This window comes from Pongo pygmaeus, chromosome 12 (assembly GCF_028885625.2).
Source record: "Pongo pygmaeus isolate AG05252 chromosome 12, NHGRI_mPonPyg2-v2.0_pri, whole genome shotgun sequence".
Taxonomy (NCBI): Eukaryota; Metazoa; Chordata; class Mammalia; order Primates; family Hominidae; genus Pongo; species Pongo pygmaeus.
The window spans coordinates 76,390,238-76,534,416 of record NC_072385.2 but is presented as its reverse complement, the minus strand read 5'-3'; the positions used below and the strand labels follow the sequence as shown (position 1 = coordinate 76,534,416).

Sequence of the window (144,179 nt, the reverse complement as noted above, 5' to 3'; positions counted from 1 at the left end):
TTTCCATTTGTGTGGTAGAACTTTCTCCAATACATTTTGTTGAGCCTATGGGTGCCATTACATGAGATGAGTCTCTTGAAGACAGCAGAAAAATAAGTCTTTTTTAAAACCCATCTTGCCACTGTGTGCCTTTTAAGAAGAGTGTTTACACCATATACATTCAATGTTAATATTGGTGTGTGAGGTTTTGATCCTATTGTAAAATTGTTAGCTGTTTGCTTTGTAGTTTTTATTGTGTGATTGTTTTGTAGGGACTGTGGAGTGTATACATATGTGTGTTTTTTTAATAGCAGACCTTGTTATTTTGTTTCTATGTTTAGAACTTTCTTAATAATCTCTTATAAGACTGGACTAGTGGTATGAATTCCCTTAGTGCCTGCTTGTCTGGGAAAAGTTTTATTTCTTCTTCATTTATAAAGCTTACTTTGGAGGGATATACAATTATTGGTTGGAATTTCTTTTAAGAATGCTGAAGGTAGGTTCCTAATTTCTCTTAGCTTTTAAGGTTTCTGCTGAGAAGTCTACTGTCAGTCTGATGGGTTTCCCCTGGTATATGGTCTACCCTGTTTTTCTAGCTGCCTTTAAGATTTTTTTCTCCAGCATTGACTTTGAACATTCAGGTGACTATGTGGTTTGATGATTGTATTAGTCTGTTTTCATGCGGCTGAGAAAAACATATCAGAGTTGGGTTATTTATAAAGAAAAAAAGGTTTAATGGACTCAGTTTCATGGAGGCAGTGAGTTCTCACAATCATGGTGGAAGGCAAAAGATACATCTTACATGGTGGCAGGGAAGAGAGAACTTATTCAGGGAAACTCCCCGTTATAAAACCATCAGATCTCATGAGACTTACTCACTATCAAAATAACAGCACAGGAAAGACCCACCTCCATGATTCAATTACCTCCCATTTGGTCCCTCCCATGACATGTGGGAACTGTGGGAACTAAATTCAAGATAGGATTTGGGTGGGGACACAGCTAAACCATATCATTCTGCCCTTGCCCCTCCTAAATCTCATGTCTTCACATTTCAAAACTAATCATGACTTCCAAACAGTCCCCCAAAGTCTTAACTCATTTCAGCATTAACTCAAAAGTCTACATTCCAATGTTTCATCTGAGACAAGGCAAGTAAGTCCCTTCTGCCTATGAGCCTAAAAAATGAAAAGCAAATTAGTTACTTCCTAGATACAATGAGGGTACAGGCATTGGGTAAATACAGCCATTCCAAAGAGGAGAAATTGCCCAAAATAAAGGGGCTACAGGCCCCAAGCAAGTCTGAAATCCAGTGTGTCAGTCAAATCTTAAACTCCATAATGATCTCCTTTGACTTCATGTCTCACATTTAGGTCATGCTGATGCAGGAGGTACGTCCCCATGGTCTTGGGCAGCTCTGCCCCTGTGGCTTTGCAGGGTGTAGTCCCCCTCCTGGCTGCTTTCATGGACTGGCATTGAGTGTCAGCAGCTTTTCCAGGTATGCTGTGGAAGCTGTCGGTGGATCTACCATTCTGGGGTCTGAAGTGTGGTGGCCATCTTCTCACAGCTCCACTAGGCAGTGCCACAGTGGGGACTCTGTGTGGGGGCTTCAACCCTATATTTGCCTTCTGCACTGCCCTAGCAGAGGTTCTCCATGAGAGCCCTGTCCCTGCAGCAAATGTCTGCCTGGACATCCTGGCATTTCCATACGTCCTCTGAAATGTAGGCAGAGGTTTCCAAACCTCAATTCTTAACTTCTGTGCACCCACAGACTCAAAACCATGTGGAAGCTGACAAGGATTGGGGCTTACATTCTCTGAAGCCATGGCCTGAGCTGCACCTTGGCCCCTTTTAGCCGTGGCTAGAGCATTTGGGATGCAGGACACTAAATTCTTAGACTGCACATAGCAGAGTGGCCCTGGGCCCAGCCCATGAAACCATTTTTTCCTCCTAGGCCTCGGGGTCTGTGATGGGAGGGGCTGCAGCAAGTGTCTTTGACATGCCCTGAAAACATTTTCTCCATTGTTTTGGCGATTAACATTTGGCTCCTCATTACTTAGACAAATTTCTGCAGCTGGCTTGAACTTCTTAGAAAATAGATTTTTCTTTTCTACCGCATTGTCAGGCTGCAAATTTTCTCAACTTTTATGCTCTGTTTCCCTTTTAAAACTCAATGCTTTTAACAACACCCAAGTCACATCTTTAATGTTTTGCTACTTAGAGATTTCTTTTTGCCACATACCCTAAATCATCTCCCTCAAGGTCAAAGTTCCAAAAATCTCTAGGGCAGAGGCAAAATGCTGTAAGTCTCTTTGCTAAAACATAGCAAGAGTCACCTTTAATCCAGCTCCCAGCAAGTTCCTCCTCTCCATCTGAGACCACCTCATCCTGGACTTCATTGTCCATATCACTTTGAGCATTTTGTTCAAAACCATTCAACAAGTCTCTAGGAAGTTCCAAACTTTCCCACATTTTTATTTCTTCTTCTGAGCCCTCCAAACTGTTCCAGTCTCTGCCTGTTACCCATTTCCAAAGTTGCCTCCATGTTTTCAGGTATCTTTACAGCAGCACCTCACTCTACTGGTACCAATTTACTATATTAGTCCATTTTCACGCTGCTAGTAAGAACATACCTGAGACTGGGTAATTTCTAAAGAAAAAAGGGTTTAATTAACTCACAGTTCCACATGGCTGGAGAGGCCTCACAATTATGGCAGAAAGCAAAAGGCAAGTCTTATGTGGCAGCAAGGAAGAGAGAACTTGTGCAGGGAAACTTCCCCTTATAAAACCATCAGATCTCATGAGACTTATTCACTATCATAAGAACAGCATGGGAAAGACCTACTCCATGATTCAATTACTTCTACTGGGTCCCTCCCATGACATGTGGGAATTGTGGGAGCTGTAATTCAAGATAAGATTTGGGTGAGGCACAGCCAAACCATATCAGTGATGTTCACTTTGCAGAGTGTGTTGCATATGTTTTCTGGATTTTTTTGTATCTAGATGTCTACCTTTCTAGCAAGATTTGGGAAATTTTCTTGAATTGTTTCTTCAAATATAGTTCCCAGATTGATAATATTTTCTCCTTCTTTCTCAGCAATGCCAATAAGTCATAGGTTTGGTTGCCTTATATAATTCCATATTTCTCAAATACTTTGTTCATTTTTAAAATTTCTTCTTTTCTTTATTTTTGTTGTACTGGCTTGGTTTGAAAGACCTGTCTTTAAGCTCTGAAATTTTTTCTTCCACTTGATCCAGTCTATTGATAAAACTTTCAATTGTATTTTTAAATTCCTTAAGCAAGATTTTTCAATGCCAGGAGTGCTGATTGATTTCTTTTTCAGATGTTAATCCTTCTTTAATTTCCTGGATTCTTCAGAAGTTTATTTGTATTTATTCTAAATCTTATCTTAAATCTCACTGAACTTCTTTTCATTCCATGCTTTCAATACTTTATCTGTAATTTCTGAGTTTTCATTTTTGTCAGGAACCATTCCTGGAGAGCTAGGGTGATCTTATGGTTGTGTCATTACATTCAGATTTTTCATAGTGCCATAGTTCCTGTGCTGGTTCCTTCTCATCTGGAGACAACAACACTTCTTGTTTTTTAAAATATTTTTGAGTGGATAGGATTTTTTCTTTATTCCCAATATTATCATTAGTATTATTTTTCTCTGCCTTTCAATTTTTTCCCCTCTCTAGGGAGTGTGACTATAGAGAATGCTGTGTTGAGTTTTTGGCTTTGTTTCTATAGCCTCATAAACTTCTTTTGGTAGGTTTTGTATTGGGCTGTGCAGTTTGACCTACAAGCCCATAAATGGCCCTTATAGATAGGAGCTGGCTGCAGCCAACATGGTTGTGTATATACTTGATCCTTGATTACTGGTAGAAGCTCCCTGTTGCCTCAGGCAATGGGCTGATTTGTGAAATACACAGTGGTCTGAGCTTTTTCCTCAGTCCTTGAGGGGTGGGAGCCACAAAAGGTAGGGCTGGAATGACAAGTTCTACCTACAGGTCCCCTGATGGCAGGTATAAAATCCAGCACCAAGGGAGAATTCAGTGGGCAGCCACCATCCTTGTAGAGGTGTGCTCAGGCATGGAGATGGAAAACCTCCTTGACCCCAAATTCTTTGCATAGAGATGGGAGTTAGACTAAAATCCTAATCCAGAAAAGTGGGTGCTGCAGATGTCTGGTCATGGAGCAAAGAGGGCCTCCCTGCATCATGATCTATGTCAAGGAAAATGGGGTGGCTCAGGCTGCTGAACCAGATGAGAAGGTATTTTGAATGCCTGGAGATCTGCCTGGGTATGGGGTAGAGAGAACCTTACTGCACCACAGTCTATGTCCAGGAAGGCCACTGCAGCTCTAGCTACTGGGTATGAAGCAGAGAAGGCCCTACTGAACCATGATCTATGTCCAGGAAGGGTAGCACACCTCAGGCTGCTGAACCAGGTCTCTGAATGCTTGGATGTCTGCCTAGTGGTGGAGCAGAGATAGACTCATTTCATTGCAGTCTCAGAGGAGCAGTGTAGGGCACACAACAATGGCACATGAAAATTGGTTCCAGGTCAACAAGCTGGCTTTGGCTGCAAGTCTCACTGCCCAGGAGAAACTGCAGCTGTAGTAGCTCTCCTCCTGCTCCAGGCATGTGATGCAGAAGAGCACAATTCTAGTGCCAACTGTTGAAGCACTTTCCACAGTTCTATCTGTAGAGACCCCTATCTTGATCCAGAACAAGTGCTCATCTCTGGCTTGAGGCTAAAATGCCTGCACATCCATGCAGCTCAGTCACCAATGAATGTAGCTTTGTATGTGCAGGAATAAAAATGGTGTTCTGCTCTCAGTCCCAGCTCTGGGAAAGTGTGTGCAGTTTTTCCAGTGTTTTTCCCACATGACTTCTCCAAGCCTTTCCTCTAGTTAGCTTCAGGGTTTGAGAGAAACAATGTTCTCTCTATCAGCCTGGGTTGCTTGGGTCCACATTGAAAAGGTGATTCACAGCAGGAGGCTCTCTGTTTCTCTTATATACTAGGGTTTCACTCCTTTTCATCAACTGGTCACCATCATGGAGACTGTTTGGCGATGTTCTCCTTTCTGGGATCTAGTGTGTCGTTAATGATTCCAGTTGATTCCTAATTTCCTTCTTGAATTAAAGCTCACAGAGTTGATTTTTATATATTTTGCTATTTCCAAATGGCTGAGGCATGCAGAAAGCATCTAATCTGCAATCTTGGGGAAATAAAAACACAAAACAAAAAACACCCATGCCTTTTTTACACTTCTGACTCTCCTGCAATAGCAGTCACTTTTGATATGAGTCAAGGCCAATCTTCTGTTCATACACTACAGCATCAGAAAGATGTTAAGAATATACCTCTTGGCCAACTTCATTGGCTCATGAGTGTCATCTCAGCAATTTGGAAGGCTGATGTGGGAGGATTGTTTGAGACCAGCAGTTCATGACCAGCTTGGGCAACATAGTGAGACCCCATCAGTACAAAATAAAAATTGAAAAAAAAAAATAGCTGAGTGTGCTGGTGTGCTCCTCTAGTCCCAGCTCCTTGGGAGGTTGAGGTTAAAGGATCATTAGAGTCCAGGAGTTCAAGACTGCAGTGAGTTATGATCCTGCCATTGCACTCCATCCCCAGCCTGGGTGATAGAGCAAGAATCTGTCTATGAAAGAAAAAAATAGAATATACCTCTATTTGTAATAGCTGACTTTCTTGTTGCTTAATTTAACAATGTTCTGTATCTTCCCTTATTCAACTGACAATTAGAACCAATGTGCAAACTAAAGCATTGAATTAAGACCATCTTTAATGTGGTATCAATATTTGTTATCCAAACCCTTCCTTGGCCCAGGTTAAGAGTAGGCCCAGCCAGTATTTGTGGATTCCTATATGAAATGTCCACAATTTTTTTGGTTTCCAATTGGTAAATATGTTAGGAGTAACAAAGATTGACCTTAAAGTAGTGGCAGTAATTCATCTGTCATTATTAGTTACGGACTGATTTTTTGTGTCCCCCTAATGCTCATATGTTAAAGCCTTTAGCCTCAGTGTGATTTTATTTGCAGATAGGGCCTCTGTGGAAGTAATAAAGGAGATCATATAGGTGGGATCCTAATTGGAAAGATCAATTGCCCTTATAAGACGAGACATCAGAGACCTATCTGTCTGAGAATACTTAAAAGAAGGGTTGCTTGAGGACAAAACAGCCATGTGCAAGCCAGGAGGGTGGCCCTCATCAAAAAGTGGACTCTGCTGGAAACTTGACTTTAACTTAACAGCTTTCAGTATAAAGAGAATGTAAATTTCTGTTGTTTAAGCCACAGTCTATATTATTTTGTTATGGCTGCCTGAGTTATTATGTCCTTCATACATTTCCAGCTGTGTAAAATTTAAATATTTCTTACATTTATTCTCTGGATCTAGCATCAGAGTACGTTGTACTTTTTTTCTTCTCTCTTTTTCTTTCATTTTTTGCTAAAAGTATCTTTTAAGAGAGTTTTTTTTTCTTAAACAAAAATTTCCTTTTCCCCTTTCTTGCCTTCTTTTTATATACTAATAAAATTTAAAACATTATTTTTGTTAAGTAAGTCAGAGAACACAAAAATACATAAAGTATGAAAGTTCTTCACTCCATGTCATTCTGTTTACTTTCCACAGAAACAATAAAATGCCATTAATAAGATATTCATTCTTTGAGACCTGTATGTATTCATTTATATGCATATATCATACTTAAAAAACTCAAAACTGTTTACTTTTTTATAAAAATACTACATTTTGAAACTTTCCTTTTTATTTAGCACAATTTCTGAGTTATCTTTCCTGTGAATGTATCTAGGTTTGTTACTCTATTTTTAATGGCTTTATTTTGTTCTTACTTTGAGTATGTAATTTTTATATATCCAGTCTTCTGTTGAGAGATATCATGTTATCCCTAATTATTATGACATTTGCAAATGGTGTACATGTGTATTTGTATCTGAAGAGAGGTTCCTTGAAGTAGAATGATAGTCCAAATATTTAATGCACTACTTAATATTGATGAATACTGCAAAATTCTACCCCATTTTAGACTGTTCTTAAACCAATGCTCAGTTGGACTTCAAATCTTTGTTTATAACTCAAAATATTACGAAAAGAAAATAATACTCTCCAGAGGATTCTAACAGATACAGAAAAATGTCAATGGTTATTTGTTTTTATTTTGCAGGTGAAAAAGGAACTGACTTTCCTGAGGTCCCTTGATATTATCAGAAATTCTATGAATGTAGGACAAAAAGGAAAAAAAGCAGTGATAACAAAAACAAGATCAAATTAATGGTGAATTTTGTGAGCAAACTACATAACCTAAAATACATAAAGCAGACATTTCTAGTATTCTAGAAGAAATAGAAAATCCCAGAACATAGTGGGGTGCTTTCATTTACCTTACTCAGAAAATGATAGATTAATACTGGATGAAAAACAAAACAAAACCAAAAATATCACAGTACATTTTCTATGAGAAACCAATTTAAATAAAAATAGTACAGAAAGTTTAAAAATATCAGCTTGGAAAGGAAATATATTGTAAATTGTAGAAAAAAGATTAAAATTGTGATAAATGATAAAATAAGCATTAAGTGACAAATTAAGATTTTATACATGAGTGAAGGAATGTAAATATGTAAGAATAATAATTAAGAACATATGCTTTCCTAGAAATGGAGTCTAAATACATACCAATTGACAGAAATTGTGATAAGAAATGTAATTAAATATTTCATACACACCTCTGAGAAACTCTTACATAAATCAGATTAATAATTTTTTAAAATAGAAATTTTAATGACATAATTATTAACTAATAAGAAACTCTAAGAGAGGGCAGTGGAGAAATTTTCCATTATGTAAATACTAAAGCGTGTCTGGCAATCAACAGTAATAAGAAATTAAGATAAATCATCTCTACAATGAATGTGGATGTCAAAATTAAACTGAGAAGCTAAAACATTTGCTTATATATTTGTTTTTATACAGGGAATTTCAAGAAGCATTCTGTTTCACAAAATAAGTGATACCTGGCTATTTTCTGCTAGTGCCATTTCACTTACTTATGGCTAGCTTTGTTTTTCCATGTGAAATATCCAAGCAAGGATATTTTCAGTGTTATTTTTATCAGTCTATAAATTTTTAAACACCAATGACATGCCAAACAGTATTCTAGACACTACAAAGAAAAGTTTCAAAGAAATGCTATTTTCTTAGATATGGTTACTATTTTAAAAATTTAGTACTACTGCCGTTATTCAGTAACAATAGACAAAAATAAAGAATCATGTCTTTGCCCATGATTTAACCATTCAACTATTATTCTTTATTTTACCTAGAGTTCTATGATATGGTGATTTGTTAGATTGATAAAGAAATTCTTCTTTCTAACTGCTTGCTTTCTCATTCTGACATCTTTTCAACAAATTGCTGTTGTTTTACATCACTTTCTATTTAAGTAGGGGTTTTTATGTTTACTCACCTATTTTCCTATTGTTCCACATACAGTTATGTAGATTCAATTGTATTATTTTTAATTGTTGTGGATACATAATAGTTCTACATTTTTAAGGTTGCATGTGATATTTCAATACAAGCATATATGATTCCATTCTTAAGCTACACATTTGCACATCTGTCTTCAGCTCTGAAATGATGCCACAGATAACTTTGGGATACATCAGTTTTGTAAACATATCAGAGAGAAATGAGTACACTTATTTCCCAAATGTCACCTAAAGTCTTGTATTCAGGTCCTCAATAACTCACCAGTAATATTTCTAGGTAGTAAAAATAGTATGTATAGAAAGGCTTAGACTTGTAGCGATCCAAGGTCAGGGCAGTAGGAGTGACCCTTCCAGAGTGCAGGTAATAATTCAAACGTGAAGACAATAACAATTAAACTGATGAAGATTGGTCAGTTTTCTGTCACTGTAAACCTATCTTTTTTTTTTTTTTTTTACTTTTTTTAACATTTTAATATCTCTGAAATCAGGATGGTCTTATAATCTGTAAGTAAACATACTGTAATGATTTAATTACAACAATTTTTTCCTTTGTGGTACATATTGTAAAATTCTTTTTTTTTTTTTTTTCTTTTTTTTTTTCTTTTATTGTAATTATTATTATTATTATTATTATTATACTTTAGGTTTTATGGTACATGTGCCCAATGTGCAGGTAAGTTACATATGTATACATGTGCCATGCTGGTGCACTGCACCCACCAACTCGTCATCTAGCATTAGGTATATCTCCCAATGTTATCCCTCCCCCCTCCCCCCAACCCACAACAGTCCCCGAAGTGTGATGTTCCCCTTCCTGTGTCCATGTGTTCTCATTGTTCAGTTCCCACCTATGAGTGAGAATATGCGGTGTTTGGTTTTTTGTTCTTGCGATAGTTTACTGAGAATGATCATTTCCAATTTCATCCATGTCCCTACAAAGGACATGAACTCATCATTTCTTATGGCTGCATAGTATTCCATGGTGTAGATGTGCCACATTTTCTTAATCCAGTCTATCATTGTTGGACATTTGGGTTGGTTCCAAGTCTTTGCTATTGTGAATAATGCGGCAATAAACATACGTGTGCATGTGTCTTTATAGCAGCATGATTTATAGTCCTTTGGGTATATACCCAGTAATGGGATGGCTGGGTCGAATGGAATTTCTAGTTCTAGATCCCTGAGGAATCGCCACACTGACTTCCACAAGGGTTGAACTAGACCATTCAGGACATAGGCATGGGCAAACCTATCTTTTTTATACATACTTTAAGTTCTGGGGCACATGTGCAGAATGTGCATGTCTCTTACATAGGTATACATGTGCCATGGTGTTTTGCTGTACCCATCAACCTATCATCTATATTAGGTATTTCTCCTAATACTATCCCTCCCCTTGTCCTCCACCCCTGAAGAAGCCATGGTGTGTAATGTTCCCTTCCCTGTGTCCATGTGTTCTCATTTTTCAACTCCCACTTATGAATGAGAACATGCAGTGTTTGGTTTTCTGTTTTTGTGTTAGTTTGCTTAGAATGATGGTTTCCAGCTTCATCCATGTACCTGCAAAGGACATGAACTCATCCTTTCTTATGGCTGCACAGTATTCCATAGTGTATATGTGCCACATTTTCTTTATCCAGTCTGTCATTGATGGGCATTTTTGTTAGTTCCAAGTCTTTGCTATTGTGAATAGTGCTGCAATAAACATACATGTGCATGTGTCTTTATAGTAGAATGATTTATAATCCTTTGGATATATACCCAGTAATGGGATTGCTGGGTCAAGTGGTATTTCTAGTTCTAGGTCCTTGAGGAATCACCACACTGTCTTCCACAATGGTTGAACTAATTTACACTCCCACCAGCAGTGTAAAAGTGTTCCTATTTCTCCACATCCTCTCCAGCATCTGTTGTTTCCTGACTTTTTAATGATTGCCATTCTAACTGGCATGAGATGGTATCTCATTGCGGTTTTGATGTGCATTTCTCTTGGTAAGAATAAGATATTTTTCCTCCAAAAAATGTTTTGGGCCTCAATTCTAAACAATTTTAGTTGTTGTGTATGTATAAGCACACATGTCCACACACATACACACACATTTTTGTCAGATTTGCATATTTGTTATCCTTTAATGCTGTCCTTTAATAAACATTTTGTTATACATTAAAGGTCATTTGGAGAGTTTCCAATTATACAGTTTGCCCATGCCACTTGCAGACTTTGCTGCATACATTCCTTTGAAAATTAGTATCAGGTTTTGGGCAAAGTCACCTTCTTCAACTCCTGCAGAGCTATAGGAGTTGTAGTGGGCCCTTCAAGGTATAAAATTATATGTGAAGTGACCCATTAAGGGGCTAATTACACTTAACCATTTTAATAAATCAATTTATTATATTTAATTTAATTCCATTCAAATGATATTAACTAAGTGCCAGTTCTATATTAAGCTGCTGAAGACATAGCAACAGAGACTTTGAGCTCCTTGCTCAAATTATGGATTTTGATGTTTAATGATTAGTGATGTTTAGCATTTTTTCATATGCTTGTTGGCTATTTGTATGTCTTCTTTTGAGAAGTGTCTGTTCATGTCCTTTGCTCATTTTTTAGTGAGGCTGTTTGTTTTTTGCTTGTTAATTTGTTTCCCGTAGATTATGACTATTAGAACTCATTGAATGCAGAATTTACAAATATTTTCTCCCATTCTGTAGGTTTTGTGTTTAATCTGTTGATAACTTATTTTGCTGTAAAAAAACTTTTTCATTTAATCGGGTCCTATTTATCAATTTTTGTTTTTGTTGCAATCTGCTTGTTGAACTGATACATTTATCATTATGTATTGCCTTTTTTGTCCTTTTTGATCATCACTTTAAAGGCTGTTTTTTCTGAAATAAGAATAGCAACCTCTACTCTTTTTTGTTTTCTGCTTGTTTGATAGCTCTTTCTCCATTCCTTTACTTTGAGCCTGTGGATGACATTGCATGTAAGACGGGTTTCTTGATGACAGCATATAGTTGGGAGTTGCATGTTTATCCATTTTGCCATGCTGCACCTTTTAAATGCGGCATTTAGAAGCAAATACTAAGGGAATTTATAACCACCAGACCAGCCTTATAGGAGGTCCTCAAGGGCACGCTAAAAGTGGAAATGAAAGGTTGTTACCAGCCACCACAAAAATACACTTAAGTACATAGACCACTGACACTAAAGCAACCTCACAGTCAAATCTACATAACAACCAATTAACAACATGCTGTCAGGATCAAATCCGTACAAATCAATATTACCTCTGAACGTAAATGGTGTTCATAGTCTTAACATAACTATTTAATCTCTCAGCTCTTGAATTGTTTTACTGGATTCCTTAGATTCCTTGGATTGGGTTTTTAATGTTCTCCTGAATCTCAATCTTTGTTGCCATCTAGATTCTGAGTACAATGTCTGTCATTGTAGCCATTTCAGCCTGTTTAAGAATCATTCTGGAAAATGACTGCAGTCATTTGGAGGTGGAAACACACTTTGGCTTTTAGAGTTGCCAGAGTTCTTGCAGTTCTTTCTCTTCTGTATAGGCTGATATTTGCCTTTAATCTTTAAAGTTGCTGTCCTTTTTATGGGGCTCTTTGTTTTATATCGTTTAATGGTCCTGAGGTTTTCACTGTGGTATAAGTTGGATATAGTCAATTGGCTTCCTTTCTGAATGATTTCAGGGGGCCAAGGCTCAGCTCAGCACTCCTGTGTTGCTTCCTCTAATGCTGGGTGCCTGAGATTAGGCCTATGACTTTCTTCTCTAGCCCCTTTACCTCAAGCACTGCTGTCTTGGAGGGACCAAAGTGTTCCTGGTCTGCTGGCAACACTTTGACTGGGGTGCTGACAAAAGCACTTCACTGGGGCAGTGTCAGCAGGTTCTGTACTCATGCATATGTTCCAGTGGCAACAGGGTGGTGGTGGGACAGCAGGATTTGTTCACACTTACAAAGTGGTTGGAGGAGACTGTGATTGAGTGCATGCTAGCAAAGTGGTGCGAAGAGGCTTTGGGTGGCTGCACATTGGTGGAGTCTCATCTGCAAAAGCTCTCTAACGGTTAGGTGGGATTTGCTGGTAAAGGAACTATGGTGATGTACCCTGGGAAGCTCTCCAGCTGGGCATCTAAGCCTGTGCTGCAGGTGGGTGTGGCAAGGCAAGGACCCTGGAAGAGGCCAACAGACAGGGGGATCCTCAAAACAGACTGCCCTGCTCTCACATGCAAGACAGCCCTGTTCGGTTCATATCTAACAGTTAACAAGTGCTAAAGCCACCTAGAGGATCATGGCTTTGGATCTCTCAGATATGGTTTTCCTTTCTAGGGCTGCAACCCAAAGTTTGGAATTGAGTTTGGGACAAAAAGGTGTCTCAAGGGATGCATGGATTCAGATGAGCCTTGCCAAATTTGCAGTCATCAGCCAGCAGGGGTCATTCCTCTGTTGCCTCCCTATCATAATGTACCTTGTATTCATTATTCAGTTCACCATTAATGGGTACTTAGGTTGATTCTGTGTCTTTGCTATTGTGAATAGTGCTGCAATGAATAAATCAATGCATGTGTAGTTTTGGTAGAATGATTTATTTTCCTTTGGGTGTATATGCATTAATGGGATTGCTGAGTTGAATGGTAATTCTATTAGTTTTTTGTGAAATCTCCAAACTGCTTTCCACAGTAGCTGAATTAGTTTACATTCCCACCAACAATGTAGACATATTCCCTTTCTCTACTGCCTCACCAACATCTATTTCCTGACTTTTTGGTAACAGCCATTCTGACTGGTGTGAGATAATATCTTATTGTGGTTGTGATTCGCATTTCTCTGATAATTAATGATGTGAATAATTTTTCAAGTGTTTTTGACCACTTACATGTCTTCTTTTGAGAAGCCTCTGCCCATTTTCTTTGCTCTCATTTTCATGGAGTTATTTGACCTTTGCTTGTTGATTTTTTAGAATTCCTTATAGAATCTGTATATCAGAACTTTGTTTAGTGCATAATTTGCAAATATTTTCTCCTTAACCTATAAAAGTCATAGAAGAAAACCTACCAAATACTCTTCAAGATATCAGCCTTGGAAAAGATTTTATGACCAAGTTCTTAAATGCAACTGCGAAAAAAAAAAAAAAAAAGACAAACGGTACCTAATTAAATGAAAGATTTTCTACACAGGAAGTACTATTAACAGAGCAAAACAGACAACCTACAGAAGTAGAGAAAATACTATTACATTTTCAGTTTCATTACTCATTATTGGTTTGTCTAGATTATCTATTTCCTCATAGTTCAATGTAGGTAGTTTTTATGTGGTTGAGTGAATTTATCAGTTTCTTCTAGATTTTCCAATTTGTTGGCATATAGCTGTTCATAATAGTCTCTAAAGATTTCTTGCTTTTTTTGTTTTTTTTTTGAGATGGAGTCTTGCCCTGTTGCCAGGCTGGTGTGCAGTGGTATGATCTTGGCTCACTGCAATCTCCGCCTCCCAGGCTCAAGCCATTCTTCTGCCTCAGCCTCCCTAGTAGCTGGGATTACAGGCGTGTGCCACCACACCCAGCTAATTTTTGTATTTTTAGTAGAGATGGGGTTTCACCATGTTGGCTAGGATGATCTCAATCTCCTGACCTTGTTATCCACCCGTCTTGGCCTCCCAAAGTGCTGGGATTATAGGTGTGAGCCACTGCACCCAGCTCAGATTGCATGTGTTTCTATGGTCTCATTTGTTATTTCTCATTTTTCATTTCTGATTTTATTTGGGTCCTCTCTCTCTTTTTCTAAGTATAGCTAATGGCTTGTCAATTTTGTTTATCTTTTTAAAAACCAACTTGTAATTATGTTGCTCTTCTGTATAGATTTTTGGTCTCAATTTTATTTACTTCTGTTCTGATCTTTAGTATAATGTATTTTTTCTTCTACTAATTTTTGGTTTCTTCGGTTTTTGCTGACCTCATTTCTTGAGGTCATTATTAGGTTGTTTAATTAATATATTTCAATTTTTTAATGTGGGAATTTATTGCTACAAACTTCTCTGTTACTATTGCTTTTGTTGTATTGCATAAATTTTAATATGTTTCATTTCCATTTTCATTTAAGAAATTTTTAAATTTCCTTCTTAATTTCTTCATTGACCCATTGGTCATTCAGGAGAATTTTGTTTAATTTCCATGTGTTTGCATAGTTTCCAAGGTTCTTCTTTCTAGTTTTATTTCTAATTTTATTCCATTTTGGTAAGATAAGATATTTGATATAATTTCTACTTTTTGAATTTTTTGAGACTCGTTTTGTGGTTTAACGTATGGTCTATATTAGAGAATGTTCCATGTACTAATGAAAATAATGTGTATTCTGCAGCAGTTGGGTGAAATGTTCTGTAAATATCAGTTAGGCCTGATTGGTCTAGTGTGTATTAATAGTTTAACTTGGATGTTTCTTTGTTGATCATCTGAATGACTTGTCCACTACTGAGAGTGGGGTGTTGAAGTCCCTAGTATGATTGTATTGCAGTCTTTCTCTCCCTTTAGATCAATTAATTTTGCTGTAAATACCTGGGTGGCTTGGTGTAGGGTGCATATATATTTATCATTGTTAAGTCCTCTTGCTGAATTTACCCCTTTATCGTTATGTAGTAACTTTCCTCTGTCTCCTTTTATGGTCTAATACAATTATAGCTACTTTTTCTTTTTTTCAGTTGCCAGTTGCATGAAATCTCTTTCTTCATCCATTTCAGTCTATGTGTTTTTATAGGTGAAGTCAGTTTCTTGTAGGCAGAATACAACAGGGTATTATTTTTGTCCATTCATCCTTCCAGTCTTTTTATTACCAAATTCAGTGTATTTACATTTATTGTTATTGATTAGTAAGGACTGAGCAATGCCATTATCTTGCTTATTTTCTTGTCGTTTTTTAACTCTTCTCTTCCTTTCTTCCTTTTTTATTATATTTCTTTGTGATTTTCTCTGGTAGTATGTTTTCATTTATTGCTTTTTATTTTTAGTGAATCTAGTATAGATTTTTGCATTGTGGTTACAATGAGACAAAACATCTTACAGATATTACAAGTTATTTATAAGTGATGATCACTTACCATAAATTAAAAATAAAATAATATAAACAAAGAAAAAAATGAAAAAAAAATCACCTACACTTTAACTTTGTTCTTCCTGCATTTTGACTTTTTGTAATCTCAATTTATATATCTTTAAATTACCTATCTCTTGACAGTTTTCTGTAGCTTTTCCTGTTTTTTATGGCTTTGTCTTGTACACTTCATACTGGAGTTATAAGGGGATTTCATACCACAGTTGCAATGTTAAAATATTCCGGGTTTGTCTGTGTATTTACTTTTACCAGTGGGTTTTATACCTTCAAGTGTTTCCTTTTTTGCACATTAGGGGGACTTTCTTTTCTTTCAAATTAAAGAACTCTCTTTAATGTTTCTTGTAAGAAAGTCTGATGGCAGTGAATTTTCTCAGCTTTTATATGTCTGGGAAAGACTTTATGTATCCTTCATATTTAAAGAATAGCTTTTCTAGTTACGGTGTTCTTGGATGACAGTTTATTTCTTTCAGCACTTTGAATATGTCATCTCACTCCTTCCTGGCCTGTATTGTTTCCGTTGAGAAGTCTGTTGCCAGATGAATTAGAGTTCCTTTATATTATTTGCTTCTTTTTTCTTGTTGCTTTCAGAATCCTCTCTTCGTCCTTGACCTTTGAAATTTTGATTATTATATGTCTTGGGCAGTTTTATTTGGGTCAAATCTGTTCAGTGTTCTCTGACCTTCCTGCACCTAAATATTTATCTCTAAAGGTTTGGCATGTTTCTGTTATTATTTCTTTGAATAAACTTTCTACCTCTTGTTCTTGCTCAACACCCTCTTGAACCCCAATAATTCTTAGGTGTGGTCTTTGGAGGTAATTTTCTATATCTTGTAGATTATCTTGTACCTTCTTTTTTTGTATTTTTTTTTCTCCTCTGACACAGTGTATTTTCAAATTGTCTCTAAGTTCTCCGGTTTACTCTGCTTCATGCTTTCTGCTATGGAGAAAAATTAACACTTTTCTTAGTTTAGCAAATATATTTCTTTTTTTTTTTTTTTTTTTTGGACAGAGTCTTGCACTGTTGCCCAGGCTGTAGAGCAGTGGCACAATCTCAGCTGCCTGCACCTCTGCCTCCCATGTACAAGTGATCCTCCTGCCTCAGCACCCCCTAGTATCTTGGATTACAGGCACGTGCCACCACGCCTGTCTAATTTTTTGTTTTTAGTAGAGACAGGGGTTTTGCCATGTTGGCTAGGCTGGTCTTGAACTCCTAACCTCAGATGATTCCACCTGCCTCAGCCTCCCAAAGTGCTGGGATTACAGGCATGAGCCACTGTGCCTGGCCAACAGCAAATATATTTCTTAGGTCCAAGATTTCTGTTTGATTTTTTAAATCATTTCAGTTTCTTCATTAAGTTCCCCCAATAAATATCTGAATTGGTTTTCTGTGTTGTCTTGGATATCACTGAGTTTTCTTAAAACTTCTATTTTAAAATCTTGATCAGAGAGCTCACCTATCACTATCTCAAGGCCAGCCATTGGTTCTCTATTTGTCTGTCTGGGTAAGTTGTGGTTCCCTATTTGCTGTTGTTTCTTGTGAAAATATGTTTATATCATTGCATTGAATGATGAGTTATTTATTCCAGTCTTCTCTGTCCAGATTTTTTTTTTTTTGAGACAGAGTCTCCCTCTGTTGCCCAGGCTAGAGTGCAGTGGCACAATCTCAGCTTGCTGTCAGCTCCGCCTCCCGGGTTCACACCATTCTCCTGCCTTAGCTTCCCGAGTAGCTGGGACCACAGGCACCTGCCACCATGCCCAGCTAATTTTTTGTATTTTTGGTAGAGACAGGGTTTCACTGTGTTAGCCAGGATGGTCTCGATCTCCTGACCTTGTGATCCGCCTGCCTTGGCCTCCCAAAGTGCTGGGATTACAGGCGTTCTCTGTCCAGATTGTTCAGGTTTTTATCAAATATATTTGCTTAGAGAGTCTTTGTAATTTACCTTTTGAATTTGTTTTTATTTTTCTGCCACATTGTCACCTTCTTTTTGGCACTCGATGCTGCCTTAAGCCCAGGTTTGTCTCAGCTCTAGTAAATGATCAGAGTCCTGCTTGTCATGAATGAGAGAGGTCCTTTTGTGGATATCCAAATATTGTGTGAAGGCTGGTTAGGGATTCATATGAAGAGGATCTGTGGAACATACCTTCTATAGTATGGTACTACTGAACAGCTACTCTGATTTGATATCTCCTTTGGCTAAGTTATAGAGAAGAGTTTTCAGGGCTGGGGATGGTAGTCTCCCCTCTGCCCTTTGTCTCTGGCTGTTCTTTAGAACATTTCTGTCTTGAGGCTCTTCTGATGCTTCCTGTAGGTTGAGGGAGGAACTGGTTTCTTGCCAGGAAATCCCAGATGATGGGAAGGCTGGTTGTCCACATCACTCTTGCTGTTTTCAGTATAGATACCATGAGTCAGAGATAAATTTTCTGCCCACTTAATGCTGGACAGGTTGAAGGGTGGGACATTGTGGATATGGAAGTCCCATTCATTACCATCTGCTTGGAGTTCTTTGAGTTCTGAGATATTGCTGATAATCTCAGCACTGTATATTTGTTTCTGATTTTCTGTGCAGGGAGGAGTAAAGCCAACTGCCTTATATGTCATCATTTTGGGAACAAAATGGCCTATAATTTTTTTTGATGTGTTGTTGAATTCAACTTGCTAGTATTTAATTATTTTTGAAAGCATATACATATATTGGCCTTGTAGTTCTTTTTTCTTGTGATGTCTTTGTCTGATTTTGATGTAAGGGTGATGCTCACCTCATATAATAAGTTTGGAAATATTCCCTCTACTTCTATTTTTTGGAACATTTTAAGATAGATAGGTATTAATTTTTATTTTGTTGTTTGATATAATTCAGTCATGAAGTCATATGACCCTGAACTTTCCTTGTTGGAAGGTTTTTGATTCCCACTTCAATCTCTTTATTTGTTATTTATCTTTCAGGCTTTCTATTTCTTCTTGATTCAGTCTTCAGAGTGTATGTTTCCAGAATGTTATCCCTATCTTTCAGGTTATCCAAGTTTTTGGCATACTATTGTTCATAATAGTCCTCTTTGACATTCCTCATGGAACTAGAAGAAACTATTTTAATATTCATATGGAACCAACAAAGAGCCTGAATAGTCCAGGCAGTCCTAAGTAAAAAGAACAAGGCAGAAAGCATCATGCTGCCCAGCTTCAAATTGCACTACAGGGCTATTGTAACCAAAACAGCATGGTACTGGTACAGAAACAGACACATAGACAAATGGAACAGAATAGGCAGCCTGGAAATAAGGCTGCATACCTACAACCATCTGATCTTTGACAAAGCTGACACAAACAAGCAGTGGAGACAGGACTCCCTATTCACTAAATGGTGCTGTAATAACTGACTAGCCATATACAGAAAGCGGAAACTGGACCCCTTCCTTTCACCATATGTAAAAATCAACTCGTGATGGATTAAATACTTAAATGTAAAACCAAAACTATATTAAAAAAAAAAACCCTGGAAGACATCCTAGGCAATACCTTTTTGGACTTAGGCCCTGGCAAAGATTTCATGACTAAGACACTGAAAACAATTGCAACAAAAGCAAAAATTGACAAATATAAACTACTTAAACTAAATACCTTTTACATATCAAAATAAACTATCAACAGAGTAAACATCCTATAGAAATGGGAGAAAATATTTGGAAACTATGAACCTGACAAAGGTGTAATATCTAGCATTTATAAGTAACTTAAACAATTTTACAAGAAAAAACTAAACAACCCCATTGAGAAGTGGACACAGACATAAACAGAAAATTGTCAAAAGAAGACACAGATGCAGCCAACAAGCATATGAAAAAAGTTCAGTATCACTGATCATTAGTGAAACGGAAGTCAAAACCACAGTGAAATATCATTTCACACCAGTCAGAATGGTTATTATGAAAAAATAAAAAAGTAATAGATACTGGTGAGGTGGCAGAGAAAAGAGTGTATATACACTGTTGGTGGGAATGTAAATTAGTTCAACTGTTGTGAAAAGCTGTGTGGTGATTCCTCAAAGAGCTAAAAACAGAACTACCATCCCACTCAGCAATCCCATTCATGGGTATATACCCAGCAGAATATAAATCATTCTGTTATAAAGACATATGTATGCATATATTCATAGCAGCACTGTTCACAATAGCAAAGACATATAATCACTCTAAATGCCCATCAATAGAAGGCTTGTAAAGAAAATATGGTACATATACACCATGGAATACTATGAAGCTATAAAAAAGAACAAGATCATGTTCTTTGCAGGAACATGGATGGAGCTAGAAGCCATTATTCTTAGCAAACTAATACAAGAACAGAAAACCAAAATACTGATGTTCTCACTCATACGTGGGAGCTAAGTGATCAGAACACATGGATACAAAGAGGAGAACAGACACCATGGCCTACCAGAGGGTTGAGGGTGGGAGCATAGAGAAGAGCAGAAAAACTAATTATTGGGTACTAGGCTTAGGAAACTGCTGATGAAGCAATCTGTACATCAAACCTCCACGACAATAGTTTACCTAGCTAACAACCTGCACATGTACTCCTGAACCTAACATGAAAGTTAAAAAAAAATCATGTTGTATGTCTTAAATATATACAAGAAAAATAGCTTAATAACAAAATGAAATAACCACAAAAACAGCATTTAGCTTAGGTCTTGATATTTCATGAGAAGTTATTACATATAAAAATAATTTTTTCTTTTATTATTATTATTATTATTATTATACTTTAGGTTTTATGGTACATGTGCGCAATGTGCAGGTAAGTTACATATGTATACATGTGCCATGCTGGTGCACTGCACCCACCAACTCGTCATCTAGCATTAGGTATATCTCCCAATGCTATCCCTCCCCCCTCCCCCCACCCCACAACAGTCCCCAGAGTGTGATGTTCCCCTTCCTGTGTCCATGTGTTCTCATTGTTCTTTATTAGTAGTTTCAATGTACTTTTTCTTAATTGAGTTTGAGATACTTTGTGAAGAAGCAAAATTCACTTATTAAGTAGATGGCGAAAGCACCACAGTCCCAGAGGAAAACACTTTCTTCCTGAAATCTTACTAACAGAGTAGCATTGTCATAAGGCATGTCTTTGAGAGGTACATTGGAAAGTGCCTCTGTGGAAAAGTACTTTTTTTTCAGTGTCAACAAAAGTTTGACTGATTTTTCTCTGTTGGGCAGGTGGACTATCTTTGCATAGTATGTTAACTCCAGAGCTGTTTTCTTGTGATAAGTGTATACTTTCTAAAACTGAAGCCAAAGTTGATGAAAATGATGAGGAATAAAATATCATTCCAGTGTCAATATCTAAAGGCACATCCTTCATCAGAATTATATTTTAAATATCCATGAAGAAAAATATAGAGACTTACATATGTATGGATAAGAAGTTCTGATTCATCCAATATTGATTGGATGCTCATATAGCAAGTAAAACAGCTTATTTGGCAAATATAACAAGTGGTTTTCTTTTTAATCTCTAACATGCTGTTCTTAGCAGAATTAACTGTCATCCTATCAGAATGTCATTGAATCATATAAAAACAACCTTGTTTGTAATGTGTCACATGGAAAACCTCTTAAACGTCCAAAAAGAATGTTTCTAAAAAAATGTTTAAAGACTTCTCAAATACATAAATGTTGTATGAAGGAAAATATTAGACCTTATGTGATTTACTTTGTAAGTCTGGAAACGGTTATTGTAGTTGTTATAAAGTTGCTTTTCTAAAAAGCTGCTTTTTACGTAGACTGTGAACTCCTTATGAATCAGAATCTTATGGTTTGTTCACCACTTTATCCCTGCTTCTAGTTGCCTACAACTTGATAGGCAAATAATACATGTTTTGGGGAAATTAATGAAAAGTAAAAATAAAAAAATAAAATAATGATTAATATATACTGAATGAGGTATCTCTGAAAAAAAAATATATATATCTAAGTTCCATACTGTAGAATTCATTTTTATTCTACTTTGTGATTGACAAGCACAGGTTTTAGTAACACATAATCCTTCTACAGATGTCCTGTACTGCAATGTAGCAGGTAAGAATGTGGTGTGAGCCAGCCTTGCTAAGCGGGTCATTACTGAGAGCAGGTCTGATCTAAGCTTTTGTTATCACTTCTGCAAAACAAATCTTTCTGTGGAGATGTTAGATAAGTGTTTCCTAGGAATCACATTTCTGTATCATTTGAGTTCAAATGACAAAGAGCAATTACATCTATTCTCTGTATCCCGGTTCAAAATACTTGGAAGAATTCAAACTTGGGTCACATGTCTGCTACTAATTGAAGGCTTGGGAGAGGGCCTAGCAAAGCACTGCACACAGGCCAAACCCAGCTTTCTGCTGCCTTTTATAAATAACACTCTGTTGAAAAACAACTGCACATATTTACACATTTTCCCTGGCTACTATATACTACCATGTCAGAGTTGAGGAGTTATGACAGAGATGATATCACCCACACAGACTAAAAGATTCAGCAGCTGGCCCTTTACAGAAAAAGTATGTCAATCCTTGGCTTTGGATTTCATAGAACAATTGTGTCTCTGTGTGGAAGAAGGGCAGTTCTCAGAGTAAAACACTGAACAGATATCCAATAAAGCACCTTGTATAGTTGGTGAGGGACTCGGTTCTTTGTTGTATGACCAGCAATCCAAATCAGACTCCAAAGGGAACAAGCTACTGATATCCTAAGGAGGTTTTGTGGGTAGTGGGGGCTTAAGACACAACAAAAACAACATTTTATACTGTGGTGATGTCAGAACCACCATAGTAATACAGTGAAATCTATTATTTTAGGTGGCTGAAGGGGTTTGAGATTGGACTTTAGCTGCTGACTAGAGGTGAAAACAGAATCAAGACTTACAGAGGAGAAAAATAAGAGCTATGCGGTGGTTCCTAGCGAAGGGGTTCAGGACAGATGAAAGATTCTTAAAACTAAGATTTAATTAAAGAAACAAGCACAAAATATCATCATATGGACCTTAAAAATGTATTAGATGTTAGGAAACAAGACAACAAATGTTTGGCACATGGATACTCAAGGCACACAACAGTTGGATAACCGCCTTAGGACAGAAAAGGTAACCTCAGGTTGCTCTGGCTGGTGAGTCTCAGTTCTTGGAAATACTTGCTTATGAAATTATTCTGAAACGGCATGGTGACCCTACGATGGTTCCATGTCTCCGCCACTGAACATATCTTGGAGAATGCAAGGAAAGGGGATTGTATATTACAAAAAGAAAAACTAATAAAAACAAGAGACATGGATGACGAGTAGATTCAGTGTACTAAAATCAAGTGTCTATTTTTGGTTTAGATTTTCTGAGTTGCTGAACCTAAAGATTAGATTTTTTTCACTTACTTGCTTGGTTAAAAATCACAGAGTTTTAATCTAGTGGGCAAGTGCCCTGGCTGGTTATGAATTTAGAAGGGTTGGTAAGAGAGACATATATTCAGAAGGAAAATGTCTACGTGGTGTCCCAAGGCAAGAAAAGAACACACTGTGTTCTAAGGGCAAACACTGATTGTACTTATAAAAGGAACAAGGCATGAATGAAAGCCTTCTGTGCAAATAGTTATAGTTGCATAAAAAGAAGTGATTGTGACAAAAGTAAATAAATAAAAAATAATCGCTATAAAGTGTTTTAACAGTGTAAAGCAAGAGAATAAAAAGGTAGAGGGGATTTCACAGAATCATTTCTCTAAGCATCGCTCCTTTTATCTTTGATGTCTCTTCTGTACCCAAGATACTGTCAAACCCCGAAAGAAGAAATCACAGGTTAGTGGAAAGAAAGAATTAGTGGAAAGGCTTCATAAATCCAGTTGCTCTTATCTCATTTTACAGAGGAAGAGACTGAGGGCTACAGAGGTGAATTAACCTGCTTAACATCACAGCCTCCTCTTTCCAACTGCAATGTTATTTGTACTTTCTGTGTTCCAATTACTCAGGGGTTTTGTCTCTAGGTTTTCTCACATTTCAATGGTTAATTTGCATTTTTATAGGCTGTGGAGAAAAAGGCACAGTGGCTATTGGCTTTTAGGGTCAGAAATTTCCATAAACCAGCCCCTAATCCTGCCTAAATTTGCTGGCCTCTCTAATTACCTATCTGCCTCTTGCTTTATGCCATGATTTGTGCTTTTGTGTCTGAAGCCACTGCTACCTAGTTTTGTTGACATAGTTTTGGATATGGTAACTCAGTGTACATGGTTCTCCTTCTCAACTAACCTTTCATGTGTGGAAATCCAGAACAGACTTTTTTATTTATAATTGATCCCAGACCTTGAGTATTCTTGCCTTTCGTATCAATTTTGTTTCTTGGAGAATTTATAATGAGTGTCTCATCCCCACATTGAGTTTGACAGATCTTTTGTGTGCTGAGACAAAGATTGGGATTAACTATAAATGACCCATTCTTGTGAATTCTAGATTCTCACTTGCCTACTATGTGCACAATGTAGTGCTGATATGTTCTTAGAATAGGGCTTGTGGTTGACCAAAATAACCAATTAACCTTAGCTCATTATATTCTGGAAGACTTTAGAAATGATCTAATGCATATAAATTTCTTGGTATAGAGTAGGGTTTCTCAATATTGGCACTATTGGTATTTTGGCTTGTATAATCCTTTGTTGTGGGGTGCTGTCTTGGGTTTAGCAGCATCCTGACCTCTATGCACTAAATGCCAGTAACACCTCACCCTGTTATGACAATAAAAAAAGTCTCCAAATTATTAAAATTTCCCAGAGGATAAAACTGTCCTTTAATGAATATCACTAGTATAGACTATGGCACATAGGCAGTTCAAAATAATTAGCTATATTTTTACCTAAATATAAATAAATTTTATATAAATAAATTTTTGTGTAATTTTTAATTTTTTTCTTTTTATTTATAATTTTAGATTCAGGGGATACATGTGCAGATTTGTTATATACATATATTGCATGATGCCAAAGTTTAGGCTCCTCATGTTTCTGTTGCCCATGTAATGAACATGGTATCCAATAAGTAGTTTTTCAACTCTTTTCCTTCTCTCTACTTCCCCACTTTTGGAATCCCAGTGTTTATTGTTTCCATCTTTGTGCCTGTGTGTACTCAATGTTTAACTTCAACTTAGTAAGAACATGTAGTATTTGGTTTTCTGTTTCTGCATTAACTCATTTAGGATAATGGCTTCCAGCTGCATCCATATTGCTGCAAATAACGTGACTTTGTTGTTTCTTATGGCTGCGTAGTATTCCATGGTGTACACCTACCACATGTTCTTTCTTTTCACTGTTACAATAATTTATCTTGTATTTTACAGAAATCTATGAACGATTTTTAAAAAGCACCTCCTTATCCCGTATTACATTCTTCTGACAGCTGTCAAGTAGGCAATAAGTATGTCAACAGCTTGAACAACAGCATCCTGCAAGGATATCAGACCAACTAACCACTCACCAAAGTACCTGGCACCTTTTTAATCTTGTTTTTAGTGCAAGGGTATATCCACTCTGATGGCAATCCTGTCCAGGCAAATCTCCACAGCATGCTTTGCAAAATCAGTGATTAGCAAATTAGTTAGCTTTGGCGCAGAGCTGTGTTCACTTGCCCATGACAACCTGGAAGCTGATTTTGATGCTGGCAATAGAATCTCTAGAATGACACATTTCTCTTTGTAAAAAATAGAGTTGGATGTGCTTCTACAGGATTGTGTTCCATGTTCGGCGTGTGTGACAAGTAATGTATTCATTGATGTGTCTTCTAAGACAATCTCTATCTGTTTCTTTTGTAATCTTCCTTTGATAACAAGTTGGTTATTACCACCTAGAGAACCATTTGTACTCAGTTCAGCCAACAAAAATACAGGGAGGTGTTTGGGGAGACAATACATTTGTTTATAGATATCTGAAAAGTTGACTTAAGAAGTTTCCTTGGTTCCTACTCAGACGACATAAAGAGGTTTTGTGACAAATTTCCTTTTCTCTCCAGAAACCATAACTGCATTGTCCCTACATGATGTGGAACACTCTATTCAGTAGCTTCTCATATGTGTAGTCTCTTTTTGAGCTTGCCCAAGTAGATCCTGTCTGATTACTGAATGAAATAACATCGTCTTTTTTTGCTGTCTTTTATCTTTTAGGCTTCATCTTTCTCTAGTATTTTATTCTCATCTGTGAACCTGAAATTCCTCTTTTCCTTCTTTTTATTGACAAACATAATGTCAATGTCATCCCCTGGTTCAGCTGGTTCTTAAATATCACTTTCAGCCTTAAGAACCTTTACATCTTCTTCACCTCCATCAATTTGAAATATCTTTTTTGTTTTTCTCTTCTTTTTCTTTTGATTAAAGAAGATCAAGTCATTCGGATCATCAAAAGCATCTCTTTTCCTATTGTCCTCTTCATCAGCTTCCAAATCTTTGTCTTCATTTGGCTCTGGCTCCATTTCTTTTATTTCTGAGGGCTAGCTTTCCTCTGTTTAGGTATCCCCACCCTCATCTAACATAAATGACTTCTTTTTCTTCCTGCTCATAGTAGGATCAAAAATCATCTTGTCTCCAGATGTGGCTGTATTTCGAGTGGGCTCGGCATGAATGGGAAGTCAGACAGGTCAGCCCCAGGCCTTGGCAGCAGCTTTGCTCCCATTGATATCTCTCCCACTGCCACACTAGGCTCTTGCATCAGTGAAAGGGCTGCATTTTCTTTATCCAGTACACCATTGATGGGCACCTGGGTTGATTCCACATCTTTGCTATTGTAAATAGTGCTGTAATAATCATATAAGTGCTGGTGTTTTCTTTTTTTTTTTTTTTTTTGGTAGGACAATTTATTTTCCTTTGGGAATATAACCAGTAGTAAGATTGCTGGATCAATGATAATTCTATTTTTAGTTCTTTGAGAAATCTCCAAACTATTCTCTAGAGAGCCAAATATACATTCCCACCAATAGTGTAAAAGTGTTTCCTTTCTTCTGCCACCTTGCCAGCATTTGTTATTTTTTGACTTTTTAATAGCCATTTTGACTGGTGTGAGATGGTATCTTATGGTGGTTTTGATCTGTATCTTTGTGAAGATTAGTGATTCGAAGCATTTTTTAATGTTGGTGGGCCACTTGTGTGTCTTCTTTGGAGAAGTGTCTGTTCATGTCTTGTGCCCACATTTTAATGGAGTTATTTGTTTTTGCTTGTTAAGTTTCCTTTTTTTAACTTTTAGGTTTAAGGATACATATGTAGGTTTGTTATATAGGTAAATTGTGTGTCACAGGGATTAGATGGACAGATTATTTCATCACCAATGTAATAAGCATAGTAACCAGTAAGCAGTTTTCTGATCCTCTCCCTTCTCACATCTTCCTCCCTCAAGAAGACCCTAGTGTCTGTTGTTCCCTTCTTTGTGTCCATGTGTACTTAATGTTTAGTTCCCACTGATAAGTGAGAACATGTGGTATTTGCTTTTCTGTTCCTGCATTAGTTTGGTTGAGATTATGGCCTCTAGCTCTACCAGTGTTGCTGCAAAGGACTTGATCTCATTCACTCTTATGGCTGTGTACTGTTCTATGGCATATATATATATATATATATATACACACACACACACATATACACATTTTATATATATACACATATACTATATATATATGTGTGTGTGTGTGTGTGTGTGTGTGTCACATTTTCTTTATCCAGTCTACCTTTGATGGGTATATAGGTTAAATTCATGACGCTGCTATTGTGTATAGCACTATGATTAATTTTTGTTGAAAATATTTTCTCTCATTCTGTAGGTTGTCTGTTTACTCTGTTTTTTTCATTTTTGCTACCTGGATCCAGCAGCTGTTCTTTTCTGATGTATGGTCTTCATTTTATCCACTGTTATTCTGTTAACTACCTCATACTTTATTAAACAATAATTTCTGGCTTATTTTAGACTGAGTGTTATTGCTTGTGTCTTGGAAACAAAAACCCTAATTAATACAAAAATTGGTTATGAGGTAAGAGATCTTCAGGAAAATGCTGAATTTATTCCTGGCTGGGATAAGATGAAATGCATGACCCGGGATGCAGAAACAAAAAGAAGATTGCTTCTGATGGCATAGAATAATATATAATGAGAGAAGAAAAACTAAAAACACATACATTATTTTCTCAAGATCCAAAATGAAATCCCCAGCCTTTTGAGGATATATTTGAAAATACTAAAATAATTTCTTAGACCTTATGACCCTGGGCTAAGATCAGTAAACAACAACAAAAACAAATTAGTATACCAACACCACTGCCACCACCAAAGAAAATAATTCTCTGGGATGCTGGGTTACAAAATCATGTGAATTTGTCAGACCTAATGTGAAAGTTAATACATTAATTAACAAAGAAGCAAATTACAGTAATATGACAGGGGTTATAGGAAGATTCATGGATTTGTATTACCTCAAACTCATAAACCCCAGAAACCTTTGGTGAGATTTTTTTCACACTTGCAGAAAACATTGATGCATTTCTTCTTGCCTCAATCCTCATATTAGGCCAATATTCAGATTCCAAATTCATCATGTTCTAGAGGTTGAAATGCTACCTGAGAAGAAAAAACAAATAGAAAGATTGCAGGGATTTGCTAATTTTATCACTCAAAACCTGATGAGTATTTGTAGAAATGGATTTTGAGTTTGCAGAAATATGGAAGCGAGGAATAAAACTTTAGCTCAGGCTGAGCTTTCTCATAATGGTGAACTAATTAGAGACTTTGGCCATTATGTCTTCATGTAAATCTTAATCTAAGATTGCTGGATTTATGTATCAGCTGGGTCTATCTCACTTATTTCTTCATTATATCCCTCAAGAAATTTCAGAAGTTGTTCTTTTCAAAAAGTTTTAGGGATAGGTTAATTAAGGAAAGTATAGTATTATTTAAAAGGAGGAAAAAATAAGAAAACATGTTTTATTGGTTACTCTGTTTCTACTAAGAATGAGTTAGAAAGGATTTAAAATTTCATCTCAGTTAGATTGGGAGGATCACAGGTGGTTGAGCCAAGAAGTGATAAAAGTGGATGTGACTGTTATAATAGGCAGCAGAATAGGTGGGTATTAGAACTCCCTTACACCAATAAAGATCTTTACCTATGGTTAATTATTATGGTGTTCTTAGGAATAAAACAAATGTTTCTCCAAAGTCTTACCTGATTTACAAAAGCAAAACACTCCAGATGTGGCAGACAAAAGAACAGAAAGCAACCTGAGAATCATGGATCCGCAACCATATTTTAAACTTGAGTCAGTTTATCAACCCAAGGGCCTTGAAAGTAGACAGGATTACCTATCTTGGGTAGAGTGGACCCCATTTGACATCACAGATAAATGCAGGAACTCATCCCTAGTCTTTTTGAAAGAAGCCTAGAGCAATTTGGGCAACTGTGCTCTAAGAAAATTGGTTTATTCATCTGTAAAATAATATAATTATGGCAGCTAACCTACAAATTGTTGTATTTAGGAAAATAAAATGCCTATAACTTATAGAGAAAACACCTAGTACATACTAAGTACTTAATAATGTTAGCTATTATTATTATTAAATGCAAGTTCTTACAACACTTATCCCCAGGAAATATGCCATACTTGTATTTTATGGATTCTGTTGTTAACTGTTATGAACAGTAGTTATTTAAGCTATTCAGACAAATAAGAGGTCATCAAGTGTGATTGTATAAAGTAATCTGAAGCACCAAAGTAGAACAGTGTGAAAGTTGTCAGTCATGGACGTTTTTAAAAGTCCTTCAATTTGTCCCCTGTTTAATCAGATATCTAATTTCCTTGAATTTGCGGTTGGCTCTGTAGGTAAGGCTTGGCCACATACCCCTGACTTTGAGCAAGAGGTACTCTTCTTTCTCCAAAATTTAGTAGTGCCTTAGACATAATCCTTATATCATTGATTGCATTGCATTGTAGTTTGTTGATCCTGTGTATTCTTACCCTGAAGAAGAACTCCTTATGAGCCAAAGGAAAATATTATAGTACACTTGGTGGCAGGAAATTGGGACAGAAGTCTGCAGTCTTCCATTTAATAACCATTGCATTTTACCCCTTAGGTAGCATGTTTTCTGATTTTTCAAGCCATATAACCAAAATTCCTGTCTGTTATTACACTGTTGTATGGTAAAATGGTAGGAGCGTGGAGCGTAGGGTCAGTCTTCCTGAATTTAAAACCCAGGTTCACCATGAATGACCAGGTAAGCTATCAACATTCTCAATGTCTCTGTTTTCTTCTTTCTAATATAGCATTGATATGAAAATTAAGTAGATCAATTCACACAAATCATTAAAGCAGTGCCTGACACATACTAATGGCTCAGCATATTTTAAATTACTACTGAAATATTCAAATAAAAAATCATAAATATGCTTCATTCACTGTTAATACACATATTTGTTACTAGTATGAATTGTTTTACAATGTGTAAACAAATGAATGAATTAATTAATGAATAACTTTTTTCTAAATATATGATGCGTGTTGATTCACATTGTTTTTTTTAACTTTAGAAGACTGGAGTATTAAAAGGTCACTTCTGATTTCACTACTATTTATTTTTAAAACTTACATGTGAGCTAGAACTTCACATTTGGAGAAAGTAAAAGACAATTACATGTAACCTCAAAAGATTGGTTTCTCTCAAAGTGTCCTTGACCTTCACCATGATGAGTCTTTGTTTATAAAAGGGAAGAACTGGTCCTTTCCTCACCATTTGCTCTCCTACAGCAACTATGACTGCCTCTCCCCATAGTTCCAAGCAGGAAACGTTACTTCTCTGTGTCTTCATATAGTTGAATGCAAAGGCTTTTCTTCCTTAAAAAATATAACATTTGTTTAAAGTGCCTGCTGTCTTAGAGATAAATTTAACGTTGCAGTGAAAATGTCCTTACATATTAATATTTCTAAAATAATTATTCCTTAAAAAGCTCTAATTTATATTCTTGAAGACTGCATAATTTTTAAGTAACATTTGCAATATAACACTGAAATTGTGTTTTATATTCAACTTAAATAACTTTTTATGTTTTATTTCATGGTTTTATATAGTGTCTTACTGACATTTGCTGTCCATATTTGAAATCTTATATTATTGCTGGTTTAATAGAGTGCATCTATAAAATAGTGTACAAGATTGAACATTCACCACAAATCTCAAAAAGTTGTAGGAGGAAATGGCTCCAAACTATAATGTTTTAAAATGGCTTAGTGAAGCAGAAATTTCACTACATTTCTTTTGCTAGAAAACTGTTGCTGCAAAAACCATCACTTAGAAAAGCAAGTAGAATTAGACATTTGTAATTAATAGTCAATTTTGAAAGAATTAAGAGCACTGTTGTTTCAAGTGAAGTACTTTGAAATGTAATTATATCTCCTTCTATTGGAAATTGTGATATAAATGTTCCACTTAAATTTACTTGATTTTACTTCTATTAAAAAAAACAGACATGTAATTAATTATGTTATAGACTTACTATAGCCATGAGACCATATTATGTATCTATATTCTCTCTCTTTCAAATACTTTAACAGTATTTTTATTAGTATATAAAAGTATTTTTATGACTCATATCAATAAAATCAAGAAATATCACTAAAAATTTCATAAAGTGAAAGAAAACACAAATTATTTTGAATTTTTCAGAAGTATGGTTTCAAAGTTTTAAGTTAAGCTTGCTTTTATTGCAAATATATATTTTAGGGTTGAATAGTCAATTCCAATATAGGATTTCATAGAGTGCATCTCATCCTATATAGGATTTGACTATTAAACCCTAAAATTTTCTTTTGCAAAATGGTGTATTTCACAATATATATACATATATACATATACATGCATATAAATATATATATATACATGCATATAAATATATATATATATACACACACACACACGTATATTTATATTTTCATAGCCAGAGTATTAGGCTATTCAGATAAATAAGAGGTCATCAAGTATGAGAGTATAAAAGCTGCTTTTCAGCATTAATGTTGTGTCTATAATTCTTTATGGAGCAGCAAAGCTTAAATGACTAAAGCATAGATGAAAGTAAATGATTAAAATACACAACTACTGTTTAGACTAAATGTGAGGCTTTAGGTTGTTCTTTTTATTTTTATTTTTTAAAGTTTTGTGGGTACATAGCAGGTATATGTATTTCTGGGGTGCATGAGATATTTAGGTAAAGGCATGCTATACACAATAATCACATTATGGAAAACTGGGTATTCATCCCTTCAAGCATTTATCCTTTATGTTACAGACAATCCAGTCATATTCTTTTAGTTATTTTAAAATGGACAATTAAATTATTATCGACTATAGTTGCCCTGTTGTGATATCAAATGTTAGGTCTTTTTTATTTTTTCTATCTTTGTGTGTGTGTGCTCATTAATAATTCCCACCTTCCTCCCAGCCCTCCACGACCTTTCACTGCCTCTTGTAACCATCCTCCTATTCTCTGTCTCCACAAGTTCAATTGTTTTGATGTTTGTATTCCACAAATAACTGAGAACATGTGATGCTTATATTTCTGTGCCTGGCTTATTTCGCTTGACGTAATGACCTCCAATTCCATTTATGTTGTTGCAAATGACAGAATCTTATTCTTTTTGATGGCGGAATAGTACTCCATTGTGTTTAAGTAACACATTCTATGTATCTATTCATCTGTTGATAAACATAGGTTTTACTATATCTTGGCTACTGTGAACAAACATGAGAGTGCAGATATTTCTATATACTGATTTCCTTTCTTTTGTGTATACACTCAGCAGTGGAATTGCTGGATGGTATGGAAGCTCAATTTTTAGTTTTATGAGGAACCTCCAAAACTATTTTCCATAGTGGTTATACTAATTTACATTCCCAACAGTAAACAAGGGTTCCTTTTTCTCTACATCCTCACCAGCATTTGTTATTGCCTGACTTTTGAAAAAAAAGCTGTTTTTACTCGGGTAAGATGGTATCTCATTGTAGTTTTGATTTGTATTTATCTGATGATCAATGATGTTGAGCACTTTTTCATATGCCTGTTTGCCATTTTTTTTCTTCTTTTTAGAAATAGCTATTCAAATCTTTTGACCGTTCTGAATTGGATTATTAGATTTTTTCCTGTAGAGTTGTTTGAGCTCCTTATATATTCTGATTATGAATACCTTGTGAGATGGGTAGTTTGCAAATATTTTCTCCCATTCTGTGGGTTGTGTCTTCATTTTATTGCTTGTTTCCCTTTTATGCAGAAGTATTTTGACTTGATCCAATTTGTCCATTTTTGCTTTGGTTGCCAGTGCCGTTGAGGTATTATTCTAGAAATTTTTGCCAAGATCAGTGTCCTGGAGAGTTTCTCCAATGTTTTCTTGTAGTAGTTTCATAGTTTAAGGTTTTACATTTAAACCTTTAATCTATTATGATTTGATTTTTATATAAGGTGAGAGAGATAGGGATCAAGTTGCATTCTTCTGCATATGGTTATACAGCTTTCCCAGCACTATTCACTGACAAGACTGTTCTTTCAGGTGTATGTTTTTGGAATCTTTGTGAAAAATGAGTTCATTATATGTGTATGAATTTGTTTCTGTGTTCTCTGTTTGTTGAACTGGTTTATGTGACTGTTTTGATGCCAATGCTATGCTGTATTGGTTACTATAGCTCTGTAGTATAGTTTGAAATCAAGTAATGTTATTTTTCCAGTTTAGATCATTTTGCTCAGGATAGCTTTAGCTATTCTGGGTCTTGTGTGATTCTATATACAGTTTAGGATTGTTTAATCTATTTCTGTGAAGAATGTCATTGGTAGTTTGATAGGAATTACACAGAATTTGTAGATTTCTTTGGTTAGTAAGGACATTTTAGCAATATTTATCCTTTCAATACATCAACATGGAATATCTTTCCACTTTTGGTGTCCTCTTCAATTTCTTTCATTAGTGTTTTATAGTTTTCATTGGAGACATCTTTCAATTCCTTGCTTAATTTTGTTCTTAAGTATTTAATTTTATGTGTGGCTAGTGTATATGAGATTAATTTTTTGGTTCCTTTTTCAGATTGTTCACTGTTGGGTTAAAAATGCCACTGATTTTTGTATATTGATTTTGTGTCTTACAGCTTTACTGAATTTGTTGATTAATTCTAACAGTATTTTTGTGGAGTATTTTGTTTTTTCTTTCCAAATATAAAATGTCATCTGCAAACAAGGATAATTTGACTTCTTCCTTTCCAGTCTGCATGTCCTTTATATCTTTCTTGTATCTGATTGCTCTAGCTCAGACTTCCAATACTATGTTGAATAACAGTAGTGAAATTAGGCATCCTTGTCATGTTCCAGATCTTAAAAAAAAGGTTTCACTTTTTACCCATTCAGCATGATACTAGCTATGAGTCCGTTGTATATGGAGCTTTTATTATGTTGAGGTATGTTCCTTCTATACCCAGTTTTTGAAGGTTTTTATAAAGGAATGTTATGTTTTAACAAATGGTTTTTCAGCATCAACTGAAATAATCATATGGTTTTGTCTTTCATTCTGTTGATGTGATGTATCACATTGATTGACTTGTATATGTTTAACCATCCTTGCTTCCCTGGGTAAATCCCACTTGGTCACGATGAGTAATCTTTTTAATACATAGATGAATTCAGTTCGCTAGTGTTTTGTTGAGGATTTTTGCATCAGTATTCATCAGATATATTGGCCTGTAGTTTTCTATTTTAGTGTGCTTCTGTGTGATTTTGGTATCAGGGTAATACTAGCCTCATTGAATGAGTTTGGCAATGTTCCCTCTTCCAGTTTTTGGAAAAGTTTGAGTAGAGTTGGTATTTTCTTTAAATGTTTGTTAGAAATCAGGGCCGGGTGCAGTGGCACATGCCTGTAATCCCAGCACTTTGGGAGGCCGAGGTGGGAGGATCACTTGAGATCAGGAGTTTGGGACCAGCCTGGCCAACATAGTGAAATGCCGTCTCTACCAAAAATATAACACAAACAAAAATAGCTGGGCGTAGTGGTATGTGTCTGTAGTTGCAGCTACTTGAGAGGCTGAAGCATGAGAATAGCTTGAACTTGGGAGGCAGAGGTTACAGTTAGCTGAGATGGTGCCAGTACACTCCATCCTGGGTGATAAAGTGAGACTGTCAAAAAAACAAAAAATGTTAGGAGAATTCAGCAGTGAAGACATTGGGTCCCAGGTTTTTCTTTTATTTACCGGGAGCCTTTTTATTATGACTTTGATCTCGTTACTTTTATTGTGTGTTCAGGTGTTGGATTTCTTCATGGTTTAATCTTGGTATCTTGTATGTATCCAGGAATTAATCAATTTCTTCTAGATTTTCTAATGTATTGGCAGGTAGCTGCTCACAGTAGCCACTAATGAGCCTTTAATTTCTACAGTATCAGTTGTGATGTCTCCTTTTTCATCTCTCATTTTACTTATTTAGATCTTCTCTCTTGTTTTCTTACTTTGCCTAATGGTGTGTCAATTTTGTTTGAATTAAAAAAAAACTTTTTGTTTTATTTATCTTTTGTGTTGCTTTATTTATTTTAAATTTATTTATTTGTGTTCTGATCTTTATTATTTCTTTTCTTCCCTAGATTATGGGTTTAGTTTGCTCGTGCTTTTCTTGTTCTTTAAGGTGCATCATTAGGTTTTTATTTAAAGTGTTTTTCGATGTAGACACTTATAACTATATATTTCTCTCAGTACTGTTTTCACGCTATCTCAGAGGTTTTGGTATGTTGTGTTTCCATTATCACTTGCTTCAAGAAATTTTTCAATTTCTTTCTTAATTTCTTTATTTGCTCCCTGGTCATTTAGGAACATATTGTTTAATTTCCAAGTTTTTGTATAGTTTCCAAAATTCCTCATCATTTATTTATAGTTTTATTTCATTGTGTTCATAGAAGATGCTTGATATTGTTTCAATTTTTAAAAACTGTTTTAAGACTTGTTTGTGACCTAACATATGGACTCGAGAATGATGCATGTGCTGAGGAAAAAAAATGTTTATTCTGCAGCTGTTGGATGAAACGTTCTGTAAATATCTATTAGGTCTATTTGGTCTATAATGCAGATTAAATCTGATGTTTCTTTGCTGATTTTCTGTCAGGGAGATCTGTCCATTGTTGAAAGTGGGGTGTTAAAATCTCCAGCTATTATTATATTGGGGTCTATCTCTCTTTAGCTCTAATAATATTTCCTTTATATATCTGGGTGCTCCTGTGTTGAGTGCATATATATTTAGAATAATTACATCCTTTTGCTAAATTGACCCTTTTATCATCATTAATGACTTTCTTTGTCTCTTCTTACCATGTTTGTCTTGAAATCTATTTTGTCTAATTCAAGCATAACTACTCCTGCTCTTTTTGGTTCCCTTTGGCATGGAATATCTTTTTTCCATCCCTCTATTTTATAGGTGACACTGTTTCTTGTAGGAAACAGATCATTGGCTCTTGTTTCTGATCCATTCAGCCACTCTGTGTCTTTTTTCACAGAGTGTAAAAATAATAATATTGAATGTCCATTTACATTCAATATTTTTATTGATAAATAGGGACTTACTAATACCATTTGCTATTTGTTTTCTGGTTGTTTTGTGGTGATCTCTTCTTTCCTCCCTCCTGTCTTAGTTTTAGTGAAGGTGATTTTCTCTGATTGTATGCTTTAATTTTTTTTGCTTTTTTCTTTGTGTATCCCTTGTTTGTTTTCTGACATGAGGCTTGTAAATACTATCTTATAACTCATTATTCTAAACTGAATGGAAACTGAACGCAGATTGCCTAAACAAATAAGCAAACATGCAAAAAGAAACTAATAGAAATCTACACTTTAACATTGCCCCCTAGTTTTTAACTCATTGTTGTTTCTCTTTATGTCTTGAAAAGGGTTGTGGTAATCATTTTTTATTGTTTCACTATTTAGTCTTTCTACTTAAGTCAAGAGAACTTTACAAACCAGTTACTGCATCCTACTATTCTATGTTTCTGTGTGTGCTTACAATTACCATTGAGTTGCATACTTTCAGATGATTCCTTCATGTTCATTATCATCTTTTTCTTTCAGATGGAAGAATTCCCTTTAGCATTTTTTGTAGGACAGGTCTAGTGTTGATGAAATGCACCAGCTTTTGTTTGTCTGAGAAGGTCTTTGTTTCTCCTTTATGCTTAAAGGATATTTTCACCAGACATATTATTTTAGAGTAAATTTTTTTTTCTCACTTTAAATATCTCATGCTACTCTCTCCTGGTCTGTAAATTTTCCACTAAAAAATCTGCTGCCAGATGTATCTGGGCTCCATTGTATGCTAATTGTTTCTTTTTTCTCACTGCTTTTAGGATACTGTCTTTTTTCTTGATCTTTGGGAGTTTATTAAATTCCTTAAAGTAGTCCTATTTGAGTTAAATCTGCTTGGTGCTCTACAACTTTCTTGTATTTGGATATTGGTATCTTTCTCTATGTTTGGAAAGTTCTCTAATATTATCCCTTTGAACAAATTTTCTACCCCTATCTCTTACTCTAACTCCTCATTGAAGTCAATAACTCTTAGTTTTGCCCTTAGAGGCTATTTTCTAAAACTCGTGAGCATGCTTTATTATTTTTTATTCCTCTTTTCTTTTTTGTCCTTTTACTATGTACTTTATAGTAGCCTGTCTTTAAGCTCATGAATCTTCCTTCTGCTTGATCAATTCTGCTATAAAGAGACTGTGCATTCCTCAGTATGTCAACTGCATTTTTTCAACTCTAGAAATTCTGCTTGATTCTTTTTAATTATTTTAATCTCTTTATTAAAATATCTGATAGAATTCTGAATTTCTTCTCTGTGTTATCTTGAATTTCTTTGAGTTTCCTCAAAACAATTATTTTGTATTCTCTGTCTGAAAGGTAAAATATCTGTTTCTCAAGAATTTGTCCCTGGCACCTTATTTAGTTCATTTGACTGGTAATGTTTTCCCGGATGGTGTTGAGGCTTGTAGTTGTTTTTCAGTGGCTGGGTGTTGAGTAGTTAGATATTTATTGTACTGTTCACATTCTGGGCTTGTTTTTGTTTGTCCTTCTTGGGAAGGCTTTCCAGATATTCAAAGGGACATGGGCCCCAAGCTCCAATAACATGGTTTTTGGTTGGTTGGTTGTTTTTTTCCATACTCATAGAGGTACCGGCTTGGTAGTCTTGGATAAGACCCAGAAGCATTATCTGGATTACCATGCAGAGACTCTTGTTCCTTTCCCTTACTTTCTCCCAAACATATAGAGTGTCTCAGTCTTTGCTGAGCCACCGGGAACTGGGAGTGTGGTGATGCAATCACCCTTGTGGTCACCACCACTTAGACTGTGCTGGATCAGACTGGAAGCCAGCCCAGCACTGGCCCTTGCCCAAGGCCCATTCTTTCTGGGTGACAAGTTCCCCCAGGCCCCTGACATATCCAGAGATGCTGTCTGGGAGCCAGGGATTAGAGTCAAAACCTTTCCAATTTACCTGATGTTTATTCTACTGCAGCTAAGCTGGCACTCAAACCACAACACAAATTCCTTCTCACTCTTCCCTCCCCTTTCCACAGGCAAAGGAGCCTCTCCCTGTGGACACCACCACCACCAGTCCGTGGTGGTTCTGCCAGGCCACTACTGATATTCACTTCAAACCCAAGGGATCTTCCATCAGCTTTTGGTGACTGCTACCAGGCCTGGGACTCACTTTCAGAGCAGTGGGCTCCCCTCTGGCCTGGGACAGTTCCAGAAATGCTGTCCAAGAGCCTAGGCCTGGAATCAGGGACCCCAGAAGCCTGCTTGTTGGTCTACCACACTGTGGCTGAGCTGGAGCTTAGGGTGCAAGACAAAATTTCCTTTATTTTTTCCTCTGATTTTTTTCAAACAAAGGAAGTTTTTCTTCATGGCCATCACAGCTGAGAATGTGCGGGGTCTCCCCTGACGCCAGCATGTCTCAGAACCCAAGCTCCATGGTATAGTCCCTGGATATTGCTTGTGGTTATTCAGGGCCCAAGGGTTCTTTATTCAGCAGGTGATGAATCTTGCCATGACTGGGTCCTTCCCTTAAAGGCCCTTTTGAACAACAATATGTCTAAGAAATGTTGTCAGGGAGCTAGGGCCTGGAATGGGGTCCTTAACAACAATGCCTGGTACTCTAGTCTACTGTGCCTGAGCTAGTGTTCAAGATGCAAGACAAAGTCCTCTTTATTCTTTGCTCAGAATAAAGGGAGCATCAGTGGGAGGGGTGGCATCAGTGATTCAAGGTTGCCTCTCCAGACTTCCTCAATGACTCTTTTCATGATATAAAGTTACAACTGGATACTGTAATTGCTCACCTGATTTTGGGTTCATGTGGAATGCTTTTCTGTGTATAGAAAGTTGTTAAAATTTGGTGTTCCAGCCGGGGTGATAAACAGCGTAGGCTTTTATTCAGCATCTTGCTCTGCCCCTCCTATTTTATCCTTATTTTCCTTCTGAATATGATGATAACTAGATCATATTCAGTCTTTTTCACTTTAAAAATTAGAAAAATACCTTTTATATATCCTCATATTACAGAATATTTAAATTGGACTTTTAAGCTTTGCAATATTAAAAAGATCTAATTCAACTCATAGGTTAATCAGCTTTCAAGATGGTGCCCAATATTCCATACCTCCCAATATTCACAGCTTTGTATCACCTCATCTTCACATTGTACCAGGTTGGATCTGTGTGACCAAAAGGATACAGTAGAAGTGATGGTATGCCACTTCTGAGATTAGGTTAGTAGAGCATTGTGGCTTCCTTCCTGAGCAAGTTATCTGGTTTCCCCCTTGGATAGCTCACCATGAGGGCTGTGAACTACCACGTCATGACTAGCCTATGAAGAGGCCCATGTGGAAAGTAATAAAAATTTCCTTCCAGTAGCTGCATGAGTGATTTTAGAAGCAGATCTTCCAGTCCTAGAAGACCTCTATCCAAGCTATTAACTTGAATACAACCTCATGAAAGATTCTGACCCAGAATCACCTACTTGAGCCATTCCCAGAATCCTGATGCTGAAAACTTGTGGGGTAATAGATACTTGTTGTTATAAGTGGCTATGCTTGAGGTTAATTTGTTAGCAGCAACAGGCAAGAAAGAAAAGAACAAGACCTTCAATTTCACACCCTTCATAGTAAATCAGGATCAGTGTCTAAGTGTGAATAATTAATGGCATCTTGTCTAGGAACAAATCATTTTGATATCAAAGACTATTTGTTTCTCATATAGATGTCTGTACCCATACATATAAGGGTAGCTAAATTACAAAATTAACCTCAGGAAATTATCAAGCCTTTCTAAGTGGTTCACGTAGTCTTCTATGATCCCTGGTCCCAATATGTACATATCTACCTAAGGTATATTACAGTTATTCTTTGTCTACTTTAATTGCTAGATTGCAATTTCTTCAGGATAGGGCCTGTCTTTTGCATTCCTGGAGATAAGTACTCAATGCAATTCCTGGCGTATAGTAGTTACTCAATATGTAGTAGCCAAATACATGTCTGAGTTGTTACATTGTAGGTTCAATTAGATCCAAAAAATAGAATTTTTGTTTAGTAAAATAAAAGTGTTATAATAAGTGCAGGTGAGATTAAAAGAAAGTGGACAGTCTTGAAGGATATCTTCCAGACTCAATGTCACGTTGTGCACTTGTACCCTAAAACTTAAAGTATAATAAAAAGAAGAAGAAAAAAAAAAGAGTTAAATCCCCAGGTGCCAAGTCTCCCTGCTTTGGACAGTCCTGAATATATATGCTGACAAAACTTACTTTTCAATTTTCTACTTTGCTCTCCCTATCACTCTTCTCTTGATATATTTCTTTAGCTACACCTGTGTGATTCAAGAATGCATTTAAAGAAGCCCCTTTATGCCAGTCCACATTGCATAAGAGAATACTTTAGAGACAGAACTATATACATTCCTGCTGCGCTATCCAGCAGTGATTGTGTAAAACATTAATGAATCCTTTTTGCTTTTCACCCTGGAAGGCCAAATGCACATCTGTTGCCAGACACCTTGGTGTATGGCACATTTAAAGTAACTGCACCAGAAAAATGGAACCATTCCAGCTGCTCTCCACCTTTGCAAAAAATGTGCCAATCATTTTGCTTAATGTGGTAGTGAAAAGACAGATATACAGATGTCAAGATCAAAATAAGTTGAAGTTGCATTTTATTTATATAGAAAAAAATAAGATTTGATACATTCCACAATGTTTTTGGTAAGTTACTTTGTCCTAAGTAGATTCAGTGGTTATCTGGCCATGTCTTTCCAAAGTTGGGTTTTAATATCTATTTTATTTAATAATTGATAAATACTTCCATTTATAATCAATTATCATCATCTTCTAAAGAACTGCAGTTTCCTAGCTTAAAGGAAATAATTAAAGTTTGTGTTCCAGCTAATAGCTGCTTTCTGTGTTGCATGCAAATATTACACCAGTGACTTATTTCGTTATTTAGATAATCTTCACCGGCAATAAACTTTAGTCCAGGCAGCTAATGTTCCCATAATGTTTTCTGAGAGAAGCTAATGTTAGAAGCCTCTAACCATATTTGCAAATAAGTCCATGTGTCATGACACTCAAATGATTGGTCCAGAGAAGCCAATGACTTTGGTGACTTTTGTGACATAGATTTCAGACAGTAATTTTTAGAGAGCATAAAAATTAAGAAGAAGAGAAACTAATCACCTATTCCTACAGTCTCATATTTTTAAAGACCTTGAAAGATAATGTTCTGCATACCATACAACTACAGTGATCCTAAATTACTTCATCTAAATTCAAGGTGGTAACATTAAATATCAGATTTTGTTTTTATTTGTTTTACATGTTATTTAAAATAAGCATTAGGGGAGTAGGTCACTTATTTTGAAAGAATAATGGAGGACAGAAAATTACATAGAAATTATTTTCAGAGTGTTTTAAACTCATTGGTTTGATATGTATAAAAATTGCTCTCCAAACAATTAACTGAATGTGACATGGACAAACATTTGGTAAAGGTAGAATGAATGCCTGTTTTTTTTTTTTTTTTTTTAATGCAAATAAGCCTCCCACACTGTCTTTGCCTTAAATAGTGAACCAAATATGTTTAGTATTTCCAAATTAAAAGTCACAATTATTTTCTGTATGGTTCAATTTCTTACCAGAATTATTTATTGACATTATGAAAACAAACACTTTTTCTTCTTCACACAACCAAAGGCAAATGGAGGCCTATTTCAGTGGGATTTAGAAATCAGTTACTGTGTCTGAGCCCTTTTAAGTTTGTGTGTTTCTGTGTGTATGTTTTTATGCTAATGATTTCTCATATAAAATGGAAAATTGCTTATTGTGACACTTGTATTGAGAATAAATCCATTATATTGAAAAGATGAGGTCGTTTGGATACTAATGACCTGTAATTTCATTTTTGATCCAAAAATGTCCTCTGAATTTCATACAAGCAACTGTGTATTTGGCATTGTCAACTAGATGCTTAAGTCCACTTCAAACTAAAAATATCCAAAATAAAACATGTGCTGTCCCTGTCCACCACTCTCCTCCTCTAATCAAAGCTGTCAGACAACTATTATGTCTTCAAAGTATTCTCTCTGCCTATATACTCATGCTGCCTTCTAATTTTTTTCACTTTCTACTGTCTGAACCATCTTTTAAAGACGCAACTCTCCTTGAAGAGGTTTTTCACATCCCTTGTAAGTTGTATTCTTAGGTATTTTATTCTCTTTGTAGCAATTATGAATGAGAGTTCGCTCATGATTTGGCTCTCTCCTTGTCTATCATTGGTGTAGAGGAATGCTTGTGATTTTTGCTCATTGATTTTGTATCCTGAGACTTTGCTGAAGTTGCTTATCAGCTTAAGGAGATTTTGGGCTGAGACGATGGGGTTTTCTAGATATACAATCATGTCATCTACAAACAGAGACAATTTGACTTTCTCTCTTCCTATTTGAATATCCTTTATTTATTTCTCTTGCCTGATTATCCTGGCCAGAACTTCCAATGCTGTGTTGAATAGGAGTGGTGGGAGAGGGCATCTTTTTCTTATGCCGGTTTTCAAAGGGAATGCTTTCAGCTTTTGCCCATTCAGTATGATATGGGCTATGGGTTTGTTGTAAATAGCTCTTGTTATTTTGGTATATGTTCCATCAACACCTAGTTTATTGAGAGTTTTTAGCATGAAGTGGTGTTGAATTTTATCGAAGGCCTTTTCTGCATCCATTGAGATAATCATATGGTTTTTGTCACTGGTTCTGTTTATGTGATGGATTACGTTTTTGAAGAAAAAGTCCCTTCCATATAATCCGTGTGTACACTTTTATTTTTTCGTTTAATAACACTTATTAGTTTGTAATACAGTTACTGTTTGAACAATTGTATACTACTAAAAATTATAAGGATAACTCTACCCAGAAACATTTTTAACACCTCCATCTTTAGAGTCACAAGAAAGAAAAATTATATAAATATGTGGTTATAATGTCTGTTGTGAAGAATGATGTACTAATCAATAAAAATTTTTCAAGCATGAAAAAAAGGTGCAAATCTGATCATGTGTGGTGTTCTGGGGTTTCAGGTGTTCCTCATTAATCAGTTTCCACAGGAGTAACCTTTTCTCTTAACTCAGATTTTCATCAAAGATGAATCTTAGGCACTATCTGAACTTCAAGCAGTCTCTTCTGCAGCACTCTTACAAAATGGGGGGCAGAAGCACACCAGATACAGTCAGAATGTCGGATGACTCATGATTTGGCTCTCTGTCTGTTATTGGTGTATAAGAATGCTTGTGATTTTTGCACATTGATTTTGTATCCTGAGACTTTGCTGAAGTTGCTTCTCAGCTTGAGATTTTGGGCTGAGACAATGAGGCTTTCTAAATATACAATCATGTCAACTGCAAACAGGGACAATTTGACTTCCTCTTTTCCTAATTGAATACTCTTTATTTCTTTCTCCTGCCTGATTGTCCTGGCAAGAACTTCCAATACTATGTTGAATAGGAGTGGTAAGAGAGGGCATCCCTGTCTTGTGCCAGTTTTCAAAGGCAATGCTTCCAGTTTTTGCCCATTCAGTATGATATTGGCTGTGGTTTGTCATAAATAGCTCTTATTATTTTGAGACACGTCCCATCAATACCTAATTTGCTGAGAGTTTTTATCATGAAGGGCTGTTGAATTTTGTCGAACGCCTTTTCTGCATCTATTGAGATAATCACGTGGTTTTTGTCTGTGGTTCTGTTTATATGCTGGATTACATTTATTGATTTATGTATGTTGAACGAGCCTTGTATCCCAGGGATGAAGCCCACTTGATCATGGTGGATAAGCTTTTTGATGTGCTGCTGGATTCAGTTTGCCAGTATTTTATTGAGGATTTTTGCATTGATGTTCATCAGGGATATTGGTCTAAAATTCCCTTTTTTTGTTGTGTCTCTGCCAGGCTTTGGTATCAGGATGATGCTGGCCTCATAAAATGAGTTAGGGAGGATTCCTTCTCTTTCTATTGATTGAAATAGTTTCAGAAGGAATGGTACCAGCTCCTCCTTGTACCTCTGGTAGAATTCGGCTGTGAATCCATCTGGTCCTGGACTTTTTTTGGATGGTAGGCTACGAATTATTCTCTCAATTTCAGAGCCTGTTATTGGTCTATTCAGGGATTCAACTTCTTCCTGGCTTAGTCTTGGGAGGGTGTATGTGTCCAGGAATTTATCCATTTCTTCTAGATTTTCTAGTTTATTTGCATAGAGCTGTTTATAGTATTCTCTGATGGTAGTTTGTATTTCTGTGGGATCAGTGGTGATACCCCCTTTATCATTTTTCATTGCATCTGTTTGAATCTTTCTTTTCTTCTTTATTAGTCTTGCTAGCAGTCTATCAATTTTGTTGATCTTTTCAAAAAACCAGCTCCTGGATTCACTGAGTTTTTTGAAGGTTCTTTTTGTGTCTCTATCTCCTTCATGTTTTTGTAGTGGCTGGGACCGGTTGTTCCTTTCCATGTTTAGTGCTGCCTTCAGGGGCTCTTGTAGGGGAGACCTGGTGGTGACAAAATCTCTCAGCATTTGCTTGTCTGTAAAGTATTTTATTTCTCCTTCACTTATGAAGCTTAATTTGGCTGGATATGAAATTCTGGGTTGAAAATTCTTTTCTTTAAGAATGTTGAATATTGGCCCCCACTCTCTTCTGGCTTGTAGAGTTTCTGCGAGAGATCCGCTGTTAGTTTGATAGACTTCCCTTTGTGGGTACCCCGACCTTCCTTTCTGGCTGCCCTTAACACTTTTTCCTTCATTTTAACTTTGGTGAATCTGACAATTATGTGTCTTGGAGTTGCTCTTCTCGAGGAGTATCTTTGTGGCGTTCTCTGTATTTCCTGAATTTGAATGTTCCCCTACTTTGCTAGGTTGGGGAAGTTCTCCTGGATAATATCCTGCAGAGTGTTTTCCAAATGCCTCAAAGAGAATAAAATACCTAGGAATCCAACTTACAAGGGATGTGAAGGACCTCTTCAAGGAGAACTACAAACCACTGCTCAATGAAATAAAAGAGTACACAAATAAATGGAAGAACATTCCATGCTCATGGATAGGAAGAATCAGTATGGTGAAAATGGCCATACTGCCCAAGGTAATTTATAGATTCAATGCCATCCCCATCAAGCTGCCAATGACTTTCTTCACAGAATTGGAAAAAACTACTTTAAAATTCATATGGAACCAAAAGAGAGCCCGCATTGCCAAGTCAATCCTAAGCCAAAAGAACAAAGGTGGAAGCATCACGTTACCTGACTTCAAACTATACTACAAGGCTACAGTAACCAAAACAGCATGGTGCTGTTACCAAAACAGAGATATAGACCAATGGAACAGAACAGAGCCCTCAGAAATAATACCACACATCTACAACAATCTGATCTTTGACAAACCTGACAAAAACAAGAAATGGAGAAAGGATTCCCTGTTTAATAAATGGTGGGGTGGAAACTGGCTAGCCATATGTAGAAAGCTGAAACTGGATCCCTTCCTTACACCTTATACAAAAATTAATTCAAGATGGATTAAAGACTTAAATGTTAGACTTAAAACCATAAAAACCCTAGAAGAAAACCTAGGCAATACCATTCAGGACATAGGCATGGGCAAGGACCTCATGTCTAAAACACCAAAAGCAATGGCAACAAAAGTCAAAATCGACAAATGGGATCTAATTAAACTAAAGAGCTTCTGCACTGCAAAAGAAACTACCATCAGAGTGAACAGGCAACCTACAGAATGGGAGAAAATTTTTGCAGTCTACTCACCTGACAAAGGGCTAATATCCAGATTCTACAAATAACTCAAACAAATTTACAAGAAAAAAACAACCCCATCAACAAGTGGGCGAAAGATATGAACAGACACTTCTTAAAAGAAGACATTTATGCAGCCAACAGACACATGAAAAAATGCTCATCATCACTGGCCATCAGAGAAATGCAAATCAAAACCACAATGAGATACCATCTCACACCAGTTAGAACGGTGATCATTAAAAAGTCAGGAAACAACACGTGCTGGAGAGGATGTGGAGAAATAGGAACACTGTTGGTGGGACTGTAAACTAGTTCAACCATTATGGAAGTCAGTGTGGGGATTCCTCAAGGACCTAGAACTAGAAATACCATTTGACCCAGCCATCCCATTACTGGGTGTATACTCAAAGGATTATAAATCCTGCTGCTGTAAAGACACATGCATACATATGTTTATTGTGGCACTATTCACAACAGCAAAGACTTGGAACCAACCCAAATGTCCAACAATGATAGACTGGATTAAGAAAATGTGGCACATATATACCATGGAATACTATGCAGCCATAAAAAAGGATGAGTTCGTGTCCTTTGTAGGGTGGTGGATGAAGCTGGAAACCATCATTCTCAGCAAACTATCGCAAGGACAAAAAACCAAGCACCGCATGTTCTCACTCATAGGTGGGAATGGAACAATGAGAACACTTGGACACAGGAAGGGGAACATCACACCCTGGGGCCTGTCGTGTGGTTGAGGGAGGGGCGAGGGATAGAATTAGGAGATATAGCTAATGCTAAATGACGAGTTAATGGGTGCAGCACACCAACATGGCACATGTATACATATGTAACAAACCTGCATGTTGTGCACATGTACCCTAGTACTTAAAGTATATTAATAATAATAATAAAAGAATGTCAGATGACTGCCTGAGAAGGGTGTTCATCCAGGGACCATTCTCAGAGTTTTGCAAACTCTTCCCCCCCTTTTTATGTGTGTACTCAGTGGGGATCAGTTGCCAGCTCTTTAAAAATACACATATATAATAACTGCTTTGTTGTACTCTATACCAGGAATTGCACCTTAGCATTTGTGTTGAAATGGTCTTGTCTCCTTGAAATTCCTCAGGCCAGGGTCAGAAATTCCCAGGCCAGTTTGCATCGTACTGCTCAGTGACATATAATGCTAGCCCTGCTAGATGTTTGACTGACCCCTATGGCTATCATTAATCTCATAATCATGATATGTCTCTTATAGTTTACCAACTACCTCATGCTATTAGCTCAGATACTGTCACTCAAGTTTGAGATATATTTCTTGACCATTCTTAGGTTCTTTTACTTTTGCTTAGTGCCTTAATAAAGACCATGCATGTACAAGTTCAGAATAGCAGGCTTACCTTTAAGTCTCCTTCACTTTATCTTTTGGCTCGTAAAGGGGTGTTGGTAATAAGTGGGGAGGACCTTGCTATTATGTTAGGGTTGGCCTCACAGTCTCCCTCTTTTAGCAGGAACCAGTACATCTTAGGGAGGATAAGGAAAGTAAGATCCATTCTCATAGCAGTCTTTGAGTTATCTGCAAATCAAAGAAGAGATAGCTTTGACATAAGCTAATTCCTATGGTGTCAGCAAAGACCAGGGAGGATACTCCCAATGGGACAAGATTCTCCATAGAAAAGACACAATATGTTCTCTGTACGTGAGATTAATTTGCTGTAGCTGAAGTTCAAGAAGATTTTACTGGATATTTCCAGCTTTTTGAGTCTCATCTTTATTATGAGTAATTATTCAGAATTCCTTCCTCAATTCTATGCCCAGAGACTTCTATTAATTAGTTAATAGTCTGGGAATTCACTTAAGGGGTTTGTTTACCTGATATAAAGAAAGCCACGCAACTCATTATTAATCTTTTCTCCATGACTGTATCATATCTAATGACTTTAAATTGCTCTTAAGACAAGAAAAACAAATCTTACAATGCCTATGACCTTTTAAAATTTCTAAACAGTTTTATGCTTCCTTTAGCTTCCACACCCTTGCAAATGCCATTACACTTTACCTATGATATCTTCCTCTACTTTCATCTAGTTAGTGCATCCTTCAGGTCTCAAGTTTAAGTCATTTCCATGTATGACATCATGTTTCCATATTGTATGTGTCAGAGCACTCTTCTACAACAAATTATTCACTGCTATGTTTATATGTGTCTTCTAATTGATGTCCGTCTCTACCATTAGAATGCATATTTCATGAGGCACAAGCCGTGTATATTATGTTCATGGTGCCTTGTACAAACCAGTGTTTAATAAATATTTGTTAAATAATTCAATTTATTTAAACAAAAGAAAAAAAAATTGCTGGATACTATAAATTTTTAAGCATACTTATAAAATGCAAAAATGTAATATCTGTACTCAAAGCAAAATATCTTATAGGCAGTTAAATATTAAAAAAATAGTTTAATTAGATCCCTTTTGTCAATTTTGGCTTTTGTTGCCATTGCTTTTGGTGTTGTAGACATGAAGAGCTTCTGCACAGCAAAAGAAACTACCATCAGAGTGAACAGGCAACCTACAAAATGGGAGAAAATTTTCGCAACCTACTCATCTGACAAAGGGCTAATATCCAGAATCTACAATGAACTCAAACAAATTTACAAGAAAAAAACAACCCCATTAAAAAGTGGGCAAAGGATATGAACAGACACTTCTCAAAAGGAGATGTTTATGCAGCCAAAAGACACATGAAACACTTCGGGGACTGTTGTGGGGTGGGGGGAGGGGGGAGGGATAGCATTGGGAGATATACCTAATGCTAGATGACGAGTTAGTGGGTGCAGCGCACCAGCATGGCACATGTATACATATGTAACTTACCTGCACATTGCGCACATGTACCATAAAACCTAAAGTATAATAATAATAATAATTAAAAAAAATAAAAATAAATAAATTTAAAAAAAAAGAAAAAATGCTCATCATCACTGGCCATCAGAGAAATGCAAATCAAAACCACAATGAGATACCATCTCACACCAGTTAGAATGGCAATCATTAAAAAGTCAGGAAACAACAGGTGCTGGAGAGGATGCGGAGAAATAGGAACATCTTTTACACTGTTGGTGGGACTGTAAACTAGTTCAACCCTTGTGGAAGTCAGTGTGGCGATTCCTCAGGGATCTAGAACTAGAAATGCCATTTGACCCAGCCATCCCATTACTGGGTATATACCCAAAGGACTATAAATCATGCTGCTATAAAGACACATGCACACGTATGTTTATTGCGGCACTATTCACAATAGCAAAGACTTGGAACCAACCCAAATGTCCAACAATGATAGACTGGATTAAGCAAATGTGGCACATATACACCATGGAATACTATGCAGCCATAAAAAATGATGAGTTCATGTCCTTTGTAGGGACATGGATGAAATTGGAAATCATCATTCTCAGTAAACTATCGCAAGGACAAAAAACCAAACACCGCATATTCTCACTCATAGATGGGAATTGAACAATGAGAACACTTGGACACAGGAAGGGGAACATCACACTCTGGGGACCGTTGTGGGGTGGGGGGAGTGGGGAGGGATAGCATTAGGAGATATACCTAATGCTAAATGACGAGTTAATGGGTGCAGCACACCAGCATGGTACATGTATACATATGTGACTAACCTGCACATTGTGCACATATACCCTAAAACTTAAAGTATAATAATAATAAAAAAAGGAAAAAAAGAAAAAAAGTCACTGCCCTATTATTCACCATTTTAAAAATGCTAATTAGAATATGAAACAATAAAATGGGAATTATCAGAATTGTCCAAATAATTAAGCACCCTAATGTTAGCCTTCATCTATAAAGTTATATTAATGGTTTTCATTTTGAAGATAAAATATATTATAGGAATAAAATGTTTCTACTACATCCAACTGTTTTCAAAATGTTAGTGGTATCAATGTCTTTGTTTCACAAGTTTCATCAGAGACTGAAGTGACTGAAGTATTTATGTCATTTAAGGTGCATTGATAGAGGACTCCAGTCAGGGCTTACCATTCTATTAAAATTTTGCTAAGGAAAATATTTTTATAAAAGATGTGTAAATCTGTATTAGAGAGACACATAATACGAACTTTAGATAATCCACTTTGTGAATCATTATTTTTTAAAAGGCTGTTTTCATGAAATAGAGTTTTGAGCACTATTCTCTCCCTCCAATGAGGAAAAATTAGATAAATATATGTAGGGCATCCGAAAAGCTAATTCATCTGGACTATTTCAGTTTTATGATAGCAGAAGCCAAAGGGATTTAAACAAATAGTACTTTTTTCTGCTTTCCTCTTCTGTGTTAAGGATTCATTTCACAATACTGTTGAAGCCTATTTCAGTACACAAAAAAATGCTCAAGTGACTTATGAAGTAACATTTAATTTCAAAAAAAAGTCATTGTCCAGTGCAAAATCAATGGCCTGGTCGAGTTAAAGACATATTTTAAATCTGATTACATTAGATGGCAACTCTAACGAGAACATGTAACAACAATTATCCTGTTAGACATAATTTCAATCACGAACGTCAAACATCATTAGTTTTGATTGCTTGGGGATTTAGAAATTCATTTTTATGAAATTTTTTTTGTGAAATAGTGGGAAGAGTGTTTTATTTATTTCCCATTATTAGCGTTAGGAACGGGAGAAAGGTGTTGCAGTCTACCGAATTATAGAAAATAAGAAAGGCCAAGGTAACAGCTATGCCAATAGCAAACTGAACCTAGGAAGATATAAAATGGCCTTTAAGAAGAAGTTGAGCACTATATCAGAAATAAGGTAATTATTTGGTCATATTATAAGAGAAATCACTTAGATTAAAATATGCAACCTAGATTCATTCATAAACCAATAGTTAAAATGTTGCCTGTCTTTTGGCAAGTAGTCAATCATACTTTTATGAATGAAATGAACATTACAGATGTTATAATATTTGTATTTTCTAATGTTAAAGCTACATTAATCCTGCCAAGCCAATAGAATAACAGTTTTGTATTTTTCAAGAAAAAATAATTTCTTATAAATACAAGTGCTAATATAATTTGTTATATATGATTTCAGAATTTGACCAAAATGCTTCTACATGATAATTTGGCACTATTTAAAGATATAGAACCTTGGAGTTTTTATTTCTTAAGTGTCTGAATTTGTAAAATTCTCAAAACTATTGGTTTTTTACTTTCTCTTACTCTTTTCTATGTACTTTATAGGTAATAGCATTCAATTTATTTTTAGGAACAGCTATAAATTGTCTAACAATTTCTGCCCACATATTTTTTATTACTAAACTAGAATCTTTCCCACAGAGAAAGATAGTGTGTTATGACTAAGTGGTGTGTGAAACAAAAAATATGGATATTGATTTTTGAACTTCAAACCCACTGTTTTAGAAAAGTAAAGAGGCTGACATCTAAGCACAATATATTCTCTCATTGCTGGTGACCACAACTCCCAATTACAAAATGAGGTTGTCCCAGGTTCCATTATAAATTTCCTTCAGAGTTTATAAGTCAGCTATAAAACATACTCTGAAGCAGAGACTTAACACATGGGGATTCGACTTGGGAGTGCTTTATTTTTAATTCAAATTTAGTTTGAATTTGTTCAGCTATTTCTAAGTGACAGGACATAATGAAAGTGAATATGGGAATGCAGCATGCCTTTTTTGCATTTCTATAACTAGGAAATTAATTTCTTTTATAAAATATATTTTTTTGGGTCGTTGATTGGAGACATGATTTTATTGTTTGAGGGAGAAATATCAAAAATTGTTATTAAATAAGCAAGAAACCAACAGTTAAACACAGATAATAAAAAATAAGAATATGTAGTATCTCCCCATAGCATTTATTTTTATGATTAACAAGTCCCTATATAGCCACTGTCAATATATCAGGTAGATAAATAAATTTTCTATTAAAATGACTTTGAATGCAAAAAATTTATTCCAAACCTAGAAGAAATGCAAAATGCTCACTAACATAGATTTGTCCTTAAGAAAATTTAAAAGTCAATTTACTAAGGTCACTCAAACTATGTAATCCAGCAGCAATGTCAGCATAATAACTCATCAATGTTATACATATCATAATTTTATGTATGTGATACAATTGGCCCTTGAACAACATAGGTTTGAACTGCACAGGTCCACTTATACACAGATTTTCTTCTGCCTCTGCCAACCCTGAGATGACAAATTCAACCCCTCCTCTTCCTTCTCCTCAATGTTAAAACAGTGAAGAATAAGACCATTGTAATGATCTATTTCCATGAAATGGATAGTAAATATATTTTATCTTCCTTATAATTTTCTTAGTAAGAATGAAGTATTCTCTCTCTCTCTCTCTCTCTCTATATATATATATATATATATATATAAAATGTACAAAATTGTGTTAATTGACTATGTTGTGGGTAAGACTTCTGGTCACCAATAGAATATTAATAATTAAGATTTGGGGAAATCAAAAGTTATTTGTAGCTATTTTACTGCACTGGGGGTTGGTGCCATTTATTCCTGTGTTGTTCAGGGGTCAACTATATAATGTTATGCTTATGGATATATATTTCTTCAACTTTACATCTGTATTGGAGTTGTCAATTTGGAAAAAAATAATTATACAAATTACAAAAGTAAAAATGCAAATTATAATTTCTCTTTCATTTTGAGGTTGCATAATAATATATCATTTAATTTTGTCTAGACCTGAGCTTAATCAGGGAACTGTTTTGAATTATTATTTAGAAATTGAAGATAGTTTACCTGTGCCACACTCTCTTTTTCTCACCCAGTAGTAGTTGTGTCTAATTATGAATAATGGGTTAACATTATAGTCACTGACTGTGAAACAGAGAAGGTTTCAAGGACTAAGAATGAAGCTGATTAGTTCGGTCTCTGAACCTTGAATTTACTGTCTATAATCTTCTAGACACTAACATTAATGCCTTTTCAAGTACCACATAAGTTAGAATTTTGCCAGGGTTTTTGTGGATCTACACTCTCGCTGCCCCTCCATTTCCTGTGCTACCTCCATTATCAGCTTATATCTAGCTTTCTGCCTCATGATCTTAGACACAGCCTGAAGTGCATTTAAAATTTGGCTTGGATAACTTCTGCTATCTAATGTTGCCACAGGTGCACTGGTTACAATTTCTGCCATCCCACATTCAGTCAGTAGAGTTTTCTCCTCATCAGCATTGGTTCTGTAGCTTTAACTTTGACATGGATCAGTACAGTGCCTGACCCAAACATCTAAGTCTTCTTGCATCACTCATATCTGGATTTACCCATGAAAGCCAGTATGTTTTGAGAAAAGCATAGGAATAAAAATATTTATGTTGGTGTTTTAACTTTTTGGTGCAACAGTAGAATCCTAGGACTTTGTCAGCCTTGATTTATATTTTATATGGGATTTTTCATGTATTCTTTTGAGTAACAATAGCTGTAATATTTTTTTCCACAACATCTTTGTACAATTTTGTAACCAAGATAAAGAAGCTATAAGACAAGTTGTCAACTATTTCCTGTCTATTCTCTGGAATTGTTTATCTAAGATTAATTTTAATTCATTCATGAATGGTTGATAAAATTGTCTTGTGAAATCACCTACTTTGGAGTTTTCTATGTGGATAATTTTATTATTTAGTTTGTTTGATTTGCTTCTTTGTTTTTATTAAGGATTTAATTTTCTTAGAAGTTATGGAAGAATTAAGATTTCCTACTTCTGTTAAATTTGTTATTGATTTTCTGTAAAGAAAACATTCCATTGTGAATCACAGTTTCAGCTAGCAAGTATAACCAGTTAAATTGTGATACACTATTTTTAGTGCCAACTAGGAAGTATTGTCTTAAGCTAGTAATTTATAATATCTAAATATATGCATGACCGAAAAAGTTGTATGTACAGACCTAAAATACCTATATAGAAGAAAGGCAGCTGTGTTGGAGCCAGGTTGTACAATTTTTTGCAATCCATATGCTTGAGACATTTGAAGGATTCGTCAATAAATATGTTATTAGGCAATTAAAACACTTTATAAATGGAATGGTAAATGTGTCTATATCTGAGGTTTTCAACAATACTCCAAACCAATTAAACAAGGATCTTAGGAGTAGAGGCTTGCCATCTGTGTTTGTGAAAATTCCCAGAATATATTAAGGTAAAGCCAAATTTGAAAAACATTGATATTGATGGATCGATGAGTGATTACTGTCAAAATAAAAAATGTATGGGTTTGAAGCACCAGGTGTTTGTTCTAGACTATCACAAGTTCAAATTAAAGTATGGAATGAGAATTCAATCTTCATGTTTCATTAATACTGTTATTGAATACTTGCTATTATCTGAGACTAATCAAAACACTGGGAATGAAGCAGTGAACAAACAGTCTTAGTTCCTTGTTTCACGGAGTATACATTTGGATTATAGTAAAGAAGGAGTAATAAACAGGAAAATTTGGTATTAATAAGTGCTATATTATACATAGAGATATTTGAGTGAAGAGGTGTGTGCTATAGATGGAAGATGAAGGAAGGCTATCTGAGTGGTTAGGAATTTATGTTTAAGGAATGAGAAAGAGAATGTAGTGAGAGTGGATTGTAGCAAGAAAAGACGGCACAACAGCAGGCACAAGTTACCTCGTAACAAGATTATTGTTCAAACTAATGTGAATTTAGGTCTCATTTGAGGTTTTCCCTTTGGGAGAGGGTACAGTTTCATTTGCACCAAAACCATGAGGCCATCTTGGGTATAATGCAGAGAATAAATTAAAGAGACATCAGAAAAGAAGGAAGAAGATTAATTGACACGATATTCATGTGCTCATATGTGATTTTGTCTTATATTAGGGTGAAAAGCATCAGTGATGAAAATAGATGTGTTTTAGTCCATTCGCGTTGCTATAATGCGACACTTGAGGTTAAGCAATTTAATAAGAACAGAGGTTTATTTGGCTCATGGTTCTGCAGACTGCACAAGAAGCAGAGTACCAGCATCTGTTTCTTGTGAGGGTGACCAGATGCTTCCACTAATGGTGGAAAGGGAAAGTGAGCCTGTGTGTGAGGTCACATGGCTAGAGGGGAAGCAAGACAGAGATGGAAGGGAGGTGCCAGGCTCTTTTTAACAACCAGCTCTGGTGGGAGCCAGAATTTACCCATTACCTTGAGGATGGCACTAAGCATTTATGAGGGATCTTTCCCCATGAGCCAAATACCTCACATTATGTCATACATCCAACATGGGGGATCATGTTTCAACATGAGGTTTGGAGGGGTCAAGAATACAAATCATAGAAAGGAGGAAGTGTGCAGAGTATACTTTGGAATTTGAGCTGACAGAACTTGCTGAGGAATTTTACACAGAGACTGAAAAAAAAAAAAGGAAATATGGAGTGACTTCTTAGTTTTTAAAATTGTATTTGTTGATTTTTATTTTTCTTTCCTTCAGCAACAAATAGAATAGGCAAGAAGATGGTAAAGACTAGAGAGGAAAATTAGGTGAAGAAGGTGAAGTCAGGAGTGGAATTTTGTTTTGGCCAGTGTCAAGTTTTTTGTTTTGTTTTGTTTTGTTTTTTTGAGACAGATCTCGCTGTGTCACCCAGGCTGGAGTGCAGTGGCATGATCTCAGCTCACTGCAACCTCTGCCTCCTGGGTTCAAGCAATTCTCCTGCCTCAGCCTCCCTATTAGCTAGGACTACAGGTGCGTGCTACCACGCCCAGCTAATTTTTTGTATTTTTAGTAGAGATGGGGTTTCACCGTGTTAGCCAGGATTGCAGTGTCAAGTTTGAGATGCCTAATAGAAACCCAGGCAAAAGTCTCCAAATGGCATTGGATATACAATTCTGGATCTCAAACAGACAGAGGCAGGCTAGAAGTAGAAGTTATTGAGTCAGATATATTATGCTAATTGAGGCAGACTGCCACTGAGTAAAAGAGTAAGGGTCATAGAGAAACTATAGGTCATGGGGACTGTGACGATAGGATTGTTGCCCAGAAAATGAAAAGATAAGGCAAAACTGATAGTCTGGGGTCAGGCTTAGGAGCAAATCCATTCTTGGGAAAAGTTTTGGTAGACTCAGAAATTAGATGTCAAGAAAGTGTTGGAGAAAAATAAGTAACCAGTAAAATTTTGTGAAGCAACAAAATGTTTAGGTTAAACAGTGAGCAAACAGAAAGACTGTGACTCCTTATGTGGTCTGGAGACTTTCCCTTCTCTTTCCAATGGGGCTGCAGTCAGTTCTGGAGTGTGACAAATCTATGGCTCAAAAATGAAATAGGGAGCTAGCCAAGAGGTTTGTTAAGTAAATTAATATAGAAATAAGGCTAGACATTGAGAACGGATTTAGTCACATGGAATATGTGGGCTGGCCAGATATTCCAGGTAAATATTCAACTTTTCTACTTCATAGAATTCTGTAGACTTAAATACAGGAATAGGATTGATTTTGCTGATCAACCAGAAAAATATTTTCTTTGGAGGAAGAGTGCTTACTAAAAATGCAAATACACACACACACACACATTAGCAAAACATAGTGATCCTAGCGCTAGTAAGCAGTGTAATAAAAAACAGAACAATTAAGTAAAATCAAATTTTCTGCTCAATTTGAACTCATTGGCATGTAAAGTCTACCGTATTTTTCCCAAGCTGTGTTTATGTAATTAAAGTGAAGAAAGAAGATTATATTACAGAGTATGTTTGTGACAGTAAAGGAAGTAAAATGTTTTATGAAAACAAATACATATGAAAAATTATTTCAATCTAGGATTTTGTATTGTTTTTGGCATAGTTTCTTTATATAATAAACAAGCCTTCTGCAGACAGCTGATTGGTTTCTACATTTTTCTTCAAGAAATATCTTAAGAACATTCTTTTTGCACATCTGCAGCATTTTTGAAGTATTTCTGATTTATTTCTTGTGAATTACATAGAATCTGTTGCATCATCAGAAAATATTCCAAGCAGAAAAAATTGTTACTTTGCAAGTAGGTGGATGACTGTAGTTTTGAGGAAATGTTGCCACTTCTATATCAGGCCATTTTGGAGGAAGAAAACGTATCTGTTGTTTTTCTTTAATTTTTCAGGAAACACCAAATGAGTTTTCAATTAGTATTGATGAATTATCTGCACAGGTCAGTAATCAAATTATTTTTTATGTGTCAGCATACTGAAGAAAAGTAGAAAATCACTGCTTACTTTGATGTAATGTAAAGTCAATTGTTCAGAGGATTGATAATCTACTTGGGAAGACATAAACCATTCATTTTCTAATTCTTGTCTGCTGGTTATTAATGCTTCCATTACAGGCAAGAAAGTGAGCTATTTCTCCAGCTCACAGTTACAGTAAGAGGTATAAGGGACAAAAGAAGCATTATTAAAAACTTCCCACCTGAGATTAGATTTTTTTAAGGCTTCTATTAGCCTATATCATGACCAGACATCTCAGAACTTTTAAATTCGTAATCACGTGTATACCATTACTAACATAATTTAAATATGGATCTAGGGACAAATGAAGTAGAAATATCTATTTACTTTATCCTGATTTGAGGGAGATGTAAAGTCAAATGTAATTGTAGCATGCAGCAAGAAAGGGCTGAGAAAAAAGCAGCGCACTGAAAGGTGTGTAGCAGGTAACCACAGGCCAACCACTAGTTCAAGCTGTGACTGGAGGCATTGCAGAAGGCTAATGAAAAAAGACTGACCACTGTGTAATCCACCACCTACCTAACCTCTCTCTTCATTCCAGCCTTCCTTGTTCAAATGTCACCTGCCATGAATATAGTTGGAGTCATAAGGCTTCCCTTTAGGCCCCACTAGAGTCAATGTACATTGCATTTGCCAGGCTTCTTGGCTCCTTCAAGAAGCTCTCACCTCTGCCTTGGACCCCCAACTGTACTGTTGTCCCCACCAGAAATGTTAAAATAATTGTCCCCTGAAGGACAATGGTGGCAATGCTACAAAGACCTTAGTGTAAGGTTGAAGTATAAAAGGTTCCACTTCCTTGTCCTATACTATCTTTAAACTCTCCATAATACTATTAACAAAGTAATTATAGTTGGATGACCTTTACTGATTATCTAGAGGTGAATGGCTATTTACATGCAAGCATAGCATAAACAAAACAAAAGAAAAGAAAACCCCAAGCAAGCCAAAATGCAATGTAATAATTACTACTGTATACCAATATCCCCCCCTCCCTACACAGGTGCTCGCTGACTCCGCTCTTTTCTTAGATCTTGATCATTGCTATTTTCATAGGTCCCTTATCTTTCTAAAATTTTTGCAAATCTATTCTCTCTTGGTAGTTGCCTGGACCCTCATAGCTTTGCAAGAACATGAATGATTATTCTCTTTTTTATTGTACAAAATAATTCAGATCTCTGTTCCTTATTCCACTCATTTAGGATATGTCCATAAGGCATCATTTCTCTTCACTGAAAAGTTCCATCAGGGTGTTTTCCTAAATAATATAATCTATCTAAATGTTGTCGCTCCCTTGAAGGTAGAAGATGCTATAGATTGCATTCAATTCTTTTTCAAATAATTACATACACATGCAGATATATCTGTATCTAGGTCTAGACAGATACAGCTATTGATAATATGTGTGTGTAGTTATCTTTAAAATAATACATATAGATATGAAGAAACTCTTGTTCATATTCAAGTACAAATTGCTTCATAGTTAAATGCTCGTGTGTTTGGGTGAACTATAGGTAAACTTACGTGGAGGACTCTTCTTATTGGGCTTCCCACATTTGGAGCAGCTTTTACCTTAGAGCATCTTAAACATCAGTGTTTGTCCCCTGAAACTGATGGCTAATAGAAGCCTAATTATTCCCACTCTGAGCTCTTTGTATGATGTCTTTATGACAATGCACCAACTGATAATGGTTTGGCTCTGTGTCCCCACCCGTCTCATATCGAATTGTAATCTCCATATGTCAGGGGAGGGGTCTGGTGGGAGGTGATTGGATCATGGGGACAGATGTCCACCTTGCTGTTCTCATGAGATATTATCATTGAAAAGTGTTTGACACCTCCCCCTTTTCTCTCTCTCTCTCCTGCTCCACCGTGGTAAGACATGCTTGCTTCCCCTTCAACTTTACTACGATTATGTTTCCTGAGTCCTCCCAGTCATGCTACCTTAACAGCCTGTCCAATTAAACCTCTTTTCTTCATATTTTCTTCATAAATTACCGAGTCTTAGGTAGTTCTTTATAGCAGTGTGAAAACAGACTATTCAAGCTTTAGGAAGGGAACATATTAACTTTACAATAATTTTAATGACTTCAAATTAATATATTAAGTATCCATTCTGTTGTGTAAAATGCTTTCATTAAATGTTTATTGAGAACAAAATGAAAGAAGGGAAGAAGAAAAACTGTTTCCACCTCTTTAGATATTTTGGCTAAAGTGTCTCACAATTATAGGGATTGCATTGTTTTTTCAATAAGGACATTTGACATGTATTTAGTATTTCAATCATGGTTTTGCTCTGTTTGGCATATAGTCAATTTTTTAAGCTCTCTTTCCAAACCATCAGCCACGTCAATCATTATGTCCAGGGGAATGTTTCATGATGTTTAGGGACAAGGATTTTCTTTGAGAAATTTTGCACTCCTGAAAAAGACACAGGCATGGGAGATAGCTTCCTTCAAATCCTTATTGTTTTTATGGTGAAAATAATGCCTGCATATTCAGTAGCCATTCTGCACCTACAAGGTAGCAAACAGCAGACAAGTCAATCTCTGCTAAGTCTAGCAGAGCAGAAAAAAAAGCGTAGATAATTAAATAATGCTTTCAGAATTCTATCTCCAGACTGTTATTTTTTTAGTAAAGTGTTGTTTAAACATTCAGAGTGTAATATCCCATTAATGCACCAATTTGAATTCCTAACTGATATATTCTGACAAAGGGATTTTTCGAGTACAGCTATAGAACTGTTCAGTTCCAAGTTTTTACCCAGGACATCTTGGGAAATACTGACAAAAATAAACAACCATCCTTTAATCTTGGTTTGCTTTATTATGATTCATAAAGTCCAGTGAAGTCATAACTGACTCATCAGTTTCTGGTCGTATGATGAAAAATGAGGTTCAGTTTCATTAAACATAATTGTTTCTTCACACACTATAAACTAGCATCTAGAATTGGTTTATTTGCCAAGAGAGACTGTTATTTTGATATATTTTAATTGGAAGCAATTGTAGCATTTTTTTCTGCAAATAATAATGAACACTACCTTCTATTCATGTGATTACAATATCTTTGTTAATATTGATATAAATATTATTTGGATATTAAAATTACCATATCAGCATTTTTTCAAGTGAGGTAGAATCAAGAATGTACCCTGTAATTTTTGCTGGCTTCATAGATGATCAGAGTTAGAACTCTTTTAAAGATGAGATTGGAAACATCATAAAACAAATGAACAATTATGCAAATAATTGCTGTTATATCATTTTAACAATTCAAATTGATATGTGAATTTGTCATTTCTTTGCTTGAATTGAAGTTTCTTTGTCAGTTGGTTAAAATCAGACTTTATGCATTGTACAATTTAATGGCTGTAGATGACATTTATATAGAAAGCAAGATGTAAAATTGAAGGAAGCTGCTGTGTATTTTGATTCTTTATGTCAAAAATAATGAAAAATAACCACTTTTCAGTGATTGTTCTAAGTATTGTGTTATACATACATAACTTATCATGGTCTACTGATGTCATTATTTTACCAGGTGAGTAAAATATCTTCTAATGGCCATTTATCCTCTGGTTTATAGTATAATTGTCTTAATCATTTCCTCTCTATAAATTTAGAACCACATCAGACAATGCTATAATTTTTGCTTCAACAATCCAACACACAATTGTTTCCTCTTATCAAAGGGGGATATCTTCCATAACTACCAGGGGATGCCTGAAACCATGGATAGTACTGAACCCTATATATACCATATTTTTCTTTCCTATACAATCACATCATACAGGGCAGGTAGCATGTACAATATGGGTACACTGGACAAAGGAATGATTCATGTTCTGGCAGGATGGAGCTAGATGATGGGAGACTTCATTGCATTACTAAGAATGACACAAAATTTAAAATTTATGAATTGTCTATTTCTGAATTTTTTTCATGTAATATTTTCATAGTGTGGTTGACCAAAGGTAACTGAAACCATAGAAAATGAGACCTTAGTTAAGGAAGAACTGCTATGTAGATGTGGCTTGACTTATGATGTGACTTATGATTTTTCTACTTTACCATGGGTTTATCAGAATGTAACCCCATAATAAGTTGAAGAGCATATGGATTTACAGTGTTTTGAATTATGATTTTTTGACTTTATGATAGTTTTTTTTAGATATTAAGTACATTTCCGACTTGCAATATTTTCAACTTACAATGGGTTTATCAAGATGTAACCCCATCATAAGTCAAGGAGTATCTGTACTTTAGAAGACTCAGGAGGAAAAGTCTTTTTTTGTTTTGTCTATTTTTTGATTATCATGTTCTTCCTTCCTGATATTCCAAAATTTCTACTACTATTATATATCCATGAAAATTAAAAATATATATATTTTATATATTCCTTCCTTTATCATTTTTCTGTTTAGATAGCTTCCTCTGGACATTATTTTATGGTAGGTCTACTGTAGATGAATTCTCTTATTATTCCTTTGTCTGAGAATATCTTCATTTTCCATCATTCCTGAAGAATATTTTACTGGATATAGGATTCTGGATTGACAATTCTTTTCTTACCACATTTGAAACATGATGTGTTTATTTCTGCCCTCCATGATTTCTAGTGAAAAATTCACTGCCATTCCCATTGATTTCCCCTATACATAAAGCATTCCTTCTTTCTTGCTATATTCAATATTTTTTCTTTGTCTTAGTTTTCAGAAGTTTTACTATGATATGTCTTACTATGGACTTATTTGGGTTTATTCTGTTGGCAGTTCATTCAACTTCTTGAATCTATAGGTTTATGTCTTTTTCTGAAATTGACTATCTAGCATTATTTCTTCAAGTGCTTTTTCAATTCCGTCCTTTCCTCCTCCTCCTCCTCTCCATGTGCAACTCCAGTGAAAGGAATGATAGATCTTTTCTTGTAATCCTAAGGTGTCTGAAGCTCTGTTCATTATTTTTTGAATCTATTTCCTCTCTGTTACTCAGACTGGGTAATTCTAATGTTCTGTCTTCAAGTTTCTGTCTCCTTCATTATGTTGTTTAACCCATACATTGAGCTTTATTTTTGCAATTGTACTTTTCATTTCTAAATTTCCAATTTAGTTTTTTCTTTTTTTTATTTCTTCGCTGGAAATCTCTATACTTTGTGTGTTGCTAAACGGTCATTCACATGTTTTTATGGGGACTGCTTTAAAATTTTGTTATCTATACCTAACATCCCTGTATTTAGTGTTTGGACTTATTGTCTTTCTCTCAATTAGTTGAGATACGTCTGGTTCTTAGTATGATGAGTCATTTTTTATTGAAACTTAGGCACTTGGTTATTGTTTTGAGACTCTGGATCTTACTAATTTTCAGTTTACCTGATTTTCTCTGACACTACTCCAGCAGGGAAAGAGGGAGGTGCTGCCTTGTTACTGCCAATTGGAGATTGAAGTCCAGGCTTCCCTCTTTAATCTCTGTTGACACCGTTAGCCTTCTCTGAAATCATCCTAGAGGTGGGTAGAAGTTGGAGTGCTTGTGAGTCTCATCTTAGCTGAGTGCAGGTAGAAATCTAGGCTACCCATGGAAGCTGCTGGTGGTGTAGGTGGGCTTGGTCCTACAGGTTTTTGTTGTTGTTCTTTTCTTGTGGCGTTTGGTTGAAGAAGAGTAGTTAATCTCTAAAACTTTAATGCTAGGCTTCCCTTTTTCTAGTTTTTTGGTAATAAAGAGCTAGACATCATACTTTTTTTGTTTTTTGGTTTTGTTGTATTCTTGTTGGTGATGGTGGTGGTGGTGGTGCTGTGTGTGTGGGTGTGTGTGTGTGGTCTCATTAGAATTTCTGTGTGGCTGGCTTATTTAACACTCAGCCTTAAATGTTTCAGGAAAAAAGCAAATCTAGGAAGCTCACTGTTATGGGATTTTTGGGGTGTTGCTTTTCTGGCTAGAAACCTCTGTGACCGGTTGTGCTTTTGCCCAAGTTTTGCTCAGCCCTGCCTGGTCCACTCGGCCTGGCAGGCTACACTCAGCTCTTGCTACTGGCCTGGATCTCATACTTCTAAAGAGACTGGAGTGGAGTGGCAAGAGGTGTGTGAGTGAACAGGCATGGGGTCCAGCCACTGCACACAGTCAAGCACACTGGCTGCTGTAGTGGGGCAGGCAGCTCCAGATGCCAGCACAGGTGCCAGCTCATTACAAGGCTGTGGCTGCACCAGGCGCACCAAAAGCACCTTCCATGGCTGGCCCTGGGGAACATGATGGTGCCTGGAAGCTTGAGGACTCCAGAAACTGCAGGGGTTCAAAGGGAGAGTCACAGCCCTTGCTAGGGGAGTTTGCAGGTCTGGGCTCCCCAAAGGGCCACAGCTCTTCTCTCCTTCTCCCTTCTCTCCTTCTTGTCACCCACAATGTGATGAGCAAAAGGCTGCTTCAGCTCTGTTTGTATTACAGCTCTTTTAACCCCTCCACTGGGCGGGTCCCAAGTTCTTGTCCTGCCTCCAGGAAGAATGAGGTACGCAGACAAGTGGAGGGTAAGCAAGACAGCGGAATTTTCTTGAGTGGTTGAACAGTTCAGAGAAGACCCAGAGAGGCTAGCTCCTCTCCATAGGCAGGTCATCCTGTTGAGTATTCAGTTCTCAGCACAGAGGTAGCTCTTCTCTGCAGTGGGTCATCAGCAGGTGGGAGAACCTGGAGTGGGAAGCTCCTCTCTGCAGTTGGTCGTCCCATCGTCTTCCAGTTGCCTCTCCATCCTCTCCTGGAGTCTTGCTGAGTCTGGGGGTTTCCATGGCCTCAGAGGGGAGGAAGTGCATCCTGATTGGTCCATGGGCAGCCATGGGTGAGCCCAGGGAAAAGCATCACACATTCCGACTCCTGACCTTGGGACTGGTAGCCTGGCCCCAGGCTTCAGACCTTCCCTGGCTTGAAGGTGGGGCTTCACCGGGGACCCACACTCTTCCACCCTGAAGCCTTTCAGTCTCCTGCTGTTGTTCATGGAGCCCAGGCTGTTTATGTCAAGGGCCACCTGCAGCCCAGGAGTAGGATGTTTTCAGCCTCCCCACCCCTTCATTCTCCCTCCCGTACTCATCAGTGCCCAAAGTCTGGAGGGGGCTGAGGTAGCAGGGGGCTGGTGTGTCAGTGCTGCCTGAGCATGTGCACTTCCGGCTGGGCTGCAACGGCACCCGGGCTTGGCTCCATTTTTGCTCTGAGATTGGAGTGAGCGCTGGGAGCAGGGAGAGGCCAGGCAGCCAGAGCAGACACCTCTGAGCCTATAGGGAGTAAGGGGGTAAGGGGGAGCCTTCCTGTCCCCCAGAGTGCAGAGATGCCTGGGTCTGCTGCCGTAGCTCGATAACTGCAGCTGGAAAAGCAGGGTTCTTGCCTGCTCTCGGCACCCAAGAGGGAGGCCCATGTCCACAGCCAGGACTTGGGCTGCTGGAGCCATGCCTGGGAGGGTGGGACAGCTGTCTACTCCGGGCCCCTGCAGGCTCTGTGGAGGGCGGTACCCCCTCAAGCCCAGCTCCGCCCCAGGGCCCCTTTCTTCCCACCCATCCGTGCCCGACTGCACTGCTCCCCAGCTGGCGGGCAACTTGGCCCAGCCCCATCATGGTAGACTCTGGGGAGCTCCCAGGTTGGGCTCCCCAGACTGTCCGCCGCCTCCCCGTGCCCTCCCTGCAATGGTGGCAGGCTAGAGTGGCGACATGGGGCCAGGGGCCAAAGCAGCAGAGGCTCCTGGCCTGACAGTGGGTCCCGCCAGGCTGAGCAAGGGCAGGGGCGGCACAGTCAGCTGCCTCCAAGATACGAGGCATAGGGGACACAGGGCACAGGAGTCCCAACACTGCCACTGCAGCTCCCACCCGCAGCGACCTGCCAGCACGGCCCCGCACCCCCTCGGCAGCTAGCGCCATGACAGTGGTTGCTCTGGACAGCCGACTACTGCCATCATCACTACCACATCATTTATTGAGTTCTGAGGTCCCTAGCATGCTACCTTCTCTCCACCTTTCAAGTAGCTTGAGTTTACATACGATATGCAGAGTTTTTAGTTGCACTTAGCAGACGGAATAGGGAAAAGTGCGTCTATCTATCTTCCCATAAGCAAAAATGCATTTGCTCTATCTTTTTTTAATTTACTGGACAGTATTCTGTTGTATGGACAGATCCCATTTCTTCATTACTCAATTGTTGTTTCTAGTTTTTGACATACATGAATAAAGCCATATTAAAGACATAGATCACAGGATTTTGTCTGAAAAAAGGTTTTCATTCTGTTAGTGGTGGAAGAGGTCTGAGTTACCGTGATTTACCAGCGGCGAATCACACAGATAGGCCGCAACCTCAATTCTTGCCTCCTCAGAAGAAAGAATTCGACTGATAGGCATAAGGCAGAAGGAGAGACTGAGGCAAGTTTCAGAGCAGGAGTGAAAGTTTATTGAATAGCTTTAGAACTGGAAGAAAAGGAAAGAAGAAGGAAAGCGCAACTTGGAAGAGGGCCAAGCAGGGACTTGAGAAGCCTAGCACACAACCTGACCTCTTGAATTGGGGTTTTATACATTGGCACACTTCCGGGATCTAGCCTTACTTCTCCTGACCCCTGAGATATTACTGGGAAGCTGCTGACCAGTTTCAGGTGTTTTCTATAAGGAGACTGTCTTTCCCTGGCACTGGTGGTGACCAATTATTACTTTAGAGAAACAGTTACCAACCACCTGACCATCACCTGATGGTCACCTAACACTCCTGGGGTGTGTGTGTGGGGAAGCTGTCTCCTGGCCTGCTCATACTCGACCAGCCACTGCAGCAATTCTACTTTGGTAAGTACCTTAAAATGAGATTTCTGTGTTGTATGGTTAGTATATTTTTTAACTATGAGAACCTGCCAGACTGATTTCCTAAGTAACTATAACATTTTTCATCACATCAACTACACATTATGTATCCCGTTGTTATGTATCTTTTTATTTTGAGCATTTATATTTTCAATATTTTTTTAAATTAAGCTATCTAATAGATGTGGCAAGTTGCTTTGTCAAGATATTCAGAAATACATACACATCCAAGAAAGAAACTTTGAAATCGAACACTATTGTTTCCTAAGATTATGGTACAACTTCCTATTTGTTTAGATTGTGTATTGGTATCTTTTAAGTGTACTTTTATATGAGAACTCTATTCTTTTATTTTTTACAAATTTATTATGAAAACGTTTGTATTTTAATACCATCATTAATGAAATATATTTCCCATTTTTATTTATAGGAATTTATTATTAGAGTAGAAGAGAATTATTAGTTGGTAATATTATTTTGTACCTACCTTGCATGGTTTGGAAAATTTGTTAAAACTCTGATAGATTTACTCTACTAAGGCCTCTTGAGTTTTATAAAATATAATATTAGGAGAAAAATATATATCTTTTATGTTTTTCATATGTCATTTATTTTGCTTTTTCTTATTTCCTTTTCCAAAATGTATCTGCACAATTTTTTAAACTTTTAATTTTTATTTACATAAGTGTATACGTTTATGGAGTACGAGATATTTTGATACAGGTATACAATGTGTAATAATCACATCAGAATAAATGTGGTATCCATCACCTCAAGGACTTATCATTTCTTTGTGTTACCAACATTCTAATTATACTCTTCTAGTTATTTTAAAATGTACAATAAATTATTGTTAACTGTAGTCACCCTGTTGTACTATCAAATACTGGATCTTACTCATTTGCTGTAACTGTGGTTTTTATCTAATAACCATCCCCACTTCCCCTGTACCCCTCATCCCCTACTACCCTTCCCAGCCTTTGGTAACCATCATTCTAATCTTCGTCTCCATGAATTCAATTGTTTAAATTTTTAACTCCCACAAGTAAGTGAGAACATGCAAAGTTTGTCTTCCTGAACCTTCATTATTTCGCTTAACACACTGTCCTCTAGTTTCATCCATGTTGCAAATGACAGAATCTCATTATTTTTATTTTATTTTATTTGCTTTTGGCTGATGGATACTTAATTATACACACATACCACATTTTCTTTATCCATTCATCTGCTGATGGACACTAGGGTTGCTTCCAAATTGTAGCTACAGTGAATAGTGCTGCAATAAATATGGGAGTACAGATATTTCCTTTCTTTGGAATCTATATCTGGGAGTGACATTGCTGGATCATATGCTGGCTCTTTTTTGAGTTTTTTGTGGAACTTCCAAACCATTCTCTACAGTAGTTGTACTGATTTACATTCCCACCAACAGTGCATGAGGGTTTCCTCTTCTCCACATCCTCATCAGCATTAGTTATTACCTGCCATATTGATAAAAGCCATTTTTGCTGCAGTGAGACTATATCTCATTGTAGTTTTGACTTGCATTTCTCTGATGATCAATGATGTTGGGCATCTTTTCATATACCTGTTTGCCATTTGTATAGTCTTCTTTTGAGTGATATATGTTCAGATCTTCTGCCAATTTTTTAATCAGATTATTAGATATTTTTTCCTGTTGTGTTGTTTGAGCTTTTATATATATATATGTTGGTTATCAGTCCTTTGTTAGATGGTTAGTTCGCAAATATATTCTCCCATTCTGTGAGCTGTGTCTTCACTTCATTGTTTCCTTTGCTGCACAGAAGTGTTTGGACTTGATGTGATCCTGTTTTCCATTTTTGCTTTGTTTGCCTGTGGGGTATCAACAAATCAATAAATTTTTGCTCACTCCAATGTCCTGGAGTGTTTCTCCAATGTGTATATTTAGTAGTTTCATAGTTTGAGATCTTAGGTTGAAGTCTAATCCATTTTGCAACATTTCCAGCACCTCAAAAATTACCTACACTTCTGCAGCTAATTCTTCCCTCTGAACCAGCTTGCAGAACATTACATATGTGATTTTTGTCACTAGATTAATTTGAATTTCTTAGAAATATACATTGAAATCAAATATATGCTCCTTTGTGTCCAGCTTTTTTCACTTAGTATAGTGTTTTTGAGATCTATTGATGTTGTTGCATGTATTTGTTGTTGGCTTATAATTTTTATTGATAATTAGTATTCAAATGTATTATCTATTACATACTATTGATGTGCATTTTACTTGTTCTTGATTTTGGATATTACAAATAAAGTTACTATGAACATTATGTACATGTCTTCTTGTACATATATTTTTAAAAATGTATACTTAAATGTTTCCTGGTTTGGAAGCCATTTAATGAAATGGAATTTTATTTTATGGTTTTTATTTGGTAGTATATGGTGATGCAATTTGTGAAAAGTAATTTTAAGTACTGCTGTCTTGTGCAACACACTCAATTTTTAGTACCTTTTTTGTGGCTTCCTTAAGATTTTCTATTTATAAAAACTTGTTACTGCAAAAAAGAAAAATAAAATTCACTTCTTTTGACAAGCTATATAATATGTAATTATTTGTCAAATTCATTTTTCTCAGTACACTGGGTAAGACCCCTGTACAATGTCGAAAAGCAGCAGCAAGTGTTGACGTCCTTAACTTGTTATAAATTTTAGGTGGAAAGATACAGTATTTTGCCATTATGGCACTAGTTTGTGGTTTTATCAAATGCCCTTTATTAGCTTGATGAATTTTCTTCTATTCTTAGTTTGTATAAATGAATGTTGAATTTTGTCAAATGCTTTTCTGCATCAAATGTAATCATTATATGTTTATTCTTTTGATTCTGTTTATATGGTGAAATGTTGAATAAATCTTGCTTAAATAAACTTTACTTGGTGAATAGATAGCATATTTTTATCTTGTAGGACTTAACTTACTAGCATTTTTTTTTAAATTATACTTTAAGTTTTAGGGTACATGTGCACAACATGCAGGTTAGTTTCATATGTATACATGCGCCATGTTGGTGTGCTGCACCCAGTAACTCGTCATTTAACATTAGGTATATCTCCAAATGCTATCCCTCCCCCCTCCCCCCACCCCACAACAGGCCCCGGTGATGGACTTGAACAATGAGAACACATGGACACAGGAAGGGGAATTTACTAGTATTTCACTAGGAATATTTACTTGTGTGCTTTTAAACGATATTGGTCTATAGTGTTTCTCTTATAACATAGTGTCTTGTTTGGTGTCAGACAGCAGCTAATGGCCCTATTAAATGAGTTGGGAAGTGTTTCTTGCTTCCTTAATACACTTAGACATTTAGTAAACAATGAATGCTAAATTTTATTAGTTCTTTTGGAATATTTCAATGATTTTTAATATAAATTATATGACAAATTTTGGTCTCAGTGTATTATTTCATTAATACACTACTGTATTCTATTTGCTAACATTTCATAATAATTGTTTTAATCTTTGTAATCCTAATTAAGATTTGAAATCAGTGTCCTTTTGTGACATAAATTCTTTTTGGTTTCTATATTAACTAGAATTGTGCTTATGAGTTAAAAGTGTTTTTCTTCTTACATAATTAAGGGTTTTACAGCAGAAATTTTATTATCTGAATATAATTTGCTCTGTTACATAGATTTAGTTTTAGCATGTCCTTCTTTATTTTCTAGTTTGTATATTCTCTTTTAATTTCTTCTTTGATGCAATTGTGTAGTGTCCATTTAAATTATTAATTATATTGATTAATTTTTATTAGCAATTTCTAAATATATTTTTCTTGATCACACAGGTTGCTTGTAATAATGCACATATTTGGACTTGGTAAATGTGTTGTTTTCAATACATGGTCACATTTTATTTCTGTTTTTGTTTTTGTTCTTTTGAGACACAGTCTCACTGTGTCACCCAGTCTGGAGTTCAGTGGCATGAACTTGGCTCACTGCAAACTCCACCTCCTGGGTTCAAGCGATTCCCTTGCCTCAGCCTCTCGAGTAGCTGGGATTACAGGCCCACACCATCATACCCAGCTAATTTTTGTATTTTTAATAGAGGCTGGGTTTTGCCATGTTGGGCCACCTGGTCTTGAACTCCTAGCCTAAAGTGATCCTCCTGCCTTGGCCTACCAAAGTGCTGGGATCACAGGCATGAGCCACTGCACCTGGGCCATGCTCACATTTTGTATGAGTTTTACATATGCTTAACAAATAATATATATTCTCTCTATAAGTAATAAAAAGATGTATCTATGTATGTTAATTTAAGATTATTGATTCTATTACTCAATTTGTTTACATTTCAACTTCCTTTTCCTTGATCAGGTCTATCAACATTTGAGCAAGGAATGTAGAAGTCTCAGAATTTTCGCCAAAATGTGTTCAGGGACGTACATTGTTCATCACTCCAGCCTGGAACCTGGTAAACCCCTTCAATATGGAGGCTCCCGTTTTTCTTCAAGTAAGACAAATTTTCTTCTATATTTTGTTTAAATATTAGCTCTTCTTACATGTTTTTATTTATTATTTTATACATGAATTTTATGTATTCTGGCATCTATTTATATGTCTCACCAATTGTTTCATGATTTCTCTTTTGTTGCTTTGCTTTGCTTTGGAAGTATTTATTGCTCTTAATTTTCCCGGTCACTAGTTCTAAACTCTATATGACTCGTTCATGTAATTAGTTTTTATTTTTGTTAAAAAAATTAAGCTTTAGATATTCTGTCACACTGGATCACTTTACTTAGTTGTGAGGAGAATGTCTTATGTTTAGTTAAAATTTAATAACAAGTTTTATACATTGATGGTATTCTAAGAGCTGAGAATAAAAATATAATTTGTGATGAAATAAAGAAAGGGGAACAGCAAATGCACATTTCAAGACTTAAATACTTAGGAAAAAAGAAATAATCCATGTGATAATCTATAGAAATGGCATTTCATAGTGATAACATCAAATGCAAAAAGCCTAGAGGCATTACAGTTCTGAAAATTCTATGAGACCAAGTTTAGAAATTCTGGCTTCTCCTCATCACATGGAATGGAGTCAATTGAGTTTGCCAAGGCTGTTCACTTAAAGAATACAGAATCGTCAGGATATGGATGCTTTTCTAATGCATAGCAACAACAGGCTGGAACAGCCTGCACTTAGTATGCTAAAAGAAATCCTCACAAATTAACTAAACTCAAAATATGAGTTTTCTGAGAATTTAAGCCTTCTCAGATTCTGATCTTTTGGTTTTTGGTTTTCTCTTATTTACCTGATCTTGCCAATGATAAAATCATGGTCTTTGGTGCACATAAAATTTCTTCCCACCTCTAACCAACAGGACCATTTAATTGGTTGCTGTGTCATTTCTCTTGCTAATTGGAAAGGAGTAGTAGTTATATATGTGTACTCAGCATGCTGTCTTTCAATTTCTACATATTCTTAATACAATATTTTAAATTTCTCTACTTGCGGAAACATTCCAAATATTATTTCAAATTTTATTTCTATATTTTCTTCATTAGGTTTGTCAGAGATACATGTAATCATGGATTTCCTCCAAAGACCTAGTTTAGATTTAAATATTAATTATATCATTTTTCATTTGACATATTTTATTTTATAATTCATGCCCTGGGGCTCTACAATCAGTAGGTGGCAAAGCCAGCCAAGACTGTGTTCTTCCCTTCAGGACAGCGTGTGCCCCCAGGCCCCAAGTGCCATCAGGGAGCCAGGACTAGAGTCACAAACCTTAGAAACCTACATAGTGTTCTGTTGTACTGCAGCTAAGCTGGCAGTGAAACTGTAAGACGCAGTCCTTCCTACTCTTCTCTCCTAAAGATAGAGGAGCTGCACTGCATGGCCACTGCCACCACAGGCCCACGGGGAGTACTGCCAGGCTACTGCTGATGTTCTCTTGAGGCCCAAGAGCTCTTAAGTCAGCCTGTGGTGAATGCTGCTTGGCCTAGGACTCACCCTTGAGGGCAGTGGGCTCTCTTCTAGCTCAGGGCAGGTTAAAAAATGCCATCTGAGAATCAAGTCCTAGAAATGGGGTCACCAAGAGCCTGCTTGGTGCTACTCTCCTGTGGCAGAGCTAGTACTTAAGGTACAAGACAAAGTCCCATTTACTTTTCAATCCACTTTTCTCAAGAACAAGGGGTCTCCCCCATAGCCACCATGTCTGGGAATGTGCTGAGTCTAACTTGAAGCAAGCCTCAGAGTCCCACTCAAGACCTACCATGTACTACCTGAGTATTGCTGCTGGTTATTCAGGGCCCAAGGATCTTCAGCTAGCAGGTGATGTATTCTGCCATGACTGGATCCTTCCCTTCAAAGCAGCAGGTTCCCTTGTGGTCCAGAGTATGTCTAGAATTATTATCCAAGATCTAGGGGCCTGAAAAAAGGACCTCACCACCCTGACCCGTGCCATATTCTGCTGTGGCTGAGCTGGAATACAAAGTCTTCCCCAGTCTTCCCTCTCCTCTTCTCAAGTGAAAGGAAGGAGTCTCTTTTGGAGCCATCAGCTGTGCAGCCTAGGGTTTAGGGGAGGAGTGGTGCCATCCCTCCCCTAGATACCACAGCTGGTGTCTCAGTAGGTTGTTTCCCCCTCACCCCAGTTAACTGACTCTGAGCCCAGTTTAGCACTGGGACTTGCCTAGGAGTTACAGTCCTTGTGCCCTAGACTGCCTTTCTAGTTTACTTAGCCCCAGAGCACTCCAGTCCAATGTGTCGAGGTTTACTGGAACTTAAGTTCCCTGCTAGAATGTGCAATTCCCCTCTGGCTAGGGTTAGTTTAAATAGTCTTCCCATGGGAAGACGTCCACTGAGTTTGTTCCAATTTTGGTTTCTGCAATAACAGGGAAACACTGAGTTCAATACAATGTCTCAAAATTGCTGTGCTCTCCCTCTCCAAAGCACACAGCTTTTCTCTTCATGCTGCATGGCCATTGCCAAGGGATTGGAGAGGGGTGGCATAGGAAATTCAAGACTGTTTTCCTACCTTTTCATTGCCTCTTTCAGTGATATAAAATTAAAACCAGATGTTGTGAGTGCTTACCTGATTTTTGGTTCTTATGAAGGTGTTTTTTTTGTTTGTTTGTTTTTGGGTTTGTGTGTGTGTGTGTGTGTGTGTGTGTGTGTGTGGTGTGTGTGTGTGTAGATAGTTGTTAAATTGGTGTCCTTGCAGGGGAGTGATTGGTGGAGCCTTCTATTCTTCCATCTTGCTCCACCTCTCTCCCATTAATTTGGTTTAGTGCTGATTGTGGTATATGTCATTTACTGAGAAATATATTTATACTGAATAAAATTTTTAGCTCACAAAATTACTAGTGTTTATAAAATAATAATTTACTATTGCTCACTCTCATTTCTTTTGAAAACTTTTAGAAGACTGTTTTTTCTGATCAATAACATGAGGAAATATTTGTTTAGTTGTTTAGAGATTATGACATTTCAAGCTTTACCAAATGAAAGTTTCTTGTCAGAATGGTATTAACATTTGTGGTATAAGAATAAATACTAGGAAAATGGAAAAAAAGTGACAAAAATGATGCATTGAGGACACTGAAACACTCTACCTCACACAAATCACACCTGACATCATCACTTATTTATGCAATTTGTTTGATTTCTTTAATTCTACACAAAATAAGTTATAACATTGAATTTAACATATATTTACTTTTGTTTTAAAAGGATATGATACATTTTTTAAATTTATATAAAAATCTCTATCAGACAGTAGAAGTCAATAATGTGATACCAAAGTTACTGAAAAAAACTGATGCAATATTTCATATTTTTAAAGAAATATCAGTCTGGAAAGTCTGGAAGAGGTGACTAGTCACTCCATCAAATGCAGGACATCAATGCAAGTCAATGAGAAACATGAAAAGTAAACAAGGAAACAATACCAATAAAAGAACACAATTATTTTCTCATAACTGACCACAAAGAAACAGAAATCTATGAATTACTTAAAAAATTCAAAATAATCATTTTAAGAATGCTCAGCAAATTTCAAGAGAAAATAGAAACAATCCAAATCAGAAATATAGTTCCTAAAAAACAATAACTTTAACAGAGCAATGAAAATCATAAAAAAAAAAATCCTGGAGCTGAAGAATACAGTGAGTTAAATGAAAAATGCAATAGATAACATTAATAGCAAACTTTATTAAGGAGAAGAAAGAATATGTGAACTAGAGTCAGATAAGAATTAAGAAAAAAAAAACCAAAAAGGAATAAAGAAACTCTACAAGATTTATGTCACCCGAGGCTAGGAGTTCGAGACTAGCCTGACCAACATGGCAAAACCCCATTTCTACTAAAAACACAAAAAATTAACTGAGCATGGTGGCGGATGCCTGTAATCCAGCTACTCGAGAGGCTGAGGCAGGAGAATCACTGGAACCCAGGAGGCAGAGGCTGCAATGAGCCCAGATCACTCAATTGTACTACAGCCTGGGAACAAGAGCTTAACTCCATCTCAAAAAAAGAAAAAAAAGAGAGAGAATTCTAATTTTCTCACCATAAGAAATGTTAAGTATGTGATGTGATGTGATGGCTGTGTTAATTATGTTGTAATTCCACAATGCATACATATAACAGAACATGTTGTACATCATAAATATACACAATATTTTTTCTTAAAAGTTGATACCTTGTTATTCCCCACTGAATCATGAGTGACACAGGCTCAACCTACTGACACACTCTGATATGCAAGAAAGGAAATCTGGAATTTATTTAAATAGAACAGATTGTCCATTCGCTCACATGGTCTATTTTTACATTTTTTTCACTTGTAGCCAAGTATACATTTTGCTATTTTTGTCTAAAGACTTCTCAATAAAATCCACCTTGCTCTTTCTGCCAGTTATGCATTGAATGTTACAGAAAACAAAATATTCCCTCAATTGTATGTTCCCTTAGTAGTTTAGGACTATCCCATATAAAATATTTACTCATAGAGCCCATCTTAAATAGATGATACAATGTAAAAAGAGAGTGGGTAACATTTGGCTCTGCTGTCTTCTTGTGGGAAAACATATTGAAGAATTTATCTCCCATATTATTACCACTTCTTGGCAATATACCACTTACTTCAGAGAATTTCAGAGCTCAAACATCCTTGGGAATTATCTACTCCAGCCTTGTCAAAATAGTCTGAACACTGAGACAATGTTTCTACAAAGATTAATTCAATTTATGCTTGATTACATACCAGAACAGGTTCTTCAGTTCTTCAATAAGCAGTCAAACTTTTTGATAAATCATCCTTATAATAAAGTGCAATGTTTGTTCCTGGAACTTTGTCCAAATTCTGTTGTCTAAACCAACAATGAACAAATTCACCTAGTTCTTCTACATGACATTCTTAGAGATCCTTGTACATAGATAGCAGTTCTTTCAAAGTTCATCTACATGTTAATTATTTATAGTCCTTTTACATTTGATTTTAATAACACTCACCATCCTGTTAACTTTATGTGACTGTAATCTATCACGTGAGAGCCTCTCTTAAAATATTACAAGAAGTGGGCACATAATTCCACCATGTAAGATTTAGTTCAGGCAGGAATTATTTTTAGTAATCTGACCAATTTGACACTTTTAGTGCAGTTCAGCGTGCTATTTCCATTTTGAACATTTTTGAAATCATGTCAAATTTAGGGATATATGGTTAATTAATACTACCAGGTTCATTGCATATTAAATGCTATTTTTTTAAAAATTATTACTTCTTTTAGACTCAATTAAAAATATTCCCATCTATTATTGACAAATTTTATCTTAGATCGCTTTATCATTTCAAGCCTGTTGATGTCATTTTTAGCTATAAAGGAATCATGTAATATATTCCTCTTGATTTTCTTATCTTCATCCTCTCTTTACCTTTTTTTCATTCTAAATGGTTTTACTGGGGTTTTCAATTGCACAATCCTACCCTTCTACCACAAGACTTTGTTTCTTTTTTTTTTATTATTATACTTTAAGTTTTAGGATACATGTACACAATGTGCAGGTTAGTTACATATGTATACATGTGCCTTGTTGGTGTGCTGCACCCATTAACTTATCATTTAACATCAGGTATATCTCCTAATGCTATCCCTCCCCCCTCCCTCCACCCCACAACAGGCCCCGGTGTGTGATGTTCCCCTTCCTGTGTCCATGTGTTCTCATTGTTCAATTCCCACCTATGAGTGAGAACATGCAGTGTTTGGTTTTTTTGTCCTTGTAATAGTTTGCTGAGAATGATGATTTCCAGCTTCATCCATGTCCCTACAAAGGACATGAACTCATCATTTTTATGGCTGCATAGTATTCCATGGTGTATATGTGCCATATTTTCTTAATCCAGTCTATCATTGTTGGACATTTGAGTTGGTTCCAAGTCTTTGCTATTTTGAATAGTGCTGCAATAAACATACATGTGCATGTGTCTTTATAGCAGTATGATTTATAATCAAACCACTGCTCAATGAGATAAAAGAGGACACAAACAAATGGAAGAACCTTCCATGCTCATGGGTAGGAAGAATCAATATCATGAAATTGGCCATACTGCCCAAGGTAATTTATAGATTCAATGCCATCCCCATTAAGCTACCAATGACTGTTTTCACAGAATTGGAAAAAGCTAAAGTTCATATGGAACCAAAAAAGAGCCCTCATTGCCAAGTCAATCCTAAGCCAAAAGAACAAAGCTGGAGGCATCACGCCACCTGACTTCAAACTGTACTACAAGGCTCCAGTAACCAAAACAGCATGGTACTGGTACCAAAACAGAGATACAGAGCAATGGAACAGAACAGAGCCCTCAGAAATAATGCCGCATGTCTACAACCATCTGATCTTTGACAAACCTGACAAAAACAAGAAATGGGGAAACTATTCCCTATTTCATAAATGGTGTTGGGAAAACTGGCTAGCCATATGTAGAAAGCTGAAACACCTTATACAAAAATTAAGACTTTGTTTCTTAAAATTCTGGATTTTGAACTCATTCACCTGTTCTTTCAATTCTGTGAGATGGCATATATCCCCAGTCATTTTATTCCTAGCTCAATTTAGTTCAATACATATTGCCTTCCAACCAAGAATTCTAATTGTTTTATATAACACTCAGTTTGACATCCACCAAAAAGTTGATTATTAAAATTAAAAATTACTATATATCCATCACATATTAGAATACATGCACCAACTGCTTATGTAGGCTTTATTTTTCCTGAGAACTGTGTTAATCATTTAGACAAATAACTCTTATTTGTTTTCTGGGAATATAGTTTAAAAGCATAATTTTAATTTTTTTAATTTTTAATTTTTGTGCATACATAGTATGTGTATATATTCATGTGGTACTTGAGATGTTTTTATAGAGGCATACAATGCAAAATAAGCACATCCTGGAGAATGGATTATCTATCCCCTCAATCATTTATCCTTTGACTTAGAAACAATCCAATTACACTCTTTAAGTTCTTTTAAAATGTACAATCACATTATTACTGACTATAGTCACACTATTGTGCAATCAAATAGTAGGCCTTATTCAGTCTATTTTTCTTGTACCCATTAATTATCTCCACCTTCCAAACAGCACCTCACCACTTTTCCCAGCCTCTGGTAACCATCCTTCTATTCTCTGTGTCCATGGGTTTAATTGTTTTAATTTTTAGATTCCCCAAATTAGTGAGAACATGTGATTTTTGTCTTTCTGTGCCTGGCTTGTTTCACTTAACCTAATGATTTTCAGTTCCAACCATGTTGTTGCACATAACTGGATTTCATTCTTTTTTATGGCTGAATAGTACTTCATTGTGTATAGGTACCACGTTTTCATAGTTAATTCAACTGTTGATGGACACTTAGGCTGCTTCCAAATAGTAGCCATGTAAACAGTGCTGCAAAAAATATAGGAGTGCTGATATCTCTTTGATATATTGATTTCTTTTCTTTTGGATATATACCCAGCAGTGGGATTACCGGATCATATGGAAGGTCAGTTTTTAGTTTTTTTGAGAAACCTCCAAACTTTTTTCCCCCAATGGTTGTACTAATTTACATTCCTGCCAACAGTGAACAAGGGTTCCTTTTTCTCTATATCCTTGCCAGCATTTGTTATTGCCTGTCTTTTTGATATAAGTCATTTTAACTGGGGTAAGATGATATTGTAGTTTTGATTTGCATTCCTCTGATGATCAATGATGTTGAGCACTTTTCATATGCCTATTTGCCATTTATATATCTTCTTTTGAGAAATATCTATTCAAAGATTTTGCCCGCATTTTTTTATCAGATTATTAATTTTTTTCCCTGTAGAGTTGTTTGCATTCCTTATGTAATCTGGTTATTAATCCCTTGTCAGAGGAGTAGTTTGCATATATTTTCTCCCATTATATGGGTTGTCATTTCACTTTGTGGATTGTGTCCTTTGCTGTGTAGAATCTTTTTAACTTGATGTGATCTCATTTGTCCATTCTTGCTTTGGTTGATTGCCTGTGCTTGTAGGTTATTGCTCAAGAAATTGTTGCCCAGATCAATATCCTGGAGAGTTCCCACACGTTTTTTTTTTGTAGTTTTTTTTTTTTTTATTTGAGGTCTCACATTTAAGTCTTTAAACCATTTCGATTGATTTTTGTACATGGTGAGAGATAGAAGGCTAGTTTCATTCTTCTTTATATGGACATCCAGTTTTCTGAGAAATATTTATTGAAGAGACTGTCTTTTTTCCAGTGGATGTTCTTGACACCTTTGTCAAAAATGAGTTCTCTGTAAGTATGTGGATTTGTTTCAGTTCTCTGTTCTGTTCCACTGGTCTATGTTGCTGTTTTTATGCTAGTGCCATGCTCTTTTGGTTACTAAAGCTTTGTAGCATAACTTAAAGTCAGGTAATGTTATTCTTTCAATTTTATTCTTTTGCTCAGGATAGCTTTGATGATTCTGTGTCTGTTTTGGTTCCATATAAATTTAGGAGTTTTTTCTATTTCTGTGAAGAACGTCATTGGTATTTTGAAAGTAATTGCATTGAATCTGTAGTTTACTTTGAGAAGTATAGAAATTTCAACACTATTGTTTCTTCCACTATATCAACATGGAATATCTTTTTATATCTTTTTATTTTTTGTGTCCTCTTTAATTTCTGCCATTAAAGTTTTATGGTTTTTGTTGTGGAGATCATTCACTTCTTTGGTTAATTCCTAGGTATTTAAATTTATTTGTGTATATTGTAAATGGGATTACATTTTTAATTTCTTTTTCAGATTTTTAAAAATTGGCATATAGAAATGCTGCTGATTTTTGTATCTTGGTTATGTATCCTGAAATTTACTGAATTTTTCAGCGCTAATAGTTTTTCTGTGGAGTCTTTAGGATTTTCCAAATATAAGAGCATATCATCTGGAAACAAGGATAATTGGATTTCTTTCCCGCCCATTTGGATGCCCTTTATATATTGCTCTAGGTAGAAATTTCCAGTACTGTGTTGAATAACAGTGGTGAGGGTGGGCATCCTTGTCATGTTCCGCAACTTAAGGGAAAGGCTTTCAGTTTTGGTTTTTTGTTTTTGTTTTTTTTCCGTTTAGTATACTAGCTGTGGATCTTTTGTGTAAGGGTTTTATTATGTTGAAGTATGTTCTTTCTATCCCCAGTTTTTTGAGGGCCTTTACTATGAAGGGATGTTGAATTTTATTAAATGCCTTTTCATCATCAATTTAAATGACCATATGATTTTTATTCTTTATTCTGTTGATATTATAAATATGATTGATTCACATATATTGAACCATACTTGCATTCCAGGAATAAATCTCACTTTGTCATGATGAATAATCTTTCTAATGTATTGTTGACTTCTGTTTAATAGTGTTTTGTTGAGGATTTCTGCATCAATGTTGATCAAGGATACTGGCCTGTAGTTTTCTCTTTTTGATGTATCTTTGTTAGGTTTGGGTATTAGGGTAATACTGGCCATATGGAATGAGTTTGAAAGTATTCCCTCCTCTATTTTTCAGAATAGTTGTAGTAGGATTGGTATTAGTTCTGTAAATGATAGGTAGAATTAGCAGTGATGTCATCAGATCCTGGGCTTTTCTTTACTGCGATAATTTTATTATGGCTTTGATCTTGTTACTTATTATTGTGCAATTCAGGTTTTGAATTTCTTCATGGTTCAATCTTGGTAGGTTGTATGTGCCTAGGAATTAATCAATTTCTTGTAGATTTTCCAATTTATTGGCATATAGTTGTTCATGGTGGCCACTAATTATTCTTTAAATTTCTACAGTATCTATTGTATGTGTTCCTTTTTTTATTTTTGATTTTATTTATTTGGATCTTGTTTCCTTTTTTCATAGCCTGGCTAAAGGTTTTTCAATTTTAACTATTCAAAAACCAAATTTTTGTTTTATTGATTTTTTGAGTATTTTTAGAATTTAAATTTCATTTATTTCTGCTAGGATCTTATTTTTTTTCTTCTAGTAATTTTGGGTTTGGTTTTCTCACTTTTCTAGTTCTTTAAGATGCATTGTTAGATTGTACATTTGTTTTTCTCTTTTTTGATGTAGGAATTTATGAACTTTCCTCTGAGTACTCTATCTGTTGTATCTCATAGGTTTTGGTATGTTGCATTTCCATTATCATTTCTTCTGAGAAATTTTTCAGTTCCCTTCTTAATTTTTTCATTGACTCACTGGTCATTCAGGAGCATTTTTTTAAATTTTATGTATGTGTTTAGTTCCCAAAATTCCTCGTTATCAATTTCCAGTTGTATTTCTTTGTGTTCAGAGAAGATGCTTGATATTATTTCAAATTATTTGAATGTTTTAAGACTTGTTTTGTGACCTAACATATGCTCTATCCTTGAGAATAATCCATGTTCTGAGGAAAAGAATGTGTATTCTGCAGCTCTTGGATGAAATTCTTTGTACATATCTATTACATCCATTTGGTCTATAACACAGATGAAGTCCAATGTTTCTTTGTTTATTTTCTATCTCTAAGACTTGGCCAGTGCTGAAAGTGGGGTGTTAAAGTCTCCATCTATTATTGTATTGGGGCCTAGCTCTCTTGTTAGCTCTAATAATATTTCTTTTATATATCTGGATGACCCAGTGTTGGGTGCATATACATTTAAAAATGTTATATCTCTTGCTGAATGGATACATTTATTATTATATACTGACAATCTTTGTCTCTTCTTATAGTTTTGGTCTTAAAATCTATTTTGTCTTATATAAGTATAGTGACTCCTGCTCTTTCTTGGTTTCCATTGACATGAAATATCTTTTTCCACCCTTTTATTGTCAATCTATGTGTGATTTTATAAGTAAAATGTGTTTCTTTTAGGCGACAGATCAGTAGGTCTTGTTGTTGTTGTTGTTGTTGTTGTTGTTTTTATCAATTCAGCCACTTTGTCTTTTCATTGGAATATTTAGACCATTTACATTCAATGTTATTATTGATAAGTAAGGACTTACTCATGCCATTTGTTATTTCTTTTTCCAGTTATTTGATTATCTTCTTTCTTTTGTTTTGTCTTTCTCTAGTGAAGGTGATTTTTTTGCTGGTGATATAATTTAGCTTTCTGCTTTTTATTTTTTTTGTGTATTCACTGTATTTTTTTGGTTGAAGTTGCCATAATGTTTGAAAATATTATAACCCATTATTTTAACCTGATAACAACACTATTTGCATAAAAAAAGAAAGCTAATAAGAATTCTATGCCTTAACTTCATCTTCCCCACTTTTTAACTTTTTCTTTTTTCTATTTATATTTATTGTAATATGTCTTGAAAAGTTGTTGTAGTTACTATTTTTAATTGGTTCAATATTTTATCTTTCATTTTTGTCTTTCTACGTACGTTATGAGTAGTTTACACACCACAGTTGCAGTGTTATAATATACTGTATTTTTCTGTGAACTTACTTTCACCAGTGAGTTTTGTACCTTCAGGTGATTATTTATTGCTCATTAGTGTCCTTTTCTTTATGGTTGAAGTACTCCCTTCAGCATTCCTTGTAGGAGATATCTGGTGTTGATGAAACTCCTCAGCTTTTTTTTTTTGGCTGGGAAAGTCTTTATTTCTCCTTAATGTTTGAAGAATATTTTCTCTGGATATCCTATTCTAGGGTAATAGTTTTTGTTTTGTTTTGTTTTGTTTCCACTTAATCACTTTAAATATGTCATGCCACTGTCTCCTAGCCTGAAATATTTCCACTGAAAAATCTCTTTCCAGACTTATAGGAGCTCCATTGATTATTTTCTCTTGGTGCTTTTAGGAACCTCTCTTTATTCTTGATCTTTGGGAGTTTGCTTACTAAATGCTTTGAGGTAGTCTTCTTTAGGTTAAACCTGCTTGGTGTTCTGTAATCTTCTTGTACATGAATACTGATATCTTTCTCTAGGTTTGGGATGATCTCTGTTATTATTATTTTGAATAAACTTTCTATCCCATTTCTTTCTATAACTACTTTTTTAAGGCAAATAACTCTTAGATTTGCCCCTTTGAGATTATTTCTAGATCTTACAGACATGCTTGTTTTATATTCTTTTATATTTTGTCTCCTCTGAGTGTGCATGTTCAAATAGCCTATCTTCAAGCTCACTAATTCTTTCTCCTTCTGGATCAATTCTGCTATTACAGTACTCTGATGCATTCTTTAGTATGTGTATTTCATTTTTCAGCTCCATAATTTCTGGATTATTTTTAATTATTTCAATCTCTTTGTTAAATATATCTGATACTATTCCAACCCTTCTGTGTTATCATAAATTTCTCTGAGTTTTCTCAACACATCTATTTTGAATTTTCTGTCTGAAATGTCACATATCTCTGTTTTAGGATGTCGATTTGAGATCTTTCTAGCTTTTTGATGTGGGCATTTTAGTGCTATAAATTTTCCTCTTAACAGTGCTTTAGCTGCATCCCAGAGATTCTGGTACATTCTCTCTTTGTTTTCATTAATTTCAAGGCATTCTTGAATTCTGCTTTAATTTTCTATTTACCCAGAAGTCATTTAGAAGCAGGTTGTTCAATTTCCATTTAGTTGTGTAGTTTTGAATGAGTTTCTGAATTATGAGTTCTAATTTGATTGTGCTGTTGTCTGAGAGGCTGTTTGTTATCATTTCAGTTCTTTTGCATTTGTTGAGGAGTATTTTACTTCCAATTATGTGATCAATTTTAGAGTAGGTGCCATTTGGCACCAAGAAAAATGTATATTCTGCTGTTCTGGGTTGAGAGTTCTGTAGATATCTATCAGTTCTACTTTATCCAGAGTTGAGTTCAAGTACTAAATATTCTTGTTAATTTTCTGTTTTGATGATCTGTCTAATGTTGACAGTGGGGTGTTAAAGTTTCCCATGATGATTGTGTGGTAGTCTAAGTCTCTTTGCCAGTTTTAAGAAGTTGTTTTATGAATCTGGGGGCTCCTGTATTGGGTGCATATATATTTAGGACAGTTTGCTCTTCTTGTTGAATTGAACACTTTGCCATTATGTAAAGCCCTTCTTTTTATTGAATTTTTTTACTTTGTTAGTTTAAAGTCTGTTTTGTAGAAACTAGGATTGCAAACCCTGCTTTTTTCTACTTTTTACTTGCTTGGTAAAGTTTCCTTTATCCCTTTATTTTGAGCCTATGTGAGTCTCTGCATGTGAGATGGGTCTCTTGAATACAGCACACTAATAGGTCTTGTCTTTTTAGAGCTTGCCATTCTGTGTCTTTTAATTGGAACAGTTAGCCCATTTACATTTAAGGTTAATATTGTTATGTGTGAAGCAGTGTTAATATAAATTATTTTTTCCTTAACAGTATAGGTATAGAATACATAATCTTTTATAAAATAACTGTGCATTTATAAAATGACTGCGCATTCTGGTAAAGTATTGTTGACTTGTCCATGAATATGCTCAGGTGAAAATTTTTATATAATCAAGAATTTAGTGCAGAATCTTTATTTCCACAGAACAAGTACATTAAAATAATTTCATTCATGTTAGCATAAAATGTTTTATTAATTTTAAAACACTCTTTACAATTTATAGAGAAAACTGAAATGGTCAGATAGTATTAAAGTCACCAAACATGTTATTATATTAAAAGTAGATAACTATGCTTTAAAAAAGCAATGACAGTAGAATTTAGAATAATAAAGTAATCTTCAAACTGACATATTAAGGCCTGATGTATTTTGCAAATAATTAAGTATGTGTGTGTGTGTGTGTGTGTGTGTATATATATATATATATTAAGTGTATATATATATATAAATATATTACTATATAAAGGGTAACATTTTCTAAAATGTATAAAAATATTATAATACAGTATAGCTATCATACTTGATACATTCATTATTGCTGTGGAAATTTTTTTGAATTTATAATACATACTCTGTGCACGTCATACTTTGATTTTTTTAGATCATTTGGTCTTTTACTAGTGAATTGTGTCTTCTCTGCAAAGGTAAGTCAACAACATAATTTCTATGATTTCCATATAATTAAAATTGTAAAAATGCAGTTAATTAGTGTGGTAGGCAGAATTCTAAGATGGCCCTCATAATTTTTGCTCCTTTAAGCTCCTGATTATGTTATGTTACATGGCAAAGGGATTGTGCAAATGTAATTAAGTTTCAGTTGACTTCGAGTTAATAAAAAGAGAGATTATCCAGGTGGGCCTAACCTAGTCAGTCACATAAGCCCTTCAAAAGCAGTTTTCTTTGGCTGTTTTAGGAGAAGTCAGAGAGATTCAAATAATGAGAATTCCATTGAAGGAAGGTTTTCTATTTCTGTGAGAGCAGAGGCCACAGGGCAAAGATCTAACAGTGACCTTAGAGGCAAAGGTGTTCCCTAGCTGTCAATCTGCAAGAACATAAAGACATCAGTCCCATGACTATAAAGTAATAAATTCTGCTAACGACCTGAAGAAAAAAACCTGAAAGTAATGTTTTCCAAAACCTCAAGGTGAGAACTCAGACAAGCTAATACCTTGTTGTCAGTCTTGTGATACCCTGAACAGAGAACCCAGTCATATACTACCTGAAATCCTGACCTACTGAAACTCTGAGATATTAAACAGGTGTTATTTAAATTTTCTAAATTTATGTTAATTTGTTAAGCAGCAGTAGACAACCAATATAATTAGTAAAACTTGCTTGATAGGTTGATGAAACCTCCTAACACTTTCAATGAGACAGGTTTCAGAGCACTGACAAGACAAGTAGGCTGGTTTATATTAGGTTGTGCAAAAGTAATTGCAGTTTTTGCCATTATCTTTCATGTACCAACCTAATAGCAGGGATCCCCAACCCCTGAAGAGCAGACCAGTACCAGTCCTGTCTGTGGCCTGCTAGGAACAGGGCCGCACAGTGGGAGGTAAGTGGCCCTGAGCTAACATTACTGACTGAGCTCCACCTGTTGTCAGATTAGTGGCTGAACTCCACTTCCTATCAGATCAGCTGCAGCATTAGATTCTCATAGGAGCGCAAACCCTATGGTGAACTGCACATGCAAGGGACTTAGGTTGCATGCTCCTTATGAGAAACTAACTAATGTCTGATGATCTGAGCTGGAACAGTTTCATCCTGAAACCTCCCCTACTCCCACTGTCCATGGAAAATTTGTTTTTGCCGTGAAACCCATCTCTGATGCCACTCACCTCTTGCTGTGCATCCAGCAATAGAAAATAATAGGCCACAGACTGGACTGGCACTGGTCTACTTCCCCTAGGGTTGGGAACCCCTGCTATAAACCAGCCTACTTGTCTTGTCAGTGCTCTTAAACATATCTCACTGAAAGTGTTAGGAGGCTTCATCAACCTATCAAGTAAATTTTACTACTTGTATTGGCGACTGCTGGTTTATGGGACTCAGTTGCCTGAAGGCAATTAGGAAAATGAGGAGGTTAGAATGAGATGAAGTAGGGCCCAAATAAAGGCTTCTCTAGGTCTGAATTTCATTCAGATCCTCACATGAATATACATAAATAATTTGGATTTGGAGAATTATAGAGTCTTCCTGGAAAAATTTATGCAACTCAAAGTTACCTTTATAGCTATTAAGTGACTAGAAGACATTACAGACTAACAAGTGGCAGCCTTTTTATGGACAGTTACTGAGGAAACAGAAAACAGATCAAACAATAATTTCACACATCATAAATGACAAACCTAAATATAAATGAGAAGTGAAGGGGCTCAAAGACAGGAATTTGTGGAAGTTGATGGGGAAAAGAAAAGCATTCTAGAAACAGTCACAGACAGGGAATGTTATCAAAGCCATCCAGAAACCAGGGAAAAAGAATTCTGTTTATGTTTTAACAGAGACCTACAGCACCTCAATAAAGGAAAATGGTTATTGGAAATTTTTTCAGGCATTGGAGTAGATGCAGGAGTAACATTTTGGGACTCCCTGAGTTACACTCTATAGGAGCTGTCTACAGCTAAGGTTTGCACCTGCACAGTCTTTGATAGCTTCGTTATACTAACACTGGCAAAATATAATATGCTTACATTTGCAATATAATATGCATGTAAAATATAGATGACATATGCTAATATTTTGAAAATCTCAGTCATATATTTTTAGATATGTCTTCTTTCTGATAGCTTTTTTTTATTCTTTCACTTTCTCTAGTTTTAATTATTCTAATTATAAGAATTTACTTAAATAATCTACTTATTTTGTCTTCTGAATAATACTATTATCCTTATCATTTTTTTGCTCTATAGTTTTTTTGGACTGGTTTTCTTGTTCAAATTTTGTAATTTGAACAGTTTGAATATATGACTAATATTTTTTATTCTTTTTAATAAGGAAAGCATTTATAAGTCCATGGATTTTCCTATTAGTAAAGTGTGCCTATTCTGCAAATACTGAGCTACAATTTCATTGTTATTATTCAGATATATTTTTCACTTCCTCTGAGATATAATTATTAAACTGCAGAACTGTTGAAAAGTCATTTTAGTAAAGGTGAAATTTGAGTCAGGACTTGTTGACAAAACTAATCCAGATATGCAGACATCTGGGCAAAGTCCATATCTGGAAAAAATACTGCCAAATGCGAATGTGAAAAGAACTTGGCAAGATGGGAACAGAAGTAAAGGCACACAGTACATTCACACTTTCAAATCAAGCCAAGATTTCTTAGTTATGCCTGTTTGAAGCACCCTTATCTGAAACCTTGCCTGAACCTCTCTATTTTAGATTTAGTGCACTTCTTGAAGGAATATGAAAATGAACTTGAAAAAAAAGTTCATTTCCTTATTGAGTAGACAAAGACAGAGAGATTAGACCATTAAGGGGAATCAAGGTAGATAGTTATGTTTAAAGGGAAATTTCTTCTATTTTGCTAAAGTACAACCAGGAAAGAAAACAATCATCTCCCTAGTCAGTCCAGATGCTTTCACCAAAATGCTGAAAACATAAACAAAGATAATCTAAGAAGAGATTATCTGAAAATGAGAAATCTGATTAAGGCATTTTGATGTTAAATATGACTTTTTTTTTTTTTACCAACTACTCCAAGTGAGTTTCTCCAATAATTAATTACTAGCATTAAAGCAAAATCTTGATGTGCCAGATATAATCTTTCCTTCCATCAAAAATAGATGGCAAAAAACTAACCTATACTTTATTATATATACTACCCTTTTATTTTATTGGTACCAAGGACAGAGTCTAATAAATCTTTAGAATAAACATTTGGTTCAATACATCAAAGTATGTGTTTGAAAGGTTTCATTTGTCTCTGAATCTTTATTGACTCTAATTCTGATGAAAACACAGTACTTAAATATACTTCAATATTTAGTAGACTAATCTCTCAGAACTTGGAAATCAAATTACTTTTTCTAGAAAACTTAGAGAGTGTACTCAAATATTTTCTCAAAATACAGGCATACCTCAGAGATACTGCAGGTTCAGTTCCAGACCTCCACAATAAACCAATGTTGCAATAAATCCAGTTAGATATTTTTTTGGATTCTTAATGCATAGAAAAGTTATGTTTACCCTATACTGTAGACTAGTAAGTGTGCAATGGCAGTAGGTATTCAAAAACAATGGACATACCTTAATTAAAAGTACTTTACTACTAAAAAGGTTCATGTTCATCTGAGCTTTCATTGTGTCATAATCTTTTTACTAATGAAGGGTCATTCTTCAGTGTTAATGGCTGTTGACTGACCAGGGTCATGGCTGATGAAGTTTGGGTGGCTTTGGCAATTTATTAAAATAAGACAACATTGAAGTTTGCCACCTTGATTGACTCTTATTCTCATGAAAGATTTCTCTGTAGCATACTATGTTCATTGGTAGCATTTTACCCACAGTAGAACCTTTTTCAAAATTGAAGTTGACCTTTTCCAACCCTGCCACTGCTTTATCAACAAGGTTTATGTAATAGTCTAAATTCTCTGTTGTTATTTGAGTAATGTGCAGAGCATCTTTACCAGAAATAGATTCTATCCAATAAACCATTTTCTTTGCTTATCCATAAGAGGCAGCTACTCAACCTCTTAGTTTTATCATGAGATTGCATGAATTCAGTCCCATCTTCAGGCTTCACTTCTAATTCTTGTTCTCTTACCATTTTCACCATATATAGTTACTTCCTCCATTGAAGTATTGAATCCCTAAAAGTCATCCGTGAGAGTTGGACTCAACTTCTTCCAAATTCCTGTTAATATTTTGACCTAGTGTCAAGAATCATGGACGTTCTTAAAGGCACTTAGAATGGTGAATTCTTTGCAGAAGGTCTTCACTCTCCTTTGCCCAGATCCATCAGAGAAATTACTATCTATGGCAGCTATAACCTTACAAAGTGTATTTCTTAAATAATAATACTTGAAAGTTGAAATTACTTTTTGATACTTGGACTGCAGAATGGATGTTGTGCTACTAGGCATGAAAACATCATTAATCTTTTTGTACATCTCCATAAGAACTCTTGGGTGACTAGGTGCATTGTCAATGAGCAGTAATATTTGAAAAGAATCTTTTTTTACCTGAGTAGTAGATCTCGACAATGGGCTTAAAATATTCAGTAAACAATTAAACAGATATGTTGTCATACATGATTTGTTATTCCATTTATAGAGCACAAACAGAATAGATTTAGTCTAATTCTTAGGGGCTCTAGGAGTTTTTGAACGGTAAATGAGCATTATCTTTAAGTTACCAACTGAATTAACCCCTAACAGGAGAGGAGCCTATCATGTGGAGCTTAGAAGTCAGGCATTGCTCTCTCCTTTCTAGCTTTCAAAGTCCTAGAGAACATTTTATTCCAGTACAAGGCTGTTTCATCAACATTGAAAATCTATTGTTTAGTGCAGCCACCTTCATCAATGAGCTTAGCTAGATCTTCTGGATAACTTGCAGCCTCTACACCAGCACTTACTGGTTCACCCTTCACGTTTATATTATGGAGATGGCTTCTTTCCTTAAACCTCATGAGCCAATGTCTGCTAGCTTCAAACTTTTCTTCTGCAGCATCCTCACCTCTCTCAGGCTTCAGTGAATTGAAGTGAGTTAGGGCTTTGTTCTGGATAAGACTTTGACTTAAGAGGATGTTGTGGTTAATTTGATCTTCTGTCCAGACCACTAAAACATTCTCCATATCAGCGATAAGTCTGTTTCACTTTCTTAACATTTTGTGCTCACTGGAGTAGCACTTTACGTTTCCTTCAAGAACTTTCCTTTGTATTCACAACTTGACTAACTGACACAAAATGTCTAGCTTTTGGCCTGTCTCAGCTTTGACATGCCTTCCTCACTAAGCTTAATCATGTTTAGCTTTTGATTTAAAGTGTGTCCAGGGTAAGTCTTCCTTTCACTTGAATACCTAGAGGCCATTGTAGGACTATTACTTGGCCTAATTTCAATCTTGTTGTGTGTGAGGGAATAGGGAGGCCCAATCAATGGAAGATGGGGAAATGGCTTGTTGGTGGAGCAGTCAGAACACATACAACATTTATCAACTGGTTTCAGTGTCTTATATTAGCATGGTTTGTGATGCCCAAAAACAATTCAAATAGGAACAACACAGACCACTGATCATAGATCACCATACAGATATAACATTAAAATTTAAAATGTTGTGAGAATTACTAAAATATGACACAGAGACATGGACTAGAATCTGCTGCTGGAAAAGTGGCAGAGATAGACTTCCTAGATCAAGATTATCACAAACCTTTAATTTGTAAAAAATGCAATATCTGCAAAGTGCAATAAATCTAAGCGCATACAATGAGGTATGGCCGTATGCGTTTTTCATGGCTGCTGTAACAAACTACCACAAACTGAGTGGCTTAATATGTCAAAAATTTATTATCTCTCATTTTTAGTGGTTAGAAGTTTAAAATCAAGGGGTTGGAAATGTTGTTTTCTAGGTATAGAAAGATTCAATTTCATTATTGAAACATTTGATTAAGCTAAGTAACATATCCATTACCTCACCAATTTATAATTTTTTTGTGATAACAATGTTAAAAATCTATTTTAGCAATTTTGAAATATATCTGTGTTCACCATGCAGCTTGGTTGAATCTTTCTTTAATGTACACATTAATCAAAATATCACATTGTACCCCATAAATATATATAATTATTATTTGTCAATTAAATATAAATAAATCAGTTTTTTTTTTTTAAAAAAAGAGAATAGTTTGTTTCTTCTAGAGGGCTCTAAAAGAGTTTGTCTCATTCCTTTCTCCTACCTTCATGTGGTTTTCTTCAGTCCTTGGTGACACTTGGCTTGTAGATGCATGCCTCCAATTTCCACATTTGTCATCATATGGGGTTCTTCCTGTATATCTTTGTCAAGATTTCCCTTTTGTTATAAGAACAGCAGTAACTGAATTAAAGAATACCCTAACCTAATGATATGGTTTGGCTGTGTCCCTACTCAAATCTCATCTTAAATTATAGTTCACATAATCCCCATGTATCATGGGAACAACCTGGTGGGAGGTAATTTAATCATGGGGACAGTCAGGCTCAGGCTGTTCTCGTGATAGTGAGTTCTCACGAGATCTAATGGTTTTATATGGGGCTATCCCCCATTTTGCTTGGCACCTCCCCTTGCTGCCATCATGTGAAGAAGGATGTGTTTGCTTCCTCTTCTACCATGATTGCAAGTTTTCTGAGGCCTCCCCAGCTCTGTGGAACTGTGAGCCAATAAAGCCCCTCTTCTTTATAAATTATGCAGTCTCAGGTGTGTCTTTATTAGCAGCATGGGAATGAACTAATACACCTAATATGACCTAATTGAAACTGGGTTTACATTTGCAAAGACTCTATTTCTAAATAAGGTCATGTTCATAGGTATATAGGGTTAGTTTGAACATATCTTTTGGGGAGATAAAATTCAATGCATAATACTTCTTTTAGCTTGCTCAACAATATTTTGTACTTTCATTATTGTAATCCTGAACATATCGTATTAAATATATTCATAAGTATTTTATGCTCTTAGTTCTGTATGTAGTGTTTTAAATTTTTACTTTACATTAATTTGTCATTAGTTTATGGAAATGCAATTGATTTTTTTACAGTGAGCTTGTACTCTATGGTTCAGATAAATCCTTTTATTTTTTATAGTAGAAGTTGTAGATATGTTTGAGATTGTCTACACTGATAACCACTGAATAGAGACAAATTACTTCTTTATTTTTAATCATTTATTTCTTTTTCTTGCCTCATTAAATTGTACAGGATCTTCAGTATAAAGTTGGACAGTAAGCAGATATCTTTGTTTTACTTTCATTCCTGAATTCCCCATTATTTTATTTTTCTAGAGATTCCATTTTTCTACAATTCTGTATATGTTCACTCACTATAAAACATTTTCTTTGAAATTCTAGAGTGTAGTTTTTTATACTTATTAAACTATATCATCTAATACCTATTGTCTGATTCCTGAAAAACAGTCATCTCAGTTATTTTATTGTTTCTTTTTTTTAATTTTTTTAATTTTTTTTATTATTATTATACTTTAGGTTTTACGGTACATGTGCACAATGTGCAGGTAAGTTACATATGTATACATGTGCCATGCTGGTGCGCTGCACCCACTAACTCGTCATCTAGCATTAGGTATATCTCCCAATGCTATCCCTCCCCCCTTCCCCCACCCCACAACAGTCCCCAGAGTGTGATGTTCCCCTTCCTGTGTCCATGTGTTCTCATTGTTCAATTCCCACCTGTGAGTGAGAATATGTGATGTTTGGTTTTTTGTTCTTGCGATAGTTTACTGAGAATGATGATTTCCAATTTCATCCATGTCCCTACAAAGGACATGAACTCATCATTTTTTATGGCTGCATAGTATTCCATGGTGTATATGTGCCACATTTTCTTAATCCAGTCTATCATTGTTGGACATTTGGGTTGGTTCCAAAGTCTTTGCTATTGTGAATAATGCTGCAATAAACATACGTGTGCATGTGTCTTTATAGCAGCATGATTTATACTCCTTTGGGTATATACCCAGTAATGGGATGGCTGGGTCGAATGGAATTTCTAGTTCTAGATCCCTGAGGAATCGCCACACTGACTTCCACAATGGTTGAACTAGTTTACAGTCCCACCAACAGTGTAAAAGTGTTCCTATTTCTCCACATCCTCTCCAGCACCTGTTGTTTCCTGACTTTTTAATGATTGCCATTCTAACTGGTGTGAGATGGTATCTCATTGTGGTTTTGATTTGCATTTCTCTGATGGCCAGTGATGATGAGCATTTTTTCATGTGTTTTTTGGCCGCATAAATGTCTTCTTTTGAGAAGTGTCTGTTCATGTCCTTTGCCCACTTTTTGATGGGGTTGTTTGTTTTTTTCTTGTAAATTTGTTGGAGTTCATTGTAGATTCTGGATATTAGCCCTTTGTCAGATGAGTAGGTTGCGAAAATTTTCTCCCATTTTGTAGGTTGTCTGTTCACTCTGATGGTAGTTTCTTTTGCTGTGCAGAAGCTCTTTAGTTTAATTAGATCCCATTTGTCAATTTTGGCTTTTGTTGCCATTGCTTTTGGTGTTTTAGACATGAAGTCCTTGCCCATGCCTATGTCCTGAATGGTAATGCCTAGGTTTTCTTCTAGGGTTTTTATGGTTTTAGGTCTAACATTTAAGTCTTTAATCCATCTTGAATTGATTTTTGTATAAAGTGTAAGGAAGGGATCCAGTTTCAGCTTTCTACATATGGCTAGCCAGTTTTCCCAGCACCATTTATTAAATAGGGAATCTTTTCCACATTTCTTGTTTTTGTCAGGTTTGTCAAAGATCAGATAGTTGTAGATATGTGGCATTATTTCTGACGGCTCTGTTCTGTTCCATTGATCTATATCTCTGTTTTGGTACCAGTACCATGCTGTTTTGGTTACTGTAGCCTTGTAGTATAGTTTGAAGTCAGGTAGTGTGATGCCTCCAGCTTTGTTCTTTTGGCTTAGAATTGACTTGGCGATGCGGGCTCTTTTTTGGTTTCATATGAACTTTAAAGTAGGTTTTTCCAATTCTGTGAAGAAAGTCATTGGTAGCTTGATGGGGATGGCATTGAATCTGTAAATTACCTTGGGAAGGATGGCCATTTTCATGATATTGATTCTTCCTACCCATGAGCATGGAATGTTCTTCCATTTGTTTGTATCCTCTTTTATTTTCTTGAGCAGTGGTTTGTAGTTCTCCTTGAAGAGGTCCTTCACATCCCTTGTAAGTTGGATTCCTAGGTATTTTATTCTCTTTGAAGCAGTTGTGAATGGGAGTTCACTCACGATTTGGCTCTCTGTTTGTCTGTTATTGATGTATAAGAATGCTTGTGATTTTTGTACATTGATTTTGTATCCTGATTTTTGGTTTGTAGTTGTTGTGCTTTGTTTGTTTTTTAGCTGGAAGCCCAGTCTGGGACAAGGTCCTCTGTCATAGCATGCAATGGATTTATAGTTATTAAACTCCAAAATTAAAAACAGAAGTTTTAAAGTCCTTGTCAATTAAATACAACATCTAAGGTCTGTTTGTACTTATTTTCTTTATTATAGTTCACATTTTCCTATTTATTGGCAGGTCTAATAGTTTTTAGGTGTTCAGATTGTTTAGTTAAAGTTTTTATTTTTTTGAAGGAGCAGACTATGTTGTCTTACTTTATAGAATTTTTGTTTTGTTCTGTTAGACCTCTAAATTAATGAAGATCCTTGTTTATGTCTGGTTTGATCATTTTTTTAACTGTTATATTAGGTCTACTTGAGTTTTGAACTTTGTCCTTGGGCCTAGTTTTAACTCTCAAAACAAGGTATTTTTGAGGTATCATAATGAAGCCTGACATTCTCAGTGAGGTTTTTCTACTCAGCTTAACATGGAATTCCAACTTCTGTTATCACTATACCATCTTGGTTAGTTCTGTTCTGTTCTCAGTCCCACAGTGGCAATCTCATTTAGACTTCTCACAATCTCACCCACAAGCCAGCTCATGGAAACCACCCTAATTTGATATTCCAAGCTAATGTTTCCCTCTACCCTGTACCTTCTAAAACATTCCATCATTTTAATTACTTTTTCTCTAAAATTCCAAGTGCACCAGCCACCTAGGACTCCAATATTTACCTCCTCAGGTTAGAAAGACTGTCAATATGCTTGGGTTTTATTTTCTTGCATTCAGGCAGCAATGTGCTTCCAGGTAGAAAGTTAGGCAATCATAGATCCTCACATGTTTCCACTCTCTTAAATATGAAATTCCCTATTGTCATTCCTGAAAAACAATCATCTCATCTATTTTATTGTGTCTAGTTTTTAGATTTTTGGGTTGTTGTTGTTGTGCTTCGTTTGTTTGTTTTTTTTTAGCTGGAAGCCCAGTCTGGGACAAGGTCTCTGTCATAGCATACAATGGAAGTACTTTTTCTTACAGGCTTCAGAAGACCAATGGAATGATTTTCATTTTTTAACCATACACTGCTGTTTTAATTTTTAACTTAATAAAAGTTATGAATTGACTAAGCTTATTTATCTCCAAAAAGAAATGTATAAATAAGTAGTCAGAAACACCAAAAATAAAATCATCAATTTCATGAGCATGTTTTATGAAAAATAGTCCAACATTCTGGAGATTTCAACAAGTAAATTTATTTATTCCTTCATTCATTTAATCATCTTTATATATGAAATATTGATTAAATTTGTTATTTTCTAGGCATTAAATTGAATGTTGAAGATTACAGTTGATATCCAAAAGTAGTTTACATGATGGTAAATAGAATATGACAGATGAATGAATATGTAACATACCTTTGATGTCACTTTTATTATTATTATAATTATTATTAAGCTATGTAAAAGGAGCTATGTTAACATAGGTGAATAAATCGTTAGCTCTATTTTGACTCCACTGCGATGAGATTTAGATAAGACCCAAAGAAATAATGAGATTTTTCCTAGTAAATTAAATTTTAGGACAAGTTTGAATAACTTCAAGAATTGTTGATACAGTAGAGCATGGCTGAAAAACTGGGTTTGGGCTAGCTGTAGGCCTTGTCATATTATGATTATTAATTTAATATGGTTCTGTGGGCATCAGATATTTATAGCAAGGAATCTATTTTTATCAGCTACATGTTTTTGGAATTTAACTGTTTTGACATACAGATGATATATTGAAGAAATTAGTGGCTAGTGTCAGGGAAAATTATCAGAAGGTTATTGCTCTAGTCAGTCAAGGGATGAAGAGCTGAATTATTGGTGTATTTGTGAGAGAATAAAATAGATGGGAGAAATTTGTTTCATGAGCAATTATATTTTATGTAATGTATTGAATTCCTATTGAAACCTTAGGTAGTAGATGCAGTACCCTAAAAGTTGTTGACAAAAAGCAAACTTTTCATTCAGTAAATGTTAAACACTTTCTCCCCATAAGGCATTTTATAATGCTGGGATCTGAAATTGTGCTAGTGTAATAAATGTTTGCCCTATCTTGATTTTTACCTTCTTCTAGCTTCTCTTAAACACAACAATGAAAAAAATGTTGGCAAATTGTCAAGTCAGTGATGGGGACTGGAAGGGCTGCTCAGGGTCGAACTGGACCCAGAGAAGTAAAATAAAGCAAATAAGGTATTTTGCTGACCTAACCTTTCCAAATTTTTTTTTTTTGGAAAGTAAAATTAAAGGGATTCTTTTAAGTCTTCTAATTGCTATGTAAAATTGTATTATATATGAGTTAGTCAACCTTAGACAAATGTGTTAACTATCGTTTAAAAATTTTTGGAAGTGATGAATTATAGTTAACATCAAGACATTATAGCCTTCTAACCTCTCAAATCTGTGACTTGTTTCTCATTAGTATTGATAACTGCTAAATATATCTCTCACTTTACTTTCCACCAAGTAGAAAAAATTGGCATTTTTCAGTAATGACCTCTCAATCTTCTCATTTCCCTAGATCTTCTTTTTTCATGAAATTTTCCATTTTAGTTTTGAGTTATGCTTGCAGATTTTTATCTCTAATGAATTGTATGCCTTTGTCCTCTGCAAAAGTATTAAGCTAGACGTATTAGTATGCAGTTACAGTCTTCTTTGTTTGCTCTCTATTTCGTTTAGCCCTTTTATTTAAATTTAAATTTGGAGTTTCATTACTATGTTTTAACTAATTAGCTTTTATGTACACTGCGCTGTTCTACCAATTTCCCCTACATTGTTTCAGGAATAAGTTTCTTACTATATAGCATTGCTGAATGTCTCACAGCTTAGCATTTTCCAATTATTCTTTACACACTTAACTTTTTAAAGATCTAAAAAATATAAAAAATAAATATAAACTTTCAGTTTTCAGTTTATAGAATCATTTAGTAGGGTATAAATGTTTCCCTAATGTTTTTATGAGATGGACTGAGGTGTACATAAGACTAATTGAGGGATTCCTTTGTAACACACAATCACAAATGCCTCTAATTATGAATTTTTAAATTATAAGAGCACATGACTCATTGCACATTCTTTTTTAAAGCCTCATAACTAGTTTTGCAGTAGCACTAAGATCCACCTTATGATTTGAACACCAGGCAATGTCTCTCTCTCTCTCTCTCTCTCTGTCTCTCTCTATCTATCTCTTTCTCTCTTTCTCTGCACTTTGCATACATCACCCCCTCTCCCAAGGCTAGTAGCTTTTTATGTGGCAGTTTGTTACAGCAGCAATAGGAAACTAGTACAGATATTAGTACTAGAAAGTGGGGTACTTCCTAGCAGCTTTTTATGTGGCAGTTTGTTACAGCAGCAATAGGAAACTAGTACAGATATCAGTACTAGAAAGTGGGATACTTCTATAGCACATACCAAAATATGTGGAATTGGCTTTAAAATTAGGTAATGGGTAGAGGCTGAAAGAAGTTTAAGGAACATTATAGAAGTGCCTAGGGAGTCTTGAACAGAATGTTAGTAAGTTTATGGGCATTCAAAGGGCTTCTAGTGAGGGTGCAGAAGGAAGTGAGGAGCACAAGAGAAAAACTTATTGTCTCAGAGAATACTTAAATTGTTATATGCAGGCTATTGGTAGAAATATGGACATTAAAAGGGCTGCTGTTGGGAGACCAGAAACAAATGAAAAATATGACACTAGAATCTGGAAGAAAGGGGATCCTTGTTATATAATAGCAGGAAACTTAGCTGAATTTTATTTTCCAGTTGTGTGGAAAGAAACTGTATCTGATAAACTTGGATATTTAGCCGACAAGATTTCTGAGCAATGTGTTGAAAATGTGGCTTTGTTTTTTTCTTATGAAATGTGAAATGTAAGAGGAAAGATATAAATTGAGGGCAAAATTCTTATGCAAAAGTGAGCCAGGGCTTTCAAAACATGCTACTATGTGGGGATTAACTGTCAGGAAAGCATGCTCTGAAAAAAAAAAGCCAAGGGTATGGCTTGACAACATTTTGCTACTGTCTGGAAGAGATCAAACAATCAGACTATTTAAGCACAAAGGGGACTATGAAGAGATTAGGCATGTGATTAGGCATGAAATCCACAAAGGTAACTCAGCAGAAGCCATAAGTAGTGATAAAATTGTCTAGAAAAGATATGCACAGGAGTTTCCCTGATAGGATGAAGCTCCTGACATATGAGGAAAGTAATAGTGGTACAACCTCAAGCAAGAAATGTTAGCACCCTCTAGAGCAAGCTTGTCCAAACTGCAGCCCACAGGCCTCATGTGGCTCTGGATGGCTTTGAATGCGGTCCAACACAAATTAGTTAACTTTCTTAAAACATGAGGTTTATTTTAGTTCATCAGCTATTTTTCTTTATGTGTGGCCCAAGACAATTCTTCCAATGTGGCCCAGGGAAGCCAAATAATTGGACACCCCTGCTCTAGAAGCTGGAAAAGACAAGAAACAGTTTCTAGTCTAGAATCTTCAGAAAGAACTAGCCTTGCCAGCACCTTGACTTCATTACGGTGAAACTTACTGTGTACTTCTGCCTCCAAAACTGTAAGACAGAGCATAGTATGTGTACATGTGTATATGTGTTTGTGTATTTAAGTTACTCAGTTTATCATAATTTGTTTATAGTAGCAATAGGAAACTATTACAGAGATTGGTTCCACTTGAAATTATTAGGTATGTACATAGATTAAAGGAGAAATGAGTAGATCTTTCATAATGGATTATAGGTAGATTTTTCTGGGAAAAATGTGTTGTACACAATTACCTTCATATAACCGTATTAGGTTGTTTTGCCGGGTAACAGTAAAAAATGCTCAATCCTGGCACATTCATTTATTTTGAGTCTAAAGTATACTGCCAATTTTTAACTTCTAACTTAGTCTATTAGTACTTGTCCCACATAAAAAGAATTAACTTTATGTTTTTATCTTTTTTTTGTATTTGATAGGGGCAGGTAGCTATTGCAGAGGAAATAATCACTCTGAGAATAACTGAGAGGTTAAAACTTTCTTTATATAAAAAAACAAAGCTCTGAATCAATATTTGGTGAGGTGAGAACATTCATTTCATGCTGCTATTTTATCCAAATAAAGCATTGTAGAAATTTATGGCTATAAGTTAGGACTTGAGATACTAAAATAATTAAGGTGTATAGAGTTTGGCAACCTCTAGATATTATTCGTGTATTATTTTTAGTTTATGAGGTTACATTCGACTTGTATCAATCTATTCTGTTCATGTGGTCACTCATTAAACAGAAAAATTGAATGCCACGCACATTTCACTAAGCCCTTTGCTTTTTCTCATTTAAACTATTTTGATAACAGTTATATGATAAGATTATTCTATAAATATTGACTTCTTAACAGAGCATCTTATTAAAAAGTATGGCTTTATATATGCAAGGGTTTTTAGCATAATCAAACTTCTTTACCTCATCTTATAAGTGAAGGTTACAGTTTTCTGCTGTAAGCTGGACCCCAAAGCATATGTGATCAAAAACCCTACAAATATTAGTGACTATGGCATCATAAAAATAAAATAACCCAATATTTATTAAAGTCAATTTTTATAACTTCAAGCTTCATCATTAGGTGCTGTGATAATATTTGCCTAATTTTTGTTACCCCCCAAAAATGTTATTAGAACAAAAATTAATAGAAAGCCACTGTAAAGAGAAGGAGCAATTTGATATTAATTTGTTTTCCACCACATGAAATAGTATGGAAAGTTTCCAGGTGCTGACAGTAGGAAATTACAAGTAGGATATTGAGGTCTGACAGCATTCTGAGTGAGAGGTTTTTCTGTTTCTCTAGAATAAGGAGGCTCCAAAACAAGAAATCATAAACTCACACATACTGTTCAATATTCTGATAAATTTAACTCTCTCATTATTGTGAATCAGCTAGAAATTTTATTTGAATCATCATACTTCTGGATGCATCATTTTGCAACCCTCAGTGCTTCTGCAGGTGGATTATAGGAGAAAGCCTTTGTTATGTCTGATTAGGCTCCTTAAAAGCTCCTTGACCTTGGCCAAATTCTTTGAATTATCTGAGATCACTCTTCTGATCTGCATAATGCTTATTTTCTTACAGGTTTGTAGTTGCAAAACTTGAAGTATACTAATGTTGTGTAGGGTTTTCCTGAATTATGGTATTAATAATCAGAAACAGATTCAATATTCTTCAAATATTTACACCATCTCAGGTAAAATGGATTTTCCTTTGAAATAAATCATGGAAGCAAAGTAGAAAGGAGAAGGGAGACAGGGACACGGCAGGCAGCAGGAAGAGCTGTAGGTGTGGGAGCCAGCATCACAAAGGGTCCATCCCAGGTGACCACATCCATGCCTGCAGCACCCGGGTGGACGGCGAAGCAGTTGTGCTCGTTGGCTCATGGTCACTGTTATCTAATAATTGTGAGTCACATTTTCTCTGGGATTTCAAAAACTAAATAAACCTATTTATAATCCCCTCAAAAAAAAAAAAAAGTATTCCATGTCTGATATGGTTTGGCTCTGTGTGCCCATCCAAATCACATCTCGATTTGTAATCCCCATGTGTCGAGGGAGGGAGGTGACTGGATCATGGAGGTGGTTTCTCCCATGCTGTTCTCATGATAGTGAGTGAGTTCTCACAAGATATGATGTTTTATAAATGTTTGGAAGTCGCTCCTTGGCTCTTCTCTTTCCTGCCACCTTATGAAGGAGGTGCTTGCATCCTCTTCACCTTCCGCCATGACTGTAAGTTTCCTGAGGCCTCCCCAGACATGTGGAATGGCATCGATTAAACCTCTTTCCTTTATAAATTAAAAAAAAAAAAAAAAAAGAAATAAATCATGGAAGCAAAAAACCTCCAAAACATTTGTAGTTACTTTGCCTGTGTCTTAATCTAATAGTAAGGAAGATATAAATAGAGAATAATAACATGCTATGATATTACTGGGTGTCATATTCCCAGGAGTTAGAAAAATAACATAGCAAGGCAGGTGACTACTAATAAGTACTTTTTATTTTCATTAAAAACAACGTGTGCCCTAAAAAATGGCAAGTATTTCTACAGGAAACTGATGTAAATAAAAATAACAGTAAATAGAATGTGCCATTGGCATCATATGAAATAATACACACTTTACAGGCAAGAACCCTGTACAGTATGTCTTATTATTTCTATTTGACTGATGAAGGAATTGGAGATGGATGAACCCAACTATATCACTCAGCATCACTCAGCTTGTAAGTTGCAAGTGTCTTTTATTTCAATGCCTGTGCTCTTATCACCATGTGATGACACTGCCAAAGAAATGTTTGGCATGAAAGTAAAATATTGTGTACTTTGGATGATGGATGGAGCATTTTATTAAAGAGACAGACTTATTCTACATTCCCTCAGCCTTCCTTGTAATAAAACCTTTCCATTCTGTAAAAAAGTTTTCATTGTTTTATGTTTTAAAATATTGCTTCTTTTCTAATACTGAAATTTAGTAAAATATTGCCACCTTGAATGATTTACCTACTGAAAAATATGCAATGCACCTACAAAGACCAATTATGCCATTTTTAGGTTTCACAGAGTCTGAATTTCTAAGAAACAACATATTTGTTTCTGTGATACTAGTGGATGATTATACACATGAATCTATAGCAAGTTTGTTTAATTAGTTTGTTTAATTAGTTTGTAAAATTATCATTTAGGATATTGTTTATTCATGTTAAAAAACTATTCTTACATAATGAGAATTTATATTTTAAATAGAAGAGAGGAACTATGCTTGATACTGTGTGATGAGCCCACAAGTTTAGTCCGTCACTGTTTGCTGTTTTATGGTCAACTAACTTAAAAATTGGTGTGATTAAAACGAAACATAAAAATTGAAAAAATTTTGATATAGCCTACAAAAGACTTTTTCTCAGACTCTTATTATGATTTAAATAGCAGACTTGCTTTTATGGCATGACAGAAGCCCTGGGGCTAAGAGATAAAACATCTTCTCTCTGTTACATTAAATCGGCTATCTGTTCTATCTGTTCAACTAAAACCTGGCATTTATAGCTTTGAAATATATATTACACATTAGAGATGTCCTAATTTTATGTGAGCTAGTAAATCTCCAACATTGTTCTACTTGTATATTTTATGGAGCCCACCAATATTATTGCTTTACTGTGTGTGTGTGTGTGTGTGTATACAGTGTGTGTGTATATATATAGTATGTGTGTGTATGTATACAGTGTATGTGCATGTACATATAGTGTATGTGTGTATATATGTATACACACAGTGTATGTATATGTACAGTATATATGTGTGTACATGTGTGTGTGTGTGGTATGTATGTGTATGTATGGGTATATATATAGACTGGTGGAGCATCCCTAATCCCAAAATCCAAAACCCAAAAAGCTTCAAAATCTGAAACTATTTGAGCACAAACATGACATAATGACAGCTTTGCTTTCTGATGGCTCATTGTACACAAGCTTTGTTTCATGCACAAAAGTATTAAAACTATTGTATGAAATTACCCTCAGGCTGTTTTTATAGGTGTATATTAAACATAAATGAATTTCATGTTTAGACTTCAGTGCCATACTAAAGATATCTCACTATGTATATGCAAACATTCCAATATCTGAAACAATCAGAAATCTGAAACACTTCTGGTCCTAAGCACTTTGAATAAGGGATGCTCAATCTGTACCTGCAGATCATCATATATACACACACACACACATACATATATACACATATGTATATGATTATAACTTCAATTACTTATATATGTATATGTAATTACTGCAATTATGTATACATATATGTAATGCAGAAATAAGAGTAATATATGCTTTTCCAGCAAATGACTATTTTTTTCCATATGGGCATAGTATTTTTATATAAAATAATACAGTCATACGTTGGAGATATTGTGGGTTCACCTCTAGACTACCACAATAAAGCAAATATTGCAATAAAGCCAGTTAAAGGATTTTTTTTTGTTTTCCCAGTGCATAAAAAAGTTACATTTACACTGTACTGTAGATTATTAAGTATGAAATAGCATGATTTTTTTTCTTTTTTTATTATACATTAAGTTTTAGGGTACATGTGCACAATGTGCAGCTTTGTTACGTATGTATACATGTGCCATGTTGGTGTGCTGCACCCAGTAACTTGTCATTTAGCATTAGGTATATCTTCTAATGCTATCCCTCCCCCATCCCCCCACCCCACAACAGGCCCCAGAGTGTGATGTTCCCCTTCCTGTATCCATGTGTTCTCATTGTTCAATCCCCACCTATGAGTGAGCACATGCGGTGTTTGGTTTTTTGTCCTTGCAGTAGTTTGCTGAGAATGATGGTTTCCAGTTTCATCCATGTCCCTGCAAAAGACATGAACTCATCATTTTTTACGGCTGCATAGTATTCCATGGTGTCTATGTGCCACATTTTCTTAATCCAGTCTATCGTCGTTGGACATTTGGGTTGGTTCCAAGTCTTTGCTATTGTGAATAGTGCCGCAATAGACATACATGTGCATGTGTCTTTATAGCAGCATGATTTATAATCCTTTGGGTATATACCCAGTAATGGGATGGCTGGGTCAAATGGTATTTCTACTTCTAGATCCCTGCGGAATCGCCACACTGATTTCCACAATGGTTGAACTAGTTTACAGTCCCACCCACAGCATAACAGTGTTCCTATTTCTCCACATCCTCTCCAGCACCTGTTGTTTCCTGACTTTTTAATGATCGCCATTCTAACTGGTGTGAGATGGTATCTCATTGTGGTTTTGATTTGCATTTCTCTGATGGCCAGTGATGGTGAGCATTTTTTCATGTGTTTTTTGGCTGCATAAATGTCTTCTTTTGAGAAGTGTCTGTTCATATCCTTTGCCCACTTTTTAATGGGGTTGTTTGTTTTTTTCTTGTAAATTTGTTGGAGTTCATTGTAGATTCTGGATATTAGCCCTTTGTCAGATGAGTAGGTTGCAAAAATTTTCTCCCATTTTGTAGGTTGCCTGTTCACTCTGATGGTAGTTTCTTTTGCTGTGCAGAAGCTCTTTAGTTTAATTAGATCCCATTTGTCAATTTTGGCTTTTGTTGCCATTGCTTTTGGTGTTTTAGACATGAAGTCCTTGCCCATGCCTATGCCCTGAATGGTATTGCCTAGGTTTTCTTCTAGGATTTTTATGGTTTTAAGTCTAACACGTAAGTCTTCAATCCATCTTGAATTAATTTTTGTGTAAGGTGTAAGGAAGGGATCCAGTTTCAGCTTTCTACATATGGCTAGCCAGTTTTCCCAGCACCATTTATTAAATAGGGAATCCTTTCCCCATTTCTTGTTTTTGTCAGGTTTGTCAAAGAGCAGATGGTTGTAGATATGCGGCATTATTTCTGAGTGCTCTGTTCTGTTCCATTGGTCTATATCTCTGTTTTGGTACCAGTACCATGCTGTTTTGGTTACTGTAGCCTTGTAGTATAGTTTGAAGTCAGTTAGCGTGATGCCTCCAGCTTTGTTCTTTTGGCTTAGGATTGACTTGGCGATGCGGGCTCTTTTTTGGTTCCATGTGAACTTTAAAGTAGTTTTTTCCAATTCTGTGAAGAAAGTCATTGGTAGCTTGATGGGGATGGCATTGAATCTATAAATTACCTTGGGCAGTATGGCCATTTTCACGATATTGATTCTTCCTACCCATGAGCATGGAATGTTCTTCCATTTGTTTGTATCCTCTTTTATTTCCTTGAGCAGTGGTTTGTAGTTCTCCTTGAAGAGGTCCTTCGCATACCTTGTAAGTTGCATTCCTAGGTATTTTATTCTCTTTGAAGCAATTGTGAATGGGAGTTCACTTATGATTTAGCTCTCTGTTTGTCTGTTATTGGTGTATAAGAATGCTTGTGATTTTTGTACATTGATTTTGTATCCTGAGACTTTGCTGAAGTTGCTTATCAGCTTAAGGAGATTTGGGGCTGAGACAATGGGGTTTTCTAGATATACAATCATGTCATCTGCAAACATGGACAATTTGACTTCCTCCTTTCCTACCTGAATGCCCTTTATTTCCTTCTCCTGCCTAATTGCCCTGGCCAGAACTTCCAACACTATGTTGAATATGAGTGGTGAGAGAGGGCATCCCTGTCTTGTGCCAGTTTTCAGAGGGAATGCTTCCAGTTTTTGCCCATTCAGTATGATATTGGCTGTGGGTTTGTCATAGATAGCTCTTATTATTTTGAGATACATCCCATCAATACCTAGTTTATTGAGAGTTTTTAGCATGAAGGGTTGTTGAATTTTGTCAAAGGCCTTTTCTGCATCTATTGAGATGATCATATGGTTTTTGACTTTGGTTCTGTTTATATGCTGGATTACATGTATTGATTTGCGTATGTTGAACCAGCCTTGCATCCCAGGGATGAAGCCCACTTGATCATGGTGGATAAGCTTTTTGACGTGCTGCTGGATTCGATTTGCTAGTATTTTATTGAGGATTTTTGCATCAATGTTCATCAAGAATATTGGTCTAAAATTCTCTTTATTGGTTGTGTCTCTGCCAGGCTTTGGTATCAGGATGATGCTGGCCTCATAAAATGAGTTAGGGAGGGTTACCTCTTTTTCTATTGATTGGAATAGTTTCAGAAGGAATGGTACCATCTCCTCTTCATACCTCTGGTAGAATTTGGCTGTGAATCCATCTGGTCCAGGACTTTTTTTGGTTGGTAAGCTATTGATTATTGCGACAATTTCAGAGCCTGTTATTGGTCTATTCAGAGATTCAACTTCTTCCTGGTTTAGTCTTGGGAGGGTGTATGTGCCGAGGGATTTATCCATTTCTTCTAGATTTTCTAGTTTATTTGAGTAGAGGTGTTTATAGTATTCTCTGATGGTAGTTTGTATTTCTGTGGGATCAGTGGTGATATCCCCTTTATCATTTTTTCTTGCGTCTATTTGATTCTTCTCTCTTTTTTTCTTTATTAGTCTTGCTAGCAGTCTATGGATTTTGTTGATCTTTTCAAAAAAACAGATCCTGGATTCATTAATTTTTTGAAGGGTTTTTTTGTGTCTCTATTTCCTTCAGTTCTGCTCTGATTTTACTTATTTCTTGCCTTCTGCTAGCTTTTGAATGTGTTTGCTCTTGCTTTTCTAGTTCTTTTAATTGTGACGTTAGGGTGTCAATTTTGGATCTTTCCTGGTTTCTCTTGTGGGCATTTAGTGCTATAAATTTCCCTCTACACACTGCTTTGAATGTGTCCCAGAGATTCTGGTATGTTGTGGTGTCGTTCTCGTTGGTTTCAAAGAACATCTTTATTTCTGCCTTCATTTCATTATGTACTCAGTAGTCATTCAGGAGCAGGTTGTTCAGTTTCCATGTAGTTGAGCGGTTTTGAGTGAGTTTCTTAGTCCTGAGTTCTAGTTTGATTGCACTGTGATCTGAGAGACAGTTTGTTATAATTTCTATTCTTTTACGTTTGCTGAGGAGTGCTTTACTTCCAACTATGTGGTCAATTTTGGAACAGGTGTGGTGTGGTGCTGAAAAAAATGTATATTCTTTTGATTTGGGGTGGAGAGTTCTGTAGATGTCTATTAGGTCTGCTTGGTGAAGAGGCTCAAAATAAAGGGATGGAGGAAGATCTACCAAGCAAATGGAAAACAAAAAAAGGCAGGGGTTGCAATCCTAGTCTCTGATAAAACAGACTTTAAACCAACAAAGATCAAAAGAGACAAAGAAGGCCATTACATAATGATAAAGGGATCAATTCAACAAGAAGAGCTAACTATCCTAAATATATATGCACGCAATACAGGAGCACCCAGATTCATAAAGCAAGTCCTTAGTGACCTACAAAGAGACTTACACTCCCACACAATAATAATGGGAGACTTTAACATCCCACTGTCAACATTAGACAGATCAACGAGACAGAAAGTTAACAAGGATACCTAGGAATTTAACTCAGCTCTGCACCAAGCATCATGTTTTTAAAAATGTGTATTACTTACCTTGATCAAAAATATTTTATTGCTAGAAAATGCTAACATTCATCTGTGCCTTCAGCAAGTCATAATCTTTTTTCTGGCCGAGAGTCTTGACTTGATGTTGGTGACTGCTGACTGATCAGAGGGATGGTTGCTAACGGTTGGGGTGGCTGTGGCAATTTCTTAAAATACTACAAGAATGAAGTTTGCCACATTGAAGTTTGCCACATTCACTCTTCATGAACTATTTCTCTGTAGTATTCAATGCTCTTTGATGACATTTTACACACAGTAGAGGTTTTTTGAGAGTTGGAGTTGGTCCTTTCTAACTCTGCTGCAACCTTATTAAGTAAGTCTATGTGACAGTCCAAATTGCTTGTTGTCATCTTCATAATGTACATAGCATCTTCACAAGGAGTAGATTTTATCTCAAGAAACCAATTTCTTTGCTTATCCATAAGAAGCAACTACTCCTTCTCCAAGTTCTATCATGTGATGGCTGCAATTCAGTTGCATCTTCAGACTCCACTTTTAATTCTTTGTCTTCCTATTTTCACTACATCTGTAGTTACTTCCTCATCTAAAATTACAAACCCCTCTATGTCATCCATGATGGTTGAAATCAATTTCTTTTAAACTCTTGTTAATGTTGCTATTTGACCTCCTCCCATGAATTACTAATGTTCTTAATGGCATCTAGAATGGTGAATTCTTTGCAGAAGGTTTTCCATTTACTTTGCCCAGATCAACCAGATAAATCACTACTTATGACAGCTATTGACTTATGAAATATGTTTCTGAAATAGTAATACTTGAAAGTCAAAATTACTCCTTGATCCATGGGTTGTAGAATGGTTGTTGTGATAGCAGGCATAAAACCAACATTAATCTTATCGTACATCTCCATCAGAGTTCTTGGGTCACTAGGTGCATTGTCAATGAGCAGTAATATTTTTAAAGGAATTTTTTATTTTTTTCTGAGCAGCAGTTTTAATAGTGTCATTAAAATATTCAGTAAGCCACGCTGTAAAGCAGATTTATTGTTTGATTTATAGACTACATGAAGAGTAGATTTAGCATGTATTTTAAGGGCTGTAGGATTTTCAAAACAGTAAGTAAACATTGGCTTCAACTTGAACTCACCCGGCCCACTAGTGCCTAGCAAGAGACGCAGACTATCCTTTGAAGATTTGAAGCCATGCATTGACTTCTCCTAACTATGACAGTCTTAAATGGCATATTTGTTCATCATAAGACTGTTTCATCAACATTGAAATCTGTTGCTTAATATAGTCATCTTCGTCAGTGATATTAGCTAGATCTTCTGAATAACTTGCTGCAGTTTGTACACCAACACTTACTGCTTCACATTGCACTTTTATGTTATGGAAATGGCCTTTTCTCTTAAACCTCATGAACTAATCTGCTAGTTTTAAACTTTTCTTCTGCTGTGTCCTCCCTGTCTAAGCCTTTATAGAGCTGAAGAGAGTTAAGGCCTGGCTCTGGATTAAGCTTTAGCCTAAAGGAATGCTGTAGCTGGCTTCATCTTCTATCTAGAGCACTAAAACTTTCTCCATATCAGCAATAAGACTTATTCACTCTTATCATTCATGTGTTCATTGGAGTAGCACTTTTAATTTTCTTCAAGACTATTTCCTTTGCATTCCAACTTGGCTAACTGTTTGATGTGAGGCCTAGCTTTAGACCTGTCTTGGTTTTGACATGACTTCCTTACTAACTTAATCATTTCTAGCTTTGGATTTGGTGAGAAACATGTGACACTTCCTTTCACTTGAACACTTAGAGGCCATTGTAGGATTTTTAACCCATTTGGCTTAATTTCAATATTGTTTTGTCTTCAGGAATAGGGAGGCCCAAGGAGAGGAAGAGATGGAAACAAACAGCTGGAGAGCAGTTAGAACACAAACAACTTTATTAATTTTGTTTTCAGGAGCAGGTTTTCATCTCAGAAGGGCATGGTTTGTTGGACCACAAGACAATTAAAATAGTAACATCAAAGATCACTAATCACAGATCAACATACAGATACAAGAATAATGAAAAAGTTTGAAATACTGTGAGAATTATTAAAGCATGGCATAGAGAAACCAAATGAGCATATGCTATTGAAAAAAAGGTGCCAATAGACTTGCTTGATGCAAGGTTGCCACAAACCTTCAATTTGTAAAAGAAGCAACATCTGCAAGTACAATAAAGGGAAGCACAATGAAATGAGTTATATGCTTATGCATTAATATAATCTATTATATAATTATAAAACATAATATTATATAATGTATTAATAGTGCAACTAAGGAATATATTAATGTATAATATATTAATGTGATGTATTAATGAGATATTAATAAAAAATTGATATATTAAAATAGTATTTTATATATACATATAGTGCCCACTTATTTTAGAAAACATAGTAATTTACTGATAAAAGCACATATTACTCTGATTTCAAAATGTAATTTCATAATTAAGTGGGCAATAGACTTAGTTGATTATTTCGTTGCCCACTCTTACTTAATAATGACCTATGTGGCCCAACTGTTACTTGAGTGAAGAATGGACCAATAATCTGATACATGGTAAATATGATTTTTTTCCACATAAAATTATAGAACATGTGTATACATTAGTGGCACCTTTAAAAATAATAAAACAATAATTTTTATATTCTGCCAGTAAAATCACAGGAATCTCTTCTTAGTAAACAAGGATAAGTTGTTCAGTTGCAAAAACGTAGAAAGCAATAGCTTTTATTTCTTCAGGTTTTCCTTATTATAAATGTGCAAATAAGGTTACAGTTGGAGAGAAATTTTCCTCTGTTTTGGGAAATTTCTTTCTGATCAAATAATCTACCTAAAATAGAGAGGTTTCCGCAGATTTTTATGCAGTTTGCTAGATATTTTGTTCTAAAGCCTGAGTGGATAATGGACTGGACTTTTAGATATAATAGTGTGGGCTTAACTTCATCTATATTGTTCAATCAATCTACTATGTGTAACAAGTATACACTTAGCTAGGTTCAGATTACATAGTGTGGTGGAGAAGATCATGTGATGGCCAAATGCCCTTGCAAAGAAAGACTTGCTACTCTAGCAGCTGGGAGTACTTCAGCCCCTTCTCTAGCTGCCTCAGCTACACAGAGCTGCCACAGGGCCTGAATCGTAACACAGCTTCTCCCTTGAACTCTAATAATCATGACTGAGGTTCTCCTTCCCTGAAGAATCATCCAGCCTGAAATCCAGAGCTCTGAGAGGCTCAGAAGAGACAAGAATTCCATTGTGGAATACATACATGTTACACACACGCACACACACACACACACACACACACACACATTTTAAAATTATTTTTTCCTTTTTATTCCTCCTGCTGTGTGTGCATGTATGTGTGTATACAAATATGTATATATGCGGTTTAGGCAAGCTTTTTTCTTCTTTTAATATCACATGAGCATTTTCTGAGATAAATAAGACATCTAGGCAAATTTTGTGTTTTTAAAAATCACTTCGCATAGCTGTGCCAATATTTATTTAACTAATTTATATTATTTAGCAATAGCTTTTTATTCTTCAGGTTTTCCTTATTATAAATCAAGCAACACCAAATGTCTATAAATTTTTGTGTACAAGAGTTACTCTTTTACCTCTCCTATGACAATTCTGATTATTACAAATTTGAATTTATGAAAAGCAATTCAATATATTTTATTTATAGATACAACGGTTTCATTTTAAAATATAAGTGGGTCCAATAAAATGTTAATGAATAACAAAAATCAGAGCCTAAATAAAATTCAATTTATTAGAATAGATTTATTAAATTTTTGATGGGTGTTGAATTAATCATGAGTTTTTCATCCAGGGCTTTTATTTTGGAAAATTACAAAATTTTATAAACCGGATCTCTCATCTTCAATTATTTGTTCTCCATTAAAAAAAAATTACTGTGCCCTGGAAACTACGAAATTTTTAAGGCAAATTTTTTTCAAAACTTTTGAGTTAATTCTGCCCTATTAAAAATTTTTATAACTTGTAATTGGATTCACTAGTTTTTATTACCATCTATAATACTTAAACATTTTATAACCAGATTTAATGATGTTAATCTGCTTTCCAGGATAATCTGTAATGCCTCTGCTTTCTTGTTATCTAGTATTTATTAGATATATACATAAATATGTATATGTGTATATATATGTGTGTGTGTATATTTGTGTAAATATATATGTATATATATATATATACACACACATACTTTTTTGCCCCATCCGCCTCTAGCCAGATGACATATTATTGGTTGTAGTTATGATGTAATACTATATTTTTTGTTGCACCTAATTAGTTACTGATGGAAAAGTCCATCTAACTTAAACATCTAAGTCCATATTAAATACATGTGGATCATTGAGGAAAAGCTGCTTCCAAGAAATTCAAAAAATACAAGTATACAAAGGAATTTCTGTATTCAAATATCCCTGTTTCTTTTTTAATATTTGTTATTCGTTTTCAAACTGGAACAACGTATGGAAATGTTTTGCCAAATGCATTATATGTTTTTGTTTCATTTAAAGAAAACTTACTCTATCAATATTGAATTACATCATCCACTAGTAAAACCAACTGCTTATGTGTTACTTTTTAAAAATTATTTTTCTAAAACATCTTACCCACCTCCTAGCCAATATTGTATTTAAGCTGGGATTCGTAGGCCAAGTATTGGGGGAAGCAGTCTCTGTCACTGATGAGCAACTAAAGATCAGTATGTCCAAGATTACCCAGAATCTCCAACATCTAACAGGTTTTTAGATTTTCCTTGGGAAATGTTTTCTGTTTTTTTCTACTTCTCCTTGGGAAATAATACCTTCATAAAATTAGGGGAAAAGATATCATCATTAAATATTATGTTAGGTGCAGGGTTTTTTAATTATTCAATTCTATTTAATTACAAAAATGCTGCTGATAACCCATGGAATTGATTTCTAATTCACAAATCAGTCATGACCCGCAGTTTGAAAAATGCTAGTACAAATAGAACCCAAAAGCTAAGATCTCACTTTTTAAATGTTTCACAAAAGTATATTAAAAAAGGAGAAAATATATGGAAAATAAAAATTGTTTATACTTGTATTTTTAGTAAATGTTTCTTTCTTCTTTATGAATTTGGTAGCAAAAGAAACCAGTCAATTGTTCTCTGACTTTGGGGAAGAATATGCAGGCATTAGGTCAGAATTTCAGACATGCATGCCCTGGTTGTGGAAATAGGAGACCCCTGAGCACATGGCCTGCTGGGCTTTGGGCTTCCTTTCCTGGTGGTAGGCCAGCAGGAAGGAAGCTGCTGTCACTGAGGTGTCTGTGTTCCTTCACTGCATCCTGTTCTGGGATCATTCATGTGAATAAATGCAGTCTTCTTCAGGCATGATGATGAAGTCTTTCCTCTTGTTCTGTTGGTGTGCGATGCTTGTGGGACTTGGGACTTTGTCTGCTAAGTTTGGGCTATAGTGTTATATGGCTGAAACATCCTCCGTGGGTCCTGAGAATTATTTTACTGAACTGCCACAAATTGTGTGTGGAACCCTGGCATGTTTGGGGTTCACAGAAATGAGGGGCAACACATAAATACAGGGGCAAAGATAACAGTATTCTGCCATATATTGTGAGTTTATATACATACATAAGTGTATATAAATGTATATATAAATGTGTGTTAATATACATACATTTATGAAACTTTGATTTATGAAGTAGGGTATGTGGCAAAATATGCCCTGTATCTAATGTGATGGTTTTAGAGCCCCCACAAAGTGTCAAAATCCCACCATGGGCTTTGTGGATTTTCTGGCAGCTGAGTTTGCCCAAGGATCAGCTAGGGAAAGGGAGAGATACTGGACCTCCAGGTGAGCTTCCTCCCAACTCCCCCTGCTCTTGCCTGGCTGGAACCTAGGACTTTGTCTCTCCATGCCACATTTTATCTCTGTAACAGAAACAACAAAGTATCCTTTTCCTTGGTTATACCCAGATGGATTGCAGGAAATCCATCAATGCTCATTTGAGGATAGACAGAATAATCATCCAAATGCAAGGTATAGTTCCATGTGCTGCTCTGGAGTGGGCAGGAAGGCTACCTTTCTTGTTATCTGTAACAAGAAATATCCTTGGGCCATGTCCTGAAATAACTTATAGGAATGCTGCAAGCAACCAGAGTAATAAACAATTTATGATTACATTGAAAATTTACCTAGTTTGCTCTTTTATTAATAACAGCTAGAAAGGCATAGTGATGATAGAGATGACAATAATCAGAACCAACATTTGAATAGTTACAAAACAATAACATATATTGAGCTTTTGCGCTGTGCTCTGCTAGGAGCTTTGTCTCAGTATGTCTGTTACTTAAAACTGAGATATACACATCCTTTTGTATGATTTTCCTTTGACACGTACATCAACAGCACAAGGTAATAGTAGTGACATTTTCTTTGGAATAAAATGTAGTTTTGCACATGAGGTGGATAAGTAATTTTAAAAATATTTTAAGAAACTTTATTTTTTAGAAAGCTTTTAATTCACAGAAGAAATAAGTGGAAAGCACAGAGAGTTACTATATAATTCCTGTCCCTGCATGCCACAACCTCTCTTGCTTTCAATATCCTGCACCACAGCGGGACATTTATTATATTAGATGAACCTACCTTGACACATCATTATCACCCAAAGTCTGTAGTTTAGGATTCACTCTCAATATGGCACATTCGTTGGGTTTTGACAAATGAATAATGACATGTTATCTACCATTAAAGTATCATAAACAGTGGTTTTGCTGCCCTAAAAATCCTCTGTACTCTGCCTATTTATTCGCTCACCCTAAGCCAACTCCAAGCAACCACCGATCTTTTTACTGTTTTCATAGTTTTGCCTTTTCCTGAATGTCATATAGTTGGAATTATACAGTATGTAGCTTTTGTAGATTGGCTTCTTTCACTTAATAATATGCATTTAAAGTGTCTTCATATATTTTTATGGGTTGATAGCTCATTTTTAAGCCACGAATAATATTCCATTGTCTGGATGTACCACATTTTATTTATCCTTTCACCTAACAGAAGAACATGTTGGTTGTTTCTAAGTTTTGGCAATTATGAATAAAACTGCTATAAGCATCTGTGTGCAGTTTTTTGGGTGGGTACATGTTTTTAGTTCATTTAGGTAAATACCAAGAAGTGCAATGCTGGATCATGTAAGAGTATGTTTAGTTTTTTAAGAAACAGCCAAACTGTCTTTCAAAGTGGCTGTGCCACCTGTATTTCCATAAGCAATAAATGAAAATTTTTGTTGTTCCAAATACTCACCAGCATCTGGTGTCAGTGTTTTGGATTTTCACCACTTTCATAGGTGTGCATTGATAATGCATTGTTTTAATTTGCAATTTCCTAATGACATATGATATTGAACATCTTTTCATATGCTTACTTGCTATCTATATATCTTCTTTGGTGAGGAGTTCAGGTCTTTTGCCCATTTTTAAATTGGATTGTTTGTTTTCTTACTGTCAAGTTTTAAGAATTCTCTGTATGTTTTGGATAACAGCTCTTTCCTAGATGTATCTTTTGAAAATATTTTCCTGCAGTCTGTGGCTTGTTTTCTCATTGTCTTTTACAGAGCAGAAGAAGTTTTTCATTTTATAAAATTCCAATCTTGTCAGAAGTGGTGGTTCACGACTGTAATCCCAGCACTTTGGGAGGCCAAGGCGGGTGGATCACCTAAGGTCAGGAGTTCGAGATCAGCCTGTCCAACATGGCAAAACCTCGCCTCTACTAAAAATACAAAAATTAGCTGGGCGTGGTGGTGCATGCCTGTAATTCCAGCTACTTGGGTTGCTGAAGCAGGATAATTGCTTGAACCCAGGAGGTGGAGGTTGCAGTCAGCCAAGATTGTGTCAGTACACTCCAGCCTGGGTGATGGAGTAAGACTCTGCCTTAAGAAAAAAAAAAGAAAAAAGAAAAAAAAAAATCCAACTTGGATTTTTTTTTTTTAATTTTTCATGGATCATGGCTTTGCTATATCTAAAAAGTTATCACCAAACTTGAAGTCATGTAGACTTTCTTCTCTGAGCTGCAAGTTTTTGGTAGATGGTATTTATCAAATTGAGGAAGTTTCCCTCTATTTCAAGTTTGCTGGAAGGTTTTATTGTGCATGAATATTGGAGTTTGTCAAATGCTTTTTCTGTGTCTATTCATATGATATATGATTTTCCTATTTTAGTCTGTTGATATGGTGAATTTCATTGATTGGTTTTCAGATGTTGAACCTTGAATCCAGACTTGTATATCTATAATATCTCACTTTTGTAATGCATTATCCTCCATTTTGTTGGATTTTATTTGCTAATATTTTGATGAGAATATTTACATATGTGTTTATAAGAGATACTGGTTTGTAATTTGTGTTTTCTTCTAATGTCTTTATCTGGTTTTGGTATTATGATAATTTTTCCTTCATGGTAAGAGTTAAAAATTTTTCTTTCTGCTTCTAATTTCTGGAATATCTTGCATATAATTCATGTAATTTTGTCCTGAAATCTTTATTAGAATTAATCAGTGAAACCATATAGGCCTAATTTTTTATGGTAGGTTGTTAATTATTAATTCAACTTATATAGTAAATATAGGCTTATATATATTATCAATTTATCCTTAGGTGAATTTTGATATTTGTGTATTTTAAGGAATTAGGTCAATTTCATCTAAGTTATCAAATTTGCAGGTATAGAGTTGTTTATCATATATCTTTATTATCCTCTTAATGAACATGAAATCTGATGACCCTTACTTCACTTCTGATACTGTGAACTTGTGGTTCTTTTTTTTTTCCTTTTTTTTTTTCTTGTTTAGCCTTCCTAGAGGTTTATCAATCAGTGCTATTTTCAAAAAACAAGATACTGGTTTTGTTTATTTTTTCTATTGTTTTAATGTTTACAATTGCATTGATTTCTCCTTTAACTGTTATTATTTCTTTAATTCTTTGTGTTTTGGGCTTAATTTTCTTTTACCATATTCCACAAATTTTGCTATGTTGCACTTTCATTTGTCATCTAGTTCAAAATATTTTTAAATTTCTCTTGAGATTTCTTTGGTCCATGTGTTATTTTAAAGAGTTTTTTAAAAGTTTCTGAATATTTGAGGATTATTCAGGTATTTTCATCATTAATTTCTAGTTTAATTCAACTGTAAGCTGCAAAATACTGTGTATGATCTCTATTATTTTAAATTTGCTTAGGTGTGTTTTATGGCCCAGAATATGGTCCATCTTGGTGAATGACCTAAGTGAACTTGAAAAGCTGTTGTTGAATGGAATATTCTATAAACGTAAGTTAGATAAAGTGCATTGATTGATAGTGCTGTTCAGCTCAGCTATATCTTTACTAATTTTTTGGCTGCTTAATATATCAAGTACTGACAGAGATATGTTGAAGTCCCCCATTACAATTTTGGATATGCCTATTTTTCTCTGCAGGTCTACCAGCTTTTGCCCCATGTATGTTGATCTGTTGAAGTACCTACATTTTTAGGATTGTTGTGTCTTCTAGAATAGTCCTTTATCATCATATAATAGTCTTATTTAATCTTTGATAATTTCCCTTTTTTTGAATTTTGATTTATGTGAAACTATTCTAGATATTTTTAAATTAGTGATAGCATGGTATATGTTTATCCATCTTCTTCCTTTCAACTTATCTAAGTATTTGTGATTAAAGAGAATTTGTTACTTGTAGAAAACACCTAGTTGATTATTACTTTTTAGTAATCCATTTTGACAGTATTTGTCATTTAATTACTGTATTCAGATGGTTAATATTTATTTTAATGTTTATTTTTTACAGTTCAATGACATTTTTTAATGTTTCAATAGCTTTACGGGTACAATTAGTTTTTTGTCACATGGATGAATTGTATAGTGGTGAAGTCTGGGATTTTAGTGCACCCATCTCCTGAGTAGTGAATATTGTCCTGAGTAGTCAATATTGTACCCAGTTTCTCGTCTTTCTCCCCTTTCCTACCCTCTTCCTTTCTGAGTCTCCAATGTCCACTATACTACCCTGTCTTGGTGTACCCATAGCTTAGCTCCCACTTACAAGTGAGAACATGTGATTCTTGGTTTTCCATTCCTTAGTTACTTCACTAAGAATAATAGCCTCCAGTTCTATCCAAGTTCCTGCAAATACATTATTTCATTCTTTATTATAGCTGAGTATTATTCCATGGTGTGTATGTGTGTGTGTGTGTATATATATTCTTTTTTTTCATGGGTTGATGAACACTTAGGTTGATTCCTTATCTTTTCAACTGTGAATTGTGCTGTGATAAACATATACATGCAGATGTCTTTCTGATTTAATGATTTATTTTCCTTTGGATAGATATCCAGTAGTGGGATTGCTTGATTAAATGGTAAATCTTTTAGTTCTTTGAGAAATCTCCATATTTTTTTCCATAGAGGTTGTACTAATTTACATCCCTGCCAACAGTTTATAAGCACTGTCATTTCACCACATCTGTGCCATCTTTTTATTTTTTATTTTTTTGACATTTTAACAATGGCCATTCTAGCTGAGGTAAGTGGGGATGTCATTCTGGTTTTAATTTGCATATGCCTGATGATAATAATGTTGAGCATTTTTTCATGTTTTTGGCCATTTGTGTATCTTCTTTTGAAAAAAGTCTATTCATGTCATTTGCCCACTTTTTAGTGGGATCATATGTTTTTATCTTGCCTATTTGTTTGAGTTACTTGTAGATCCTAGATATTAGTTCATCACTGGATGCATAGTTGGCAAATATTTTCCTCATTCTATAGGCTGTCAGTTTACTCTGATGGTTATTTCTTTTGCTGTGCAAAATCCTTTTGGTTTAATTAAGTCCCATTTATTTTATTTTTAGTTTTGTTGCATTTGCTTTTGTGATCTTTGTCATAAATTCTTTGCCTAGGCCAATGTCCAGAATAGATTTTCTTAGGTTTTCCTCTAGAAATTTTATAGTTTCAGATCGTGTATTGAAGTCTTTAATCAATCTTGAGTTAATTTTTGTATATGGTGAGGCATAGGAATCCAGTTTTATTCTTCAACATGTGGCTATCCAATTTTCCTAGCACCATGTATGAATAAGGGAGTCGTTTCTCTAATTTTTATTAATTGCATGCTTTGTCAAAAATCAGTTGGTTTTAAGAATTTGGCTTTATTTCTGGGTTCTCTATTCTGTTTCATTGGTCTGTGTATCTACTTTTATACCAATATATGCTATTTTAATGACTACAGCTTTATAGTATAACTTGAGGTTGGGTAATGTGTTGCCTCCAGAATCTTTTTGCTTAGGATTGATTTGGTTATTCTAGACTTTTTTGGTTTTGTATGAATTTTGCAATAGTTATTTTCCAATTCTGTGAAAAATGTTGTTGGTTGTTTGATAGAAAATTCATTGAATCTATAGATTGCTTTGGGCAGTATGATCATTTTCATGATATTGTTCTTCCAATCAATGACCATGAAATGTATTTCCATTTGTTTGTGTCATCTCTGATTTCTTTCAGCAGTGTTTTGTAGTTCTCATTGTGATATATTTCACTACCTTGGTTAAGTGTATTCCTAAGTATTTTTTTTTGTAGCTCTTATAAAGAAGATTAAGTTCTTTATTTTCATTCTCAGCTTGAATTGTTGTTATATAGCAGTGCTATTAACTTGTGTACATTGATTTTGTAACCTGTGAGTTTACTGAATTTATTTATCAAATCTAGGAGTCTTTTGGAGGAGTGTTTAGCATTTTCTAGGTATGAGAACATATCATCAGCAAACAGAGATAGCTTGACTTCCTCTTTTCCTCTTCTCTTGCCTAATTGCTCTGACTAGGTGAATAATATTTAAATTATTAGTATATTTATATTAATATCTACCATGTTTTAATAAATGTTCTACTCGTTGCATTTGCTCATTGGCCTTACCCTCCTCTTCCTTTGAGCTTCCTTCTTTGATTTTTGAGCGTAATGTATGTTTCATTGTATCTCCTTTGTTAACATTAAAAGTATATTTCTTATAAAAAGAATTAGTGGTTACCTCAGCATTTCTAACATATACTTATAACTAATTTAAGGCCATCCTGCAAATACCACTATACTGTCTCAGGTGTACCACAGGTATCTTACATGATTTCCTGAATCTTTCATCCCATCTCCTCTGTCATTGCTATAATTCATTTCACTTTTGTAATAGTAATTTTGTTATTATTATTAAACAGCTAACTTTTAGAATGATCAAGAATAAGAAAATCAAAAATTTTATTTTACATTTATTTATTCTCCAGCACTGTTGCTTTATGGACATCAGAGTTTCTAATTTATATTATTTTTCCTCTCTTTGAAGAAAACGTCTTTTAACATTTCTTGTAGAGAATGACTTCAGTGATAAATTCCCCCTAAGTTTTGTTTGTCTGGGTTAAGTCTTTATTTCTCCATCACTTTGAGTCATAATTTAACTAGACATATATTCTAGGTTGGTGGATTTCTTTTTTCACTACTTTATTTTATTTCACTCTCTTCTTGCTTGCATGATTTGTGACAAGAAGCCTACTGTAACTTCTATCCTTATTCTTAGACGTGTATTAGTTTCCTAGGACTGCCATAGCAAATTACTATAATCTGAGTGACTTCATATGATGTACTTTCCTCTTTGTGCCTATGCCCAAATTTCCCTCTTTACAAGGACATCAGTCATTTGAATAGATCTCACCCTAATCCATTATGACCTCATCTTAACCTGATTATCTCTGCAAAGATCCTAGTTCCAAATAAGGTCACATTAATGGGTACCAGGAGTTAAGGCTTGAATATACTTTTTTGTTGGAGACACATTTAACTCACAACAATAGGTAACATTTTTTTTTTTTTTCTTCTCTGGCATTATACAAGATGTTCTCATTGTTTTTGGTTTTGGCTGTTTAAATAATATGATATGGCTAGTTTTTTTTTTAAAAAAACTTGCTTGGTGTTTTCTGAACTTCTTACATCTGTTTGTTTTTTGTATATGATTGATTTTGGAAAGCCCTTGGCCATTATTAGTTCAAAGATTTCTTGTGCTTTGTTATCTCTTTCCCTGGTATTTTAATCATGTGTATGTTATGCACTTTGAAATTTTCCCCAAATTATTTGATGTTCTAGTCTCTGTTTTTTTTTTTTTCTCTTTTCACTTGAATTTGGAAAGTTTTATTGGCCTAGTCCACTCTCAGTCCCCAGAAATTCAATTAAACTACCACTTAAATATTTCTACCGCTTTACGATTAAAGTGACTTCTGCTCTAGGCAAGAAAATCTTGGCTCTGATTCTTTCAATTAACCTCTCTTGTCAGATATCATGGTGGTCAATTTGTTCTAAAACCTTATTTCTTTGATGAGTTTCAGAAAGGTCGTGGATTCTCACTTTCGTAAGTTACTTTTTTCTTGTTTTAAGGATGAAAGCAATAACTTCCAAGCTCTTCACATAGTGGAGTTACAACTGGGAGTCTCTGTTGTTGTTTCTAAAAGTTTATTATTTCACTCCTTCTGTTTGAGTACTCATTATTTTAACAAAATAAAACTATCATCTTCCTCATACAACATTCAATATTAGTGGAAACACCTACTTCACATATTCATTAATCTTGTTTTTCCTCCTGTTTCCTGCATTTCCAAGTATATTTGTAACTCTGTATATATTCATTCATTTACCTCAAACTCTTCAGGTTATTCAACTTTACAAATTCAAAATGAGCAATAGAAATTTACAAGTGTATTTGTTCTAACCTTTCCTGAACTTTCTGCTAACATAAAGGAAAGATTTCCTCATTCATTTCTCTTCCCATACAAAAGTATTATATACAACCCAAACCAACAATAGCATCATAACAAATAGCATCATAAACAAACTAATGTCAAACCAGTTAAGTTCGAAACATGACAAGAATACTTACTAGCATAATTAACTAATATTTTGAGGTTGTAACATGTAAATATAATAAATTATAAAAGGATTAAATTGCTACATTATAAAAGTAAACAGTTACCTCTCAACAGAAATTGTTATTATATAATTATGCAATTCTATAAAAGTTAGCAGACGATAGAAAAATTAATTAACCAGAAAAATTAATGTCTGGTAGAAACAAGATATTCAAAAACTAGAAACATGGCTTCCTTCTCTGTCTCTATGTCTTTCATTCTTTCTCTCTCTTTCTACCTCTACTAAAAAAACCAGTTAGTTAGTCATAAAGATGGAAAGTTTTTTTTTGGTTACAATAACAATAAAAGCATTAAGTATAAGATAAACAAGAAATAAAAATAAAAGCATTAAGTATAAGATAAACAAAAAAATTCAAAAGACATAAATGTTAAAATATATACAACTTTATTACAGTAAATAATAATAACTTAAACAGAGTAATATAATATATTCCTACAAAGATAGGTTCAAAAATCATGATAATATTATTAATCTCTAAATTAATACATCAATTAATGCATTTCCAGTCAAAATCCAAACAAATATATATGTTTAATAATGTAATATAATTTGAAAATGTATATGTGAAAAGAATGTAAATTTAAAAAGATAAAATTTAAGAATAATGGACATCTGGTCTTGGAAGATATTAAAAACTTAAAATAGGACTGATATAATCAAAAGCTTGGCTCAGAAACTAACAAATGCCAGGAGAACAAAATAGACAATCCACAATTTTTCTGTGAGAACTCATATGGCATTTCAACTTGTAAAATACTGTTTTATTTAGAGATTTTGGAACCATTGGTTGGCTGCTTATCTCATAGAATAGAAAGTTGGAACCCTAAAATTAATAAAAAATTAGAATATAACTTCTTTAGTAAACTGGAAAACCCAAAGTCTATGAAGTAAATGACAGACATATTGTATTATCAAACTGCAAAGTGTGTATGACAGATGCTGCAAAAAATAAACAGAAAATTGAGAGTCAGATGAAATATTTACAACTTATGTGAAACCTTATGCATCAATAAAAATTTACGGATTTGATAAAAATGTATTACAATAAAATGGGCAAATTATACAAAAAGACATGGGGAAAAAGATATATAAATGAGAAGATCTTCAATTTATATTTTGTTAGGGAAATGCAAATTAAATCTGTAATTTAATTATTTGTAAAGCCATTGGATTGTCAGTTGCATTACCGCTGAGTCTTAGCAGGATATGAAATAATATATTGTATGAATTTCTGTTAGGAAGAAATATTGCTATTTCCTGGAAAGTGCTGAAGAAAAAAATACTTTTATAATTTTGATGATGACACAATAGAAGAAAAGACACTGCTAATTTCTAAACTGCTAATTTCTGAATCAGTTTATCTTGTCACCTATTTGATTTTCTTGGCCTCAGACCAGGGCATCTTACCCTGTCATCTCTTTGATTTTCTTGGCCTCTATCAGACTAGGATATCCCTAATCTACAATTTTTGTTTGTTTGTTTGTTTTTGAGACAGAGTCTCACTCTGTTGCCCAGGCTGGAGTGCAATGGCATGATCTCGGCTCACTGCAACCTCTGCCTCCTGGATTCAAGGGATTCCCCTGCCTCAGCCTCAGCCTCCTGAGTAGCTGGGATTACAGTCACCTGTCTTGGTGCCTGGCTAATTTTTGTATTTTTAGTAGAGATGGGGCTTCACCACCTAATCTATAATCTTTAGTGGAAAGATGGTTAAAATAAGAATTGAAGAATCTTAAATTACAGTCAATAAGAGTAAAAATATGGAAAACCATTTCTACAAAATATAATATACAATATGGGTCTTGAATGTTTGCATCATTATATACTGAGAATTCATATACTCTGCCTGTTGAGGAATAACAATGTTATTTGTTTAATCCAGAATTGCATGTTTGGAAATTGTTCTCAGTTATAATGGTAACGTTTGAAAGGGTGACAGATTTAGCCCTAGCAGTGCTGCAAAGCCCCTTTTTTAGTATAAACCATCAAAAAACAGTAACAAACACTACCATTTTGCTGCTTATATACCTTGTCTTAAAGAAGGAAAGGGTAGAAATAAAAAGAAAGATTTCAGAATTTATGCCAAACATATGTTAGACAAAGTACTATACCAGGAAGTAATATGAAAAAAAATAAATTGCAGGCTTCCTCAAATAAGAAGAGTATCAAAACTCTCCTAAATTCTGGTATATTTTAAAGTTATTTATTTGTTTATTGAAATATATTTGTACTTATGCTTTATGCTTGTTTTGGAAAGGTAAATTTGCTCCAATGTATTGATGCATTAGGGATCAATTCGAGCATAATAAATATTTCACATTTGTTTAAGCATGATTCATTTCTTGAAGTAAAATTAGGAGAAAGCAGAAAATTGCACTCAGCTAAATCAGCCTGTATAACAATAAACGAAATACACAGAAGCACACACTTCAAACATATACCAGTTTTCTTAATTCAATGCATTCACAATCCTAAAAATATGTTCTGCTATTCTTCACATTTGTGAAGTTTTCTTTTTTTATATTAACACAAAAATACTGCCAGGCATGGTGGTTCATGCCTGTAATCCCAGCACTTTAGGAGGCCGAGGTGGGTGGATCACGTGAGGTCAGGAGTTGGAGAGCAGCCTGGCCAACATGGTGAAACACTGTGTCTACAAAAATACAAAAATTAGCCAGGTGTGGTGGTGCACACCTATAATCCCAGCTACTTGGGAGGCTGAAGCAGGAGAATTGTTTGAACCCAGGAGGCAGAGGTTGCAGTGAGCCAAGATTGTACCACTGCACTCTAGCCTGGGCGACAGAGTGAGACTCTGTCTCAAAAAAAGCCAAAAAACAGAAACAAAATAAAAGTAAAAGCACTCATTTATTATTCAAAACATGTTCGAGAGTCCTGGTTCAAAAATACCATGAAGTTGGTGCAAACAGAAGTTTAAAGTGTTGAAGTGAAGCTTGAAATAATAAAACGTTTTTAAAAAGATAGAAAACCAAAACCTGAGAGAACATGTGATGTCTCCAAGCAGTGGACGTAAAGGAACACATATGGCAGACTATGAAAGACAAAACAATGAAAAGCAAACAAACGTCAATAGCTATAACAATATCAAGTGCTGCAAAGTCAATAAGAAGAAAGCCTAAAGAAATGGAAAGATTATCAACCATATGGCTTGAAACTCAAACAACCAAAGAATCAGAAACAAGCTCTTTACAACCAAAGAGAAAGCACTAATTATATATGAGGATTTTAAATGGTAAGCACCAAATTCTCCTAGAATGCCTCTTTTTAGTGCTAATAGGGTCTAAGAGTAGTAGTTTCAAATATGAGTTCCAAACCCTACAGCTACTGAGCAAAGCTGTGAGAACAGATGAGAAAGTTGCACAAGAATTACCAGTGGTGATGCAGAAGTTGATTACAGGAAAAGACTATATATTGGAATTTTTGTTTTTCAGTTTCAATGGACAAGTATTATATATAAGCAGATACCTCCAAACCTATATCTCAAAAGCAGAAAAATATATCCTAGGATTTAAGTCTGTAAAAGATTGCTTAACTGTCATATTTGACCAGAGGACCATGAGTTTACCCATCCACATCTGGTGTTAAAACTTTCCATCACATTTTGGATAGCCCCTCTTCCATTGCCTCACAATAATTCACTACCATTCTGAGAACTACTTCCACAAGCAAACATCAGGTCTTTTCAAGATCAAGTGCCGTATTTTTGAACTGTTGATGCATTTCTTAACCATTTAGCACATGTAAAGCTATGTTACTCCTTTGAATGTAGTTCCTATCAATATTATTTAATATGTCATTGATGACATTTTGAGCGTTGTGCTCCTAATCTATTTTATTCATGAGTTCCATACTTTTTATTGCACATATTTGCATAATGCAGTGATATTTAGGAGCACATATGCTGTGTTATAATTAAACGTTCTGTACAATTGGATCTCAGTTCCTCTCTGAATATTCTTTTTCTCCTCTTTCATGCTCACATTTTGTATTCTCTTCTCCTTTCATCAGCAATGACCCTCTATTTGTTGACATTCTAAATTCCAAAGCTGCAAGTGACTCAAATCTCTTAGCTAATAAGTAAATATAGTCACTCTGGCAAACAACATATGGCTAAAACAGGTAGTTCTTCATATTTATGTATTCAAGTATATTCACTTTAAGTTCATCAGGAAAACATTTTGTTAATTGGTTGTAGCAATAAGAAATTGTAGTGAATTGTTATTCTGAGCATTATATTAAAATGGAATATCAAAAAAGTATTGAATTGTAGCATATACTATTCTAAGACAAAAAAAATTGGTATGGTCTTTATATAGTTTATAAATGTAATACAATAGGATATTTATGAAAACTATTGAATGGAACATGTTTCAAAACTGATATTTTATTTCTTTTGTAAAATGCTTACCACAAATATAAGAATTTTAAGTGGCACTTTTTTGGTGTATTGTTGCCAAATACTTCCAGATATTTTACTGAAGGTGTATTATGTTGGTTTGCATTATTATTAAAGGGAAACTTCACTATGTTGTTTGCATAAGTAGTAAAAAAACTACAAAATGACGAATATTATTAAATAACATGTCAAGTACATGGCACAGGAAAAGGCGTTGGCTTAAAAATTAGACAATTTTTCTGTCAACACTGAGAAAGTTTTAACATTGGATTGGAGGATTTGGACTCACTATAAGACTAAAACTTTTTAAAAATCAGATCAGTAATTCATGAATAATGATAAATATGTATGTTTTAAATATATAAGAGGGCATGCCAATCAACTCGTGTACACATTTTCTAAACAAGACGGATAAATTGGTTTTATGGTCTGTGGAACACAGCACAAAATGAGCGAGCAATGCAAATAGGAGTCTTATCTAAGTCCCTCCTCTGTCCCCAGGGAGACAGAAAATTTAATTAAATGGCTTGAATAAAATAAAATATAGCAGTTGCAATATATTATAAACAAAAAAGTAAGAATTGGGGAACTTGCCGTCTGCTAGGAAAATGAGAATAAAAGTAAGAAAAAAAGTCAGAATGAGGGCTTTTTGATTATAACAATAAAACAGCAATAGAACTAACATAACTAACTCCATTTTTGTTTAAATAACCTTTACCCATTCTTACACATAGGCCAGGATAATTTTAGAACACTAAAATAATATCCAAAAGCAGCAGTCATGTAGTTTAAAAAACTAATTCTGAAATTAAAGGAAAAGTATGTAAACAACTAACTATGTTTTGTTAAAGACTTAGAGGAGCACTGTGACCTGACAAAGGAGAAGGAAGTTTCCAACCTTCTTGAACACTCGCTGGTGCCCAGATGTCTGTGGTTGTTAGTTACCTTTTGATCTCAATCTCTTTCTCTTCCCCTGGCCTTAACATAACATCAAAAGGGTCTAAATTTTGTACTGACTTAAGGTGATATTCTAGGACAATAGTCCACTATCTTCTTGGTTTGCTGATTCTCCAAATATACCCGTTTTCCTCCCTACTAACCCTTGTGTCTCAAGTCTGGCTTTTGAGCAGTGAGCTGCCAAACCTGGGTTTGGTTACATAATGATATATATGACAAGTCAAGAAATCCCCACGGTTATAAGTGAATAGATGCTGGGTAAGTGATAGGCAGTTTCAATTATCCCTGTCTCCTATTATTTACATGATTCTACAATCACCTCCTTTTGAGAGTGGACTGGACATAGTCACCTGCTTTGAAGAAATAGAATACAGAAGAAGTGATTTTTCTATGTTTTATGATTAAGTTAAAATAAAATTGTTACTTCCAATTTGCTAGTATTCTAGATATATGGCTTTTAAAGTACCTTGCAGTTTAGTCAGAAAAATAGTTATTTGGTTTATTGTAACTGTTGAGAACTCTATTTAAAATTAAATAGGGCTTATTTCATGGACTGTCTGAAGTGTGTGTATGTATGTGTGTTTCATAAATGCTATAATAGTTTTGAAAATGTTAGGCATATTTTACTTTAGAAATCTTGAAAGCTTGAGGAGAAATTCATACATATTTTTGAGTGGGCCTTTCTATTCTTTTCTGTTATTGTGTATGGAAGACATGCACATAAACTCATTCTGTGATTAGTTTAAATCACCATGCTCTGTTTTTAGATAATGAAAGTATGTTTCCATGGCAGTTGATTGTGGTTAGCAGAAACAGAGAAGGCAGCTATCTATAAACTCCCATGATGAGATACCAGAAAAAGTCAAACTCTGGGAATACAGGGTAGTACAATTTATTGATTGACATAATTTTCCTGCCTGAATTCTTTCAAGCTGCAACACAGTGATTATTTGAGTTAATTAATTTATTAATTGATTTTAGAGACATGGTCTGACTCTTGCTCAGGCTGATCTCAAACTCCTGGGCTCAACAAATCCTCCAGCCTTTCAAGTAGCTGAAACTACAGATGTGCGCCACCACATCCAGCTTATTTCTGGTCGGGCAATGCTGGAAAGATCCATGAATCTTACATTACTAATCTACCTATTTGTTGTTCCAGTATATTAAATCTGTATTTCAATAACTGTTGACTTTTGCCAGACTTATGTCTACTCTACCATCAGTAGCAAGACAATTGTGTAGATCAGGGTTGCCCATAGTAGTTAAAAGGTAAGAATCACTTGGCATATGTATTAATGAATCACTTGGCATATGTATTAATATAATAATTCTAAGGTCTGTCTGCCAGAAATTCTGATTCTAAAACTTGGTATGGATACCCAGAATCTGCACAGTAGATGACATTTTAAGTTAGAAATATTTAAGCAACACTTATAAAAATGATCAGGAAGAAGAAAAGAATAACAGAAGATACGAATAACAGAAGATACCATTTAAAAAATGCATACATCTTTTGGCCAAATTCCAGAAATTTAGACTAAAATGTTTTGAATAAAAAAGTGTTAAAATAATTTTATTAAATTTTATGCTTCTTGAACTTCAAATTGAAAGCAGAAGAATATTTTAGAAACATTATTTTATATTTTCATGATCTCTAAATGGAAATCTAAAACAAATTGATTGGAAAGGTTGAAATCATTGAAAGATTTTTCAATAAGCTGCATAAGCAAAAATAAAAATAATAAAACAAGGAGTAATCCCAATTACAGACCAAAACATCATTTTTCTTTTGGGTAGAGCCTGAGATAGAGCATGTTAACCAAATGGCATAGAATTGGGTACTAAATGTGGGCAGCCACCCCATGAAGAGCCACCTCTGCAGGCATAACTCAACTTGTGCCTCCTCCAGGAGAAATTAGGTGGATTTTGATAAATTGTTAGAGCTGTTCTTCTCTAATGCAGCTATCAGGTCAATCACTGCATCCCCTTAGAGACAGATTGAGGAAAAGGTCAGGAAGGCCATGAATGTGTTTAGGGGCAATCCCTCCTGGGAAAGAACAGAAATGGGGAGAAAATGAAGTGTTTCTTTAGAAATGAATACATGGAAATTCATCAATAACCTTGTTTGCTTACCAAAGAATTATCTGTTTTAGGTGTCCTTTCTCAGGATTTCTTCAGCTCCTACACTTCTCTAATTCTGAAACACTAATTCTGAAAATTGAGCCAGCCATAACAATTTAATTATACACACAAAGGGAGAATAACCTCAAGTTAACATAAAATTATACGATTGGACTAACATGCAGTTGTTACTGCAATTATCCAGTCTGACACTGCGCATTATTGCATTTCACATTGTATTAATATGTATAAAAGACAGAGGGTCAATAAATATTTAGCAGATGAATCAGAGTTGGCATCTCAAGAATATAAGGGTGATTTAGAAATTATCTTAGATAATCTATAGAAGAAGCACTGTGTGGGTTTTGTAGAGAAAACAAAGGAGAGGAAATTATTTACCATCCACTCCTCACTTGGCGTATTCAGGGAATATCTAGTAGCTTTTTGATGAGGCATATAGATGGAAGAGCATGGGGAACTGCTTAAGAGGAGTCCTAAAAATGTGCCCAGGATAGCTTGCTGGAGTATTTATGACAAACTTAAGAATGTTTTCCTCATTTTGTGGGCCAGTAGTGTTCAAAATCTTTTTCATGACACTTATTTGTAAAAGTTTAAGAATTTCACCCCAATTATTTATATCTATATCTTTAAAAATATGGATAACAAGTTATAAACATATATGTGTGTATATATATAATACTGTATATGTAATACTGTCAAATTGTCTAGTGCTGCTAGTAATTAACGTATTTTTCATCTTTAAACATTAACATGCAAAAAGATTGTTGATTAAATATACAAACAGATGCCCCTTGACTTATGATGGGGTCCTGGTCCCAATAAACCCACTGTTAGTTGAAAATATTGTAAGTCAAAAATGCATCGAATACAACTAACCTGCTGAAAGTTGTAGTTTAGCCTAGCCTACCTTAAACATGCTCAGAGCAGTTAGAGAGCCTGCAGTTGGGCTCAATCATCTAACACGTCTAGCTTATCTTATAATAAAGTGTCAAAAATCCTATGTAATTTATTGAATACTATACTGAGGCATAGTTTCCACTGAATGCCTATCACTTTTGTACCAATTTAAAGTAAAAAATCGAAGTTAAACCAACATAAGTTATGGACCATCTGTATTGAGTTTGTCTTCCACCCAAACATGGGAAATAATAGTAAAGGGTTTTTTGAAAAGACATAAATCCACAAAGAGAATAAAAGAGGAGAATAAAAGAGGAGTAAGCAACATTTTAGAAGGTAGAAAACATATGGAAGAGTGGTAACTTACTTACTCATTGAATCTATGGAAGACGAATCCTAAGCTACCATGGGGAAAGCCAAGAAGTAACTTGAGTTTTGCCTCAGTACTCACAAAAGGACCACGAACTCATGCCGCCATTAAATCTGTAAGTGTAAATGAAGACACTCAGCCATTTTAAGAAATGGTCAGAGTGCAGGATAGACTACAAGACCTTTTCTCCACCTTACTTAGTGCAGTTGGAGCAGCACTCTTCTTCTCCATACTCATAGAAGACTGAAGATTTAATATTGGACAGGTTAAAATTGAAGGACTCTCATCTGGATATACTAGACAAGTTAAGAAGGATATTATCCTGAAAACAGAGGTGCTGACTAATTCCAAACTGTACTGAGATTCCAAACTCCCTCTTGTCTCATATCTCATAGATTATTGGCAAGGAGTCCTGATCCCCTTATGCTTACCTGGGAAATATAATGACCCCTGAAAGAAAATATTAAATATTTTTATATTATGGATTATCTAAGGAAACAGTTGTACCTCATAATCTATTAAGCCAAAATTTAAAACGTTCCTTCAGTCATTCTGAAATTCCAATAAGGGAAGGGCTTCAAGGTGGCTGACTAGAGGTATCTAGCATTTGCCTTGTTCACAAAGAACCAAAATAGGGAGATGATCACACTTGAAATATAGTGCCTAAGAAAACACCAGAATTCAACAGAGAAGTAACAGGAAGCAAGGAAGGCAAGGAAGGAGAGAAAAGTCAGGTAGGCCAGGCTTGACCAGGAGCACTGGGTAGGGTCTGCAATGTGGGGGAAGAGCAACTCAGACATCCCCAGCCATCCACATCCCCAAGTAGACTCCTGTGATTCTAGCCACAGGAGAGCCCCTTGACAGTCACACGTCCTGAAACCAACATAGAAAGCTACCTAGAGACTACAGAAAAGCATTACTCCAGAGAGAGCTCATGGGGAGGCCCATACACTGCCAAAACCTAAGCAGCAGCACAGCACCATTTTGGGAGCCAAGACACCACCAGATTGCATCCCACCCTGGGGCGTAATAACATACATACATTTTCACATCCCTGGAGCCCCACTGAAATCCGCTGCCCCCAGCCACTGCCATTGCTGGCTGCTGCCTCTGGAAGCCTAAGCACAAGTCACTGGCAGCACCCCCATCACCCTCATCGAGGTCAATGTGCGTTTATATGTACCTTGAGAATAAGCTACCATGCCTGCAGCTGTCACCTGGGGCCAAAAGACACACTCGTCAGCCACCTGGCTACAAACGCTGCTATTAAACAACCGTCCTCTCCCTGGCAGCAGGGACACAGTGCCCTCGCACATGCCATAAGGGCAGCAACCCCTCCTCACCACTGATGTCTTCCCCATACAAGACTTCACTGGTACCTGGAGATCACCTCACCCTGTTTACCACAGCCAGCACCCACATGCACCTGGGGCACCTGAGACCTACTCCTCCCTTCCTGCCTTGAATTTCCAGCATTCAAGAATGTCATTTGAAGGCTTGGGAATCACTCCATTCCATCCACCACCGATGGCCACTGAGCACTCCTCCTGGGGGCCTGAAAACAAGTCCACTCTTCCTGCCACTACACCAGGGTTAGCCCTAAACTGCACATGCCACCAGCAGGCCTGGGGACTTACCCACACAGCAGTTGCAGCCATTGCCAACACCAGTGCAGATCACTTGGGAGTCAAAGGGTCGTCCTGCCACAGCTGCTGCCATCACATATGCCATGCCCTCTGCCCAGGGCCCTGAAGACCTGCCCACCTGCATGGACCACCACTGTCACTGATAGCACCTGAACAAGTCACCTGTACCAAGTGCCAGAGCCTGCTACTCCAGGGCCCAAGGACATACACACTAGCATTCCTGCTACCACTGGGGTCTGAGATTGTCCCACCTGATGTCAGTGTCCTCAGCAAAACTTCACCACAACTTCCACTACAGCCATACAATCACTTAGAGATAGTCAGTACTAGGGTTGCACAATGAAGTTTGGTTTTAGGCATATTAGTCCACTAATTTCATGGCACATGGATGGCCTCTAGAGAAATGAAAGTATGTTCGAAAGAGAACATTTCTAGCTAAAATGGCCAAGATGACTTAAGGGAAGAGGGGAATTGCCCAGAACCTTAAGTGGTGGTTCATTTGTGTTGACGGATGGAGGTGGGGGACAGGGAGAGCTTAAAGAAATCTGCAATGCTGAGAAAGGGAGCAAGACAGCCAAATTGAAACAGCTCCAATCTGCAGCTCCCAGCCAGATGAACACGGAAGGTGGGTGATTTCTGTATCTCCAACTGAGGTACCAAGTTCATCTCATTGGGACTGATTAGGCAGGTGGCGTGACCCATGGAGAGTGAGCAGAAGCAGGGTGGGGTGTCACTTTACCCAGGAGCTGCATGAGGTGGGGGGACCTCCCTCCCCCAGCCAAGGGAAACAGCGAGGGTCTGTGCTACCCACCAGAGATACCGCACTTCTCCCACGGATTTTTACAATCCGCGGATCAGGAGATTCCATTGTGAATCTATACCACTAGGGCCCTGGGTCTCAAGCACAAAACTGGGATAACCAACGACAGCCACTCCTGCCAGTGGCTGTTCAGGCTGGCACTGAGCTGCAGGAGTTTTTACATATTCCAGTGGTACTTGGAACTCCAGTGAGGCAGGAGAACCTCACAGGAATGGAAAGGCTAAAGCCAGGGAGCCAAGCGGTCTTGATCAGTTGGTCCCACTCCCATGGAGCCCTGAAAGCTAAGACTCACTGGCTTAAGACCCCTGTTGCCAGCACAGCAGTCTGGAGTCTGCATGGGAGGACTGAGTTTCCAGGGAAGGTGCGACTGCCATTACTGCAGCTGTAGTTGGTGGTTTTCCCCTGACAGTGTAAAGGAGACTGACAGGTTTGGACTGGGTGGAATTCTCCCACAGTGCAGCAAAAAGGCTGTGGCAGATCATGGCCAGGCTGCCTTTTTAGGTTGGACCCAGAGCCATCCTTCCTCACTGGGCAGGCCATCCCTGCAGGAATTCCAGCAGCTCCAGTCAGGGGCTTACAGACAGAAATCTCATCTCCCTGCGACAGAGCACTGCAGGGGTGGGTGCATTGCATTCTCAAGTTCAGCAGACTTAATCTTTCCTGTCAACTGGCTCTGAAGAGACTGGCTGAGCCAGGTAAGGGGAATTCCCCCAGCACAGTGCATTAGCTCCACTAGGGGAAAGTCAGACTGCCTCCTTAAGCGGGTCTTGGATCCCATGCCTCCTGACTTGACTGGGTGAGACCTCCCAACAGGGGTCACCAGACACCTCATATAGGAGAGTTCCAGCTGGCACCAGGTCAGTGCCCCTCTGGGATGAAGCTTCTGAAGGGAGGAACAAGCAGCAATCTTTGCTGTTCTGCAGCCTCCACTGGTGATTCCCAGGCAAACAGGGTCTGAAGTGCCCCCAGCAAACTGCAGCAGGCCTGACTGTTAGAACAAAAACAAACAAACAAACAAACAGAAAGTAACAACAACAACAAAGACCCCACAAAAACCCCACTGAAAGGTCATCAAGCCTCGAAGATCAAAGGTAGATAAATCCACGAAGATGAGCAAAGACACTGAAAATTGCAAAAGCCAAAATGTCTTTTCTCCAAATGATTGCAACACTTCTCCAGCAAGGGCACAGAATCAGGCTGAAGCTGAGATGGATGAACTGACAGAAGTAGGCTTCAAAAAGTGGGTAATAATAAATTTCTCTGAGCTAAAAGGATTATGTTCTAACTCAATGCGAAGAAGCTAAAAACCATAATAAAAGATTACAGAAGCTGTTAACTAGAATAACCAGTTTAGAGAGGAACAAAAATGACCTGATGGAACTGAAAATCACAGCACGAGAACTTCATGATGTTAACACAAGTATCAATAGTCAAATCAATCAAGCAGAAGAGAGAATATCAGAGCTTGAAGAATATCTGGCTGAAATAAGGCAGGCAGACAAGATTAGGGAGAAAAGAATGAAAAGGAGTGAACAAACCTCAAAGAACTGTGGGACTATGTAAAAACATCAGACCTACAACTAATTGGAGTACCTGAAAAAGATGGGGAGAATTGAACCAAGGTGGAAAACACACTTCAGGATATCATTCAGCAGAATTTTCCCAACCTAGCAAGACAGGCCAATATTCAAATTCAGGAAATCCAGAGAACCCCAGTAAGATACTCCATGAAAAGATCTACCCTAAGACACATAATTGTCAGATTCTCCAAGGTTGACATAAAAGAAAAACTGTTAAGGGCATCCAGAGAGAAAGGCCAGGTCACCTACATAGGAAAGTCCATCAGACTAACATCAGACCTCTCAGTGGAAACCCTCCAAGACAGAAGAGACTGGGGACCAATAGTCAACATTTTTAAAGAAAATAAATTCCAACACAGAATTTTATATCCTGCCAAACTAAACTTTATAATCGAAGGAGAAATAAAATATTTTTCAGACAAAGAAATGCTGAGTGATTTTGTCACTACCAGGCCTACCCTGCAAGAGCTCCTGAAGGAAGCACTAAATGTGGATAGGAAAATCCATTACCAGCCGCTACAAAAACACACTGAAGTACACAGACCAATGACACTATGAAGCAACTACATTAATAAGTTTGCAAAATTAACCAGCCAGCATCATGATGACAGGATCAAATTCACACAACATTAACCTTAAATGTAAATGGGCTAAATGCCCCAATTAAAAGACACAGAATGGCAAGCTGGATAAAAACATAAGACTTATTGGTGTGCTGTATTCAAGAGACAAATCTCATGTGGAAAGATGCACATAGACTTAAAATAAAGGGATGGAGGAAAATTTACCAAGCAAATGGAAAGCACAAAAAAGCAGAGGTTACAATCCTAGTTTCTCAGAAAAAAGACTTTAAGCCAACAAACGTCAAAAAAGATAAAGAAGGGCATTATGTAATGTCAAAGGGTTCAATTTAACAAGAATAGCTAACTATCCTGAATTTATATGCACCCAATACAGGAGCACCCACATTCATAAAACAAGTTCTTAAAGACCTACTAAGATACTTAGACCCCCCCACACATACAATAATAGTGGGAGATTTAATACCTCGCTGTCAGTATTAGACAGATCATTGAGACAGAAAATTAACAGACATTCAGGGCTTGAACTCAGCTCTAGACCAAGTGGACCTTATAGGTATCTACAGAACTCTCCACCTCAGAACAATGGAATATACATTTTTTTCTACGCCACATGGCACTTACTGTAAAATTGATCACATAATTGGAAGTAAAACATTCCTCAGCAAATACAGAGAACTGAAATCATAATAGTCTCTCAGACTACAGCACAATCAAATTAGAACTGAAGTATAGGAAACCCACTCAAAACAACACACCTGTATGGAAACTGAACAACCTGCTTCTTAATGACTCCCGGCTAAATAATGAATTTAAGGCAGAAATCAGGAAGTTCTTTGAAACCAGTGAGAACAAAGAGACAACATACCAGAATTTCTGGGATACAGCTAAAGCAGTGTTAAGAGGAAAATTTATAGTACTAAATGCCCACATCAAAAAACTAGAAATATCTCAAATTGACACTGTAACATCACAACTAAAAGAACTAGAGAACCAAGAGCAAAAAAACCCCAGAGCTAGCAGAAGACAAGAAATAACCAAGCTTAGAGCAAACTGAAGGAGACAGAGACACACACAAAAAACTTCAAAACATCAGTGAATCCAGGAGCTGATTTAAAAAATGATAATAAAATAGATTGCTAGTGAGACTGATAAAGAAGAAAAGATTCAAACAAACACAATCAGAAATAATAAGGGGGATACCACCACTGGCCCCACAGAAATACAATCATTAGAGAATACTATAAACACTTCTATGCAAATAAATTAGAAAATCTAGAAGAAATTGATAAATTCCTGGACACATACACCCTCCCAAGACTGAACCAGGAAGAAGTTGAATCCTTGAATAGACAAACAAGTTCTGAAATTGAGGCAGTAATTAATAGCCTACCAACAAGAAGAAAAAAAAAAAAGCCCAGTCCCAGTTGGGTTTACAGCTGAATTCTACCAGAAATACAAAGAGGAGTTGGTACCATTTCTTCCGAAACCATTCCAAACAATTGAAAAGGAGGGACTTCTCCCTAACTCATTGTATGAGGTCGGAATTGTCGTGATACCAAAACCCGGGAGAGATACACCAAAAAAGAAAACTTCTATCAAATATCCCTGATGAACATGGATGCAAAAATCCTCAGTAAAATACTGGCAAACAGAATCGAGCAGCACATCAAAAAGCTTATCCACCACGATCAAGTCAGCTTCATCCGTGGAATTCAAGGCCAGTTCAAAATACACAAATCAATAAAGGTAATTAATCAATAAACAGAACTAAAGACAAAAACCACGTGATTATCTCAATAGATGCAGAAAAGTCCTTTGATAAAATTCAACATCCCTTCATATTAAAAACTCTCAATAAACTAGGTGTTGAAAGAACATACCACATAATAATAAAAGCCATTTATAATAAACCCACAGCCAATATTATACTGAATGGGCAAAAGCTGAAACCATTCCCCTTGAAAACTGGAATAAGACAAGAATATCCTCTCTTAACACTCTTATTCAACATAGTGTTGGAAGTTCTGGCCAGAGCAATTAGCCAGGAGAAAGAAATAAAGGGTATTCAAATAGGAAGAGAGAAAGTCAAATTATCTTTATTTGCAAATGACATGATCATATATCTAGAAAACCCCATCAACTGAGCCCAGAAGCTTCTTAAACTGATAAGCACCTTCAGCAAAGTCTCAGAATACAAAATCAATGTGCAGAAATCAGAAGCATTCCTATACACCAACAACAGACAAGCAGAGAGCCAAACCCTAAAAACACTCCCATTCAAAATTGCCACTAAGAGAATAAACTACCTAGGAATATGGCTAACAAGGGAAGTAAAGGACCTCTTCAAGGGGAACTACTAACCACTGCTCAAGGAAATCAGAGAGGACACAAGCAGATGGAAAAACATTCCATGCTCATGGATAGGAAGAATCAGTATTGTAAAAATGGCCATACTGCCCAAAGCAATTTATAGATTCAATGCTATTCCCATTAAACTACCATTGACATTCTTCACAGAATTAGAAAAAACTATTTTAAAATTCATATGGAACCAAAAAGAGCTCACATAGCAAAGACAATACTAAGCAAAATTAACAAAGCTGGAGGCATCACACTACCTGACTTCAAACTATACTACAAGACTACAGTAACCAAAACTGCATAGTACTGGTACAAAAACAGACACATAGACCAATGAAACAGAACAGAGGCCTCAGAAATAACACCACACATCTACATCCATCTGATCTTCAACAAACCTGACAAAAACAAGCAATGGGGAAAGGACTTCCTGTTTAATAAGTCGTGCTGGGAGAACTGGCTAGCCATATGCAGAAAATTGAAACTGGACCCCATCCTCACACCTTATACAAAAATTAACTCAAGATGAATTAAAAACTTAAGTGTAAAACCTGAAACTGTAGGAACCCTAGAAGAAAATCTAGGCAATACCATTCAGGACATAGGCATGGCAAAGATTTTATGATGAAATCACCAATAGCAACTGCAACAAAAGCAATAATTGACAAATGGTATATAATTAAACTAAGAGCTTCAGCACAGCAAATGAAACTATCATCAGAACAAACAGACAACCCACAGAATGTGAAATAATTTGCAATCTATCCATCTGTCAAAGGTCTAATATGCTTTGTCAGAATCCACAAGGAACTTAAGCAAATTTACAAGGAAAAAAAACCCCATTAAAAAGTGAGCAAAGGATATGAACAGAAACATCTCAATAAAAGACATACATGCAGCCAAAAAAATATGAAAAAAAGCTCGATGTCACTGATCATTAGAGAAATGCAAATTAAAACTACAATGAGATACCACCTCATGCAAGTCAGAATAGCAATTACTAAAAGGTCAAGAAACTACAGATGCTGGTGAAGTGGTGGAGAAATAAGAACACTTCTACACTTTTGGTGGGAGTGTAAATTAGTTCAACCATTGTGGAAGACACTGTGGCAATTTCTCAAAGATTTAGAACCAGAAATACCATTTGACCCAGCAATCCCATTACTGGATATATACCCAAAGGAATATTAATCTTTCTATTATAAAGATACACGTACATGTATGTTCATTACAACACTATTCACAATAGCAAAGACATGGAATCAACCCAAATGCCCATCAGTGATAGACTGAATAAAGAAAATGTGGTACATATACACCACCGAATACTATGCAGCCATGAAAAGGAATGAGATCATGTCCTTTGCATGGGGCATGGATGAAGCTGGAAGCCATTATCTTCAGCAAACTAATGCAGGAACAGAAAACCAAACACCGCATTCTCACTTATAAGTAGGAGCTGAACAATGAGAACACATGGACACAGAGAGGGGAACAACACTTACTGGGGCCTGTCAGGGTAGGGTGGGGTGGAGGCAAGGAGAGCATTAGGAAAAATAGTTAATGCATGCTGGGCTTAATACCTAGGAGATGGGTTGATAGGCACATCAAACCACCATGACACACCTTGGCCTATGTAACAAACTTGCACATCTTGCACATGTACCCCAAAACTTAAAAATAAAAATAAAAATAAATACAAAAGAAAGAAATCTGCAATGCTAAACAACAAAAATGGCAAATGCATGCAAATGTCAGTGAATATAAAATTAAAACAAAACGTTTCTATTTAATTTAAACAAGGTAAATAGACAAGCCAGACTATTCACTTATTATAACAACTTTAGAATTGACGTTGGATTGTTCACTGTTATACTTACATAATTCCATAACTATGGTGCTTCTCAATCTTTTCTCTTGTTTGGAATAAATTCCAGGTTGTGAGCCACGTGTTTGGTGGAATTTCCCAATAACTAATCAAATTCAACAGCAGACTTCTCCTCTCCCTTCATGATTAATTCTAGATAGTTTTTTTTTTTTCTTCCCATGTTCCCACAAGGCTTGACTTCTCTACCCAACCTAATCATTTATTTCCAGCTTTTCCTCAGGCAATAAAAATCTGGGCAATTATAAGAGTTAATAACAAGCATAAAGGTTGTACTACATTAGTGTAGTTTTACAGTCTTGAATTTTAAATGTACAGAAACTACCAGAGTGCTCAATGGTAGGCTTCTGCTCATATGGAAAAGGGATGTGTTGAATTGAGCCATATGTTAGCCTCCTCCTTTATAACAATGCATGTTCTAAGAGATTACATGCATGGACTGCTTTATGCATTTTGCTGAGAAATTTATAGCATGTGTTTTCTGAACATAATTAGATCTTGCTATGTGATAAAAGCATTCTACTGAATTTATTTTATCTTGTAACTGAATAAACTTGTTTGTTAATTTTTCAACATCTACTAAATTTAAGTATATTTTTGCTATAAATTGTATTAGTATGTAATTGACTCTGTAGTAAAATTAATTCATTTTTATTTCATTTTAACTGATTGAGATATATTTACAATACCAGGAAGATCAACGGAAAGAACATAGGCCTTGAAAATTCTGATTTGATTACAAGTATTATGTACTTTATGTTATCAAAATATATACAATGAATGGGAAGGTCCTGGGGCATCAGTGATGTCTTCAAACAGAATGTAGAAGGACATTATGTGTTGTGTAAGTAAAACTGTTTTATCAACTCTCAGTCTCCAAATTTTGAAGATATGGAGAAGAAAGTTGAAAGACCTAGAAGAAAGGCAATATAAAATGGAAATCATGTAGATAGACACATATACTTTTATGCCCTTCCTCTCATCAGTATACATTTAATGTATATTTCATACATTGCTATTGATTTTAAAATGCAAATATCTTTTTATTAAAAATTATCTTTCCCACATGAATTTTAGGTACATTATATTAAAAATATACAAAACACATATACAATATGTGTATAAAACATGTTATTTTTTTCATTAAAGAGTTTTCTTATTTGCTAAAGGTAATTCACTATTTTAATCCAGTTCTACTTTACTATTCTTCAAAACAGGCAGTTTTTTGTTTGTTTTGAGAATATTATGCTATGTTTTATGACAACGTACCTGTCAAGTTTGCATGGTTATCCTAATTAGAGAATTAGATGCTAATCTCAGCATAACTATGATATAGGTAATGCATCATGGAAGTCTTATGTGACAGAAAGCTGACAGTTGCAGAACAGTAGTCCTTGGCCTTTGTGGATCATGACCCATAGGTAGACTTTAACTACTTTAAGTGTTAACAGTTTTCTTACATGTTAAAGCAAAAGATCTTATCAAAGGCAATTTATGTGTCAATATTGATAGGTACTTACTACATGTGCAACACAGCATTCATGTGCTGAATTTATTGTTTTATATAATTTGCTTTATGTCCAAGGTAATATTAAATAATAATGGTACTTGTTAATATCCTTCTAGGATCTCATTGTAACTGAAATAATAGTAATGCTTTTCTTTTAAGATTTAAAATCATATTTGAACTTCCAATATCTGCTTAGTATATAGAAAGCTAGAAAAGCACCACTCTCTGTATTAGGCTATTCTTACCCTGCTAGAGAGAAATATCTGAGACTGGGCATTTTACAAAGAAAAAGAGGTTTAATTGGCTCACAGTTCTGCAGGTTGTACAGGAAGCATGGTGCTGGCATCTACTTCTGGTGAGGCCTTAAGGAGCTTATAATTATGGTGAAGTTGACAGGGAGCCAGCACATCACATGGTGAGAGCAAGAGAAGAAGGGAGAGAGGTTCCAGGTTTAAGCAACCAGATTTCACAAGAACTGAGAGACAACTCACTTATTACCAAGGTGATGGTGCTAAACCATTCAGGAGAGATCCACATCCATGATCCAATCATCACCCACCACACCCCACCTCCAAAACTGGGACTCCCACTTTAACGTGAGATTTGGAGGGCACAAGCATCCAAACCATATTATTCCATCCCTGCCTCCCCAAATCTCATGTCCTTCTCACATTTCAAAATACAATCATGCCTTTGCAATAACCTCAAAAGTCTTCATTTGTTCCAGCATTAACTCAAAAGTCCCAAGTCTCAAGTACCACGTCCAAAGTCTCATTTGGAGATGCGTTCCTTCTACCTGTGAGCCTGTGAGATTAAATACAAGTTATTTTCTGTCAAGATACAATGGTGATACAAGCTTTGTATATACATTCCCATTCCAAATAGGAGAAATTCACCAAACGAAAGGGTCTACAGGCTCCACTCAAGTCTAAAACTTAGCAGAGCAGTCATTAAATCTTAAAGCTCCAAAATAATCTCATTTGACTCCATGTCCTGCATCCAAGGTATACTAGAGCAAGGGGTGGGTTCCCAAGTCCTTGGGTTGTTCTGTCCCTGTGGCTTTGCAGTGTGCAGGCTGTGTGGCTGCTCTCACAGGTTGGAGTTGAGTGCTTGTGGTTTTCCCAGGCTCAGGATAAAAGCTCCCAGTAGATCTATCATTTTCAGGTCTGGATGATGGAGGCCCCCTTCCCACAGCTACACTAGGCAGTGCCCTGGTGTGGACTTTGTCTGGGGGCTCCAATCCCACATTTCCCCTCAGCAGTACCCTAGTAGAGGTTTTCTGTGAGGGCTCTGCCCCTGTAGCAGGTGTCTGCCTGAGCACCCAGGCTTTCTCATACATGCTTTAAAATCTAAAGGGAAGATGCCAAGCCTCCTTCACTATTGCATTATATGCACCCACAGACTTAAAACCACATGGAAGCCACCAGTGCTTACTGTAGCCTATGCTCTCCAAAGCAGTGGCCCAAGTAGTAGCTGGGTCCAATCAAGCTGGAACTGTAGCTAGAGCAGCCAGGATTCTAGGAGCAGTGTCCTGGGCTTGCCCAGGGCAGCTGGGCCATGGGTCTGTCAAAGAAACCATTCTTTCCTCCTAGGTCTCTAGTCTGTAATGAGATGCGCTGTGTGAGAGATTTCTGAAATGCCTTTGAAACCTTTTCCCCATTGTCTTAGATAGTAGCACTTGGCTCCCTTTTAGTCATGCTAATCTCTCTAGCAAATGGCTGCCTGGGCAGCTTGCTTGTATTTCTCTCCAGAAAGTGTCTTTTCCTCTTCTACCACATGGGCAGGCTGCAAATTTTCCAAATTTTGACACTCCACTTCTCTTTTAAATATGAGTTCCAACTTTAAGCCATTCCTTTGCTCCCACATATGATCTTAGGCTATTAGAAGCAGCTATGCCCACTTATTGAACTCTTTGCTACAGGAATTTCTTTCACCAGATACCTAACATCATCATTCTTAAGTTCAAACTTTCTTAAAGCCCTAGGACATGGATGCAGTGCAGCCAAGTTTTTTGCTAGGGAATAACAAGGGTGACCTTTATGCAAGTTCCTGATAAGTTTCTCATTTCCATCTGAGATCTCCTCAGTCTGATATTGCTGACCATATCTCTATCAGCATTTTTATCTCAAACATTTAACAAGTCTCTGGGAAGTTCCAGACTTTCTCTCATCATTCTGTCTTCTTCTGAGCCATCCAGACTCTACCAACCTCTGTCCATTACCGAGTTCTAAATCTGCTTCTACATTTTTAGTTATCTTTGTAGCAATGCCCCACTCTTGGGTACCAATTTTCTGTTTTAGGCTGTTTTTACATTGTGTGAAGAAATATCTGAGGCTGGCTAATTTATACAGAAAAAAAAGGTTTAATTGGCTCACAGTTCTGCAGGTTATACAAGAAGCATGGTGCCAGCATCTGGTGAAAGCCAGCCTGAGGAAGCTTTCAACCATGTGAGAAGGCAAAGAGGAAGCAGGCACATCACATGGTGAGAATGGGAGCAAGAGAAAGGAGGTTGGAGAGAGGTCCCAGACTTTTAAACAACCAGATCCTGTGCGAATTGAATGAGAACTCACTTATCACCAAAGTAATGGTGATAAACCATTCTTGAGGGATCCGCCACCATGATCCAGTCACCTTCCATCAGGTCCCACCTCCAACACTGGGAATCACATTTTAACATGAGATTTGGAAGGGACAAATGTCCAAGCCATTTCGCTCCTACTCTTAAAATAAAAACAACAAAAAAGCTAGACTAGCTACCCATTCATAATTTTCTTGAACACTCCATAGATTTGAGTTTATAGGTCAACCAAATAACTAAAAATTTAACAAATAACAAGTTCCTTCTGGAAAAATGAGATTCAGGCACTTGCTTACCTGAGGAAGATGCTATTGGACACTGGCAAGATTAGTATGGATAAATTGTTTAACGGAATGCTAAAGCCTGAGTATGGGATAGCAGAGAATGTAGAACTCCTGGTGGGTATAGTCTGAGAAAAAACTTTTCTCTCACTCACAGGATTTTTTCCATAGAACTCAATAGCCTTACCAAAAAGATTGTTGAGCATCCTAAAACGTCTCCCATGTGGTGCTGTTCTGGGTTAAAGGAGACTTAGCAACTGCAGTAAAGGTCCAAAACAAGCTTCAAATTCCTTCCCCCACACCGCTACTCCTTGTTTTTGTTGTTGTTGTTGTTGTTTGTTTGTTTGTTTTCTACAGGAAATAAAAAAGCCTTAAGCTGTTGGTGAAGAGCACTATACAGCATTTTTCTTAGAAAAATGGTGAAAATTTATTGTAGCTGAGAGAGGGAGACAGAAAAATCACTCCAACCTAGAGGAAGTGGCAAAAATGTGCTGTGATTAGAGTCTCCTCCAGTTGAGGGAGGAGCATGGTCATTAGAAGGCCTTAACCCTGAAATCTAGGAAACACAGTATTTGCCTAAAATGAAAGCTTAATCAGAACCACAGTGAATGCCTTCCCCAAGCCCCCAGCTACCAACAGGTTAGCAAGCATCAAATAATAAGGAACAGCAGAATACTGCTGGGGAAGGAGCAAGCACATAGAGAGAGACCTGCTTTGAGGCACAGCATGGAGGGAAGACCTAAAGGTGAAGGTAGGAAAGTCACATTCAAGGAATTTGAAACAGGTGGTTCACCAGAGGGTAACTATAGCAACCACAAATCCCAAACCCAGCTCATTAATAACTGAATTGACTCAATGCTCTGAACTAAAGGCAAAGCAGAAGAAAAATAATGTCCAGTAAAAAAAAAAAAAAAATTAAACAAACTACTTATTTGCCTCAGAATCAATACAAGATTTCTAACTTTCAGAAAAACTATATGCCATATAAAAATACAAAACCCGTACTCTTAAGAGTAGCAGAAGTCAACAGAAATTTGAATCATCCGTCAGAAAGTACTGAGTTGTTTAGACACTGTAAGAATCTTGGACTTTCTTGTTTCTCATTCTACACCACATTTATTAGATAGTGGAAATTAGAATTAGGA

General features: G+C 35.8%; 1 pseudogene; it reads right to left on the bottom strand.

The window, feature by feature from the left end:
- Window positions 1-25,236: 25,236 nt before the first annotated feature.
- On the bottom strand, window positions 25,237-26,260 carry LOC129030020 (eukaryotic translation initiation factor 2 subunit 2-like; annotated as a pseudogene).
- Window positions 26,261-144,179: the final 117,919 nt, after the last annotated feature.